Source organism: Petromyzon marinus, chromosome 75, assembly GCF_048934315.1.
Source record: "Petromyzon marinus isolate PM22_M1 ecotype Great Lakes invasive population chromosome 75, UKy_Petmar_22M1.pri1.0, whole genome shotgun sequence".
In the NCBI taxonomy this organism is placed as follows: domain Eukaryota; kingdom Metazoa; phylum Chordata; class Hyperoartia; order Petromyzontiformes; family Petromyzontidae; genus Petromyzon; species Petromyzon marinus.
The window spans coordinates 2,397,412-2,541,590 of record NC_133741.1 but is presented as its reverse complement, the minus strand read 5'-3'; the positions used below and the strand labels follow the sequence as shown (position 1 = coordinate 2,541,590).

The following is a 144,179-nucleotide window of genomic DNA, read 5'->3' as shown; positions in this document are numbered from 1 at the left end:
GGAGCCGCTCGCAAGATGAGGAAGGGTCTCCCGCCGTCGATGTTGTCCATCCCGTCGCACCATGCTGTCTCCCCACCAGCCTCCACCTTGGGCCGAAGTGCAGGCTTAGACGGGCTCCGCGTCTTTGGATGTATCACGCGTCTCAAGAGGCACGGTACACGCCACCAACCCCTTATATTGTTTCAAAAGCAGGTGTGCCTGGATGCACCTTTCAACTTTGAGGGAAGATAAATCATCTTCCTCCGTGGCTGGCAGGACGATGTTGAGGTCATTCACCAGCGTCAGCAACCTTTCGAGGACCAGCAAGTCGACTCCATCGTGATCCATCCTCGGAAAGGTAGCCTTTGCTAGCGCCAAAAGTGTGCTACGGAAGGCGAAGGACGTCTCGGCCTCCCCCCTCATCCGTGCAGCGAACTTATGGTGAACATTCGACGGCGGGTCGTAAAATGCCACCATTTTGGCAAAGGCCTTCTGAAGCGTGAGCCTCTCTGACGGCAGGATGGGAAACAGCGACGAAAGACTCGGCTACACGCAGCTCTGGTGCTCTCTCCTCCACCGCCAGTTCTCCGCGGTCGAGCTTAGCGACCATCGTGGCCACGGCCTCGAGAAGTTCAGCGAGGTGGGCGCGGAACAAATAGCACTCTTCCTGCCGGCGGCGAGCCGTCGCTAAGATGGTCGTTGCATTGCTTCACCGGCGGCGCCTCACTCCGTTTTTCCAGGGTTGCCATCCCCGGGGCTGTCTGGGGAATAACGCCTTTGTCGTCCCCGTTGTTGTACAACATCTTGTTAGGTTGTGTCGTGTAAGCATAACCTAACTCGGCCTATCTTCCTAAAGAAACGTTTGGCCACTTCTGACGCCAGTTGTAGTGGGTTCAACTGAGTCGCAGACGTAGACTTTGGAGGCAGTGCATTTATTTAGTTCCAACACACGGGGTAACTTCCCCTTAACAGAATAACAACCTCGGGTGGTGACCACCCGGCTAACTACGCTAGTTACCACGTAACTGTTATTGTGGACAACGGGACCAACAGCATCTGCCCGGGTCCACGTGCTGGAAGACTCATAGAACGGAGATCGTAGACGAAGGCTTCTTTTCGCAGGATTAACAACCTCGGTCCCTCTTGGGACTTGGCTTATATCCTCTGCGGCATGGCCGGCTCTGCCGTTGGCCACGTTCACCTTCCAGAACCATCGGGAAGGACCTGGGTCCCAATCACGTGGCCCCCCTAGCCCCCTCTTGGAGGCCCCTCGGTCATCTTAACCAGTCACATGTCCTCCCGTGTCAACCAGAGTGCCATGGCCTCGCACGACCTTCCCCTTTAGTCGGCACCCACACACCGTGTCCTGTAGGGCCGGCACTGCACTTACAGCATGGTGCCATCCAGCGCTGTTACTCAACGCACACCGTGCCCCTCTAGGGCCGGTACTACACCCACAACATGGCGACATCCAGCGACGTCAATACATCTATATATAGTATGTGTTGGGGTGCAAAGACGACTCGGAGGCAGATCTTCTTAGGGGCTTACGCCAAGGGTTTACTAGGAGCTTACGCCAAGGGTTTATTATGGGATTACGCCAATTACGGGCGAACGAGATAATATACTTCTCTCCAGGGATAGGGGTACTAAGCTCCCTAGCACACTAGCTTCTCGGGCTCTTCCCACTGTGCCGGCCGAGGGATCACCCAACATCGGCCGACCGGGTAAAGCAGCCACCCGCTCGGGGGCACTGGGGGCCCTGAAGGACACAAACGCGGAGGGGACGGGGTGGGGGAGGCAAACATCGCCCCCCCCCCGCTCGGGGTGAGTGGGGAGTTTACTCCAACGCCCCCTAGGGAGTGGACCAACTAGGGGTGCAATCGACACGATCCCAACACAAAAAGATAATAATAATAGCGAGCGAGTGACCTCCACACAGATTCCGGCAACCACACCCTAGGACGCGGTGAGGACGGCGACTGGCTGTGGAAGCTGGTGGCGGGAATCACGGGGGCCACGTCGCTGGTAGAAGGGCAGGTGAATGGGCGGCGCACCCGAATTCTGCTGGACACGGGGGCGGTGGCTTCACTCGTGAGCGCCACACACTGCAGCGTGCTCGGGGTTGACGTGGGCCGCCTGCAGGCCCCGGATCGCGCGCTGCACATGGCGAGTGGAGCCGGGATGGGACTCCTGGGGAGGGTCACCCTGGAAGTCCGTCTCGGACGCCAGGTATGCACCCAGGAATTCTATGTCTCGAGTGTGTTGTGCCATGAGTGTATCGCAGGTACAAACCTCCTGGAAAAGCTGGGGCTCAACGTGCAGCCCCGCCAGCGATGCGCCACCGTGGAGGGCAGCGGGGAGCGGATTCCGTTCCTGGGACCCAAGCCGAATTGCCCCCGCTTTGCACCTGTGGCCGCTACCTTGGTGTCGGCCGTCACCATCGGGCCGCTTGCCGAGATGCTGGTGCCAGTGGCAACCCCCTCTACCGACCCCACACACCCACCATCACGCGAGGTAATGATAACTCCTCACCCAGGTTGGCCGCGCGGTATGGAGTTGTGGGGTCAGCCATGCTGGTAAACGCAGATGGGGGCCGACTGTTTATGCGGGTATTTAACCCCATCGGGCAGCTGCAGAGGTGAGTGGATACGGAAAAGGGAGGCCACTTCAGTCAGCTCGAGCTTAGGTTATAGACGCACTCTGCGACAGGTAGGTGAGAGGAGGAAGGGTGCTTGCTGGAGGGAGCCATGAACAGGGGTTCAATATTCCCCCCGGGAATAAAACCTTAGAACAGACTGACGTTGTGACGCATGGTGCATGTGTGCGTGTGAAGAGGGGTGGGACAGCGGTCGGCGTACGACGGTGTGTGGGTGGCTTTAATCAGTATAAGCACGACGCGCGCACACAGAGGGACGCTTGATTGCACGGCGAGCTTAGCGCGCAGAGAGTAATGAATTGATTCCGAGCGCACGCATATTAAAATACCAACGCTTTACCGCAACGCGAACTTAGCGCACAGAGATTAATTAATTGATTCCGAGCGCCTTGGCTTGTTGACACAACGGCTTAGTAGAAATAATTAAGTAACTCTAAACAGCCGAGAGCGGCGAGTAGGTGTGGAGGGGCGGACCACGTGGGAGCGTTCGCCTTGTTGACACAACGGCTTAGGGGAAATTATTAACTATCCCCACACAGCGGCGAGTCAAATGCTTACATAATCCCCGCAGTTAGGACACGCGAGTGTGTGAAGGCACGCGCCTATTCAATCCCTAGGGGAGTCGGCCAACCGCTCGCTATGTCGGTCCGAGAGGACCCTGGTACGGGGGGGCGGTCAACCGCTCGGGGGCGTGGGGGGGGCCCTGAAGGACACAAACGCGAAGGGGACGGGGTGGGGGAGGCAAACATCGCACCCCCCCCCCCCCGCTCGAGGTGAGTGGGGAGGGGGAGGTCAGCCCCCACCTAATGGGGAATAAGGAGGGGGAGATCAGCCCCCACCTAATGGGGAATAGGGAGGGGGAGGTCAGCCCCCACCTAATGGGGAGTGGGGAGGGGGGCATTAGCCCCCACAGTTGCTGTAATTTCTACGTAGAGCCAGGTGCTGGTGTTTTGTATTATACGTGTAGGTAATGATCAGAGCATGCCATGCCCAACAGTGTGTAGACTATTCAAAGTACAGGGAACACCCCCATTTCAGATTTATATAACTTAAATTAATATTATTTCAATTATAATCGACTGCCAAGGACTAGGTTATGTTTGACTACTCTTTGGTTCTTTCAGTAAAGTCACGTAAACCTCAAATCCAGATTGTTATGTTGGACTGTTGATTGAGTTATTGCTGGTGAAGATATTCCCAATTAAGACGTTGATATTAAAGTTATTTTTTATTTCAAAATATAAATTGGTTATAATTGGGTCTAGAAAATTAACACTGGTGCTAAATCCCATCTAGAGGTATTGTGTGAAGTGGAGGGTGAAAGGTTTGTGTCTGGTAATGATTCCAGGTATGATACGTTCACTTATTTCCAGTTATATTGTTTGCCGTTTTTTCGCGGGAAGTTTAATACTAGAATTTCGCCGACCTAAGGCCGCCTTACTCTAGTGCCTACGGAGGGCTTGTTGGTACTTGGCGTCTTGCCCGTTGCCCCCACTGATGTTCTTTTCTTCTCCCCCCCAATGTGTGCAGATACTACTGAGTTTAACACATAGCCTTTCACAACCAATATCTTCCATAATACAGGTTTTTTGGGTTAGATCACGTAAATATATAAGTATGTCATTAAACCAGCCACCATCCCCGAATATCCCCTACACTCGCGGGAACTGGCCAATCACGTACGCATCTGCACTTACGATGTGACCCAAATACTGTACCGAAGTTTGCAGAAGATGGCATTTTTTTGTTTAAATTTTAGATTTGCTGGACGCATTCGTTCAAAAACAGCGCGCAGCCGGAGCAGGTGATCGTCAAACGACTGGCTGAACACGATGACATCATCCAGATAGATAAGACAAGTATCCCATTGGAGACCCGCCAAAACAAGTTCCATGAGCCTCTGGAACGTGGCAGGAGCAGCATTTAATCCCATAGGCAAACAGTTAAATTGAAAAAAGGCCTTGGGGAGTATGGAATGCGGTCTTCTGCCTTGAGGACTCATCGAGAGGCAGCTGCCAAAACAAATCAAGCATGGAAAAGAATCGAGCGCCGGACAATGCATCCAAGGAATCATCCATCTGGGGCAAAGGATATGCATTTGCCACGGAAACCTTGTTAAGGCACCGAAAATCCACACAAAACCGTTATTTAGTATCTTTTTTCTTAACCAGAATGACTGGCGCGCCTCACGGACTGGTGGACGGTGAAATAATGTCTGCAACCAATATGTCATCCACAGTGCGGCGCACACTTTCCTTCTCAGATGGCCCCACATGATATAGATTAAGCCAAATGGGTGCCGCATCACCCGTCTCTATACGACTTGAGTCGTACGTCCTTGCTGAAAACGTCCACAAATTCCAATAACAAAAGGCGCAATTCCTTCCGCTGAGTCACTGACAATGAGGCATTTTCGGCACATAGATCAGCTATCCAACGATTGTCCGTTAAACCTCTCTGACCGACAACGCAGGTAATATGCAGTGGCGTGCGCTCTACGCGTTCGGTAAACGCGGTGGTAGCATGAGCAAGGACAGTGCCCGCGGGCACGACAACATCACCTGGTCCCCGTTCAAGACTTGAAGAATAGGGCCTGACCTGCTCTCAGGATGGTCTGAGCACACACCAACGTCAGACCCCGCGAAACAGCGTTCGAGGGTGTCAACAAAACCCCATTATCCCCAACAACGCAATCGATACGCTTACGATAACGGAGCGGAATCAACATCTGCGAACCCGACGGGACAGTGACGGTGGTATCAACCAACGCCTGAACCGTTTTTACAGACGCCGGCTGAGGCAACTGTGACGAGAAAAACCACAATGTCCGACCCGACGGCAGCTCCAAACAACCGACATCCAACACAAAAAATCAGTGACCAATGTGTGTGAAATCAACACAGGTCCCGACGCGCAAACGTCCCCAATGGCGATATGCGCGTCAACTTGGCCAATAATACCCATACTACCCCCGTTAGCTGCGACGCACACATCAAACACAAGCCGAACACGCGATGCAGGAATATTCAACAACTGGGAAATAACATCAGAGATAATCGTAGCCGAGGCCCCTGTGTCAACCAGGCACGAACCTCAACACCCTGAATAGTGGTCATGACCATCGATGATCCCACCGCCACAGCAACAACCCTATGGGCCAACTTCTTCCACTGAGTCTGCGACGCTGGTCAACCATCGGTAACAGTACTTGGCGGTGTACGCTGCAGCGACCCGTCCCGATGTGATGAACTCGTCCCGGTGACATGGGATGAGCGAGGTGGTGAACATGGCCGGGTGCCCGACGTGTGCCAACTCGCCTGTGTGGAGGGACGTGCAGTCGGATGGTCGGCAGCCGGGGACGTTGGCGGAAATATAGACGACGACGGAAGATGAAAGCGGCACTCCCTGGAGTAATGGCCCACCCGACCACATCGGAAACATGTGACAGGAGGCCCCTGATGGAACAGATCATCGTCCCGGCGCGGTTGGAAGACACTTTGGCGACACCGTCCATCCTTCCAATGTGGATGCCATGGAGTAACAGCTGCCACTACGTCGGCTGCCGATGGCGCATCCTCAGGAATGACCACCACCTGCGACGGACTCCAGACGATCGGTTGACCATCTTTAGCCGGATCTCTCATCCACGCCGCCATCTGTGCCCAGCGCTTTAAGTTCTCATGCACGTTGAGGCAACGAGCAGCCCACAAGGACGTCTTCAACTCGTGGCCGCACGTGGGCAGGACGACATCCATCTCCCTGGCCAACACCAGCATTCGTTCCATCACCAGCGAATTCAAGTGCTCACGTTTCACATCGGGGTAGGCGTCAACCGCCAAGGCCATCAAGGCGCTTTTGTAGGCGAGGGACGACTCAGTGCTCCCCCGCCTACGGTGTTGAAATTTCCTTGTTCTGTTGTCGGGTGGCTCGTAGACCTCCGCCATCTCAGAGAAGGCTTGTGTGAGCATCGCCTTCTTGCCTGGGGAGATGGAGCAGAAAACAGCCAATGCATTGTCGTCCAACATGGTGGGCAAGGCGATGAGAGCGCTTCCTCTTCCGACCAGCGAACCGTAAGCTGCCTCAAAACGCCAACAAAAGGCGCTCCAATCGCCACCCGCCGCCACAAATTCATTCAGGTGGGGCAGGCATTGACCTCGATCGGTGCTGTCTTTCACAGCGGGTGTTGCAATGTCTGGCAACTCTTCGCGCGGCAGAAATGAACCGCCGGCCGACGCAACGCTCCCCGCAGCAGACCCCAAATGTCGGCCGCCACCTACGCGTTTGGCGGGAACTGTGAAATGGCGGTCGTCTCCACCCCACCCGGAATGGCGGCCATATCCACCAAAGGAGGACCCTCCAAGGTGCCGTCACCGGCCCTCTGCTCGTCCACCCCCAGACGGCCTGCCACCGGGCTGCCTCCAGCGGTGATCAGCGTGACGAGAGCGACGATGTGGAGGAGCGCTGTTGTCAGGGCACTCAACTGCGTCTCCATCGGCAGCCATCGTGGGATTCATCACTGGGCCCACGGCACCCGAGGTTGGCGGAAGCTGGACCCCAGTCTCGTCGTTGTCGGAGGACACTACAAGCAAGTTCTTTTTCTTCTGATGTTTTGACATCATCTTCAGTACTGTAAGAGCCATAAGACAGAAAGTGAGTGTATTATTTCTGTATATAGATTTGATGTACATCTGTCATACATTTGTTGATGGACTGGTTATTTTTTATTTGAAATATCCCAACTGTGTAGAAACCCCCCTGTGGTCAGACGCTCCGTTGGTTGAACCCATGATGTCACTTCCGGTTTTTTCAGTATAAACGGGGGGCTACGAGAATAGCCGACGGGGAGCGAGTGGATACAGTCTTTTGAGCGTGCGACAGGGTGACACAGTACGTACGACGGGGTGACACAATACGTACGACGGGGTGACACAGTACGTGCGACGAGGCGATACAGTACGTGCGACGGAGTGATACAGTACGTGAATAGGCGATGATATAACTTTAGAAAACGCTCGTTTTGGTGCAACTAAGAAATAAAGAAACAGTTTGATTTAAGACACCTCAAACACGCGTCAGACTTTTTGCTCCCACAAGTTAAGGTGTAGCTTGTGTAGCTATGCTGCCCTGTGCCACGTGGTGCTCACCCGCTCTCCAGCGTACCGCTGGCTAACGGTGCGCTGGAGAGCAGCTGGGCGGCTGGATAACGAGCCGCCATGTGGTGGATGGAGATGGCGGGGCAGCAGCGGCGGGGCTCCTCTTCAGTCTTCGACACACCAACCCCTTCGCATTGCTCTGTGTCCCCTTATATCCCCCTACCCGGGTCTAAGCCCGGCCTCTGGCCACGCCCCTTCTGGAACCTTCCCGACTGTTCCCGAAGCCTCCCTGGTGGAACCGCCTCTCAATTCTCACCCCGATATAAACCCTGCTATGGATAAATATGGCTGTAGAATGAAATACATGCCCCCTGCAAAATACAGGCGATGGCGCTCTTATTACACGGATTTAGCCTTACATTGAGTTAATGGGACGGGCAGAATATAGGTGTTTTGGCAGAGGTTACAGTCTTTATTCGAAAAGAAGGAAAGCTTTGTTTATTGAGAATAGGTTTTCCCTTTTTTCTCGCAACAAAACAGGTGTTAAGATCTTAAAACACCAAACTGAAACCTTTTACAAGGAATCATGTCTGCATTAACCACAATACTTGTGGTCAGAATGCAAACAAATAACGTACTCTGATCATATATGCATTGTCTTTGAAACTGATTGATCCACACCAGAGACAGCTTTCTTATGAGCCTAGTCTCAAAACGGTGTTAGACCAGAGGACGCCAAAAGGTGATTGAAACGTCGTTTTTTTTATTTTATTTTTTTCTATCTATGTGGCTCTACCGAAAGACCCAAAGAATATAATGTACATATTTAATTAATTCAATATTATTACGGAATGTAGCACATTTAGGAGGTACTACAGATATATTAGTCATCTGTTTGATGTGGAATATTTACATTTTTATTGTAAAATAAGATGTTCTTGGATTTGAAAAGCGGCTGTTATAATTTGTATTTGCGGTGGATTCCGTGCTGAGGGACTGCTCTGAGGTGTTGTGTGACGTTAAAGGTAATAGGGATATATTTGGTCATGATATGCAAATTATCCTCCAAAGAACATTTTGAAATAAAGCATTTCTGTTTCACAAACCTCTGGTGCCCATCTGTAGTGGAGTCGCCCACTGCTCATGACAGAAAACAATACAGAGTATCTGCTCAACTTCTCTGAGCTTCATTGTTTATTTGGCCGACCTATCCCTCGTTACGATTCATGAGAGGAAAGGGTGGGCCGGCTACACATGTAATATCTCTACAGTTTATGTACCATTCTAGGTGCACTTTCAAGGCCACGTAAAATGTCAGGCCCTCTGGCAGATCACGGAGCAGACCCAGGTGCCATCGATTGACTGAGATGACTGGCAGACTCACCATCTGTGCTCCCCACTGTGCCACATCGCTGCGTTTTATCTGCCTTGCTCTCCGCTCGTTATTGTGAGCGTTGGTTCTCTGCCCTTTGTTGCTGGAGGGCGACTACCTCTTAAGTGTCATGGAGCGGCCTTCATGAACCTCCTCCATAGGAGCCCATCTTGACACCTCTGGAACCAGTCATCGGCAAGTCCATTCGGCTCCAGTGGTGATTTGGTCATGAACTAAATCACCAGAGAGGCACGATTCCAGACACTGAAGTATACGTGGTGAAGAGCATAAACCGATCATTTGCTTGAGTTGCGATACCTTAACCAGGTTCATACACCCCGAGTCTTGTTCATATACCAGAAGCCCAGATGATGAGACAAACTGAGCTTCTGGATGGACTGGGCACAAACCACAGTGGGCACGTGACGGGCCGAGATGGGAAGGTGCAGTGGCTAGTTAGACAGACAGTAATAGCAATACTGTCGCATCAATTTGACGATGAAATAGGCTGAGCTTCAGCTAGGGAAAGCTGGGTGCGGGCTAGTCATGAGCCATAACATGCAGGTGGTAATCCTCTCGTGCCAATTAGGTGATAAGATGAGCTTAACTTAGACAAGCTGGTTGTAGAGCACAGCAAACTTATCACAAGCCAAGACGGGCATGTGTGGTGGTAGGACAATGAGATGGTGGTTAATACTGAATCACCAATCAAGAGATGAGATGAACTGAGTTTGAGTTAAGGTGCAGTTCAGGCAGATCCAGGGAGCATCATCTCTTGGGGGAATATTTTTAGAGTTCATCCAGTAGCTCATTAGTCTCTTGATCCATATCGTAATAGGTTTTTACCCTTTTATCTGGCACCAAAACTGCCAACTTTATACAAGGGATCATGTTTGCAATAACCACAACACAAGCAGTCAAAATGCAAACAAAAAAGACAACTCTGATAATGATATGCACTGTCCTTGAAATTGATTGGTCCACACCCGAGACGGCTTTTCTTAGAGCCTAGTCTCCACTGGTGTTGGACCAGATGACGCCAAAAGGCGTACAACTCAAAGACAGCGCACTATCAGAGTATTGAGAGCTCGGGGTAAGCATTTACATTATGAGACCTCCTTTGCCAGTAGCAAGATATAGTAATAGGTTTTTACCCTTGTATAAAGGTGTGAGTTTTGGTGCCAGATAAAGGGTAAACACATATTACTATATCTTGCTACTGGCAAAAGAGGTCTCATAATGTTGATCCATATCCTTATACAAATCACTACAATGCTATGTTAATCTCTTTTTTTATCTCTTTATCGCTGTTTGCCTTGGTTGCCACTTCCTATTTGGACTCTGGACTAGTTTGTGCCCTTCCATGGTCTTGTGTTCTCCATACTTTACATTGCACTTCATGTAATGTGTATTTGTACTGCCAGCAGGTGTAAAATTAATAAAGTAATGTCAGGTTAAGATCAATTATATCAGACGCAAAGAGATTAAAACAATCTTGACTTAAAGCTTTCGTGACTGCAGGAAGTCATGTTCTTTGGGTCTTTCGGTAAAGCCAGGTAGATAGAAAAAATAATAAAATAATAATATCACGTTTCGCTCACAACACAAGCAATCGTCATCAGGTGAAAAAGAGGGGGAAAGCTGCTGAGGCAGGCTGTTTATAAAGGTTTCGAGATGGACGGGGCAGCTAACGTTAATGTAGGAGAGGTTTCCGTAACCGGCAGTAGGTATACCCCAATCAAAGAGCTTCCGAGGAGCTTTTCCATATCTGCAATCATCACCAAACATATCCCTATCACCTTCCACATCACACAACACCTCAGAGCAGTCCCTCAGCACGGAATCTACCGCAAATATAAATTATAACAGCCGCTTTTCAAATCCAAGAACATTTAACGTCTTATTTAACAATTAAAATGTAAATATTCCACATCAAACATATGCCTATAATATCTGTAGTGCCTCCAAAATAATTATGCATTAATGAAATACGTACTTGTATTATTAATAAAGCAATAATACGTTAAATGATAGTAACATGTAAATTAGGGATATTTAACTGACAATAACCATGAAAGCTTTCTTTTTTTATTAAGACTGGAACCTCTGCCAAAACACCTATTCTGCTCACCCCATTAATTCAATGTGAGGCTAAATCCGTATGCCGGCCATTTTGTGCATTTGTAGCGTCATTGACAAGCATTGTATATAGCATCATTGTTAGGCAGGGACACAAGGTTCTCTCAGCCCCAAGAGAGGGGTTGGGGGATAATCCAGAGCCCCCTAGAGAGTTCCAGAAGGAGGGCATGGCCAGGGGCGGAGAGACCCTGGCACGAGTATAAAAGACGGACCTCTGGACGAGTCCGGCAGAATTCATCAAGCTGAAGACCAGCTAGGCTAGGACCCTGGGAACCCCCAGACCCGACGTCCTTCTAAGGGCCGGGGCTGAAGTGGGCCAGTGGTCGGGACCCATGGACCTTGGCTGGGTCGGGTCAGATAGCCTCCCATTAGATCCCCTTAGCCGCAGAGTTGAGAGTTCTAGCCCCAGGGATAGGACACGCTAGCCCGGAGGCTATACCCAGGTATCGGGTAGAGGGGCCGCTACCCCTCTGTGTTAGGGACCCGTGTATCACACAGTTGTGTTGAGGCTTAAATGATGACTCGGAGGCAGATCTTCATGTAGGGGCCTGCGCCAGTTGTTTTATTAAAGACTTTTCTTCACACACGACTCCGTGTACTGCACACTCACTGCCTACACTCCACACCCCAGGGGAAAGGTACTGGGGATTCCCTAGCACACCCGCAGGCTACCCTAGCCTGGTGCTCATTTCCCCCTACCCTGGATCCAAACTTCCAACTTCACACGTTCCTGGCTCCTCGCAACGGCCTCGAACACGTCACGGGTCCCAACCTAAATATCCCAGGGGGACATGATGTCACCGTCCCGCCCCCTGTGCATGACGTCACCATACGTGATGTCATCATACCGGAGGGCGAGCGTGACATGATGTCCCTAACTACGACTCTACATTTTGATTTAAAGCTTTCGTGACTGCAGTAATTCATATTCTTAGCTCTTTCGGTAAAGTCACGTTGAAGGGAAACAATAAAATAATAAAATATATAATATATATTTAATTGTTTCCCTTCAACGTGACTTTACCGAAAGAGCTAAGAATATGTACTACTCTACAGTTGTATTAAATGAACGTTTTGCCTCAAGCGATCCGTCTAAAGTCTTCTTGGACCCACTACATTTGGTGATAGAAGTGGGGTATGAAGACACGACGGAGAATTCACACCAGGAGCCCGGACGGGGATGAAGGTGACCAGGCACCCACGGGATCGGCAACCCTGGCTGGGGAGGGAGAAGCTGATGGCCGGGCAGCTGCCCGCCCCGTCACTCGTCGTCTCACCACCGCCACGAAGCTCATTGCGGGAGGCGCTTTGCCGCCTCGTGGAGCTGCTCCACACCACTGCCTCCATCCTCGGCGACATCCGCCGCGAGGAGGCTGCAGCAGGGGTGGAGGATGCGGCGCGGCGAGCAACAGACTCCGCCGCCATTGTGCCTACGACTTCCGCCAGACACGCAGTGCATCCTTGGGCGCAAGTCACGTCCGGTCCCGGCGGGAGACAACCAGACGGCGCCGTGTCATCGGCGGGGTGACAGACCCAGGAAGAGGACATCTTGCCTGCCGCCAGCAACGCCATTCCAACCAAGAGCGAAGCTACGAGGCTGCCTGGGGGATGCTCGCCACCTGTCCACCAGTGACTGCCGGCGCTAAGATAATTTTTTTACTGCAGGTGGTGACTGGGCGGCTTTCCAGCGCCATTTCCTGTCCCACCGGGAGACGGCCGGGCTGGCCGGAGGCAGAGGTGCTCCGCGCTCTCCCGGCTGCGCTGGATGACGATGCCCTCGCCGTCCTCATCACAATTCCCCAAGTGGACCGGTCCACGCTGCAGCAAGCACTTCAACATATGCAGGCGATTTATGGACCGCCGTCGGACTTCCGCCACCGCTTCGCCAACCAGAAGAGGGGTGAGTCTGAGACTCCATTGGCCTTCCATAGCGCGCTGCTGGCCCTGCCCAGGGCCGCATTTCCTCGTATGGATCACGAGGCTATTGACACGCTCGTATTGGATAAATTGTTGAGCCTGGCCAGGGAGATACACATCGTCATGCCCGCGGTGGGCGACGACAATTTCTGCTCCCTGCGCGCCGCAAAATGCATCCAGGCACATCTGCTGCTCCAGCGGGAAAGCAGCCTCACCACCTGCACCCCTCCGGCTGACTCCAGCACAACCCGGGAATTCACGGCAACTTCAGCGAGGGGTTGGAGGTCCGACAACTGCCGACCTCGGTGGGATTCCCGCCAGCAGGGATGGACGAATCCACGGCCGGACGGGCCGTCCATCACATGCTACAATTGCAGTCTACGGGGGCACTTGCCATCCGGCTGCCGGGCCCCTCGACGCTGCATTCCCGGACCGCAATCCTTGGCACCACGCTCGCCCTCGGCTCCACGATGGACTCAGGCAAGTCGCGGAACCTCACACTCTTGGCCCCCACTCACCACCCACACATATCATAACACTTCGCACGATCGCCATGCGTCAGTCGGTGGAGAGTCGGGAGATTGTAAATACGATCGGGCGCTCGGACCAGGTCAGTGGTCCGAGTTGGCGCATAGAGTTGTTGCCGCAGCTGCAGGTTCCTCCGGCATTGTGGGTTTCATAAAGGGGGTCGAGGTCCGGATGTTGCTTGACATAGGCGCATCGGCAGCCATCATCTCGGACCTCATTTATAACATACTACCCAGTAACTGTCGTTCCTTGTGGCCCGTTGACGTACCGTGTTTCGCCGTGAATGGGGGTTCATTGGGCATAATTGGCAGGATCGATGCCCAGATACGTATTGGAGATGTCAAATTGAATTGTCCTATTCTGGTTTCTTCGACCCTCGCCGTTCCGTGTTTGCTAGGAACGAACTCTTGGGCAAGATGCCTATTAAAATCTTAATCAACCAGGGTTGTATCGAACTCCCCTCCGGCCAACGCATGTCCTTCTTGCCATCACCCTCTCAGTTGCGTACGGCCTGCGCTCCTGTCCAGGCGCTGGCGTCGCGCACTGTATGCATTCCGCCCAGGTCTCAGATGTTGGTTCCCCTTCGTCTTCGGAAACCCCTTGAGTCAGACACGATCGCAGCAGGGGTTTTTTGGGGGCTTCGAATATGGCAGTACGCGGGTTGGACCTATTCGGTGCACAGACACTCGTTTTGGGTGATAGAGAACCCTTCATCCAGGTCCTGAATGCGGGGTTACGAACTACCGTCATCCCTCAGGGTACCGTACTCGCTCATGCGGCACCAGCACTCCTAGGGGATTATGTGGTGGGCCACGTAGGGGATGTGCCTACATCCAAACCATATTCGGACATTGACTCCCTTTGCTCGGCTAGTGCAAACCTGACGGACTCCCAGCGGGGTAAATTGCGTGCTTTTTTGCGTGATTTTTTGGACGTCTTTAGCAAAAGTAAATTTGACATTGGGTGTACCAATTTACTTAGCACCACATCTATAGAGGAGACACCGCCCTAATCCAGCAAAATCCATGCTGCCTCAGTCCCGTGGAAAAAGAGCATGTCAGAGTGGCCGGAAATGACATGCTGGCAGCGGATATAATTTCTCCATCCACCAGCCCATGGGGATCGGCCTCATTAAAAAGCATAATGGTAGCCTTCGATTTTGTGTAGATTTTCAGTGGCTAAACAAAATCTCCGTGGACGACGCATATCCACTCCCCCAGATGGACGAGTCTCTTGATGCCCTGGGAGGTGCGTGATATTTCTCGACACTGGACCTCTTGTCAGGGTTTTGGCAATTGCCCCTTGATGAAGCGTCCAAGCTTAAGATGGCTTTCCGCACACCACAGGGCCTCTTTGAATTTAACCGGCTACCTATGGGTCTTCACTCGGCCCCAGTGACGTTCCAGCGCCTGATGGAGATAGTCCTCGCCTGGGCTCTAGTGGGATTCCTGCCTGATTTATCTAGACGATGTCATCGTCTTTAGCCGTACGTCGATGAGCATCTAGATGCGGGTGGCACATCTCAAATTAAAACCGCAGAAATGCCATCTCCGGCGTGACTTCGTCCGTTATCTTGGCCACATTGTTAGCCAGTCTGGTATCACTACGGACCCTGAAAAAACTAGCTGCGTCTGCTCATGGCCGGGGATGTGCAGAACTTTATTGGCTTTGCCTCTTACTATGGGCTTTCCGTGGCAGGATTCTCATCCATAACGAAGCCCCTTCATACACTGACGGCAAAAGGAGCAAAATTTCATTTGGGGGGAGGCGGAACAAGCTGCATTTGATGCTCTTTGTGACGGCCTTATCAATGCCCCTCCTTTGTGTTACCCAATTTTTTCTGTGCCATTCATCCTGGACACGGACGCCAGCAACAATGGCATAGGAGGGGTATTGTCCCAGGTCGTTGATGGCATGGAGCATGTGGTTGCCTATGGCAGCAGCGTGTTGTCCCCTGCAGAGCAATGCTATTGTCAAGTGTCATGAACTCCTGGCCATAGTCTTTTTTGTTCAGCAGTACAGGCCATATCTGTACGGTAGGTACTTCACGGTGCGTTCCAACCACGCGGCACTCCAATATGCGTTGCGGGTTGATCAACCATCAGGTCACCTATCCCGCTGGCTCGAGGTCCTTCAGGACTATTCGTTCACAGTTATCTATCGTAAGGATGTCCAACATGGCAACGCTGATGCTTTGTTACGACTGCCTAACTCTGGGAGATGCGTGTGCTTCATGAGATCGAGCCGCTGCAAGCAACCCATTGACGGTTAGCCTCCATCCATCGCTGCGGCAGCCGAGTCTGGGGTGGGTTCCCCTAAGGTGTTCAATGTGCCCGTCATGCAGAATGCACTGTTAGGCCTGAGTTTGGACGATTGGGGACGTCTCCAGGTGGAAGACGCTTCCCTCCTTAAATTGCACCGTCGCCCCGGCAGGCCACACGAGGGTAAAGGTCATGAGGGCCCGGTTTCATTCACCATTCGGGATTGCCTCCACATGAGATGGGACGGTTGCGCACAGAAGTACAAATTGGTGGTACACACTTCCCTATGGGGTAAGGCTGTGTGGGCTGCACATGAGCGCCTCATGCATTGGGCATACACAAGACCCTTGCCATGCTCCAGCTGGACTTCTTCTGGCCTGGCATGGCAAGGGATATAGCCGACTTGCTCCAGGGCTGCACCCAGTGTGCTCGCCGGAAACCTCCCTCTAGGCCAGGGGTGGAGAACGTCCGGCCCGCGGGCCGTATAAGGCTTGCGAAATCATGTCAGTTCCAGCCATCACATTAGGGGTGAGTTAATTAAATGTTTGACCAAATATAACAGGCTAATATTTAAGTTGATACTTTTGTATGGCCCGCGAATGATGTTATTAATGTCCAAATGGCCCTTTGCAGAAAAAAGGTTCCCCACCCCTGTTCTAGACCGTCCTGTCCGGCTATACAATCCATTAGTGTGTCTCGCATAAATGAACTTGTTGCGCTGGACATCTTAGGGCCCTGTCCCGCCACTCCCCGGGGTAGTAAGTAGCTGTTGGTTGGGGTGTAATACTTCACTTATTGGCCTATGGCCTGGCCACTCCCCAACCAATCGGCAGCAGCCATCACAGAGGCCTTTCTCTAGGGCTATGTCCTGGATAAGAGTGCTGCTGACCGATCAAGGGAATAATTTCTCGTCGACCTTGTTGCTGGACATATGCAACCTGCTGGGCACACATAAAATTCGTACCTCGCCATATCACCCGCAAACTGATGGTATGGTCGAGCGGCTACACAGAACACTTACATCTATGTTGAGCCACCAGGTGTGTGAGTCAGATCGATTGGGACCTACATATCCCCAGAGTTCTGGCCGCGTACAGGATGGAACCTCATGCGGCTACGGGATTTCACCATTTTACTTAATGTACGGCAGGGAAGTCAACCCCCCGTGGACGTCCAATTTCGCGCCAAGCAGCCTGCCGCGCCTAAATATAAGATCGCTGACCACATTCGATCAAATGTTCGAAGGTTAGTTGAGGCGTGGGAAGCCGCTAACCATAACTCGGAGGCTTGCCAACTGGCTAACGAACGCCTGCGAGGCCTTCGCATATCCAGTGAGAAATGGGCTGGGGGAGACAAGGCTTGCTCCATTTCCCCCAGGTGCCTTTGGCGATATCACCAAAATTGCTAAAACCTTGGAGGGGTCTGGTGGACATCGTCCGGGTTGTCCGGCCAGTGTGAAGATCCAGCATGGTAAAATGTGTTGGTACGTCCACCCGTCGCGTCTCAACCCCTTCTTCTCTCCTCACTCCACCTACACTACACGGGGGCCGAGAGCGTGCTGTGTCCGACAAGCTGAGTCGTGCATGCACGGAGCCTAACCCCCAGCCCAGCCATGTCATTACACCCTCAGACGTCGCAGGAGTAACGTTGCCATGGCGGACCATGCCGGCCGCTCCTGATAGCGAGCATCCGTCTGCCCAACCACAGAGCAACCAAGATGCTCGGGTCTCTGTGGACCTGTCACCTTGACCCTCCGCCGCCCCAGACGGGCCAGCTATGAGAACTCGCTCAAAATCAAAAAGTTTTCATAATCCCACCCACATTCTCACGGTCTCCGCACTGCTCACTTACCTTCTGCCTGGTTGGTCGTCGCTCGGTGCCTGTCCTTGCCTCGTCATGCCAACGGTCGACCTCGTTCTCATCAGTTGCGTTATGGGGGTGCGAGGGGGCGTGCGATAATATGTATATGTGTATATAGTGTAACATGTGTACAGATGGGTTGGGGTATTTATGTGGGGCCATTCGTGCTGTTGTTTTTGTTCTTGTTTAATGAGGCACACGTACTCGTTTTTGGTTTGTTCACGGGTTTTATTGTTATTTTGACAGCTACGGGGGGGGGGGGGGGGGGGGGGGGATGATGTAGCGTTATTGACAATCATTATATATGGCGTCATTGTATATACTCACCTGTAGTAGCAGACGTGTCCATAGGGGGTGGTAACTCAGGATGGGTAGGATGAGTCGGGCCGTTGGGACACTAGGTTCTCCCAGCCCCAAGTGAGGGGTTGGGGGGATATTCCAGAGCCCCTATAGAGTTCCAGAAGGAAAGCGTGGCCAGGGGCGGAGAGACCCTGGCACGAGTATAAAAGCCAGACCTCTGGACGAGTCCGGCAGTCTTTGTCAAGTTCAAGAAAGACCAGCTAGGCTCGGACCCTGGGAACCCCCCGGGACCCGACGTCCTTCTAAGGGCCGGGACCGAGTGGGCCAGTGGTCGGGACCGGTGAACCTTGGCTCGGTCAGGTCAGATAGCCTCCCCTGAGGTCCCCTTAGCCGGAGGGTTGAGAGGACTAGCCCCAGTGATAGGACACGCTCGCCTGGAAGCTATACCTCCCCAGGTATCGGGTAGAGGGGCCACTACCCCTGTGTTAAGGACCCGTGTATCTCGCAGTTGTATTAAATAAACGTGTTGCCTCAAGCGATCCATCTCAAGTCTTCGTGGACACACTACACATTTTAAATGCACAATAATACTAAATGTAATAAACTCTCACAAAACAACTTCTATTTTCATCACCAAAGCATTCTATTCGTCTTCCTATTATGCTATATCTATTGATTCGAGTTGGTTATCAAAATAAGCAAGTTATTAACACCTGTGAATATAATACACATCTGCCTGCCTACCGTACCTTTCTTCATTATTGACAACTTGCAACTCGGCACATGGCAGATGCCTGCGCAGCACGACTCACGACCTCCTCTTGATACCAAGATCCATGTCTATGTGCCGCTTCTCGGTGGCAGCCCCACCAGTCTGGAACACTATCCCTCTGCACATTCGCAGCATCACCTCAATTGCCTCCTTCAAGAGAGACTTAAAAACTCACCTCTATGACCATGCTTTCGAGAGACTCTGAGCTTGGCTCCACGCCTCTGAGTTGCGGCCGTTACGTTCGCAAATTTGCGCGTGTTATAAATTGCATTATTATTAATAATAAAAAAACTATCACCACAAGCGCGACGACATCCTCTATTATGAAAGCCCAACATTCCGTTTGCCAACTAAATTATGAGCGCCTTTCAAAAGGCCTGAATCAAAAAGATATAGTAAGTAGGCCCCCACCCCCAGTTTTGGGGGGAAAAGGTTGATACAGACGTATGTGCCTCCCCCCCCCAATTCGCACATGAAGAGTACACAAGTGTTGCCATCACATCGACCCCTCTATTTGAAGAAACAGGTGGACTTCTCCACAAATCTTGCTGTCGCCTGATGAAGCTAGTTGTAATTACTGGCAAAACATCGTACTCAGATAGTAAATGTTGTGGCTTGGCTCTCCAACACTTTGCTGCACTAGTAACGAATTGGCATGTTCTGTTTACGTGACAAACCTTACTAATTGGCTGTGTCGGATGGTGGCTGGTTTAATGACATACTTATATATTTACGCGATCTAACCCAAAAAACCTGTATTATGGAAGATATGGTTGCGAAAGGCTACGTGTTAAACTCAAGACGCCAAGCACCGGGAAGCCCTCCGTAGGCGCTAGACTGCTAGAGTAAGGCGGCCTTAGGTGGGCAAAATTCTAGTATTAAACTTCCCGTGAAAAAACGGCAAACACAATATAACTGTAAATAAGCGAACGTATCATACCTGGAATCATGACCAGACACAAACCTATCACCCTCCACTTCGCACAGTACCTCTTGATGGGATTTAGCACCAGTGTTCATTTTCTTGACCCAATTATTACCAATTTATATATTTAAACTAGTGGGAAGTACCCAGCGTTGCCCGGGGGGAAAATATATTTCAAAACTTCTCAAAACTTAAAAACATAACATATACAAATTAAAATAAACTTTGATCATTACCTCATTAATTAAAATAAAACCCAATGAGCGGTGGGAAAAAAAAAACTTCCGCTCGCACGCCAAGATTAAATTCTTTAAATCGTGCAAAGGAATCGAAGGTTGTAGATTTCTTTATAATCGGCCTATTCCCGTTTAATCGATACCACAAACGCTCACCAGATATCGATTATCGCCAGTCCTGTATGTGGGTTGACGCCACACACTTCATGGTCATCCCCCCCCCAAAAAATACGAAAATATATTTTTTTTATACTTTTTGCATTGTGTACAGTCTGGAAGCTACCCACATGCCAAATTTCAAGTTTGTTGCATGTCGGCAAGTATGCTAAGCATTTCGAACAGACACATTCACAAATTTCACTTTTATATATACTGTACTAGCTTTTCTACCCGGCTTCGCCCGGGACTTGGATTCACCACGCCCGGCCGCCTTTGTCTCCCCAGTGGTGATGTTCACACACCACACCAGTGGCTGATCATTGTTTCAACACAGCAGGTTATTATGACATTGTTTTCTCCGATACCAAAGTACTATGCAAACCTTCCGGTTATTACCAAAGATTTGTCCATGAAGCCATCAAGATATACAAACATAGACACAATTTAACTGAGAGGATGGTTTTAAATTGAGCAACCATTGGAAAGATGTCATCAACCAAGTCAAACTTTAGCTGCCTTTTAATTGTACAGCCATTTCCATTTCTACCAGTGGTTGTACTCGCTCTCGTGCAGCGCGCCATCGCTTCCCCCGAACCCCCTGCAGCATAACAAAAGGCGGCTTAACTTAGCCCTCCCCTCCCCAACCACGTCCCTTCTTGGCTCCTCCCCCCCACCTCCTTAACCTGTGTATAATCTCGGGTGTCTCAGAGCTCTTCACTTGATACAGCTATTTTGCTGTGACTGTTCCACCTGAAGACGGAAGCTTGTGTTGCCTCCGAAGCATCATGATTTAATTTAGTTGTTTTCATTTATTTTATTTTACCTACGTGACTTTACCGAAAAAACCAAAGAGTATCGATAGATATAATTAAGTCCGTCCTGACAACTCACCTCTTTAAACGTTGTCTTTTTGTGTGTGTGGGTGAGTGTGTGGGTGTGCGAGTGTGTCACAGGTGTTGGGTGACTTAAATCCCCGAGTTGGTCATGATGCTTGCACTTGGTCTGGAGTAATTGGAAGGCATGGGCCAAATCAGCTCAATAACAACGGCAGGAGGCTGCTAGATTTTTATGCAGCCCATGGGCTTGTAATTACCAACACGCTGCTCCGGCATCGGCGCATCCACACCACATCATGGATGCATGCCAGGTCCAAGCAAGAACATCTGCTGGACTACAGTGACGGAGTAGCAGATGCGGGCCCATGTCCTTGACACCAGGACCTACCGTGGAGCTGATCTGCCCACTGACCAGCGACTTGCCATCTGTAAGATGCACCTGCCATTCCTCCACTCCGGTGGTGGGTGTACACCCAGGACCCAATCAAACCCTTAGTGGCATGGTCTCAGCTAGCTGATGAAAGTTGCAAGCGAGAATTTCATCATCGCTTGCGGCTGGGGTTGGCGTCGTCCCCCACTCCTGCTGATGTCGAGGCGAGGTGTAAGACTGTGGCTCATGCAGCTGCAATGGCTGCTTTGGGTACACGGTCCCTACCTCCCCAGAGACCCTGGCTGACAGAACAGGTGTCCAAGCTGGCTGAGAAAAAGCTATAGACCCACTTTCATCAGCTATAGCATCCCACGTCGGAGAATGAGGAGGCTTTCCGCAACCTTCGCTCGGAGGTTCGGAGAGCCGTGAGGCACTGCAAGGATGGGTGTGGTCGCAGGTTGCTGAGGAGATGGATTCTGCCTCAGTGGCAGACTCCATCTCCTGCAGCGCCACACCTATAACCATCATTAGGCAAAAGAACGGTGATCCAATCTCCGACCCTGAGGAACAGGATTGCAGATTTTCTGAGCATTTCTGTGAAGTCCTGGGAGAGAGGAAATCCCTCACCCAGGAAAACATTGTGGTACAAAGTGGGGATGACCCTGCTGAGGCTGCGGTGCCTCAAATATGGGAGAAGGAAGTCACCCCCTGTGAGTGGTTGGCTGAGATGCCGTCTGTTGAGGAAGTACTGAAGGCGATCTAGAGTCTGAGACCAGGAAAGGCACCGGGCAGAGGTGATCCCCCAAGCGAAATGCTGAGGAAGGGTGGGATTTGTGCACAGACTGCCCTACATGACATCATAACAACAGTCTGGACCACTGGATGGGTTCCGCAGGACTGGAAGGATGCCCTGGTGGTCCCCCTCTTTAAAAATGGGGACCGCACAGACTGTAACAACTACAGGGGCATCTCACTCCTCAGTGTGCCGGGAAAGGTCCTGGCAAGGATTATTCAACATCGCCTTGCTAGGCACGCTGAGGAGAGGCTTGCGGAGCCCCAATGCAGTTTCAGGAAAGGGCGGTCCTGCACAGATGCCACATATTTCTGTCCGTCTGCAACAGCAGATGTGTAGGGAATCAAACAAGACCAACATCTCTGCTTTATTTACCTGGTAAAGGCCTATGATACCATCAGTAGGCCTGGGCTCTGGGTTGTTCTTCGTGCTTTCAGAGTCCCTGACCCTCTGCTCACGATCATTAAGAACTTCATGATGGTGAGCGGGCCTGGGAAAAACTACGTGGCCGGGAGTCAGAGCCATTCCCTGTACACCTTGGGGTGCAACAGGGATGTCCTCTGGCTCCCACATTATTTAACATCTATTTTGACCACGTAGTTCATGAAGCCTTCAATAGCTGTACCGAAGGAATTTCAATTTAGTACAGATACAATGGGAGGCTGATCGATGCCCGGGTGCGGTCAAGGGATGGCTCCCTATTGCTCAACCATGTTATGTATGCCGATGATCTGGTAATTGCTGCTCACTCAGAGGAGGAGTTGGAGGCGCTGCTGCTGAACCTGGAGCTTGCCACCAAGAGGTGGGGGCCTTACCATCAGCCCCACCAAAACTAAGCACCTGCCTGGGTATTTTGTACCATTGGACACTCCACAACTCCCAATTGGTGATAGGGCAGTTGTGGAGAGAGTGGAGCGTTTTCCATACCTTGCAGTGTGCTCATGACTGGCTCCGGTTTAACAGCAGAGGTGTCACTCCGAATCGCTCGAGTGGCATTATCTTTTCATCAGTTGCATAAAGCTGTGTGGAAGCTACCTGATCTATCACTCCGCACGAAGCTTCAGGTTTTCTCGGCCGTGGTCATTGCCTCCCTTCTCTATGCTTGCGAAACGTGGACCCCCCTAATGGTACATCTTCGCCGGTTAGAAACATTTAGGCTGGCCTGCCTACGATCCATCCTGGGTTTAACCAGGCTGGATTGTGAGAGTTCACAAATCCTTAAATAATGTGAACAATGTCTCATCGGTGAGCTCCTCCGGCAGGCAAGGCTACGTTGGCTGGGTCATGTATCCTGCATGCCCAGCCACCGCATGCCGAAACAGCTTTTGTTCGGCCAGATCGAGGGGGCTAAACAGGCGCGGCACGGGCTAGAGAAGAGATGGAGTGGTACAGAAGGATGTGAAGCTGAGTGGACTTGCTGATGACTGGTACCAGCGGTGTCAAGATCGGCCTCTGTGGAAGAGGCTCGTGAAGGATGCTACTGGGCAGTTGTAGGCAGTCGCCCAACAACGGAGGGCGGAGGAGCGACGCTCACAACAACGAGCAGAGCGCCGGGTGGATAAAGTACAGCAAGTTGGCACAGTAGGGGGCACAGGTGGTGCATCAGCCAGTCGTCTCAGTCAGTCGACCTGTGGCATCTGGGTCTGTCCCGTGACCTCCTGCCAACAGGCGTTCGACACTTCATGTGGCCTCAAGGTGCACATAGTCTGGCACAAGCGTCGTGGTGACGTCACTGCCACTTAATAGCGAATAGCGGTTGTTGTTGTGTGTGTTGGTGAGTGGGCGGTAATATAGCGGGTAACGCACTGTGCTACGGACCTGGTGACCCTGGTTCGATTTCCTCTCAAAGCCAAAACTAGTGACAAATATCTGAACTGGTCCTCGGCCTCCCCGAGGACAACTCGGCCTCGTGTGCCATGCTGGCCTTCTTCGATGCTCGCTGACAGTGGGTGAGTGTGTAAGTGTATGAGTGGGAGCATGTGGGTGAGCGTGCTGGTGGGCGAGTGTAATTGTGGAATGCTTTGAGGTCTCATTCCGACTAAAATTAAACGTCTGGACTGGTATCGTCCGAATATTCCAGTGGTGAAAAGCGGCCTGCATATTACTCAATCGGGAATACGCGCAAAAGCATCGCCACCCCCCCCCCCTCCCCGAATGCAAAACAAAACAAAAACTTAATCATCCTGCACTAGAGTATGGAGACTCTGAGAGGTAAAGTAGTCAGCCAGGTGAAGACAAATTAAACTTAAGAGAATCAAAGCAAAGTCAGTCAGGCAAGGGCAGGAGGCAAGGCTTGCATGGCTCGGCCCCACGTAGTAATGTTCCAACCTGGACATCGATTCCATACTTGCCGCTACTCAATTGATATCGCTACGAGAGAGAGAGGGAAGAAGCGAGGCTGTACCTAGGAACACAACAGCAAAATTATGATTTAAAGCTTTCGTGACTGCAGGGATTCATATTCTTGGTTCTTTCGGTAAAGTCACGTAGAAGGGAAACAATAAAATAATAAAAATATAAAACAATAAAATTCTCACGACGTTTCGATTGCAACACAAGCAATCATCATCAGGTGTGAAAACCACAGCAAGACAATTGAAAAAAGTGGCGTTTTTTTATGTTAGCATCACGGAGAGTGATTTGGCAGTTATTCAGATGGACGAGTCCATCTATGTTCGGAAAAGAGGAGGGGGGAGACGAAAATAATGGACGCGGTCTGAAAGCCACCGTACGCGTGAACAATCAATTAAGACCCGAAATGGTTTATCAAATCCTTCCAATGATTGCTAAGCCAGAATCCATCTTCTCGGTTGAAATTGTCTCTGTGTTTGTATATGTGGATAGCCTCATGAACGAATCTTTCATGGTGACCAGATGCCTTGCAAATAACCTCTGTCTTGAAGAAGTCAATGTCATGTGAGCCCACTCAATTATAACAGTGATCTGCCACGGCCGAGGTGTTGGTCCTACCGTGTTTTAGGTCTGCTTTGTGTTCACGAATGCGGCCCGAGACATGTCGTTTGGTTTCTCCAATGTAACTACTACCACAGAGGCAACTTAGTTTGTAGACACCAGGGTACTGTATGTCCAGAATCACATCTTTTACAGGCAGAACCAGATCACGGATTTTATGTAATGTGTTGAATCGGACCTTTATCAATTCCATACACCCAGTCATCAGATTTACCATGGAAGTCGAAAAAGATGGCAAGCTACCATTTTTGGATGTCCTATTAAAAAAGAGACCTGATGGTTCAATGAGCCTCTCTGTCTACAGGAAAGCTACCCATACAGATGCTTACCTGAAACCGGATTCCCACCACCATCCATCACAGAAGAATTCCCTCATCAAGACTCTGCACCATACAGCCCAATGCATATCCGACCAGGAACACATAGCCAGTGAACTCAAGCACGTACACCAAGCTCTTAAGGCTAATGGTTACCCCGACTACACAATCCGCAAAGCTATCACTCCAACCATGAAGAAGGACCCTCTTGAGGAGCCTTTCAAAACCATCACTTTACCCTACATTGCGGAGATCACAAAAAAGATCTCCAAAATCTTGAATAAACACAAGATCCAGGTCCGATTCAACACATTACATAAAATCCGTGATATGGTTCCGTCTGTAAAAGATGTGATTCCGGACATACAGTACCCTGGCGTACTCACAGAGACAGCACGACAAAGTTTAATGTCTACTGACAATTTATTCCTCGATTAATGAAGCTAACCTATCTGTGTCAGTGTGGACCAGCAGTGCAGATCTAACCTATCTCTCTATGGTCTAAAACTCAATTAGCCTGACCTCTCCCTACTCACTCTCTCTATTAGATATTCCCCTTTGCCTTACCTCTCCTCTTCGTACTTACGATCCGACCTCGTGATGTTGGAAGTCGCGGAAAGACGAGGCTACACGTGGCTCTTTGCTGGGCACTGGATCTGGCTGCTCTGTGACCCATCCCACGGATGTTCGCGTAGCAGAGGACGATCACTCCTCGGTCCCTCACTCCAACAGACCCCGGGCAAAATAAGCTTTGCTCCTGATTTTTGTCCCTTTTTATCCTCTTACATCAAAGCTAACACTCTTGGCCAATCGGGTCAGTCCCCTCTCCGACGCCCGCCCCCCCTATTGTTTAACCAAGTGCACGGCACACTGGTTGTCCTCCTGTACCGCCCCAACACACGTTGTGCCACAGCGAGGTCTCTGCACACGTGGTCATTAGAGTATGACACGCGAGGCTCTGCCTCCCCTGCCTCCCCTGACCGCACGTCCCTGGTATGGTTCTAGATGTGATATTAGTGTGCGTTAATATATCGTTATTTATTGATTAACGTATTTCTTAGCAGTCTATTTGGCACGCTTAATTTTTCCATTCATGTGCGTTTGAGTCAACATATGCGTCTGTGTACAGTACAGTATTTGTATTAGAGGGGGTCCCCGATATTCGTCGGGTTAGGGACCGAGACGTTGCGACTTATAACGAAACGATGTATCGATGTATAGCGGGGGGACTGTTCCCCCATAGGAATAGATGTGTAGTGACATAAATGGTGTCACTACTGTGTAGCGACAGTACCGAGTGAAGAGTGATTCTGTACGCGTGGTGCCGCTCTATGGCACCAGTGTGAGCATGGCACAGAATGGCTCACTAGAGACTAGATGGCAAGGTCCGGGAATCACTGAGGTCGGGTCAGGACATGATATCCTGTGTGAACCCGCGAGAGCACGTGACCGGGCGAGGGGGGAAAGGGACCCCCCCAGGAGGGGGTGAGCGGGCTACGTGATGTGGACCCAGAGCCTCCGTGAAGGATCGGATTCCCACCACCATCCATCACAGAAGAATTCCCTCATCAAGACTCTGCACCATACAGCCCAATGCATATCCGACCAGGAACACATAGCCAGTGAACTCAAGCACGTACACCAAGCTCTTAAGGCTAATGGTTACCCCGACTACACAATCCGCAAAGCTATCACTCCAACCATGAAGAAGGACCCTCTTGAGGAGCCTTTCAAAACCATCACTTTACCCTACATTGCGGAGATCACAAAAAAGATCTCCAAAATCTTGAATAAACACAAGATCCAGGTCCGATTCAACACATTACATAAAATCCGTGATATGGTTCCGTCTGTAAAAGATGTGATTCCGGACATACAGTACCCTGGCGTACTCACAGAGACAGCACGACAAAGTTTAATGTCTACTGACAATTTATTCCTCGATTAATGAAGCTAACCTATCTGTGTCAGTGTGGACCAGCAGTGCAGATCTAACCTATCTCTCTATGGTCTAAAACTCAATTAGCCTGACCTCTCCCTACTCACTCTCTCTATTAGATATTCCCCTTTGCCTTACCTCTCCTCTTCGTACTTACGATCCGACCTCGTGATGTTGGAAGTCGCGGAAAGACGAGGCTACACGTGGCTCTTTGCTGGGCACTGGATCTGGCTGCTCTGTGACCCATCCCACGGATGTTCGCGTAGCAGAGGACGATCACTCCTCGGTCCCTCACTCCAACAGACCCCGGGCAAAATAAGCTTTGCTCCTGATTTTTGTCCCTTTTTATCCTCTTACATCAAAGCTAACACTCTTGGCCAATCGGGTCAGTCCCCTCTCCGACGCCCGCCCCCCCTATTGTTTAACCAAGTGCACGGCACACTGGTTGTCCTCCTGTACCGCCCCAACACACGTTGTGCCACAGCGAGGTCTCTGCACACGTGGTCATTAGAGTATGACACGCGAGGCTCTGCCTCCCCTGCCTCCCCTGACCGCACGTCCCTGGTATGGTTCTAGATGTGATATTAGTGTGCGTTAATATATCGTTATTTATTGATTAACGTATTTCTTAGCAGTCTATTTGGCACGCTTAATTTTTCCATTCATGTGCGTTTGAGTCAACATATGCGTCTGTGTACAGTACAGTATTTGTATTAGAGGGGGTCCCCGATATTCGTCGGGTTAGGGACCGAGACGTTGCGACTTATAACGAAACGATGTATCGATGTATAGCGGGGGGACTGTTCCCCCATAGGAATAGATGTGTAGTGACATAAATGGTGTCACTACTGTGTAGCGACAGTACCGAGTGAAGAGTGATTCTGTACGCGTGGTGCCGCTCTATGGCACCAGTGTGAGCATGGCACAGAATGGCTCACTAGAGACTAGATGGCAAGGTCCGGGAATCACTGAGGTCGGGTCAGGACATGATATCCTGTGTGAACCCGCGAGAGCACGTGACCGGGCGAGGGGGGAAAGGGACCCCCCCAGGAGGGGGTGAGCGGGCTACGTGATGTGGACCCAGAGCCTCCGTGAAGGATCGAGAAGGGGGCGTGACCAGGGGCGGAGCCCGGTCACGCCACAGGAGATATAAGCCGAGTCCCAAGAGGGAGCGTGGCTGTTCAACCCATAAAAGAAGTCGCCTTCTTCGATCCTCGCTCTTCGGTCGCCGCACACGACAACCCGACGACGCGTTGGCTGTTCTGGTTCAACCACACAGGGATTCCGTTCAAGTGGTTGGGTGGTTAGGAATGGTGGGCACCACCTTACCCTCCCACCCCCCACCCAGCCCCACCCTCTCCACCCAACCCCTCCCCATCCTCCCCTCCCCACCCAGCCTCACCCTCCCCACCCAGCCCCTCCCCACCCTCCTCTCCCCATCCAGCCCCTCCCTCCCCACCCAGCCCCACTCCACCCTCCCCTCTCCACCCAGCCCTACCCCTCCCATTTGTGGATGCATGATGGACGGACACAATAATCCCCTGTGGGTTGGTGTAACCAGGAGGTTCCTACAAGTACAATAATACAAATAACGGATAACTACGACATTTCAATCGCAATGCGATCAAAACGTCGTAGTTTTCTGTTATTTTTTTATTTTCTTTGAAGCTTTCTACGTGACTTTACCGAAAGACCCAAGAATATGAATTCCTGCAATCACGACAGCTTTACATTTTTCTTGCTGTGGTTTTCACACCTAATGATGATTGCTTGTGTTGCAGTCGAAACGTCGTGATAATTTTAGTGTTTTATATTTTTATTATTTTATTGTTTCCCTTCTACGTGACTTTACCGAAAGAACTAAGATTATAAGTAGAACGTGTTGTTTATTTATTTAAAGTTGCGCATTTTGATGTGACGTCACATTTCTCAAACCCCCCTCCCCCCCTCGTCACACATCGTCACAAATGTCTGACCTCCCCTAGGTGCGTGATGTCATTTATGGACGGCCCCCAACACCGATGACGATTCTCTGAATGATAACCTGTTGTATGTTCATATTCTTAGCTCTTTCGGTAAAGTCACGTTGAAGGGAAACAATAAAATAATAAAATATATATAAAACAATAAAAAGTCTCACGACGTTTCGACCATAACACAAACGGTCGTCTGTGTTATGGTCGAAACGTCGTGAGAATTTTTATTGCTTTATATATATATTTTATTATTTTATTGTTTCCCTTCAACGTGACTTTACAGAAAGAGCTAAGAATATGAATTACTGCAGTCACGAAAGCTTTAAATCAAAATCTGTTGTATGTTGTCGATGAGTATGCCAAAATTGAGAGTGAGCACCTTCTTTACATTCAACTGAATCAAAAACGCTTGCGTGTAGAACAGTATGCTCATCTCAGCGACGCTATCAATGCTGAGGGAGATGCAAACGCTCAGAATGTGGGGAGATTCGTTATTTTGCCTTCATCCTTCACAAGTGGACCAAGATACAAGATAGCTTTATTTTGGTGATTTTGAAAACGTTTTGGTTTAGCCATGTTTGTTTGTTGTAGTACAGAGTTAGCCTGATAACTTTAATCTGCATTGTCTTATGGTTGTTATTGTTTGACTTGCATCCCACAGGGATTTTTTGCACACAGCGTTGAAGTACGGTGTTTTTTCTGGAAGACTTTGCTGTTTTTTCCAGGATTTTCTGATGCATGTAGTCACTTTAAGATGTTTCTTGTTCATGTTTTTGTTTTGTTGCGGTTGCACCTGAGTCAAGAGCCGCATGGCTCACAAGGTTATACCTAAAACTGAAATTGAAACTGAAAACTTCTGTTTCAGCAGAACCAATTTTTGCGAATTAGTGTAAACTTTTATTATTTCCTTAACTTCAAAAGCCCGGGGTGACGTTGTATGTTGAGTCTGCTTGGTCGCTTCCGGTTTCCATTCCAGTAAAACAAATACCACTGGCGGCTCATTAACGATATTTTCGCAGCCACGCCCAATCACTCCAAATATGGGTACGCGTCGTTAACATAATTTATGAATACACGTTCGCGTTATCTTGAGGAGGGCGATGTGCGTGCTAGTGACGTCATGTCATCTCTCCCGCTGCGTGCTTCCGTGTGACGTCATGAGATCCCAGGAGCTGCTTCTGTGCGCGCAACTCTCTAGGATCGGAGGTGAGAAGTTCACATCGTGATGTTGGTTGTTGTTGTTCACCCAGGTACAGCCTCGCTTCTTCCCTCCCTCTCTCTCTCGTAGTGATAGCAATTGCGTTGCGGCAAGTATGGAATCGATGTCCAGGTTGGAACGTTACTACGTGGGGCCGAGCCATGCAGGCCTTGCCTCCTGCCCTTGCCTGACTGACTTTGTTTTGATTCTCTTAAGTTTAATTTGTCTTCACCTGGCTGACTACTTCACCTCTCAGAGTCTCCATACTCTAGTTCACGATCATCGAGTTTTTGTTTTGGCATTCAGGGGGGGGGGGAGGGGGGCGATGCTTCTGCGCGTATTCCCGATTGAGTAATCTGCAGGGCGCTTGTCAACACTGGAATATAGGAATAGGTTTTACCCTTTTAACTGGCACAAAAACTGACACCTTTATTCAAGGGATCATGTTTGCGATAACCACAACACAAGCAGTCAAAATGCCAACAAAAAAGACAACTCTGATCATGATATGCACTGTCCTTGAATTTGATTGGTCCACACCCGAGACGGCTTTTCTTAGAGCCTAGTCTCCATTGGTGTTGGACCAGAAGACACCAATGGAGACTAGGCTGTAAAGAAAGCCGTCTCGGGTGTGGACCAATCAAATTCAAGGACAGTGCATATTATTATCAGAGTTGTCTTTTTTGTTTGCATTTTGACTGCTTGTGTTGTGGTTATCGCAAACATGATCCATTGAATAAAGGTGTCAGTTTTTGTGCCAATTAAAAGGGTAAAACCTATTCCTATATCTTGTTACTGGCAAAGGAGGTCTCATAACACTGGAATATTCGGACGATACCAGTCCAGACGTTTAATTTTAGTCGGAATGAGACGTCAAAGCATTACACAATTACACTCGCCCACCAACACGCTCACCCACACGCTCCCACTCGAACACTTAAACACTCGCCCACTGTTAGCGAGCATCTATGAAGGCCGGCACGGCACACGAAGGGGTGGGTGACCAGCACCACCCCCGGACTCCCTTTGTCTCCCGAGTGGCGATGTTTACACACCGCACCAGGTACTCATTTGAGGCCGAGTTGACCTAGGGGAGGCCTAGGACCAGTTCGGATATTTGTCACTCGTGTTGGCTTTGAGGGGAAATCGAACCCGGGTTGCCGGGTTCATAGCACAGTGCGCTAACCGATACGCTACCGCCCACCCACAACAACAACAACCGCCATTCGCCACTAAGTGGCGGTGATGTCACCACGACGCTTGTGCCAGGCCATGTGCACCTTGAGGCCACGTGGAGTGTCGAATGCCCGCGGGCAGGAGGTCACGGGGGCAGACCCAGGTGCCACGGGTCGACTGACTGAGATGACTGGCTGGTGCACCACCTGTGCCCCCTACCGTGCCAACCTGCTGTGCTTTAGCCACCCGGCGCTCCGCTCGTTGTAGTGAGCGTCGCTCCTCCACCCTCCGTTGTTGTTGGAGGGCGACTGCCTCCAACTGCCCAATAGCGTCCTTCACGAGCCTCCTCCACAGAGGCCGATCTTGACACCGCTGGTACCAGTCATCGGCAAGTCCACTCAGTTCCACGTCCTCCTGTACCACATCACTCCATCTCTTCTCTAGCCCATGCCGCGCCCGTTTAGCTCCCACAATCCAGGCGAACAAAAGCTGTTTCGGCATGCGGTGGCTGGGTATGCGGGCTACATGACCCAGCCAATGCAGCCTTGCCTGCCGGAGGAGCTCACCGATGGGACCTTGCCCAGATCTTTCGAGGATTTGTGAGCTCCTCACACAATCCAGCCTGGTTAAACCCAGGATGGATCGTAGGCAGGCCAGCCTAAATGTTTCCAACCGGCGAAGATGCTCCATTATGGGGGTCCACGTTTCGCAAGCGTAGAGAAGGGAGGGAATGACCGTGGCCGAAAAGACCTGAAGCTTAGTGCGGAGCAACAGACCAGGTAGCTTCCACACAGCATTACGCAACCGATGAAAAGATATTGCTGCTCGACTGATTCGGAGTGAGAACTCTGCTGTTAAACTGGAGCCAGTCATAAGCACACTGCCCAGGTATGGGAAACTCTCCACTCCCTCCACAACTGCCCCATCACCGATTGGGAGTTGTGTTAGTGGCACGCTCCAGTCTCAGCAGCAGCGTCTCCAACTCCTCCTCTGAATGAGCAGCTATTACCAAATCATCGGCATACATAACGTAGTTGAGCAATAGGGAGCCATCCCTTGACTGCACCTGGGCATCGATCAGCCTCCCATTATATCTGTGCCAAATGAAGATTCCCCCGGTACAACTATTGAAGGCTTCATGAACTACGTGGTCAAAATAAATGTTAAATAATGTGGGAGCCAGAGGACATCCCTGTGGCACCCCAAGGTGTACAGGGAATTGTTCTGACTCCCGTCCACGTAGTTTTACCCGGGCCCGCTCAAACACTCGCCCACGCACACAAAAAGACAAAGTTTAAATAGGTGAGTTTTCAAGACGGACTTAATTATATCTTTCGACTCTGTCTTACTAATCAGGATGACTGCTTCATTTGACCAGAGTGGTGAACCTGGAATGCTGGATTGGTGACGTTTGCACGGCAGTGGGTTCAGCCTGCTTGGACAGTGCTTGGGCAAAACCTTCCCTGTCACTGAGTGAGGAGGCAGACTGACCAGTGGCTTCCAAGTCAGTGTGAGTGCCCTTGCCCTTTACACCCAATGCTCACTTCGCGCTCCTCCAGATGCATTGTTCCTGGAGAATTGAGCGCCAATCGATCAGCGCTGTAAGGTATCATCATAAACCCATTGTATACTACATAGCGATGCGTTCCTGACAATGTTATATCTTTAGTATGAATAATATGAGGGCTTCATTTGGGTATCGCTAATAGCGCTAATAATAATACAGATGCTAAACATTTAATAAAAATAATTATTTATAACATCAGTATTACGTACTATACTTACGAGTGCATTCTACTTTACTAATCCTACAAGTCAGTGGAGGGAGACAAAGTTGAAGGAGCTGCTGCGCTTCCAGTCCGGTTCATTCTCAGAGAAAGGCATCAGGACCTCCCTGATCTTAGTGAAGCCCTCAATCTAAATTTGTGTGGCGAGGTTTTTTTAGGTGGAGCCTGATACTCTATCCTGGTCGTTTGAGTTCTCAACTGACTAAACAAGTAAATGTTTTTTTTTTAAATATAATCATTACCACGAATCGTGATAATTAAATCGCAGGGGGTGGGGTTTGGTTGGCTGAGAGCATGCGTCACTCTCATTGGCCGGGTGAACATTGGGGCCGGGTACGTTTGCTTGGCTAGCGCTGCTGCGTGGTCTCACTCGTGAGCACTTTGTAAACTTAAAAAAAATACGAACAGAAATATCCAGGACAAAGAGCACTATAACAAATCGACACTCTAAGGGTCGCACTAACCGAGTTCTGCCTGTATATTGTGTGTAATATGTATGTGTCTGCAGAATCAATCGCATGAAGAAGAGAGGCTCGGCAAAGGCTGGAAGTAAAAGGCACCAATGCATCCAGTGTCCATATAGCACTGATCAGATGGGTAACTTGAAGAGACATCAAACAAAACACACAGGAGAGAAGTCCTTCAAGTGCAGTGTATGTGGTAAGGCATTTGCAGAATCCATTTTTCTTAAGAAACATAATAGAACACATGCGGGCGAGAAGCCCTTCAAGTGCACTGTGTGTGGCAAGACACTTGCTCTTTTAGAAACTCTTAAAATTCATCAGAGAACACACACTGGTGAGAAGCCCTTCAAGTGCACTGTGTGTGGGAAGTCATTTGCTCAATTAAAAACTCTTCATATTCATCAGAGATTACACACAGGCGGGGAACCCTTCAAGTGCAGTGTATGTGGTAAGGCATTTGCCGTGTCAGCATATCTTAAGAAACATATTAAAACACACATCGGCGAGAAGCCCTTCAAGTGCACTGTGTGTGGCAAGACATTTGCTCGTTCAGAAGCTCTTCATATTCATCAGAGAACACACACCGGTGAGAAGCCCTTCAAGTGCACTGTGTGTGGGAAGGCATTTGCTCAATCATTAACTCTTCATATTCATCAGAGAACACACACCGGTGAGAAGCCCTTCAAGTGCACTGTGTGTGGAAAGTCATTTGCTCATTCAAACACTCTTCAAATTCATCAGAGAACACACACAGGCGAGAGGTCCTTCAAGTGCAGTGTATGTGATAAGGCATTTGCAGAGTCAGCATACCTTAAGAAACATATTAGAATACACACCGGCGAGAAGCCCTTCAAGTGCACTGTGTGTGGCAAGACATTTGCTCGTTCAGAAACTCTTCATATTCATCAGAGAACACACACCGGTGAGAAGCCCTTCAAGTGCACTGTGTGTGGGAAGACATTTGCCCGTTCAAAAACTCTTCATTTTCATCAAAGTACACACACCGGCGAGAAGCCCTTCAAGTGCACTGTGTGTGGGAAGGCATTTGCTCGTTCAGAAACTCTTCATATTCATCAAAGTACACACATGGGTGAGAAGCTCTTCAAGTGCACTGTGTGTGGGAAGGCACTTGCTCATTCAAGCACTCTTCAAATGCATCAGAGAAGACACAGAGGCGAGAGGCCCTTCAAGTGCTGTGTATGTGGTAAGGCATTTGCAGAGTCGGCATATCTTAAGAAACATAATAGAACACACACGGGCGAGAAGCCCTTCAAGTGCACTGTGTGTGGTAAGGGATTTGCAGAGTCAGAAATTCTTAAGAAACATAATAGAACACACATGGGTGAGAAGCCCTTCAAGTGCACTGTGTGTGGGAAGGAGTTTACATTATCAGGAAACCTGAAGAGGCATGAGAAAATCCACAAGGAGAAAGTGAAATCGACTCGTGAAAGTCAACATGCTGCAATGAGCCCATCTCTCATGAAACGAGAATCAGAAGAAAATTCCCACTTGGGAACACGGCCAGGAGTGACAGTGAAATGTGAAGACGTTAAATGTGAAGAAGTGACGGTGAAATTTGAAGATTCGACTCCAGGACCCAATCTACAAGTGGATGGAGGCAGCGTGAAGCAGGAGGAGCATTCCGATTCTGAAGGAGAGCGAGGCAATCCCCAGCAGTTTGTGGATGTGGAGGTGTGGGTGGAGTTTTTGGACAAAGCTGAGTAGGAGGGGCCAGCACGTGTGAAATGGCACCTTGGAAGATGTGTAACCTGGAGTTTGAGACAATTTTCCATAGCATTCGCCTTATTCACAGGCTTCTGTCATTTCAAGAATGCATAGGGGTTTAGTGTCATCCAAGCATAGATGGGCTTTCTGTGCATATGAAGTTATTGAGTCTCGACGTTTAATAGTCGATATGCAAAGCATTATGCTTCCTTATAAAACACGAATTAGAATGTTTTTGGATGGTTACGTATTAAATGAATAAATATGAATAATAACTGTTGGGCATTACTATTAAAGTAGCTGTCAGGTGTGGCCGTGCCTTTCTGCATGCTCCCAATCTGTTTTTATGATTGGTTTTTAAATGCCCTTTAAAAAAAAGAAAAGGTAACCATTTTTGGAATATTTATATTTGGCTTTATACACTAAATATATATAAATGGTACCAGCAGAGGTCTGAAAGTGTACTGTACATCCCACCTAATGGCTATGCACGCACCTTGCATAGTGTAGTGTCAAGTATGCAGCTCATAGTAATACTAGTATGTGGTAAATTTTGTAATGTGTGGTGAAATGTGTGTATGTCTGGTGATGTATAGTATGCTTACAGTGCATAGTCTAAGAAGCCGGCTTAAACTTTTCACGTGACGAATCGCACACAATGTATTATTGCACTCAGTCGCGAGTTGCAGTCCAAAGGTGTCGAATGAGAGTAAAGTTCTGCATCTTGACGCTGTGTTGTATATGGCGGGTCTTGAAAATTTAATAAAAATAATAAAAATGAATTGAAGTTTAAAAACGTGTAATTATCCGAATTTATGCTAACTTCTTGGTTATTTTGGTAAAGTCACGTATAAGGGAAATAATAAAATAATAAAAATTAACCAATTAAATAAAAATTCTCACGACGTTTCGGCCACAACACAAGAAGCTGTCCTCAGGTGAAGAAACAGCTGTCGGAAAGACAGCGCTCCAATGAACACTGCTAAGCTTGGCAGAGTATTTTAAGCTGCGTGGGAGGAGCAGAGTGCCATGACAAAGGAGTTTGCATATCAACAGAAGAATTTAGCATTGAAGTAGCTATGTTAATGTGCGAGATTAGCAGGATGTTAAAGTCACAAATTAGCATGTAACTGGGAGATTAGCATGATGTTAATGTGAGGAATTAGCATGTAACTGGTCACGGAAGTAGCGATGTTAAAGTCAGAGTTTACATATCAACAGAGGGATTTAGTATATTGACGCTAAAGAACTGCAACTATCCAAATATCATACAATAAACCGATGTGAAAGAACTAAATATAAACTACGTCAATATAATCAATGTACTTAATATATTCTCCACTAAGCTGAGCTACTAACATTAAATCATTATACTTTACACTTCTATGTCGCAAAAATTATAATATGCCTCCAACTATTTTTTTTTATTATAAACTGCCATAGACAGACCCCAACATTGAATTTTACACTGCGTTACTATACACTACCTTAGATTATAATAATATTAGACTTGTCATATTACACTATGTATTATTTTACCAACCCTACTGTATACTACACTGCTGTATATTCGCTATACAATTACGATACTATATATTAGCAAGTAAATTATATTAAACATTACACTGAAAGGTACTAAGACAGCAGGATGTTAATGTGAGGAATTAGCATGTAACTGGTCACGGAAGTGGATATGTTAAAGTCAGAGTTTACATATCAACAAAGGCATTTATTATATTAACGCTAAAGAACTGCAACTACCCAACGATCATACAATAAACCGATGTGAAAGAACTAAATATAAACTACATCACTATAATCAATGTACTCAATATATTCTCCAATAAGTTGAGCTATTAACATTAAGTAACTGGGTATACACTACACGATATGACTACCATATAGTGAACCGATAAACAAGTTAAAATATAAACGACACCAATATCTGAATGTCACCGTAAAACACTATCAATCAAGACCAGAAATGGTTTATCACGTCCTTCCAACTCCCCCACCTACAAACTGGCTCGTTTTTTGTCTGAAATCCTGCGTCCTTTCACTGGAAAAACTACCTCTGCGGTACAAAATTCTACTCACCTGGTATCGACAATCAAGGGTATTTCCCTGTCCCCAGACGACCTGCTTGTCAGTTTTGAAGTGGTTTCCTTATTCACCAAAGTTCATGTACCTGACGCCATCGCAATCATTGAAGACTTGGTTCATCAAGGACGGCATACTGATGTACCCCCCCTGGTGAGACACTGCTTAACCAACACATACTTCACCTGGAATGGAACTTTCTACAAACAAACTGAGGGCATCCCAATGGGCTCCCCCCTATCTCCGGTTATAGCTAACATTTTCATGGAGAAATTTGAGACTGACGCCATCCAGACTGCCACTCTGCGCCCAACCTTATGGAAGAGGTACGTGGATGACACTTTTGTCATCTGGCCACATGGCCGGCCTGCTCTAGACCAATTCTTCGACCACATCAATTCCATACACCCAGCCATCAGATTTACCATAGAAGTCGAAAAAGATGGCAAGCTACCTTTTTTGGATGTCCTAATAAAAAAGAGACCTGATGGTTCAATGAGCCACTGTCTACAGGAAAGCTACCCATACGGATGCTTATCTGAAACCGGATTCCCACCACCATCCATCACAGAAGAATTCTCTCATCAAGGCTCTGTACCATAGAGCCCAATGTATATCCGACCAGGAACACATAGGCAGTGAACTCAAGCACAAACACCAAGCTCTTAAGGCTAATGGTTACTCCGACTATACAATCCGCAAAGCTATCACTCAAACCATGAAGAAGGACGCTCTTGAGGAGACTTTCAAAACCATCACTTTACCCTACATTGCGGGGATCACAAAAAAATATCTTCAAAATCTTGAATAAACACAAGATCCAGGTCCGTTTCAACACATTATATAAAATCCGTGATCTGGTTCCGTCTGTAATAGATGTGATTCCGGACATACAGTACCCTGGTGTCTACAAACTAAGTTGCCTCTGTGGTAGTAGTTACATTGGAGAAACCAAACGCCATGTCTCAGACCGCATTCGTGAACACAAAGCAGACCTTAAACACGGTAGGACCAACACCTCGGCCGTGGGAGATCATTGTTATAATCCAGTAGGCTCGCATGACATTGACTTTTCCAAGACAGAGGTTCTTTGTAAGCCATCTGGCTACCATGAGAGATTCGCTCATGAGGCTATCCACATATACAAGCACAGAGACAATTTCAACCGAGAAGATGGATTCTGGCTTAGTAAACCATTTCAGGTCTTAATTGATTGTTCACGCTTACGGTGGCTTTCAGACAGCATACATTAATTTTTCGTCTCCCCCCTCTTTTCAGAACATAGATGGACTAGTCCTTCTAAATAAACTGCCAAATCGCTGCGCGTGGCGCTGACGGGTTTTTAATAATTAAATAAGTGCACCGTTTAAAATAATTAAATTAATGCAAACCGACACTTCTTTCAAATGTTTCTTGCCATTGGTTTTTTCACACCTGATGACGACCGTTTGTGTTATTGTCGAAACGTGAGAATTTTAATTGTTTATATATATTATTATTTTATTGTTTCCCTTCAACGTGACTTTACCGAAAGAGCTAAGAATATGAATTACTGCAGTCATGAAAGCTTTACATCAAAATTTAACCGCCTCTACGGGGAGGGTTTCCACATAACTTTAAGATCCTTCAACAAACTCCGGGATAAGAAGGCTCAGCTGATCGAGTCTCTCACCTTTCTGAAGAGATGCCGCGACTCTGGGGTAATACCAATCGCATTTACACTGACCTCTGCTGCTGTAACTTCTTCTAATGCGACACGAATTCTTTTCAAAACTAGCTTAGCTCTTATCTCAGAGAAAATCAGACTTATACACACCGAACTAGATCAGTTAGACAAGACACTCTACAAATCACACTTATCATTGACGGCAACAATGTCCACATCGGATTGGGAACATGTAGACAATATGACTGCCTCTTCAGCTGCTACTATGTCGACCAAATGTAAAGACAACCTGATTTCCAAATTTAACCTCCTCTTCAACAAAAGACCGGACCCACACACCAAAAAGTTAGACGTTAACAAAGTCGTAATTAATCGCAGTAACAGTTCTATTTCCGATGGTCTGAAATCCGTTTTAGCTAAAGGTCTAAACTTTGCAGTCACACCTAAACACATACCAGTTAATGATATAATTGCCCAAGTAGACGTGCTCTCAGGGGCCTGGGTCACATCGCTGCAGACGTAGCAAGATCTGAAATCGCTGCAACCCTCAAAAACGCTAAGATGCCAGCTAGCAACCTCAGCAAAGATGAGCGTTTTGAATTATATAAATTAAAAAAGAGGGATGACATTATAGTCCTCTCAGCTGACAAGGGCAATGCTACTGTCATCATGGATAAAATAGAATATAACAACAAAATTAAAGAATTACTCGACGATGGTAGTTATACAAAAATAAAAAAAGATCCCACCAACAGCCTCGTCACACAAACAACAAAATAATTTCTGATGCAACCGCATTAATTGATCAATCTAAACAGTTTTCGTTGAAACCTTCTGCTGCCAGGCCACCAAGATTATACGGCTTACCAAAAATACATAAAGTAGATACACCCCTTCGTCCCATCGTCTCTACTATCAACTCCCCCACCTACAAACTGGCTCGTTTTTTGTCTGAAATCCTGCGTCCTTTCACTGGAAAAACTACCTCTGCGGTACAAAATTCTACTCACCTGGTATCGACAATCAAGGGTATTTCCCTGTCCGCAGACGACCTGCTTGTCAGTTTTGATGTAGTTTCCTTATTCACCAAGGTTCCTGTACCTGACACCATCGCAATCATTGAAGACTTGGTTCATCAAGGACTAAAAACTGAGGTACCCCCCCCCCCCCCCCTGGTGAGACACTGTTTATCCAATACATACTTCACTTGGAATGGAACTTTCTACAAACCAACTGAGGGCACCCCAATGGGCTCCCCCCTATCTCTGGTTATAGCTAACATTTTCATGGAGAAATTTGAGACTGACGCCATCCAGACTGCCACTCTGCGCCCAACCTTATGGAAGAGGTACGTGGATGACACTTTTGTCATCTGGCCACATGGCCGGCCTGCTCTAGACCAATTCTTCGACCACATCAATTCCATACACCCAGCCATCAGATTTACCATGGAAGTCGAAAAAGATGTCAAGCTACCTTTTTTGGATGTCCTAATAAAAAAGAGACCTGATGGTTCAATGAGCCGCTCTGTCTACAGGAAAGCTACCCATACGGATGCTCATCTGAAACCGGATTCCCACCACCATCACATAAGAATTATCTCATCAAGGCTCTGTACCATAGAGCCCAATGCATATCCGACCAGGAACACATAGGCAGTGAACTCAAGCACAAACACCAAGCTCTTAAGGCTAATGGTTACTCCGACTATACAATCCGCAAAGCTATCACTCAAACCATGAAGAAGGACCCTCTTGAGGAGCCTTTCAAAACCACTTTACCCTACATTGCGGGGATCACAAAAAATATCTCCAAAATCTTGAATAAACACAAGATCCAGGTCCGTTTCAACATATTATATAAAATCCGTGATCTGGTTCCGTCTGTAATAGATGTGATTCCGGACATACAGTACCCTGGTGTCTACAAACTAAGTTGCCTCTGTGGTAGTAGCTACATTGGAGAAACCAAACGAAATATCTTTGGACCGCATCCGCGAACATAAAGCAGACTTGAAACACGGTAGAACAAACTCCTCTGCCATGGCAGATCACTGTTATAATTCAGTGGGCTCACATGACATTGACTTCTCCAAGACGGAGGTTCTTTGCAAGCCAACCGGCTACCATGAGAGATTCGTTCATGAGGCCATCAACATATACAAGCACAGAGACAATTTCAACCGAGAAGATGGGGTCTGGCTTAGTAACCATTGGAAAGATGTATTAAACCATTTCGGTTCTTAATTGTATTTCACGATGACCTTCAGACCGCAGCTCTTTCGCTGGCATTGACTCTTAATACCTCTCACACCACGGTTAATGGTATGGTTTATAACATGGAGTATAACAGTGCCTCGCAGCTGTCTCTCTCCTCCCTCCTCTGTTCCGACCATGGATGGACTCGTCCTTCTGAACGCGGCTCGTAGCTGTCTGTGGTGCTGAAGTTGAGGGTAAGAATCCACCCATTTTTTCGCCATATAGCACTGTGATATATAACAACTTATTGTTGGTAGCTCAGCTGTTTGGAGAATATACAGAGTTTATTGATAACATTGAGGTAGTTTATATTTTAGTTTTTATTGGTTTACTATATGGTATTCATTATATAGTGTAGTGTATACCGAGTTGCTGTTAATAGCTCAGCTTATTGAAGAATATATTGAGTACATTTATTGTATTGATGTAATTTAGACTTAGGTTTTTTCACATCGGTTTACTGTATGATAGTTGAGTTGTTGCAGCCCCTTTGGTGTCCATGTACGAGGTGCCTCTGTTGATGTGTAGGCTTTGACTTTAACATCTATATCTCTGTGACCAGTCACAAGCTAATCCCTCAGCTATTTCAATGCTAAATTCTCCTGTTTGATTTGTACTAGGTGCCTCTGTGGATGTGTAGGCTTTGACTTTAACATAGCTACTTCTGTGACCAATCACAAGCTAATCCCTCAGCTATTTCAATGCTAAATTCTACTGTTTGATTTGTACTAGGTGCCTCTGTGGATGTGTAGGCTTTGACTTTAACATAGCTATTTCTGTGACCAGTCACAAGCTAATCCCTCAGCTATTTCATTGCTAAATTATCCTGTTTGATTTGTACTAGGTGCTTCTGTGGATATGTAGGCTTTGACTTTAACATAGCCATTTCTGTGACCAGTCACAAGCTAATCCCTCAGCTATTTCAATGCTAAATTCTCCTGTTTGATATGTAAACCCCTTTGTCAAGGTGCCTCACTTCTCTCAACCAGCTTAAAAGACGCTGCGAATCTTAACAGCGTTCATTGAAGCTCTGTCGTCCCGACATGTTTGTTCCTTTCACCTGAAGAAGACCACTTGTGTTGTGGCCGAAACGTCATGAGAATTTAATTGTGTTATTTTATTTTATTATTTTATTCTCATTCTACGTGACTTTACCGAAAGAACCAAAGAAGATGAATCCTTGCAGTCACGAAAGCTTTAAATCGAAATTTAGTGTTGGTTGTGTTAGAGAATAAACGTGTTGCCTTCCAATCTTGGTGTGCACCTGATTAGAACCCACTACACGTGTAGGTAATGTTCAGAGAATGCCAAGCCCAACAGTATGTAGACTATTCAAAGTACAGGGAACACCCTCATTTCAGATTTGAGGTGGACTGGTGAGATATTACATTTTTCAAATAGAAAATATAACTTAAATTAATATTTCAATGTTAATCGAAATCCATGGACTAGGTAATGTTTGACTGTTGATTGAGTAATTGGTGGTGAACATTCACAATTAAAACATTGATATTAAAGTTATTTTTTATATTTTAATATATTAATTAGTTCTAATTGGGTCTAGAAAATGAACACTGGTGCTAAATCCCATCAAGAGGTGCACTGTGTGAAGTCGAGGGTTTGTGTCTCGTAATGATTCCAAGTATGATACGTTTACTTATTTCCAATTATATTGTGTTTTCCGTTTATTCGCGGGAAGTTTAATACTAGAATTTTGCCGACCTAAGGCCACCTTACTCTAGCGCCTGAGGAGGGCATCTCGGAACTTGGCGTCTCGCCCATTGTCCTCACTGATGTCCTCTTCTTCCCCCCACCCCCCCCCCCCATGTGTGTAATGTGTGCAGATACTACTGACTTTAACATGTAGCCTTTTGCAACCAATATCCATAATGCAGGTTTTTTTTGTGTTAGATCGCGTAAATATATGTGTAGTGAGTTCAACTGAGTCGCAGACGTACTCTTTGGAGGCAACACATTTATTAACACCAACACACGAGGTAACTTCCCCTTAACAGAATAACAACCTATGGCGATGACCACCAGGCTAACTCCACTAATAACACCGTAACGAGCTACAACAGACCGGACCACAGCTTGGGTCCCGATCCACGTGTTGGAGACTCTGTAGGACGTAGAACGTAGACAAAGGTTTCTTCAGGATGAACAACAACGCCGGTCCCTCTGGCGACCCGACTTATATTCTCGGTAGCATTGGCTGGCTCCGCCCTTGGCCACGACCACCTTCCAGAATCCTCGGGAAGGATCTGGATGCTAACCACGGGACCACCTCTAGCCCCCACTTGGGCCCCTTTGTAGACTTAACTGGTCACGTGTCCTCTTCGGTCAACCAGAGTGTCATGGCCTTTAGTAACCTCATTCCTACAGCCGGCACTCCCACGCCCTGTCCTGTAGGGATGGCACTGCACGCCAAGCGTGGTGCCGTCTCGCGCTATCAATCAGCGCTCACCAGGCCCCTTTAGGTCCGGTACTACACCCACAGCCTTGTGGTATCCACAAGGGAACGGCATTGCACTGTGACATCTCGCGATGACACTACACTAGTACAGCAAAGTGATGGAGAGCCAAGTCACGACATTTACTATCTGAGTACGATGTTTTGCCAGTAATTACAACTAGCTTCATCAGGCGACAGCCAGATTTGTGGAGAAGCCCACCTGTTTCTTTCCTTAGAGGGGTCGATATGATGGCAACACTTTTGTGCTCTTCACGCGCGAATTGGGGGGGGGGGGGGGGGGGTGTTACATATGCCTACAACATTTTGTGGTGGGGAGGGTGTGTCGACAATTTTTGTAAACCGGTTGTATTAACCTTTTCTCCCCACTGGGGGTGGAGGCGTGGGTCCACTTTCTATAGCTTTTTGATTCAGGCCTTCTGAAAGGTGCTCATAATTTAGTTGGCAAACGGAATGCCGGGCTTTCATAATAGAGGATGTCGTCGCCCTTGTGGTGATAGTTTTTTTTAATATTCACAGGTGTTAATAACTTACTTATTTTGATAACCAACTCGAATCAATAGATATATATTATAAGAAGACTATTAGAATGTTTTGGTGATGAAACTACAAGTTGTTTTGTGATAGTTTATTACATTTAGTATTATTGTGCATTTGAAATGCACAAAATGGCCGGCATACGGATTTAGCCTTACATTGAGTTAATGGGGGCGAGCAGAATAGGTGTTTTGGCAGAGATTCCAGTCTTAATAAAAAAAAGAAAGCTTTTATGGCTATTGTCATTTAAATTTCCCAAATTTACATATTACGATCATTTTACGTTTTATTGCTTTATTATTAATTATTTAAGTGCGTATTGTTTCATTAATGCAATATTATTATGAAATTGTAGCACATTTAGGAGGCACTACAGATATTTTAGGCATATTTTTGACGTGGAATATTATTTTTTTTATGGTTAAATAAGATGTTAAATGTTCTTGGATTTGAAAAGCGGCTGTTATAATTTACATTTCCAATAGATTTCGTGCTGAGGGACTGCTCTGAGGTGTTGTGTGATGTGGAAGGTGATAGAGATATGTTTGGTCATGATTGCAGAAATGCAAATGCTCCTCAGGAGAACACTTTGAAATGAAGCATTTCCGTTTCACAAACCTCTGGTGCCCATCTGCAGTGGAGTCTCACCCACTTCTCAGGACAGAAAGCAATGCAGAGTATCTGCTCATCCTCACTGAGCTCTATTCTTCTTGTTTATTTGGCCGACCTATCCCCTCGTTAAGATTCACGGGAGAAGGACAGGGTGGGCTGGCTACACATGGAATTTCTGCAGTTTATGTACCATGCTAGGTGCACTTTTAAGGCCATATGAAATGTCAAAGGGCCCTCTGGCAGATCACGGAACAGACCCAGGTGCCATGGATTGACTTAGATGACTGGCAGACTCACCACCTGTGCTCCCCACTGTGCCACATCGCTGCATTTTATCTGGCCTGCTCTCCGCTGGTTATTGTGAGCGTTGCTTCTCTGCCCTTTGTTGCTGGAGGGTGACTGCCTCTAAAGTGTCAAGGAGCGTCCTTCATGAACCTCCTCCATAGGAGCCCATTTTGACACCTCTGGAACCAGTCATTGGCAAGTCCACTCAGCTCCATTGGTGACTTGGTCTGAAATAAATCACCAGAGAGGCAAGACTCCAGACACTGAAGTATACGTGATGAAGGGGCGTAAACCGCTATTTGCTTGAGTTGCAATACCTTCACCAGGATCATACACCCCTAGTCTTGTTCATACACCAGAAGCAACAACAACAACTGCCATTCGCCACTAAGTGGCGGTGACGTCACCAAGATGCTTATGCCAGGCTAGGGGAGGCAGCTTTTCGGATTGTATGGTTCGAGTATCCGTTCATCCTGAGGGCTTGGTGTACGTGCTCCAACTCACTAACTAGGTGGTGCTGGTCTGAGATGCAACGGGCCCAATGGTGTAGTGTTTTGATGAGAGACAACCTTCTGAGGATCCAACCAAAACCATAACTTTACCATACATAGCAGAGGTTACCAAAAGGATTTCCAAAATCTAAAACAAACACAAGATCCAGGCTTGTTTCAACAAATTCTAGATTTGAAGCTTTCGTGACTGCAAGGATTCATACTCTTTGGTTTTTTCAGTAAAGTCACGTAGGTAAAAAAATAATCAAATAAACGAAAACAACTAAATAAAATCACGATGTTTCGGGCGCAACACAAGCGTCCGTCATCAGGTGGGGACAATCAGCGAAGACATTTGGTGAGATATGTCAAAGAGATCGCTCTAACACGGGTTTATATAGCTGAGGAGGGTGGGGGGAAACGAGGACAGGGTGGGTATGGGGACGGGGCGTGGGCTGGGGTAGTAATTCCCAAAGATGTGGATACAGCTCAAGTCCCACAGGTGGCGGGGGGTAAGTGGGAGAGAGTGGAATCGGACAAAGTACTACACGATTGGAAAGCTGCTTCTCAAATTTCCTAGTGATGTGCAGGGCTGGGAGTAAAAGACTGGTGATGTGGATATGAACATAAACTGTTAAGGCAGCTAAGGTTTAACTTGGTTAATAACATATTTCCAATGATTGCTCAATTGGAATCTATCTTCTCGGTTGAAGTTATGTCTATGTTTGTATATCTGGATGGCCTCATGGACAAACCTTTGGTGGTATCCAGACGGCTTGCAGAGCACCTTGGTCTCAGAAAAGAAAATATCATGAGAACCCACTGTGTTGAAACAATGATCAGCCACGGCCGAATAATTTGTTCTGCCGTGTTTCAAATCTGATTTGTGTTCGCGAATTCGGTCAGAAATATGTCGTTTCGCCTCCCCGATATAGCAGTCACCACAGGTACAACTGAATTTGTAAACACCGGGGTACTGTAAGTCAGGAATGACATCCTTTACGGATGAGATCAAATCACGGATTTTGTGTACTGTATTGAACCGGACCTGGATCTTGTGTTTGTTTAGAATTTTGGAAATATATTTGGTAACGCCTGCTGTGTATGATGTGATGATTTTGATCGGAGTTTCAGGTGGTTGTTTCTGTATGGTGGGAGAAACAGCTTGACGGATAGTACGGTCAGAGTATCCGTTCATCTTGAGGGCCAGATGTATATTTTTAATTCACTGGCCAGGTGGTGTTTGTCAGAGATGGAATGAGCCCGATGGTATAGTGTTTTAATGAGGGAATTCTTTTCTTTTTTTACCTATGTGACTTTACCGAAAAAAAAAACAAAGCGTATTAATCCTTTAATCATGAAAGCTTCAAATCTAAAATTAATGCACTCTACGGGGAGGAATTTCACTTATCTGTTAGAGTTTTTAACAGACAACGAGAAAAGAAGTCACAGCTCATCGAGACGCTTACCTTCCTCAAGAGATGCCGCCATAACAAGGTAATACCCATCGCTTCCACACTCACATTGCTACTGTATCTTCACCGAACTCTAAACGGATTTTGTTTAAAACTAGCCTATCACTAATCTCAGAGAGAATAAGATTAATTCTAGATTTGAAGCTTTCGTGACTGCAAGAATTCATACTCTTTGCTTTTTTTCGGGAAAATCACGTAGGTAAAACAAAATTAAAATGAAAGAAAACAACTAAATCAAATCACAACGTTTCGGAGGCAACACAAGCTTCCGTCTTCAGGTGGAACAGTCACAGCAAGATAGCTGCATCAAGTTGTGAGCTCTGAGACCCTTGAGCTTATATACAGGTTAAGGTGGGGGGGAGGAGCCAAGCAAGGAGCGATGACAGCGTGCGGGGCTAAGGTTAAGGTGGAGGGGAGGAGCCAAGCAAGGAGCGATGACAGCGTGCGGGGCTAAGGTTAAGGTGGGGGGGAGGAGCCAAGCAAGGAGCGACGACGGCGTGCGGGGCTAAGGTTAAGGTGAGGGGGGGGAGCCAAGCAGAGAGTGACGACGGCGTGCGGGGCTAAGTTAATCCGTCTTTTGTTATGTTGAGGGTTCGGGGGAAGCGGTGGTTCACTGCCCAGGGGCAATTAAAAAAATGGTAAAAAAAGGCTGTGCGCTAATAAGGTAGGTAAAGTTTTGACTTGGTTCATGACATCTTTCCAGTGGTTGCTTAATTTTAAACCATCCTCTCGGTTGAAGTTGTGTCTATGTTTGTATATCTGGATGGCTTCATGGACAAATCTTTGGTAATAACCGGGAGGTTTACATAGCACTCTGGTATCGGAGAAAACAATGTCATGAGAACCCACTGTGTTGAGACAATGATCAGTCACGGCCGAAGAATTTGTTCTGCCGTGTTTCAAATCTGATTTGTGCTCGCGAATTCGGTCAGAAGCAATAAAATACTCCGATTAGAACTCGATAGTTTAGACAGGACTCTCCTACAATCACATTTCATGTTAACACAAAAAATGTCCCCTTCTGATTGGAACCACGTTGACAACATGACTGCTGCCTCTGCTGATTCACTGTCAGTCAAATGCAAAGCTAACCTGATCGCTAAATTCAACCTCCTATCAAAGAAGATGCCAGAACCACACATCACAAAACTGGATGTTAACAAAATCGTTATTAATCAGAGTAACATCCCGATTTCGGAAAATCTGAAAACGGTACTGGCTAAAGGGCTAAATTTCACTGTTACTCCTAAACATATACCAGTGGAGGATGTGATCTCTCAGGTCGATGTAGCCCTCAAAGGCATAGGACACATCCAAGCGGACGTTGCGAGAGCTATTCTCAAGAATGCTAAGAAACCCACTAGCAACATTAGCAAAAATGAACGCTCTGAACTTACGAATTTGAAATAGAGGGATGATATAGTCATCCTCTCGGCATACAAGGGCAATGCTACTGTTATCATGGATAAAAAACTCATACAACAACAAAATCCAGGACCTACTCAATGATGGTAGTTACTCCAAAATTAAAAGTAATCCTACTAACAGCCTAACGACAAAAACCAGCAAGATCATCACTATATTCTTGGTTCTTTCGGTAAAGTCACGTAGAAGGGAAACAATAAAATAATAAAAATACAAAACCTGATGATGATTTTCACACCTGATGATGATTGCTTGTGTTGCAGTCGAAACGTCGTCAGGTTTTCACACCTGATGATGATTGCTTGTGTTGCAGTCGAAACGCCGTGAGAATTTTATTGTTTTATATTTTTATTATTTTATTGTTTCCCTTCTACGTGATTTTACCGAAAGAACCAAGAATATGAATCCCTGCAGTCACGAAAGCTTAAATCAAGATCATCACTAGTTCGACTTCCCTAATCGAACCAACTAAACGTCCCTCCCTAAAACCCTCGGCTGCAAGACCTCCCAGATTCTATGGTCTTCCCAAGATCCATAAAGAAGGTACCCCACTACGGCCCATCATGTCTACGATCAACTATCCTACCAACAAGCTAGCCCGTTTTTTTATCGGATACTCTGCTTCCGATCACTGGCAAGATCACCTCAGCAGTCCTTAACTCAACCCAATTGGTTTCTATGGTCAAGGACATTGTACTCTCTCTGGACGACATCCTCATCAGCTTTGATGTGGTCTCTCTGTTCACCAAGGTCCCAGTGCCTGACATCTTAACAATAATTGCAGACTTGGTCCAACATGGACTGATCCCGGATGTACCTGCGCTCGTGAGGCACTGCCTCACCAACACTTACTTTATCTGGAATGATACCCTCTATAAACAAAATGAGGGTACCCCTATGGGTTCCCCCTTGTCACCAGTGATAGCCAATGTTTTCATGGAGAAGTTTGAATCAGACGGCATCCAGACATCCACCCTTCGTCCTTCCCTGTGGAAGAGATATGTGGATGACACTTTAGTCATTTGGCCACATGGCCTACCAAGTCCCGGGCGAAGCCGGGTAGTACAGCTAGTACCTAATAAATTAAACTGAAACCTTCTGTTTCAGCAGAACCAATTTTCGCGAATTAGTGTAAACTTTTATTATTCCATTAACTTCAAAGGCCCGGGGTGACGTTGTATGTTCAGTCTGCTTGGTCGCTTCCGATTTCCATTCCAGAAAAACAAATACCACTGGCGGCTCATCAACTTAATTTACACATTAATTATGTCGCAGGGTTATTATGTGCGGATCTGCTGCCATGCCCAATCACTCCATATATGGGCACGTTTCGTTAGCATAATTTATTCCTACACACGTAGGCTTTCGCGACCAATATTATTCATAATAAAGGTTTTTGGGTTAGATCGCGTTTATTTATAAATGTGTCGTAACCCTCCACCACCCGACACGGCCAATCAGCAAAAAAAAGTGTCACGTTGACAAAAGACAAATAATTCACTACTTCAGCCCACCGGTGTGTTGAAGAGTTAATCCACATTTACAGTTTGAGTACGACGTTTCGCTGGTAAATACTTCCAGCATCATCGGGCAATTCCTACACATTTCCGTTGACTTGCTGGGAGGCGGTGGGTGCTAGTGACGTCGTGTCATCTCCGCCGCGCGCTAACGTATGACGTCACGAGATCGCAGGCGCTGCTTCTGTGCGCGCAACTCGCTAGGATCGGAGGTGAGAAGTTCACATCGTGATGTTGGTTGTTGTTGTTGTTCACCCAGGTACAGCCTCGCTTCTTCCCTCCCTCTCTCTCTCGTAGCGATATTAATTGAGTTGCGGCAAGTATGGAATCGATGTCCAGGTTGGAACGTTACTACGTGGGGCCGAGCCATGCAGGCCTTGCCTCCTGCCCTTGCCTGACTGACTTTGCTTTGATTCTCTTAAGTTTAATTTGTCTTCATCTGGCTGACTACTTCACCTCTCAGAGTCTCCATACTCTATTTCAGGATCATCGAGTTTTTGTTTTGGCATTCGGGGGAGGGGGAGGGCGGCGATGCTTCTGCGCGTATTCCCGATTGAGTAATCTGCAGGCCGCTTGTCAGCACTGGAATATTCGGACGATACCAGTCCAGACGTTTAATTTTAGTCGGAATGAGACGTCAAAGCATTACACAATTACACTCGCCCACCAACACGCTCCCATTCGAACACTTAAACACTCACCCACTGTTAGCGAGCATCTATGAAGGCCGGCACGGCACACGAAGGGGTGGGTGACCAGCACCACCCCCGGACTGCCTTTGTCTCCCGAGTGGCGATGTTTACACACCGCACCAGGTACTCATTTGAGGCCGAGTTGACCTAGGGGAGGCCTATGACCAGTTCGGATATTTGTCACTCGTGTTGGCTTTGAGGGGAAATCGACCCCGGGTTGCCGGGTTCATAGCACAGTGCTCTAACCGATACGCTACCGCCCACCCACAACAACAACAACCCCCATTCGCCACTAAGTGGCGGTGACATCACCACGACGCTTGTGCCAGGCCATGTGCACCTTGAGGCCACGTGAAGTGTCGAACGCCCGCGGGCAGGAGGTCACGGGGCAGACCCAGGTGCCACGGGTCGACTGACTGAGATGACTGGCTGGTGCACCACCTGTGCCCCCTACTGTGCCAACCTGCTGTGCTTTAGCCACCCGGCGCTCCGCTCGTTGTAGTGAGCGTCACTCCTCCGCCCTCCGTTGTTGTTGCAGGGCGACTGCCTCCAACTGCCCAATAGCGTCCTTCACGAGCCTCCTCCACAGAGGACGATCTTGACACCGCTGGTACCAGTCATCGGCAAGTCCACTCAGTTCCACGTCCTCCTGTACCACATCACTCCATCTCTTCTCTAGCCCATGCCGCGCCCGTTTAGCTCCCTCAATCCGGGCGAACAAAAGCTGTTTCGGCATGCGGTGGCTGGGCATGCGGGCTACATGACCCAGCCAATGCAGCCTTGCCTGCCGGAGGAGCTCACCGATGGGACCTTGCCCAGATCTTTCGAGGATTTGTGAGCTCCTCACACAATCCAGCCTGGTTAAACCCAGGATGGATCGTAGGCAGGCCAGCCTAAATGTTTCCAACCGGCGAAGCTGCTCCATTATGGGGGTCCACGTTTCACAAGCGTAGAGAAGGGAGGGAATGACCGTGGCCGAAAAGACCTGAAGCTTAGTGCGGAGCAACAGACCAGGTAGCTTCCACACAGCGTTACGCAACCGATGAAAAGATATTGCCCGTCGACTGATTCGGAGTGAGACCTCTGCTGTTAAACTGGAGCCAGTCATAAGCACACTGCCCAGGTATGGGAAACTCTCCACTCTCTCCACAACTGCCCCATCACCGATTGGGAGTTGTGTTAGTGGCACGCTCCAGTCTCAGCAGCAGCATCTCCAACTCCTCCTCTGAATGAGTAGCTATTACCAAATCATCGGCATACATAACGTGGTTGAGCAATAGGGAGCCATCCCTTGACCGCACCCGGGCATCGACCAGCCTCCCATTATATCTGTGCCAAATGAAGATTCCCCCGGTACAGCTATTGAAGGCTTAATGAACTACGTGGTCAAAATAAATGTTAAATAATGTGGGAGCCAGAGGACATCCCTGTGGCACCCCAAGGTGTACAGGGAATTGTTCTGACTCCCGTCCACGTAGTTTTACCCGGGCCCGCTCAAACACTCGCCCACGCACACAAAAAGACAAAGTTTAAATAGGTGAGTTTTCAAGACGGACTTAATTATATCTTTCGACTCTGTCTTACTAATCAGGATGACTGCTTCATTTGACCAGAGTGGTGAACCTGGAATGCTGGATTGGTGACGTTTGCACGGCAGTGGGTTCAGCCTGCTTGGACAGTGCTTGGGCAAAACCTTCCCTGTCACTGAGTGAGGAGGCAGACTGACCAGTGGCTTCCAAGTCAGTGTGAGTGCCCTTGCCCTTTACACCCAATGCTCACTTCGCGCTCCTCCAGATGCATTGTTCCTGGAGAATTGAGCGCCAATCGATCAGCGCTGTAAGGTATCATCATAAACCCATTGTATACTACATAGGGATGTGTTCCTGACAATGTTATATCTTTAGTATGAATAATATGAGGGCTTCATTTGGGTATCGCTAATAGCGCTAATAATAATACAGATGCTAAACATTTAATAAAAATAATTATTTATAACATCAGTATTACGTACTATACTTACGAGTGCATTCTACTTTACTAATCCTACAAGTCAGTGGAGGGAGACAAAGTTGAAGGAGCTGCTGCGCTTCCAGTCCGGTTCATTCTCAGAGAAAGGCATCAGGACCTCCCTGATCTTAGTGAAGCCCTCAATCTAAATTTGTGTGGCGAGGTTTTTTTAGGTGGAGCCTGATACTCTATCCTGGTCGTTTGAGTTCTCAACTGACTAAACAAGTAAATGTTTTTTAAAATATAATCATTACCACGAATCGTGATAATTAAATCGCAGGGGGTGGGGTTTGGTTGGCTGAGAGCATGCGTCACTCTCATTGGCCGGGTGAACATTGGGGCCGGGTACGTTTGCTTGGCTAGCGCTGCTGCGTGGTCTCACTCGTGAGCACTTTGTAAACTTAAAAAAAATACGAACAGAAATATCCAGGACAAAGAGCACTATAACAAATCGACACTCTAAGGGTCGCACTAACCGAGTTCTGCCTGTATATTGTGTGTAATATGTATGTGTCTGCAGAATCAATCGCATGAAGAAGAGAGGCTCGGCAAAGGCTGGAAGTAAAAGGCACCAATGCATCCAGTGTCCATATAGCACAGATCAGATGGGTAACTTGAAGAGACATCAAACAAAACACACAGGAGAGAAGTCCTTCAAGTGCAGTGTATGTGGTAAGGCATTTGCAGAATCCATTTTTCTTAAGAAACATAATAGAACACATGCGGGCGAGAAGCCCTTCAAGTGCACTGTGTGTGGCAAGACACTTGCTCTTTTAGAAACTCTTCAAATTCATCAGAGAACACACACTGGTGAGAAGCCCTTCAAGTGCACTGTGTGTGGGAAGTCATTTGCTCAATTAAAAACTCTTCATATTCATCAGAGATTACACACAGGCGGGGAACCCTTCAAGTGCAGTGTATGTGGTAAGGCATTTGCCGTGTCAGCATATCTTAAGAAACATATTAAAACACACATCGGCGAGAAGCCCTTCAAGTGCACTATGTGTGGCAAGACATTTGCTCGTTCAGAAGCTCTTCATATTCATCAGAGAACACACACCGGTGAGAAGCCCTTCAAGTGCACTGTGTGTGGGAAGGCATTTGCTCAATCATTAACTCTTCATATTCATCAGAGAACACACACCGGTGAGAAGCCCTTCAAGTGCACTGTGTGTGGAAAGTCATTTGCTCATTCAAACACTCTTCAAATTCATCAGAGAACACACACAGGCGAGAGGTCCTTCAAGTGCAGTGTATGTGATAAGGCATTTGCAGAGTCAGCATACCTTAAGAAACATATTAGAATACACACCGGCGAGAAGCCCTTCAAGTGCACTGTGTGTGGCAAAACATTTGCTCGTTCAGAAACTCTTCATATTCATCAGAGAACACACACCGGTGAGAAGCCCTTCAAGTGCACTGTGTGTGGGAAGACATTTGCCCGTTCAAAAACTCTTCATTTTCATCAAAGTACACACACCGGCGAGAAGCCCTTCAAGTGCACTGTGTGTGGGAAGGCATTTGCTCGTTCAGAAACTCTTCATATTCATCAAAATACACACATGGGTGGGAAGCTCTTCAAGTGCACTGTGTGTGGGAAGGCACTTGCTCATTCAAGCACTCTTCAAATGCATCAGAGAAGACACAGAGGCGAGAGGTCCTTCAAGTGCTGTGTATGTGGTAAGGCATTTGCAGAGTCGGCATATCTTAAGAAACATAATAGAACACACACGGGCGAGAAGCCCTTCAAGTGCACTGTGTGTGGCAAGACATTTGCTCGTTCAGAAACTCTTCATATTCATCAGAGAACACACACGGGCGAGAAGCCCTTCAAGTGCACTGTGTGTGGTAAGGGATTTGCAGAGTCAGAAATTCTTAAGAAACATAATAGAACACACACGGGTGAGAAGCCCTTCAAGTGCACTGTGTGTGGGAAGGAGTTTACATTATCAGGAAACCTGAAGAGGCATGAGAAAATCCACAAGGAGAAAGTGAAATCGACTCGTGAAAGTCAACATGCTGCAATGAGCCCATCTCTCATGAAACGAGAATCAGAAGAAAATTCCCACTTGGGAACACGGCCAGGAGTGACAGTGAAATGTGAAGACGTTAAATGTGAAGAAGTGACGGTGAAATTTGAAGATTCGACTCCAGGACCCAATCTACAAGTGGATGGAGGCAGCGTGAAGCAGGAGGAGCATTCCGATTCTGAAGGAGAGCGAGGCAATCCCCAGCAGTTTGTGGATGTGGAGGTGTGGGTGGAGTTTTTGGACAAAGCTGAGTAGGAGGGGCCAGCACGTGTGAAATGGCCCCTTGGAAGATGTGTAACCTGGAGTTTGAGACAATTTTCCATAGCATTCGCCTTATTCACAGGCTTCTGTCATTTCAAGAATGCCTAGGGGTTTAGTGTCATCCAAGCAGAGATGGGCTTTCTGTGCATATGAAGTTATTGAGTGTCGACGTTTAATAGTCGATATGCAAAGCATTATGCTTCCTTATAAAACACGAATTATAATGTTTTTTGATGGTTACGTATTAAATGAATAAATATGAATAATAACTGTTGGGCATTACTATTAAAGTAGCTGTCAGGTGTGGCCGTGCCTTTCTGCATGCTCCCAATCTGTTTTTATGATTGGTTTTTAAATGCCCTTTAAAAAAAAGAAAAGGTAACCATTTTTGGAATATTTATATTTGGCTTTATACACTAAATATATATAAATGGTACCAGCAGAGGTCTGAAAGTGTACTGTACATCCCACCTGATGGCTATGCACGCACCTTGCATAGTGTAGTGTCAAGTATGCAGCTCATACTGAATACTAGTATATGGTAAATTTTGTAATGTGTGGTGAAATGTGTGTATGTCTGGTGATGTATAGTATACTTACAGTGCATAGTCTAAGAAGCCGGCTTAAACTTTTCACGTGACGAATCGCACACAATGTATCATTGCACTCAGTCGCGAGTTGCAGTCCAAAGGTGTTGAATGAGAGTAAAGTTCTGCATCTTGACGCTGTGTTGTATATGGCGGGTCTTGAAAACTTAATAAAAATAATAAAAATGAATTGAAGTTTAAAAACGTGTAATTATCCGAATTTATGCTAACTTCTTCATGGTTATTTTGGTAAAGTCACGTATAAGGTAAATAATAAAAATAAAACAATGAACTAAAAATTATCACGACGTTTCGGCCACAACACAAGAAGCTGTCCTCAGGTGAAGAAACAGAGCTGTCGGAAAGACAGCGCTCCAGTGAACACTGCTAAGCTTGGCAGAGTATTTTAAGCTGGGTGGGAGGAGCAGAGCGCCGTGACAAAGGAGTTTACATATCAACAGAAGAATTTAGCATTGAAGTAGCTATGTCAATGTGCGAGATTAGCAGGATGTTAAAGTCAGAAATTAGCATGTAACTGGGAGATTAGCATGATGTTAATGTGGGGAATTAGCATGTAACTGGTCACGGAAGTAGCGATGTTAAAGTCAGAGTTTACATATCAACAGAGGGATTTAGTATATTGACGCGAAAGAACTGCAACTATCCAAATATACAATAAACCGATGTGAAAGAACTAAATATAAACTACGTCAATATAATCAATGTACTTAATATATTCTCCACTAAGCTGAGCTACTAACATTAAGTCATTTTACTTTACACTTCTATGTCGCAAAAAATATTATAATATGCCTCCAACTAATCTTTTTATTATAAACTGCCATAGGCAGACCCCAACATTGAATTTTAAAGGTTTCCTTATTCACCAAAGTTCATGTACCTGACGCCATCACAATCATTGAAGACTTGGTTCATCAAGGACTGCATACTGATGTACCCCCCTGGTGAGACACTGCTTAACCAACACATACTTCACCTGGAATGGAACTTTCAACAAACAAACTGAGGGCACGCCAATGGGCTCCCCCCTATCTCCGGTTGCAGCCAACGTTTTCATGGATAAATTTGAGATTGATGCCATCCAGACTGCCACTCTACGCCCGACCTTATGGAAGAGGTACGTGGATGACATTTTTGTCATCTGGCCACATGGCCGGCCGGCCGGCTCTAGACCAATTCCTCCACCACATCCATACACCCAGCCATCAGATTCACGATGGAAGTCGAAAAGGATGGCGAGCTACCCTTTTTGGATGTCCTAATTCAAAGGAGATGGTTCAATGAGCCACTCTGTCTACAGGAAAGCTACCCATACAGATGCTTACTTAACACCAGATTCCCACCACCATCCATCCCAGAAGAATTCCCTCATCAAGACTCTACACCATAGAGCCCAATGCATCTCCGACCAGGAACACATTGCCAGTGAACTCAAGCACGTACACCAAGCTGTCAAGGCTAATGGTTACTCCGACTACACAATCTGCAAAGCGATCACTCCAACCATGAAGAAGGATCCTCGAGCCTTTCAAAACCATCACCTTACCCTACATTGCGGGGGTCACGAAAGAGATCTCCAAAATCCTGAATAAACACAAGATCCAGGTCCAATTCAACACGGTACATAAAATCCGTGATCTGGTTCCGTCTGTAAAAGATATGGTTCCAGACATACAGTACCCGGGCGTCTACAAACTAAGTTGCCTCTGTGGTAGCAGTTACGTTGGAGAAACCAAACGACATGTCTCGGACTGCATCCGTGAACATAAAGCAGACCTGAAACACGGTAGGACGAACACCTCAGCTGTGGCAGATCATTGTTATAATTCAGTGGGCTCACGTGACATTGACTTCTCCAAGACGGAGGTTCTCTTCAAGCCATCCGGCTACCATTGGAGATTCGCCCATGAGGCCATCCACATATATAAACACAGACAATTTCAACCGAGAAGATGGATTCTGGCTAAGTAATCATTGGAAGGACGTAATAAACCATTTCGGGTCTTGATTGATTGTGTTTAACGGTGACATTCAGACCGCAATCCATTCGCTGGCATTGCCTCTTAGTACCTTTTACGCGACGGTCAATGGTATGGTTTATAGCAGATTGTATAATAATTAATAGTATAAGTGTAATGTTTAGTATAACTTATAAGGTAATATATAGTATCGTAATTGTATATTGAATATACAGCAGTGTGGTATACAGTAGGGTTAGTAGAATAATACATAGTGTAATATTACAAGTTTCATTATTATAGTCTAAAGCAGTGGTTCTTAACCTGGGTTCGATCGAACCACAGGGGTTCGGTGAGTCGATCTCAGGGGTTCGGCAGAGCCCCCGCCATGGAGGTCCGGACACACTTGAATTATTGTGTAAATTTGTGATGACACACACGGCCCGCTTGGCCATCACTGGCTGCAGATGATCATGCTACACTGCTTGGCCAATCAGCGCTGCGGGGAATTTAGTGCGTACTCAGTAGTCAACGTGTGACTGTTGTTGTCGTACGTCGTGTGATTTCTTTAATATTTTATCCATACTAACTATGTCGGGCAAAAGAAGAAAGTGGTCGGACGAATATGTACAACATGGATTCTCATGTATCACGGAACGTGATGGGAGTGAGCGTCCTATCTGCATGATTTGCAACGCCAAGTTGAGCAACTCTAGTCTTGCACCGGCAAAACTAAAGGAACACTTCTTGAAGCTGCATGGAGACGGGGAATACAAGAACACAACACTTGCTGAATTCAGGGTGAAGAGAGCCAGATTCGATGAAAGGGCCACTCTGCCTGCTCTTGGATTTGTACCTGTTAACAAACCGATCCTGACAGCATCGTACGAAGTTGCTTACCTGATCGCAAAGCAGGGCAAGCCACACACCATTGGTGAAACACTTGTGAAACCAGCTGCATTAAAGATGGCGAATCTGATACTCGGAACAGCGGCCGAAGGTAAATTATCCCAAATTCCCCTTTCAAATGACACCGTCAGTGACAGAATAGAAGACATGAGTAAAGACATCTTGGCTCAAGTAGTCGCGGATCTGATTTCAAGCCCGGCAAAATTCAGCCTTCAACTCGACGAAACCACAGACGTTTCTGATCTAAGCCAGCTTGCTGTTTTTGTACGCTATGTGAAAGACGACATGATAAAAGAAGAGTTTTTATTTTGTAAGCCTCTTACAACAACAACGAAGGCAGCCGATGTGAAGAAGCTTGTGGATGACTTCTTCAGAGACAACAATCTTTCATAGGATATGGTTTCTGCAGTTTGTACGGACGGAGCACCAGTCATGCTGGGAAGAAAGTCTGGTTTTGGTGCGCTAGTAAAGGCCGATGCACCACACATCATTGTGACGCATTGTATTCTGCACAGGCATGCGTTGGCAACAAAAACCTTACCTCCAAAAATGGCAGAAGTATTAAAAACTGGTGGAATGTGTGAACTATGTGCGAAAAAGTGCTCTGAGGCACCGCATCTTCAGTGAGCTGTGTAAAGAAATGGGCTCTGAATTTGAGGTACTTCTGCTCCATTCTAATATTCGGTGGTTATCCCGGGGACAGGTGCTGAATCGTGTTTTTGCCATGCGTGTGGAATTAGCCCTGTTTTTGCAAGAGCACCAACACTGCCATGCAGATTGCTTCAAAAATCCTGAGTTCATTCTCATTTTAGCGTACATGGCTGATATATTCGCAGCTCTCAATCATCTCAATCAGCAGATGCAGGGTGGTGGAGTCAATATCATGGAAGCGGAAGAACACCTGAAGGCTTTTCAAAAAAAGCTACCGTTATGGAAACGACGAACAGAGAACAATAACTTCGCAAACTTCCCGCTTCTGGACGACTGTGCAAGTAAGATCGAAGATGTGTCTGGAATCGGAGATATTTCTGTATCCACGGAACTGAAGCAAACAATTGCCACGCACTTAGATGAGCTTGCAAAGTCTCTCGACGGATATTTCCCTACAAGAGAGTCATATCCAGCATGGGTGAGACAGCCGTTCACGTTTGCTGTTGAAACAGCAGATGTCAATGATGAATTCCTCGACGAAATCATTGAAATTCAGCAGAGCCAGGTTCAACAGCAACTCTTCAGAACAACAACGCTCTCAACGTTTTGGTGTCGACAAATGAACAAGTATCCAGTTATTGCTAAGAAAGCCCTGGATTTTTTTATACCATTTGTTACAACATATCTTTGTGAGCAATCCTTTTCGAGGATGCTGGACATAAAAACGAAGAAAAGGAACAGACTTTGCTGTGAAAATGACATGAGAGTGGCACTTGCCAAGGTGAAGCCACGCATATCTGAACTGATCTCTCAAAGGCAACAGCAGAAGTCACATTGATTTCCAGGTATGTAATTTGTTGTGAGTTTATGCATTGTGTTGGTTTTATTCTTTGAACAAGGTAATGTTCATGCACGGCTCATTTTGTGTACCAGTAAAAAACATATCTATGTCTTGAATTTGAAAAAAATCACATTTTTTTTTCACTAAAGAGGGGTTCGGTGAATGCGCATATGAAACTGGTGGGGTTCGGTACCTCCAACAAGGTTAAGAACCACTGGTCTAAAGTATAGGGTAGTGTATAGTAACGCAGTCAATAATTCAATGTTGGGGTCTGTCTATGGCAGTTTATAATACGGGGTATAGTGAGATGTAAGAAAAAAGAATAGTTGGAGGCATATAATAATTTTTGCGACATAGAAGTGTAATGTATAATGACTTATTGTTCGTAGTTCAGCTTATTGGAGAGTATATTGAGTATATTGATGATATTGATATAGTTTATATTTTTTTAAATTATCGGTTCACTATATGGTAGTCATATAGTGTAGTGTATACCCAGTTACTTAATGTTAATAGCTCAACTTATTGGAGAATATATTGAGTACATTGATTATATTGATATATATTCTTAGCTCTTTCGGTAAAGTCATGTTGAAGGGAAACAAGAAAGTAATGAAATATATTGTATTATTTTATTGTTTCCCTTCAACGTGACTTTACCGAAAGAGCTAAGAATATGAATTACTGCAGTCACGAAAGCTTTAAATCAAAATTTAACCGCCTCTACGGGGAGGGTTTCCACATAACTTTACGATCCTTCAACAAACTCCGGGATTAGAAGGCTCAGCTGATCGAGTCTCTCACCTTTCTGAAGAGATGCCGCGACTCTGGGGTAATACCAATCGCATTTACACTGACCTCTGCTGCTGTAACTTCTTCTAATGCGACACGAATTCTTTTCAAAACTAGCTTAGCTCTTATCTCAGAGAAAATCAGACTTATACACACCGAACTAGATCAGTTAGACAAGACACTCTACAAATCACCCTTATCATTGACGGCAACAATGTCCACATCGGATTGGGAACATGTAGACAATATGACTGCCTCTTCAGCTGCTACTATGTCGACCAAATGTAAAGACAACCTGATTTCCAAATTTAACCTCCTCTTCAACAAAAGACCTATACAACAAAAGTTAGACGTTAACAAAGTCGTAATTAATCGCAGTAACAGTTCTATTTCCGATGGTCTGAAATCCGTTTTAGCTAAAGGTCTAAACTTTGCAGTCACACCTAAACACATACCAGTTAATGATATAATTGCCCAAGTAGACGTTGCTCTCAGGGGCCTGGGTCACATCGCTGCAGACGTAGCAAGATCTGAAATCGCTGCAACCCTCAAAAACGCTAAGATGCCAGCTAGCAACCTCAGCAAAGATGAGCGTTTTGAATTATATAAATTAAAAAAGAGGGATGACATTGTAGTCCTCTCAGCTGACAAGGGCAATGCTACTGTCATCATGGATAAAATAGAATATAACAACAAAATTAAAGAATTACTCGACGATGCTAGTTATACAAAAATAAAAAAGAGATCCCATCAACAGCCTCGTCACACAAACCAACAAAATAATTTCTGATTCAACCGCATTAATTGATCAATCTAAACAGTTTTCATTGAAACCTTCTGCTGCCAGGCCACCAAGATTATACGGCTTACCAAAAATACATAAAGTAGATACACCCCTTCGTCCCATCGTCTCTACTATCAACTCCCCCACCTACAAACTGACTCGTTTTTTGTCTGAAATCCTGCGTCCTTTCACTGGAAAAACTACCTCTGCGGTACAAAATTCTACTCACCTAGTATCGACAATGAAGGGTATTTCCCTGTCCCCAGACGACCTGCTTGTCAGTTTTGATGTAGTTTCCTTATTCACCGAGGTTCCTGTACCTGACACCATCGCAATCATTGAAGACTTGGTTCATCAAGGACTAAACACTGAGGTACCCCCCCTGGTGAGACACTGTTTATCCAATACATACTTCACTTGGAATGGAACTTTCTACAAACAAACTGAGGGCACCCCAATGGGCTCCCCCCTATCTCCAGTTATAGCTAACATTTTCATGGAGAAATTTGAGACTGACGCCATCCAGACTGCCACTCTGCTCCCAACCTTATGGAAGAGGTACGTGGATGACACTTTTGTCATCTGGCCACATGGCCTGCCTGCTCTAGACCAATTCGTCGACCACATCAATTCCATACACCCAGCCATAAGATTTACCATCGAAGTTGAAAAAGATGGCAAGCTATCTTTTTTGGATGTCCTAATAAAAAAGAGACCTGATGGTTCAATGAGCCACTCTGTCTACAGGAAAGCTACCCATACGGATGCTTATCTGAAACCGGATTCCCACCACCATCCATCACAGAAGAATTATCTCATCAAGACTCTGTACCATACAGCCCAATGCATATCCGACCAGGAACACATAGGCAGTGAACTCAAGCACGTACACCAAGCTCTTAAGGCTAATGGTTACTCCGACTATACAATCCGCAAAGCTATCACTCAAACCATGAAGAAGGACCCTCTTGAGGAACCTTTCAAAACCATCACTTTACCCTACATTGCGGGGATCACAAAAAAGATCTCCAAAATCTTGAATAAACACAAGATCCAGGTCCGTTTCAACACATTACATAAAATCCGTGATCTGGTTCCGTCTGTAAAAGATGTGATTCCGGACATACAGTACCCTGGTGTTTACAAACTAAGTTGCCTCGGTTCGTAGTAGTTACATTAGAGAAACCAAACGCCATGTCACGGACCGCATTCGTGAACACAAAGCAGACCTTAAACACGGTAGGACCAACACCTCGGCCGTGGCAGATCATTATAATTCAGTAGGCTCACATGACATTGACTTTTCCAAGACAGAGGTTCTTTATAAGCCATCTGGCTACCATGAGAGATTCGTTCATGAGGCTATCCACATATACAAGCACACAGACAATTTCAACCAAGAAGATGGATTCTGGCTTAGCAATCATTGGAAGGATTTGATAAACCATTTCAGGTCTTAATTGATTGTTCACGCTTACGGTGGCTTTCAGACAGCATACATTAATTTTTCGTCTCCCCCTTCCTCTTTTCAGAACATAGATGGACTAGTCCTTCTAAATAAACTGCCAAATCGCTGCGCGTGGCGCTGACGTTTTTTTTATAAATAAATAAATGTACCGTTTAGAAATTAATTAATTAATGCAAACCGACACTTCTTTCAAATGTTTCTTGCCGTTGTTTTTTTCACACCTGATGACGACCGTTTGTGTTATGGTCGAAACTTCGTGAGAATTTTTATTGTTTTATATATATTTTATTATTTTATTGTTTCCCTTCAACGTGACTTTACCGAAAGAGCTAAGAATATGAATTACTGCAGTCACGAAAGCTTTAAATCAAAATTTAACCGCCTCTACGGGGAGGGTTTCCACATAACTTTACGATCCTTCAACAAACTCCGGGATTAGAAGGCTCAGCTGATCGAGTCTCTCACCTTTCTGAAGAGATGCCGCGACTCTGGGGTAATACCAATCGCATTTACACTGACCTCTGCTGCTGTAACTTCTTCTAATGCGAAACGAATTCTTTTCAAAACTAGCATAGCTCTTATCTCAGAGAAAATCAGACTTATACGCACCGAACTAGATCAGTTAGACAAGACACTCTACAAATCACACTTATCATTGACGGCAACAATGTCCACATCGGATTGGGAACATGTAGACAATATGACTGCCTCTTCAGCTGCTACTATGTCGACCAAATGTAAGGACAACCTGATTTCCAAATTTAACTTCCTCTTCAACAAAAGACCGGACCCACACACCAAAAAGCTAGACGTTAACAAAGTCGTAATTAATCGCAGTAACAGTTCTATTTCCGATGGTCTGAAATCCGTTTTAGCTAAAGGTCTAAACTTTGCAGTCACACCTAAACACATACCAGTTAATGATATAATTGCCCAAGTAGACGTGCTCTCAGGGGCCTGGGTCACATCGCTGCAGACGTAGCAAGATCTGAAATCGCTGCAACCCTCAAAAACGCTAAGATGCCAGCTAGCAACCTCAGCAAATATGAGCGTTTTGAATTATATAAATTTAAAAAGAGGGATGACATTGTAGTCCTCTCAGCTGACAAGAGCAATGCTACTGTCATCATGGATAAAATAGAATATAACAAAATTAAAGAATTACTCGACGATGGTAGTTATACAAAAATAAAAAGAGATCCCACCAACAGCCTCGTCACACAAACCAAAAAGATAATTTCTGATTCAACCGCATTAATTGATCAATCTAAACAGTTTTCGTTGAAACCTTCTGCTGTCAGGCCACCAAGATTATACGGCTTACCAAAAATACATAAAGTAGCTACACCCCTTCGTCCCATCGTCTTTACTATCAACTCCCCCACCTACCAACTGGCTCCTTTTTTGTCTGAAATCCTGCGTCCTTTCACTGGAAAAACTACCTCTGCGGTACAAAATTCTACTCACCTGGTATCGACAATGAAGGGTATTTCCCTGTCCCCAGACGACCTGCTTGTCAGTTTTGATGTAGTTTCCTTATTCACCAAGGTTCCTGTACCTGACACCATTGCAATCATTGAAGACTTGGTTCATCAAGGACTAAACACTGAGGTACCCCCCCTGGTGAGACACTGTTTATCCAATACATACTTCACTTGGAATGGAACTTTCTACAAACAAACTGAGGGCACCCCAATGGGCTCCCCCCTATCTCCAGTTATAGCTAACATTTTCATGGAGAAATTTGAGACTGACGCCATCCAGACTGCCACTCTGCGCCCAACCTTATGGAAGAGGTACGTGGATGACACTTTTGTCATCTGGCCACATGGCCGGCCTGCTCTAGACCAATTCTTCAACCACATCAATTCCATACACCCAGCCATCAGATTTACCATGGAAGTCGAAAAAGATGGCAAGCTACCTTTTTTGGATGTCCTAATAAAAAAGAGACCTGATGGTTCAATGAGCCACTCTGTCTACAGGAAAGCTACCCATACGGATGCTTATCTGAAACCGAATTCCAACCACCATCCATCACAGAAGAATTATCTCATCAAGACTCTGTACCATACAGCCCAATGCATATCCGACCAGGAACACATAGGCAGTGAACTCAAGCACATACACCAAGCTCTTAAGGCTAATGGTTACTCCGACTATACAATCCGCAAAGCTATCACTCAAACCATGAAGAAGGACCCTCTTGAGGAACCTTTCAAAACCATCACTTTACCCTACATTGCGGGGATCACAAAAAAGATCTCCAAAATCTTGAATAAACACAAGATCCAGGTCCGTTTCAACACATTACATAAAATCCGTGATCTGGTTCCGTCTGCAAAAGATGTGATTCCGGACATACAGTACCCTGGTGTCTACAAACTAAGTTGCCTCTGTGGTAGTAGTTACATTGGAGAAACCAAACGCCATGTCTCGGACCGCATTCGTGAACACAAAGCAGACCTTAAACATGGTAGGATCAACACCTCGGCCGTGGCAGATCATTGTTATAATTCAGTAGGCTCACATGACATTGACTTTTCCAAGACAGAGGTAAATAAATAAATGCACCGTTTAAAAATAAATAAATTAATGCAGACCGACACTTCTTTCAAATGTTTCTTGCCGTTGGTTTTTCACACCTGATGACGACCGTTTGTGTTATGGTCGAAACTTCGTGAGAATTTTTTTATATATATATTTTATTATTTTATTGTTTCCCTTCAACGTGACTTTACCAAAAGAGCTAAGAATTACTGCAGTCACAAAAGCTTTAAATAAAAAATATATTGATATAGTTTATATTTAGTTCTTTCACATCGGTTTATTGTATGATAGTTGGGTAGTCAGTTCTTTAGCGTTAATATAATAAATGCCTTTGTTGATATGTAAACTCTGACTTTAACATAGCCCCTTCCGTGACCAGTTACATGCTAATTCCTCACATTAAAATATTAATCTCCCAGTTACATGCTAATTTCTCATCTCACATCCTGCTAATCTCTTAATACCTTTCAGTGTTATGTTTAATATAATTTATTTGGTAATATATAGTATCGTAATTGTATAGTGAATATACAGCAGTGTGGTATACAGTAGGGTTGGTAAAATAATACATAGTGTAATATTACAAGTCTAATATAATCTAAGGCAGTGGTGTCCAAACTACGGCCCGCGGGCCAACTGCGGCCTGCAATCCATTTTTAATTGGCCCGTATCAAAGTCTAAAAATATAATGGACTATGGCCCACTGTATTGCATTTCTTAGTTTAAACACTAGGTGGCGGTATTGTCTTGAGCTAGGCAGTGTCTGCACAAAGCAAGCAATCGAAGAAAACCTTTGCTCAGGGTCACCAGAAATGCCAGAACCGAAGAGATGCAAGATTGCAAGCGAGTGCAGAAAATTTCAGACTCGGTGAAAAAATGAATATTTTTTCATAGAAACCAAGGGGAAGTGTGTTTGTTTGATTTGTAATGAGAGTGTTGCCGTGATGATAGAGTACAATGTACGACGGCATTATTAAACGAAACATCAGACATTCACATCCCACACTGGCGCCGAGCAGAAAGAGAAGGTAAAGCAAATGGCAGCTAGCCTGCTAACGCAGCAGCAGGTTTTTTTCCTTGCTAACAAAGCTCAAAAAAATGCAACAATAGCCAGTTATGAAGTAGCTCAACTCATTGCCCTACACGGGAAACCATTCTCAGACGGTGACTTCATCAAACAGTGTCTCACTAAAGTCGTGGGAATAATGTGCCTGGAGAAAATGCAGGATTTCAACGATGTTAGTATGTCCAGAAATACGGTTGTGCGGCAAATTGAAGACTTGTCGGCTAACTTAAAACAGCAAGTGTCAGATAAAGCTTGTGCTTTCGATTTTTACTCGATTGCATGTGATGAGAACACATGCCATGGACACTACACAGCTGTTAATTTTTTTGTGGGGAGTTGATGATAATTTTTGCATTGCGGAGGAACTGCTCAATCTTCGGAGTCTAAAGGGGACAACAACTGGGAAGGACATGTTTGAAGCTGTGTCATATGCAATTGACCAGGCTGGACTTAAATGGGACAAACTGTGTGGAATTACGATGGATGGGGCTCCAGCAATGACAGGCGAGCGCAAAGGCATGGCCTCTATGGTGAGTGCCAAGGTGCGCGAGAGCGGAGGTGAGGCTGTCAAAATGCACTGTATCATCCACCAAGAAGCCCTCTGTGCCAAGATAATCCAGCTTGGCGATGTGATGAACGCAGTTGTGAAAACTGTCAACAATTTGGGCACGAGGGCTTTACCACAGAGAATTTTAAGCGTTCCTGTCTGATGTCGATGCTGAATACGGGGACCTACTCTACCATTCTGAAGTGTGCTGGCTCAGTCGCGGCTCCGTGCTGCAGCGGTTTTATTCCCTGAGATCAAATATCGACAAGTTTTTGAAAGAAAAGGGCAGACCTCTCCATGAGATCAGTGACCCTTTATAGTTGGCAGACCAGGCTTTTTTAGTTGATCTCACTGATCATCTCAACACCCTGAACAAGAGACTACAAGGCAAAGAGCAGCTGGTACCACAGCTGTATTCGCATATGAAAGCATTCCGTGCGAAGTTCCGTCTCTTAGAATCACAACTGCGCAACTTCAATGCAGCGCACTTCCCCACGCTGACCGAAATCAAATGCGCATTTCCAAATGCCAAGCTCTCTGCAAAAATGGGAGAATGTGTCTGTGATCACATCTCTCATGACAGAATTCATTCAGCGCTTCCAAGATTTTTCTGTCATTGAGAAGGAAATCACACTGTTTCCGGCTCCGTTTTCAATGGATGCAGAAGAAGTGGAGGAGAGTCTGCAATTAGAACTGATCGAAATTCAGTGTGATGATTCTCTGAAGAATCAGCATCAGCTTCTCTTCCTACCTGACTTCTACCGGAGCTTGGAAAAGGCCAAGTTTCCTCTGATGAGACGCCACACAAAACGAATTATGAGTCTGTTCGGCTCAACATACATCTGTGAGCAGACATTCTCTCTGTTAACGTTGAACAAAAGCAGACTGAGAACCAGAACGACCGACAGCCATCTCTGTGACATCCTTCCTATCTCAACCACCAAACTTACTCCTGACCTGCCAGCTATCCTTCAGACCAAAGCGCAGCATCACTGCTCCCACTGAGCGCAACATTATTTCCATTACAGGTGAGTTAAAAATGTACGCAATTTTCATTTGTTAATAAGCCCAATTACTTAATAAATTCAGTCAATTAAAGTTGATGACAATTTTTTTAACAAACGTTAGTTGATGTGTTAACAAGCCCAATAATTGATTTGTGTAATAAGCTTGAAATATCCACATCCCCTATTTCTCTTCTTGTCTCTCCCTTTATACAGGACAATGAAGGGGGATCAGCACCCTAAGAACCAATCTGAGGCTGTCACTGAGAGAATGACCTGCCAACCTTTTTGTAAAAAATAAAATGAAAATTTACTAATGGAGAGCTATGATGGAGGCTTTTTTTCTTCAAACATGTTCAATTATCAAACGTAATTTACCTGCATGTGATTGATTTTGCCAATATTAGTGCATGAGAAGTGAGGCAGTATACCTCACGTCTAGTGAGTGGCCCAGTCCTTCGTATATTTTTCTGTATGTGGCCCTCGGGAAAAAAGTTTGGACACCCCTGATCTAAGGTATAGGGTAATGTATAGTAACGTAGTGTATAATTCAATGTTGGGGTCTGTCTATGGCAGTTTATAATAAAAAGATTAGTTGGAGGCATATTATAATAATATTTGCGACATAAAGTGTGTATAATGACTTAATGTTAGCAGCTCAGCTTAGTGGAGAATATATTGAGTACATTGATTATATTGATGTAGTTTATATTTAGTTCTTTCACATCGATTTATTGTATGATAGTTGGGTAGTTGCAGTTTTTTTGCGTCAATATACTAAATGCCTCTTGATATGTAAACTCTGACTTTAACATAGCTACTTCCGTGACCAGTTTCATGCTAATTCCTCACATTAACATCATGGTAATCTCCCAGTTACATGCTAATTTCTGACTTTAATATCCTGCTAATCTCGCACATTAACGTGGCTACTTCAATGCTAAATGATGCTGTTGATATGTAAACTCCTTTGTCAAGGCGCTCTGCTCCTCCCACCCAGCTTAAAATACGCTGCCAAGCTTAGCAGTGTTCATTGGAGCGCCGTCTTTCCGACAGCTCTTTCTTCACCTGAGGACGGCTTCTTGTGTTGTGGCCAAAACGTCGTGAGAATTGTATTTTATTATGTTTTATTTTTATTATTTTATTATTTCCCTTCTACGTGACTTACCAAAAGAACCAAGAAGATGAATCCCTGCAGTCATGAAAGCTTTACATCGAAATGTATGCTAACTTATGTAATTATGCACGTAAATTATGCTAATTAAAAATGTGTAATTGTATTAAGTTATGCAAATGACTGCAATTATGCTAATGAATGCCGTTATTATAATTAGGCTCTGCCTCGTTGTCGAGGGTCGTATTATCAATCGGGATAATACAATGAATTGTATGAAGTTATGCAAGTGTGATGTAAGTATGATAATTTAAGCTTGGCTTCGTTGTCTAGGGTTGTATTATCAATCTGTATAATACAATTATTCTCGCTTTAACATTTACTGATTATGTCTTAGTGTATTTATGTCAGGTCTCCAAATTCAAATCTCACCGCAGGATACAGGTCTTATAATTTAGATTATTATGCATGAACTTAGTAAGGCACCACTTAGACACTTCTGTGTTAAGCAATTTTAATTTCTAAATAAAAACATAACACTCTAATATGCGAACTCTTATGCTTGGTATTGTCAACACAGTACTCCTGGAGATGTTCTCATTGATCCATACATTTAACCCTCAATTATCACGTTTGTTAACTGGGTAACAGAACAAACGATTAATTCATCAGAGTAACGTGAGCATATATGGCGATAGGAAAAAGTCCTTAAAAATTCATGCAACGATATTCATACGAATGGCAATAAAGAAACAGGTCCTGAAGGCAAAAGTATACGGCAATGAATTCATTGCCAAGATTTTGTAATTAACGGAATGTCTTGGAACAATGGTGTGCGGCAGTATGCCTGCTTCAGCAAATACTTATCAATTGGCTAAGGCTTCAATAAATTTGCGGGCAGATTCTGTGATCAAAAGAAAGATATCAACACTATTCTCCCTGTGAGTGTGTAGATTCATAACGTAGGTTTCTAAACGTTTAGTTTTCATCGATTAATTAATTGGTAATAATTATGCAAATAAAAAGCAACATAACTGCTAAAATACTTCTAAACGACCGTAACCCAATGGCAGCCATGTTCTTCGTTATCAGCTAATAGTTGACACACTTATCACGAGTCTTCTTATTAGTCCGGGTATGTGTTATGTGTGGTTTGTCTCCTTCATCAATTATTTGCGTCAAGCAGACGCCAGGCTATGCATTGTAATGTGTGAATGTGGGCGTATCATACGAACAGCTTGGTTCTTTCTCACGGGCGGCCGCAGTTTCTGTCCACTGCTGGTTGGAAGAGTCAGCACGACGCTCGCCGTCGGTGCACGATGATCCCATCGTCAGTGGCCGCAGCTTGTTTGCTAGCAGCTGACACCCTTGCTTGGTGACGCTGGTGGCGCGGCATGCTCTCTCCTGCTCCGTGCTCTCTGGTGGTGCCGATTGCGCGTGCAGCTGGTTCTCTGTGATTCTGGCTTGGTCGATGCTTGGCTCTTTCCGCCCTTTGTCGAGGTTGATTGCTTGACATTGCTCGCCGTCGCAGAACTCTTCTATAGCTGGCGGTTGACTTATGTAGCTGGTGGTTGACTTCTGTAGCTGGTCATCTTCTGTAGCTGATCGCCGTCTCCTGTAGCTGATGGTTGTAGCTGATGGTTATCCTCTGTAGTTGGTCATCTTATGTCGCTGGTTGTCTTCTGTAGCTGATCGCCGTCTCCTGTAGCTGGTGGTTGTAGCTGATGGTTATCTTCTGTAGCTGGTCATCTTCTGTCGCTGGCCGCAGTTGCTGGTGGGAGCTGGCACTCGATGTAGAATAAACTTTTTGAACTCATACTTGGTGACACATCGCTACTCGGCAGGCCTCGCCATCCTTGGTCAATCGCAGGGCCCACCCCGGAGCTTGCCGCTTGCTGTACTCTTCTGTCGCTTGCTGAAGTGGCCTCCCTTCATTGACTTCGTATCACTGTTTATATCTGAAAATTCTCCCCTCTCGGCTCGCCTTCTCACAAAGGGCCGGAACCTCCTTTGATTTCGCTTTCAGCCTGTGGGAACAGCTGTTTGTCCGGCCTGTGTGTGTGTTCTAATTTTATTGAGTAATATAAGTTGTTTCCTCGAGGCCTGGCTCCTTCCTTCGCGGTCGGGTGTTACAATTTTCTCTCTCAATGAGGGTCGCAGTCTCTCCCGTTATGGTTTTATTGCTACCACATGCTTCTGGAAGACAAAGGCAGCTGGGAGGCTTTCTCTATGGAATGCATTTTATCTTGGTCATGTGATTGACCTATTTTGCCTCATCTCTTCTGGATGACCCTCGGTTTAATACTTCATAATTATTATTTGCTTTATGTTTCCCAAGATTCATGATTTAGCATTGTTGTTACCACGTATGTTCCTAGGGTTTTATTAACTTTCATTCCCCCGTCTGTATCCAGGGATCCGTGCTGTTATACTCGAGTTATATTTTGATGTCCTGAGGTTAGAGGTATAACTAAGTTTCAGTTAAGCTTCTTGACTGCTGGAATTCATATTCCTTGGTTTTTTGGTGAAGTCACGTAGATAGCAAGATATAATATAAATTAAGGTGAATAACATTAGTATTAAAATAATATATGAGAAGTAATAACCCACTAATGTAGATTGTAGCCTGGTTTTTAATCAGAGTGAGTGTGTTGGCAGTCTATAATGTCCACTTATTTGTGTCGCTAAGTTTTTGGACTTTTCTGTTAAACTAAAATAACCCAAAGAAAACGTGTCTGTCTGGTTTTCGCCGCCCGGGAAGCTGATGACGCCTGTTCACAACCCCCCCTCTTCTCTTTTGTTTTGGGTTTTTATTATATTTTATGGTTCATCTTTGGCTGCCTGGCTCTGAGTGTGAAGGGCAACTGCTGTGAGGGGAGAGTTTCGCATCACCTCTTTTTGCCCCAAGCGACACCGCGATTGATTATTTTAAAAAAATGGCAGGATTCATCTTAATCTCAATTTTGGAAAAAGGCCTATATATACAACAGCTGCATGCCACTTGCAGTGAGGCGTGTTGTGCGCCATGCAGTTGCTGTAGCTGGTGTGAGCTTACCTGTGATGAATCGCACGTGTAATTGTGCACTCTGCAATGTTGCTGTAATTGCTACTTAGAGCCAGGTGCTGGTGTTTTTTTCCGTGCGTAACGACATAAATTGGCCGTTCTATGGTGACAGTGCGCGTACTATACACAAGGGCTCACTAGAGGGCAGTTTCCGGATGTCACGGAGGTCGGGTCAGGACATGACAGTCTGCGTGAACCCACGAGAGCACGTGACCGGACGAGGTGGCACGGGGGCCCTGAGAAGGGGGTTAGCGGGCCACGTGATGTGGACCCAGATTCAGATTCTTCATGAAGGATTGAGAAGGGAGCGTGACCAGAGGCGGAGCCAGGTCACGCCGCAGGAAATAAAAGCTGAGCCCCGAGAGGGAGCGTGGCTGTTCAACCCGGGAAGAAGTTGTCTTCCCCGAGCTTCGCTCTTCAGTATGCGACGACAAGACGGCGTGTCGGCAGTTCTAGTTCACCTGTATAGGGATTCCTTTAAAGTGGTTAGGTGGTTAGGAACAGTGACCACCACCTTATATAGATAACCTGTAATGTAAATACTCGTTCGGAATGTACATAGTTAACCTTGGAACGTTGAATAGTGTTGGTTGTATACTCTTTGGTTCTATTGGGTAAAGTCACGTAGGTAAAAAATAAAATAACAAAAATCACGACGTTTCAGCCACAACACAAGCGGCCTTATTAAGGTGAAGGGACGAGACTGTCTGGAGGACAGCGCTGGAGTGAAAAAAAGCCACGCTCAGATCACGACCTTTAAGCTGTGTAAGAAGAAACAAAGCGCCTTGACAAAGGAATTAGCATATAATTTAGCATTGAAATGCAATACCTTCACCAGGATCATACACCCCTAGTCTCGTTCATACACTAGAAGCAACAACAACAATTGCCATTCGCCACTAAGTGGCGGTGACATCACCACGATGCTTATGCCAGGCTAGGGGAGGCAGCTTTTCGGATTGTACGGTCCGAGTATCCGTTCATCCTGAGGGCTTGGTGTACGTGCTCCAACTCACTAACTAGGTGGTGCTGGTCTGAGATGCAACGGGCCCAATGATGTAGTGTTTTGATGAGAGACAACCTTCTGAGGATCCAACCAAACCCATAACTTTACCATACATAGCAGAGGTTACCAAAAAGATTTCCAAAATCTAAAACAAACACAAGATCCAGGCTTGTTTCAACAAATTCTAGATTTGAAGCTTTCGTGACTGCAAGGATTCATACTCTTTGGTTTTTTCAGTAAAGTCGCGTAGGTAAAAAAAATCAAATGAACGAAAACAACTAAATAAAATCACGACGTTTCGGGCGCAACAAAAGCGCCCGTCATCAGGTGGGGACAATCAGCGAAGACATTTGGTGAGATATGTCAAAGAGATCGCTCTAACACGGGTTTATATAGCTGAGGAGGGTGGGGGGAAACGAGGATAGGGTGGGTATGGGGACGGGGCATGGGCTGGGGTAGTAATTCCCAAAGATGTGGATACAGCTCAAGTCCCACAGGTGGCGGGGGGTAAGTGGGAGAGAGTGGAATCGGACAAAAGTACTACACGATTGGAAAGCTGCATCTCAAATTTCCTAGTGATGTGCAGGGCTGGGAGTAAAAGACTGGTGATGTGGATATGAACATAAACTGTTAAGGCAGCTAGGGTTTAACTTGGTTAATAACATCTTTCCAATGATTGCTCAATTTGAATCCATCTTCTCGGTTGAAGTTATGTCTATGTTTGTATATCTGGATGGCCTCATGGACAAACCTTTGGTGGTATCCAGACAGCTTGCAGAGCACCTTGGTCTCAGAAAAGAAAATATTATGAGAGCTCGCTGTGTTGAAACAATGATCAGCCACGGCCGAATAATTCGTTCTGCCGTGTTTCAAATCTGATTTGTGTTCGCGAATTCGGTCAGAAATATGTCGTTTCGCCTCCCCGATATAGCAGTCACCACAGGTATAATTGAATTTGTAAACACCGGGGTACTGTAAGTCAGGAATGACATCCTTTACGGATGGGATCAAATCACGGATTTTGTGTACTGTATTGAACCGGACCTGGATCTTGTGTTTGTTTAGAATTTTGGAAATATTTTTGGTAACGCCTGCTGTGTATGGTAACGTGATGATTTTGATCGGAGTTTCAGGTGGTTGTTTCTGTATGGTGGGAGAAACAGCTTGACGGATAGTACGGTCAGAGTATCCGTTCATCTTGAGGGCCAGATGTATATGTTTTAATTCACTGGCCAGGTGGTGTTTGTCAGAGATGGAATGAGCCCGATGGTATAGTGTTTTAATGAGGGAATTCTTTTTTTTACCTACGCGACTTTACCGAAAAAAAAACAAAGAGTATTAATCCTTTAATCACGAAAGCTTCAAATCTAAAATTAATGCGCTCTACGGGGAGGAATTTCACTTATCTGTTAGAGTTTTTAACAGACAACGAGACAAGAAGTCACAGCTCATCGAGACGCTTACCTTCCTCAAGAGATGCCGCGATAACAAGGTAATACCCATCGCTTCCACACTCACATTGCTGCTGTATCTTCACTGAACTCTAAACGGATTTTGTTTAAAACTAGCCTATCACTAATCTCAGAGAGAATAAGATTAATTCTAGATTTGAAGCTTTCGTGACTGCAAGGATTCATACTCTTTGTTTTTTTTCGGCAAAGTCACATAGGTAAAACAAAATAAAAATAAAAGAAAACTAAATCAAATCACAACGTTTCGGAGGCAACACAAGCTTCCGTATTCAGGTGGAACAGTCACAGCAAGATAGCTGCATCAAGTTGTGAGCTCTGAGACCCTTGAGCTTATATACGGGTTAACGTGGGGGGGAGGAGACAAGCAAGGAACGACGACGGCGTGCGGGGCTAAGGTTAAGGTGAGGGGGAGGAGCCAAGCAGAGAGCGACGACGACGTGCGTGGCTAAGTTAATCCGTCTTTTGTTATGTTGAGGGTTTGGGGGAAGCGGTGGTTCACTGCCCGGGGGCAATGAAAAAATGGTAAAAAAAAGGCTGTGCGCTTATAAGGTAGCTGAAGTTTTGACTTGGTTTATTACATCTTTCCAGTGGTTGCTTAATTTTAAACCATCCTCTCGGTTGAAGTTGTGTCTATATTTGTATATCTGGATGGCTTCATGGACAAATCTTTGGTAATAACCGGGAGGTTTGCATAGTACTCTGGTATCGGAGAAAACAATGTCATGAGAACCCACTGTGTTGAGACAATGATCAGCCACGGCTGAATAATTCGTTCTGCCGTGTTTCAAATCTGATTTGTGTTCGCGAATTCGGTCAGAAATATGTCGTTTCGCCTCCCCAATATAGCAGTCACTGCAGATACAACTCAATTTGTAAACACCGGGGTACTGTAAGTCAGGAATGACATCCTTTACGGATGGGATCAGATCACGGATTTTGTGTACTATATTGTACCGAACCTGGATCTTGTGTTTGTTTAGAATTTTGGAAATCTTTTTGGTGACGCCTGCTATGTATGGCAGTGTGATGATTTTGATCGGAGTGTCAAGTGGTTGTTTCTGTATGGGAGGAGAAACAGTTTGGCGGATGTAACAGTCAGAGTAACCGTTCATCTTGAGGGCTAGATGTACATGTTTTAATTCACTGGTCAGGTGGTGTTGGTCAGAAATGGAATGAGCTCTATGGTATAATGTTTTGATGAGATAATTCTTTTGAGCCAGGTGGTGGTGGGAATCAGGCTTCAAGTAAGAATCTGTGTGGGTGGACTTCCTGTAAACATAATGTCCCAAAGTGCCATCAGTCCTCCTCTCAAACAGAATATCCAAGAATGGCAGCTTGCCATATTTCTCCACTTCCATGGTGAATTTGATGGATGGGTGTCTGGAATTGATGTGGTCTAGGAAATGGTTCAAAGCTGGGAGGCCATGTGGCCAAATGACGAAAGTGTCATCCACATATCTCTTCCACAGGGAAGGACGAAGGGTGGATGTCTGGATGGCATCTGATTCAAATTTCTCCATTAAAACATTGGCTATCACTGGTGACAAAGGGGAACCCATAGGGGTACCCTCATTTTGTTGTAGAAGGTGCCATTCCAGGTAAAGTAAGTGTTGGTGCGGCAGTGTCTAACCAGCCCAGGTACATCAGGGTTCAGTCCATGTTGGACCAAATCTTCAATTATTGTTATGGTATCAGGTACTGGGACCTTGGTGAACAGAGAAACCACATCAAAGCTGACGAGGATATCATCAGGAGATAGTACAATGTCTTTGAGCATAGAAACCAATTGGGTTGAGTTAAGTACATTTGAGGTGGTCTTGCCAGTGAAGGGGAGCAGAGTATCCGACAGAAAACGGGCTAGCTTGTAGGTAGGGGAGTTGATCGTGGACACGATGGGTCGTAGTGGGGTGCCTTCTTTATGGATCTTGGGAAGACCATAGAATCTGGGAGGTCTTGCAGCGGAGGGTTTTAGGGAAGGACGTTTGGTTGGTTCGATTAGGGAAGTCGAACTAGTGATGATCTTGTTGATTTTTATCGTTAGGCTGTTAGTAGGATCACTTTTATTTTTTGAGAAACTCCCATCATTGAGTAGGTCCTGGATTTTGTTGTTGTACGAGTTTTTATCCATAATGACAGTGGCATTGCCCTTGTCGGCCGAGAGGATGACTATATCATCCCTCTTTTTTAAATTCGCGAGTTCAGCGCGTTAGTTTTTGCTAATATTGCTGATGGGTTTCTTAGCATTATTGAGAATAGTGGCTATTTCAGCTCTTGTAACGTCAGCTTGGATGTGTCCTATGCCTTTGAGGGCTACATCGACCTGAGAGATGATATCCTCTACTGGTATATGTTTAGGGGTGACAGCGAAATTTAGCCCTTTAGCCAGTACCGTTTTCAGATTGTCCGAAATCGGGATGTTACTCTGATTAATAACGATTTTGTTAACATCCAGTTTTGCGATGTGTGGTTCTGGCCTCTTCTTTGATAGGAGGTTGAATTTAGCGATCAGGTTAGCTTTGCATTTGACTGACAGTGAATCAGCAGAGGCAGCAGTCATGTTGTCAACATGGTTCCAATCAGAAGGGGACATTTTTTGTGTAAACATTAAATGTGATTGTAGGAGAGTCCTGTCTAAACTATCGAGTTCAAATCGGAGTACTCTTATTCTCTCTGAGATTAGTGATAGGCTAGCATTAAACAGAATCCATTTAGAGTTCAGTGAAGATACAGCAGCAGATGTGAGTGTGAAAGCGATGGGTATTACCTTGTTATCGCGGCATCTTTTGAGGAAGGTTAGCTTCTCAATGAGCTGTGACTTCTTATCTCGTTGTCTGTTAAAAGCTCTAACAGATAGGTGAAAACCCTCCCCGGAGAGGTCATTAATTCCAGATTTGAAGCTTTCGTGACTGCAAGGATTCATACTCTTTGGTTTTTTCGGTAAAGTCACGTAGGTAAAACAAAATCAAAAGAAAAGAAAACAACTAAATCAAATCACGACGTTTTGGAGGCAACACAAGCTTCCGTATTCAGGTGGAACAGTCACAGCAAGATAGCTGCATCAAGTGGTGAGCTCTGAGACCCTTGAGCTTATATACAGGTTAAGGTGGGGGGGGAGGAGCCAAGCAAGGAGCGACAACGGCGTGCGGGGCTAAGGTTAAGGTGGGGGGGAGGAGCCAAGCAAGGAGCGACGGCGGCATGCAGGGCTAAGGATAAGGTGGGGGTGAGGAGCCAAGCAAGGAGCGACGACGGCGTGCGGGGCTAAGGTTGAGGTGGGGGGGAGGAGCCAAGCAGAGAGCGACGACGACGTGCGGGGCTAAGTTAATCCGTCTTTTGTTATGTTGAGGGTTCGGGGGAAGCGGTGGCTCACTGCACAGGGGCAATGAAAACATGGTAAAAAAAAATGGCTGTGCGCTTATAAGGTAGCTGAAGTTTTGACTTGGTTTATGACATCTTTCCAGTGGTTGCTTAATTTAAAACCATCCTCTCGGTTGAAGTTGTGTCTATGTTTGAATATCTGGATGGCTTCATGGACAAATCTTTGGTAATAACCGGGAGGTTTGCATAGTACTTTGGTATCGGAGAAAACAATGTCATGAGAACCCGCTGTGTTGAGACAATGATCAGTTACGGCCGAAGAATTTGTTCTGCCGTGTTTCAAATATGATTTGTGCTCGCGAATTCGGTCAGAAACAATAAAATACTCCGATTTGAACTCGATAGTTTAGACAGGACTCTCCTACAATCACATTTCATGTTAACACAAAAAATGTCCCCTTCTGATTGGAACCACATTGACAACATGACTGCTGCCTCTGCTGATTCACTGTCAGTCAAATGCAAAGCTAACCTGATTGCTAAATTCAACCTCCTATCAAAGAAGAGGCCAGAACCACACATCACAAAACTGGATGTTAACAAAATCGCTATTAATCAGAGTAACATCCCGATTTTGGACAATCTGAAAACGGTACTGGCTAAAGGGCTAAATTTCGCTGTTACTCCTAAACATATACCAGTGGAGGATGTGATCTCTCAGGTCGATGTAGCCCTCAAAGGCATAGGATACATCCAAACGGACGTTGCGAGAGCTATTCTCAAGAATGCTAAGAAACCCACTAGCAACATTAGCAAAAACGAACGCTCTGAACTTACGAATTTGAAATAGAGGGATGATATAGTCATCCTCTCGGCATACAAGGGCAATGCTACTGTTATCATGGATAAAAACTCATACAACAACAAAATCCAGGACCTACTCAATGATGGTAGTTACTCCAAAATTAAAAGTGATCCTATTAACAGCCTAACGACAAAAACCAGCAAGATCATCACTATATTCTTGGTTCTTTCGGTAAAGTCACGTAGAAGGGAAACAATAAAATAATAAAAATACAAAACCTAATGATGGTTTTCACACCTGATGATGATTGCTTGTGTTGCAGTCGAAACGTCGTCAGGTTTTGACACCTGATGATGATTGCTTGTGTTGCAGTCGATACGCCGTGAGAATTTTATTGTTTTATATTTTTATTATTTTATTGTTTCCCTTCTACGTGATTTTACCGAAAGAACCAAGAATATGAATCCCTGCAGTCACGAAAGCTTTAAATCAAGATCATCACTAGTTCGACTTCCCTAATCGAACCAACTAAACGTCTCTCCCTAAAACCCTCGGCTGCAAGACCTCCCAGATTATATGGTCTTCCCAAGATCCATAAAGAAGGCACCCCACTACGGCCCATCGTGTCTACGATCAACTATCCTACCAACAAGCTAGCCCGTTTTTTATCGGATACTCTGCTTCCCTTCACTGTCAAGACCACCTCAGCAGTCCTTAACTCAACCCAATTGGTTTCTATGGTCAAGGACATTGTACTCTCTCCTGACGACATCCTCGACAGCTTTGATGTGGTCTCTCTGTTCACCAAGGTCCCAGTGCCTGACACCATAACAATAATTGAAGACTTGGTCCAACATGGACTGATCCCGGATGTACCTGCGCTGGTGAGGGACTGCCTCACCAACACTTACTTTACCTGGAATGATACCCTCTATAAACAAAATGAGGGTACCCCTATGGGTTCCCCCTTGTCACCAGTGATAGACAATGTTTTCATGGAGAAGTTTGAATCAGACGCCATCCAGACATCCACCCTTCGTCCTTCCCTGTGGAAGAGATATGTGGATGACACTTTAGTCATTTGGCCACATGGCCTCCCAAGTCCCGGGCGAAGCCGGGTAGTACAGCTAGTACCTAATAAATGAAACTGAAACCTTCTGTTTCAGCAGAACCAATTTTCGCGAATTAGTGTTAATTTTTATTATTCCCTTAACTTCAAAGGCCCGGGGTGACGTTGTATGTTCAGTCTGCTTGGTCGCTTCCGATTTCCATTCCAGAAAGACAAATACCACTGGCGGCACATCAACGTAATTTACGCATTAATTATGTCGCAGGGTTATTATGTGAGGATCTGCTGCCATGCCCAATCACTCCATATATGGGCACGTCTCGTTAGCATAATTTATTCCTACACATTTCCGTTGACTTGAAGGGAGGCGTTGGGTGCCAGCGACGTCATGTCATCTCCTCCACCGCGCGCTAACGTGTGACGTCACGAGATCGCAGGCGCTGCTTCTGGATCGGAGGTGAGAAGTTCACATCGTGATGTTGGTTGTTGTTGTTCACCCAGGTACAGCCTCGCTTCTTCCCTCTCTCTCTCTCGTAGCGATATTAATTGAGTTGCGGCAAGTATGGAATCGATGTCCAGGTTGGAACGTTACTACGTGGGGCCGAGCCATGCAGGCCTTGCCTCCTGCCCTTGCCTGACTGACTTTGCTTTGATTCTCTTAAGTTTAATTTGTCTTCACCTGGCTGACTACTTCACCTCTCAGAGTCTCCATACTCTAGTTCAGGATCATCGCGTTTTTGCTTTGTTTTGCATTCGGGGGCGGGGGGGGGCGATGCTTCTGCGCGTATTCCCGATTGAGTATATCTGCAGGCCGCTTGTCAACACGGGAATATTCGGACGATACCAGTCCAGACGTTTAATTTTAGTCAGAATGAGACGTCAAAGCATTACACAATTACACTCGCCCACCAACACGCTCACCCACACGCTCCCACTCGAACACTTATACACTCAGATATTTGTCACTCGTGTTGGCTTTGAGGGGAAATCGAACCCGGGTTGCCGGGTTCATAGCCACAGCGCGCTAACCGAAACGCTACCGCCCACCCACAACAACAACAACCCCCATTCGCCACTAAGTGGCGGTGACAGCACCACGACGCTTGTGCCAGGCCATGTGCACCTTGAGGCCACGTGAAGTGTCGAACGCCCGCTGGCAGGAGGTCACGGGGCAGACGCAGGTGCCTCGGGTCGACTGACTTAGATGACTGGCTGATGCACCACCTGTGCCCCCTACTGTGCCAACCCACACACACACTCACCCACACACACAAAAAGACAAAGTTTAAAGAGGTGACTTAATTATATCTATCGACTCTGTCTTACTAACCAGGGTGACCGCTTCATTTGACCAGAATGGTGAACCTGGAATGCTGGATTGGTGACGTTTGCACGGCAGTGGGTTCAGCCTGCTTGAACAGTGCGTGGGCAAAACCTTCCCTGTCACTGAGAGAGGAGGCAGACTGACCAGTAGCTTCCACAGTCGGTGTGGGTGCCCTTGCCCTTTACACCCAAAGCTCGCTTAGCGCTCCTCCAGATGCATTGTTCCTGGACAATTGAGCGCCAAACGATCAGCGTTACAAGGGGTCATCATAAACCCATTGTATACTACGTAGGGATGCGTTCCTGACAATGTTATGTCTTAAGTATGAATAATATGAGGTCTTCATTGGAGTATCTGTATTAGCGCTATTAAGAATACAGATGCTAAACATTTAATAAAATAATTATTTATAACATCAATTATGTACTATACTTACGAGTTCATTCTATTTTACTCATCCTACAAGTCAGTGGAGGGAGACAAGGTTAAAGGATCTGCTGGGCTTCCAGTCCGGGTCATTCTAAGAGAAAAGCTTCAGGACCTCCCTGATCTTAGTGCAGCCCTCAATCTAAATTTGTGTGGTGAGGTTTTTTTAGATGGAGCCTGAGACTCTATCCTGGTCGTGTGAGTTCCCAACTGGCTAAACGAGTCAATGTTTTTAAAATATAATCATGACCACGAACCGTGATCATTAAATCGCGGGGGTTGGGGTCTGGTTGGCTTGGAGCATGCGTCGCTCTCATTGGCCGAGCGAACAATGGGGCTGGGTTTGCTCGCGCTGCTGTGTGTTCTCACTCGTGAGCACTTTGTAAACTTAAACAAAAATTAAGAACAAAAATATCCAGGACAAAGAGCGCTGTAACAAATCGGCACTCTAAGGGTCGCACTAAGCGAGGTCTGCCTGTATATTGTGTGTAATATGTATGTGTCTGCAGAATCAATCACATGGAGAAGAGAGGCTTGGCAAAAGCTGGAAGTAAAAGGCACCAATGCATCCAGTGTCCATACAGCACAGATCGGATGGATAACTTGAAGAGACATCAGAGAAAACATTCAGGTGAGAATCCTTTCAAGTGCACTGTCTGTGGGAAGGAGTTTACATTAACAGGAAAGCTAAAGAGGCATGAGAAGATCCACAAGAAGAAAGTGAAATCGACTTGTGAAAGTCAACATGCTGCAATGACCCCATCTCTCATGAAACGGAGATCAGACGAAAATTCCAACTTGGCAACATGGCCAGGAGTGACAGTGAAATGTGAAGAAGTGAAATGTGAAGAAGTGACGGTGAAATGTGAAGATCAAGATTCGACTCCAGGAGCCAATCTACAAGTGCATGGAGGCAGCGTGAAGCAGGAGGAGCATTCCGATTCTGAGGGAGACCGAATCAATCACATGATGAAGAGAGGCATGGCAAAGGCTGGAAGTAAACGGCACCAATGCATCCAGTGTCCATACAGCACAGATCAGAATGGTAACTTGAAGAGACATCAGAGAAAACACACTGGCGAGAAGCCCTTCAAGTGCAGTGTATGTGGTAAGGCTTTTGCAGAGTCAGAAAATCTTAAGAAACATAATAGAACACACACAGGTGAGAAGCCCTTCAAGTGCACTCTGTGTGGGAAGTCATTTGCTCAATCAAAAACTCTTAAAATTCATCAGAGAACACACATAGGTGAGAAGCCCTTCAAGTGCAGTGTATGTGGTAAGGCATTTACAGAGTTAGCACATCTTAAGAAACATAATAGAACACACACGGGCGAGAAGCCCTTCAAGTGCACTGTGTGTGGCAAGACATTTGCTCGTTCAGAAACTCTTCATAATCATCAGAGAACACACACCGGTGAGAAGCCCTTCAAGTGCACTGTGTGTGGGAAGGCATTTGCTCAACCATTAACTCTTCACATTCATCAGAGAACACACACCGGTGAGAAGCCCTTCAAGTGCACTGTGTGTGGCAAGTCATTTGCTCATTCAAAAACTCTTAAAATTCATCAGAGAACACACACAGGCGAGAAACCCTTCAAGTGCAGTGTATGTGGTAAGGCATTTGCAGAGTCAGCATATCTTAAGAAACATAATAGAACACACACAGGCGATAAGCCCTTCAAGTGCACTGTGTGTTGGAAGGCATTTGCTCTTTCAAAAACTCTTCATGGTCATCAGAGAACACACCAAGTTCATACGTCCTACAAGTGCCTGGTGTGTGGGAAGGTATTAGCTCATTCAATGTCTCTTAAGAAACATAAGACAACACATTCAGGTGAGAATCCTTTCAAGTGCACTGTCTGTGGAAAGGCGTTTACATTATCAGGGAAGTTAAAGAGGCATGAGAAGATTCACAAGGAGAAAGTGAAATCGACTTGTGAAAGTCAACATGCTGCAATGAGCCCATCTCTCATGAAACGAGAATCAGAAGAAAATTCCCTCTTGGCAACACGGCCAGGATTGACAGTGAAATGTGAAAAAGTTAAATGTGAAGAAGTGACGGTGAAATGTGAAGATTCGACTTCAGGACCCAATCTACAAGTGGATAGAGGCAGCATAAACGAGGAGGAGCATTCCGATTCTGAGGGAGAGCGAGGCAATCCCCAGCAGTTTGTGGATGTGGAGGTGTGGGTGGAGTTTTTGGACAAAGCTGAGTAGCAGGGGCCAGCACATGTGAAATGGCATCTGGGAAGATGTGTAACCAGGGGTTTGAGACAGATTTTTCCAAAGCATTCGCCTTATTCACAGTCTTTTGTGATTACAAAAAATGCATACGGGTGTCGGTGTCATCCAATCAGAGATGAGCTGTATGTACATATGAAGTCATTGAGTGTCAAATGAAATACGGGCAGTCCCCCAGTTACAGAAGGGTTGGGTTACCGAAGGGTTAGGTTCCAGAGATCCGCAACTCAAATTTCCGTATATCAGAAACTGAACAGTTTTCTCCCAAAATTGAGATAAAATCCCATAGCTAGAGAGAGTTGTGCCTCCCCTACCGAATTACTAGTTCGTTTTCTCTCAGTACTGTATCGCGATGTCATCTGTTTTCTATTGCACCTGTATATATGCTCTGCACCTCCTATGGTTCTTTCATTTAATAGAATATCGACCTCATCCATAATTAAACTAATGGAAAATATACTGTATCCAATTGTTTATACCACTACATTTTTATATTTATTTCTATCAGAAAGCAGTCATTCCCGAATGTTCGTTTACCGTGCATTACACTAGGCCTAGACTTCTCCTATTGCTGTTGGCTGAGACCATAAATAATTGAAGTGTAATTGTTTTTTTCCCCATTTATCTGCCAACAAAACTGACACCTTTTTTACAAGGAGTCATGTTTTCATTGACCACAATACCCGAGACAGCTTTCCTTAGAGCCCTATCCTCACATGGTGTTGGACCAGATGACGCCAAAGGCTGTCTCGGGTGTAGACCAATCAATTTCAAGGACAGTGCATACATTATCAGAGTTGTGTTTTTTGTTTGCATTCCAACCGCAGGTATTGTGGTCAATGCAAACATGACTCCTTGTAAAAAAGGTGTCAGTTTTGTTGCCAGATAAAAGGGTAAAAAAATATCATTTTGCTACTGGCAAAGGAGGTTCCAATGGTGAATTGAAGTGTAATTGTGTTGAATAAAGTACGTACAGTAAATTACTCATGAAATAAACTTAAACTGTAAAAAACTACAGGACGATGTGGCGGGTATACACATGGTAACAATTACGAAATTGCTTAACTTTGTATTTATTAAAGTGCATTTAAAAATCAATCGTAAAAGAGATTAGGAGCATACAGAAAAGTACGGCAATGCTAGGCAACCACTTTAATAGCAATGTCCAAAAGTTACAATTTATACTTAATCATGAATTACTTAACCTTCAAAATAGACTCGTAATTTATGCTTTAATAAGCAGCATAATGCTTGGCATATCGACTAAAGTCCCCGGGTTGCAGAAGGACTTGACTTACGGAAATCCGATTTTACGGAAATACTCCCCAAAAAATAACGTAAAACATTTAAATATGCAGATTTTTTAGCGTTACGTAAGCACAAACAATGCAACGCGGTAAGATTTCGGAAGCGTAAGGCCTTACGCATCGCTCTACCAAAACGTCGCATTCATCGACCACGTGCTTCACTAGGTTAAGGTAAATGGATGTTTTTGGAGTGTTACCTAATTATTTTATTTTCCTTTTGTAGCATTACAATTATTTTCTATGCTTATAACTATATTTTTTCCCCATGTTTCTATTGCTATTTTTTTTAAGTTCATTTAATTAGTTATTTACCAGCGAAACGTCATACTCAAATTGTAAATGTTGTGGATTTAGTTTAACACCTAGGCTTTCGCAACCAATAATAGAGGTTTTCGGGTTAGATCGCGTAAATATATAAATGTGTCATTAAAACCCGCCACCACCCGACACAGCCAGCAAGAGTATATAGTAAGGGTTGTCACGTAAACAGAACATGCCAATTCGTCACTAGTCCAGCGCACCGGTTGTGGCACACATCCCAATTCGTCACTAGTACAGCGCACCGGTTGTGGCACACCGGTGTGCTGTACTAGTGACGAATTGGCATGTTCTGTTTACGTGACAACCCTTACTAGTTGGCTGTGTCGGGTGGTGGAGGTTTACGACGAATTTATACTTACACGGCCTAACCCAAAACTATTGAGTTATTTACTTATGTACTTTGTAACACAATTGCACTTCAATTGCTTTTGGTCTCAGCAAACAGCGATTCGTAAAAGTCTATGCCTAGCCTCATTCACAGTAAACAAACATTCGGAAGTGACTGCTTTCTATTAACAATTCATATTTAAATGTTTCCTGGTGTTCCTAAACAATTGGATACAGTATATGTTCTATTTACATTTTTTGTCGTGTTGAGGTAGATATTCGATTAAATAAAAAAAATCGTAGAAAGTGCAGAGGGTACGTACACGGCTATCACCAGTGATGATTATCCTTTTTTTCAACGGTTTTACTTAACTTGAAAGCTGTGTCGTGGTCAAATCTTGTAATCTACATTTCGTCCACTTCCCGTTGTCCAATCAATCCCTAATTTTGCACACGTACTCAGTTCTGGTGACAATGCATGCCTGTATCAAAATCGCCATCAGTCAGTCAATTAATTGGCTCCTTTAAAGCAATTAACATTTCGTATGGACGCCTTATTATTTATATATTTGCGTAGGTCAAAAACGCCGCGGTCCCTACACTCTCGAATCGTCTCGCCCAAGAAGCAGGCGCCACGTGTCTCAGGCAGATTCATTTCTAAAATAATAAATTAAATCAGGCAAGCGTCGATGTGGCAGCAGGCGCCGCATCATTGACGTACTTCTTGACGGTGAGTTAAACCAAATTGTGATTTTTTTTTTTAAATTAAACTTCATTCCTGTTTGTATGTCGTCAAATCTTGTAATCAAAATGTTATCCTGTTCACCTTGTCCAATCGAGTTATTAAACTTCATTCCTCTGTATGCCATGGTCTAATCTTGTAATCTACATTTCGTCCACTTCCCGTTGTCCAATCGATCCCAAATTTTGCACACTCAGATCCAGAGCCAATGCATGCCTGCATCAAAATCGCAATCAATTAATCAATAGCTTGGCTCGTTTAAACCAATTAATATTTTGTATGGAAGCCTTATTTGACAAGTGCTTTGCGAACACGTTTTGTGAAAATAAAAATATTAAAACCAACGTAGGAGTCGAGAGTTCAAAAATCGCCTGGAACATTTTTTTGGTACTTTTTTAAGGTCAACGGTAACATTCAATGCTTTGGTGTCTTTACAAAAGTTTATTATCTAGTGTATCCAATGGGACAATGCATGGAGAAGGTCCGTGACGTCATTTTGCCACTACCTGCATTTAAAGCGAACTTGTAACATTTTTTTAAATTTTGATTTAGAGCTTTCGTGACTGCAGGGATTCATATTCTTGGTTCTTTCGGTAAAGTCACGTAGAAGGGAAACAAAATAATAAAAGCATAAAACAATACAATTCTCACGACGTTTCGACTGCAACACAAGCAATCGTCATCAGGTGTTAAAACCACAACAATAAAATTTTCTTGTGGTTTTCACACCTGATGATGAGTGTTAAAACCACAACAAGAAAATGTTCTTGTGGTTTTCACACCTGATGACGATTGCTTGTGTTGCAGTCGAAACGTTGTGAGAATTGTATTGTTTTATATTTTTATTATTTTATTGTTTCCCTTCTACGTGACTTTACCGAAAGAACCAAGAATATTTATAGTGATGTTTTTTTCCATTTCAAATTAAGATGTTTGTGGTGGACAAATCGGTTGTTGCCCTTTTCAATATATTCTGCAATCAAATCTGTGAAGTCTGCACCAAACGCTGCTATCCTAATAATATTTACATAGTACGAGGTAATGAAAATACATTGCACTACCAACCGAATTGTCATCAAAGCAAACATTGCAAATGTGTTCACGTTGCAAGCCACACATCAGCAGCAACAATAGAGCTGCACCGCCAAAAGCTCACTGGAATAATTTGGATCGTGGTGAAATTCCAGATGTTATTCGAGTCTTATCAAGAGTTATACCTTTTGTGAACATCATCAAATTCACTGGAGTATTCGGTCAATATGGCTTCCGTGGACAGGCAGTGCTCTTTGATGTAGACATCTTTGAAGTTAGTGACACACTTCCACGAGCAATGGCTAACACTGGAATGGTTGTCATCAGAACATCTTGAAAATCTCAACATCACACATGCATTCTCTTTACATCGTGAACAGATTTACAATGCACTCAACTGGCTAATTCAAAACAATCCACTTTATCGGGATTTAACAATCAATGAAGAATTTTCTATCTAAAACTTTCGTGACTGCAGGGATTCATAAAGTGAAGTTCAATGTTCATTTATTCTATTAATTATAAGTGTTTCTTGTTTTTTTGTATGCTTTTATGTACTGTACTGTATTTTAATATTGTAAACTTTGTGTAAAAATGGCCCATAATAGGAGCATCCTTGGGTGGGGAACCAATTAATGCTATTTCCATTCATTCTTATGGGGAAATTTGATTCGGTGTTCGAACAATTCGGTGTTCGAACACGGTTTTGGAACGAATTAAGTTCGATCTCCGAGGTACCACTGTTTATACTTGTAGGCTGAGCACGAGAAACGCCTTGCCACACTCGTCACACATGCATGGCTTCTCGCCCGTGTGCTAGAGTTTTTGGAGATGAGCACTGCCCTCAATGTGACATCAGAGCAAGAGATCACTATTGGTCACAGCATTGGAGGTGACTCGGAAGAGGGTGGTGCGCTCATTGAAACCTTAAGCTGCACTCGGACGGCAGCTTAAGGTTTTCCAGGTCGTTGAGCGAGCGCTGGAGGGCGGCTCCGTGCTTGCCGATCATATCCTCGAGCTTGTAGGACAGCGAGCGGAGCGTGGTCTGCAGTTCCCTCTTTGTCGGCCTGTGCGCCTGATTTCTCATCGCCCGAGTCATATGCTTGCAGCACGCTTGCAGAGCCAGCCCTCCTTCACCACCGTCACCTCTGCCATGGCTTCGTAGTTCTTCTGCCGTGGCTCTCTCGGTCTGCTCAAGTACTCCGCCACAGACTCTCCGTGCACTTCACACGAGCATGAGCGACGCGTCACTCCTCACCACCACGACCACAGCGGTCCGCAGGGCCCTGGGTGCTGCTCCCTGTTACTTCAGAAGACAAAGGCGGCCGGGCCTGATGCTACCCACACACCGCCTGCTGTGCCATGCCGGCCCCCATTTATACTGCTCGGGAACAGCACTTGCCCCAAAAGCACGTTAAGGCTAAATGTGGGTCTTCGTCTGAGTGTGTTTGTGTGTCAGTCGACCCGTGGCACCTGGGTCGTGCACATAGCCTGGCGCAAGCATCGTGGTGACGTCACCACCACCCAGTGGCAGATTGCGTTTTTTGTCACCGTTTGTGTGCTTGTGTGTGGGTGTTTGTGAGTGTTGTAATATCTGCGCTTATTTTTTTTACGTCCCGGGAGTCCTGCCTACGACCCCTCCTGGGTGTCAACAGGCCGTCTCGTGTGAGCAGCTCGCAAAACTTACGTTGAACTTCTTTTGCACCGTACACATCCGACCGCGATAATCGGAGCTGCGGGGGAAGGACAACAAACTAGACACGCAAAAAAAGAAAATAGTTTTCAATCTGCCTCAGTGGCTTCCTCATTCATTCACGAGGGGGTGGGTGGTCAACACCACGCCCGACCGCCTTTGTCTCCCCAGTGGCGATGTTCCCACACCACGCCAGTTACTCGTTTGAGGCGAGGGGAGGCCCAGGACCGGTTAAAATAATTGTCACCGGTGGTGGCCGTGAGCGGGAATCAAACTCGGGTCGCCGGGTTCGTAGCGCGGCGCACTAACCACTACACTACCGCTCCCCCCCCCACATACACGCGCCTGCTGCAGACACAACTTTCAGGGTGCGTACGGCAGTAAACGACTGAAATAATAAAGCAATGCTGCACGAAGAACGCCTTAGGCTTGCAACACATTTGTATTTCACTTTACCCGCGATCAGAAGGCACACTCCGTTACGCTTCTGCACACAGGTCACATGACAGACGTGACGTCACAGCTCACTTGCCGTGCAAAAAATATATGCATTATTGCGGCCCCCCAAAAAATACAAAAGTCTTTATAATTTTTGCATAGTGTACAGTCTGGAAAGTACCCACATGGCAAATTTCAAGTTTGTTGCATGTCGGAAAGTTCGCTAAACATTTTGAACAGACACAAATCACAAATTTCCCTTATATATAGAGATAAACCGTAAAGGATAATAAATACACAATATGAAAATCTTGAAGCCTAGGGCTTTAGACGATGCGCTGGCGAACTCGGTCTTGATCATTTTTAACTCAATAAACAAAGAAAAAACCCCCTAAATTTGAATAAATATCCTATTTGTATTATAATAAATATAGGCACGTACATTTATATTTGAAAGTGCATAAATGTACACAAATTAACAGAAAAAATAAATACAAAAGCTGAGTGCTTTAGTAAAGGTGCTGATGGACGAGGCCTTTATCACATTTAAACTCGATAAACAAAGTGAATACATCTTAAATTAGAATATATACGTGTATTTGTATCTTGTTGCATTATGAACCCGGTGACCCGAGTACGATGTATTGTGCATAAATTTACACAATTTAACAAACTTTAAAATAATAATCAAAAAGCCGTAGGCTTTAGGCAAGGCGCTTAGGGACTCGGCCATAAATCACATTCAAACTCATTAACGTTAAATAAACGTAGTTAATAAATCTTACAATTAGAATAAACATTCATTTGGATTGTAATGAATACTGTAATGAATACAGACATGTACATTTATACTGACACGAGAGAGATGAAGGAAAGTGATGATTACGGACAAATGGAAAAAGAACACGATTAAACCCGAGTAAAACGATGAAACCCCCTGCATCTGCCAAAGTCAATTTAAACACACACAGCTTACTCACACAGCTCACTCACTCACACGCATCTCATTCTCAATCATTCTCACGCACTTCTCATACGCAGCACAACTCACACGCCGCCATCTTTCATGGTCATCCCCCCCCCCCCCAAAAAAAATATATAGAAAAGTACATTTGTATACGTTTTACATAGTGTACAGTATGGGAGCTAGCCACGTGGCATTTGTGCAGGATACACGGCCTACGCGAAGGGTTGCGGGGTCAGCAGGCACACTGCGTCACGATGCCACATGCGGGTGACTTGACAGATGTGACGTCATCGCTCACTTGCGTGCAAAATATATCCATTATTGCGCCTCCCTCCCCCCCTAGAAAATATACAAAAGTCTATTTTTTATCATTTTTGCATGGTGTGCAGTCTGTAAAGTACCCACACGGCAAATTTCAAGTTTGTTGCATGTCGGGAAGTACGCTAAACATTTTGAACAGACACACAATCACAAATTTCCCTTTTATAGATATATAGATTGAAAATAGTTTTTACATACATTCTATCACACATACACTTTTATCAAACTAAAACATTCTAAAGCAACTCGCGCATACAAATATTAAAGGAGCGCTCCACGGTTTAATGTTTTAGTTACAAATGTCGACAAATATTCTCATCAGCTGGTGATGGCTGAAAAAATGTATTTTAAACTTTTGAGTGCACTTTAAAATAAAACCGTTTAAAAAATATATTTTTAAGGAGTATATTATCATTTTCGACCCTGCTCAGCTGAGCTCAGCTCTGGGGAGGGGTGGGTGTAGGTTTATTCTACAACTCATGCACCACCATCTCAGTTCCACCGTCTCTCGCGTACTGACTGCTCATTGTAATCCGTGTGGACTTTATCACAACATATCGTCGCAACCATTTACTACAACTCATCCACTCAAGGTGAGATAAAAATTACGGGTTAAAGTAAAATATTTTTTTCCCGCAATACTTTTTGTTCTGTTTGAGTCGTTGCTTAAAAAGGTCGCAAATACGTTTTCTATTAAAAAAAGGAAAACGTTTTAAAGTGTACCGTGCTTATTTGAAATGGTCATAAAAATGGTTTTCATTAAAGTGTTTGATACGTATGAATGCTGTTTAAAGGTTCTTGAACTCAAGTGGTTGTGTGTGCATTGTGTTGCACAGTACCTGGTTTTCTATATATGTTAAATACGTTTTTTGGTTACTAGTTATGAAGCAAAATATTTCTCTAAATTGCGTTTGCTATCCCTACCTAAATTCATCGTTTCTTATGGGAGAAATTTCCCTGCTCTGCATCTCGTAAGCAATGTTCAAACTCTTCCGGTCCATATCCCCCACCATTTTCATGTATTCCTATGCGGGAAAGTCCCCCCGCTATACATCGTTTCGTTATAAGTCGCAACGTCTCGATCCCTAACCCCGAGGTAAATCGGGGACTCCCTGTAATACACACCAGTTGAGGCAACACAATATTTATTACTCTTTTCTACAGGGTCCCTAATACATAAGGGAAGTGGCTCCTTTACTCGATACCTGGGGAGGTATGGCCTCCAGGCTCCACTGCCCTAACACTGGGGACCCTGCTAATTCCCCGACCTCCGGCTGGGGCCCTAGGGGAGGCTATGCTGACCTGACTGTGCCCGGGTCGTCGGGTCCTGACCACTGGCCTCACAGCTCCGGCCTTAGAAGGACGGGGGAGCTTGGGGTTCAGGGTCCTAGCTTCAGCCCGGGTCTTCGGAGTGGAAGAGACTGACTATCGTTCAGAGTTTAACACGTAGGCTTTCGCGACCAATATTATTCATAATAAAGTTTTTTTTGGGTTAGATCGCGTTATTTATAAATGTGTCGTAACCCTCCACCACCCGACACGGCCAATCAGCAAAAAAGTGTCACGTTGACAAAATACAAATAATTCACTACTTTAGCTAAAGTAGTGAATTATTTGGAAGGAAGGCGGGGCCGGGGCAGAGGAAGCCCCGAACCGGGATATGTCGGACCTCTGAACGATATTCATAATAAAGTTTTTTGGGTTAGATTGCGTTATTTATAAATGTGTCGTAACCCTCCACCACCCGACATGGCCAATCAGCAAAAAAAGTGTCACGTTGACAAAATACAAATAATTCACTACTTTAGCTAAAGTAGTTAATTATTTGTCTTTATTTATAAATGTGTCGTAACCCTCCACCCGACACGGCCAATCAGCAAAAAAAGTGTCACGTTGACAAAAGACAAATAATTCACTACTTTAGCTAAAGTAGCTTCCACCAGGTCCTGGAAGGGTGACGCCATCCCCCAATCCCCCCACCCGGGGTTTGTGGATTGTGTCCCAGGATCCGTTATCCCGGACATCACCGTTGGCCCCCTTTGGCCTCTCTTCCGCCCCCTGTTGACCCAATAGTGATGCTACCCGCTGACAACATGGGGAGTGCGGAAATAACACCTCTACACAAATACTCTACACAGGCATATGTTGACTCAAACGTACACGAAAGGAAAAAATACGCGTGTCCAACAGACTGCTAAGAAAGACGTTAAACAATAAATAACGATATATTAATGCACACTAAGAAAACATCTAAATACATACTATTGTGTACACAAATCCAAAGATTAAGATTTCCCCCCGATAGCAATAACAGACTGTTGGGGCAAGTCCTGTTGGCAGGCGCCTATGAAGGCCGGCACGGTACACGAGGGGGTGGGTGGCCAGCACCACGCCCGGCCGCCTTTGTCTCCCCAGTGGCGATATTTGCACATCGCACTCAGAGGCTGAGTCGACCTTAGGGGAGGCCCGAGACCGATTCAGATAATCGTCGCCGGTATCAGCCGTGAGCAGGAATCGAACTAGGGACGGCGGGTTCGTAGGGCAGCGCTAACCGCTGCCCCACCGCTCCCCTCCTCACAACTCGCCGCCTCTGACGTCACTTTTCCGCGTGACGTCATCGGCGCGAAACCTCCCTGGGGGAGGTGTACTCGCTAGTGACGTCATGTCATCAAGGAAACTCCACGTCTGAATAGGCAGACGTGTCATTGAGTCTGCTTGGTCGCTTCCGATTTCCATTCCAGGAAAACAAATACCACTGGCGGCTCATCAACGTAATTCACGCATTAAGTATGTCGCGGGGTCATTATGTGCGGATCGTTAACATAATTTATACATACACCCCGTTGACTTGCGGGGAGGCGGTGGGTACTAGTGACGTCATGTCATCTCCCCCGCCGCGCGTTTCCGTGTGACGTCACGAGATCCCAGGAGCTGCTTCTGTGCGCGCAACTCTCTAGGATCAGAGGTGAGAAGTTCACATCGTGATGTTGGTTGTTGTTGTTGTTCACCCAGGTACAGTCTCGCTTCTCTCTCTCGTAGTGATAGCAATTGAGTAGCGGCAAGTATGGAATCGATGTCCAGGTTGGAACGTTACTACGTGGGGCCGAGCCATGCAGGCCTTGCCTCCTGCCCTTGCCTGACTGACTTTGCTTTGATTCTCTTAAGTTTAATTTGTCTTCACCTGGCTGACTACTTCACCTCTCAGAGTCTCCATACTCTAGTTCACGATCATCGAGTTTTTGTTTTGTATTCGGCGGGGGAGGGGGGCGATGCTTCTGCGCGTATTCCCGATTGAGTAATTTGCAGGCCGCTTGTCAACACTGGCATATTCGGACGATACCAGTCCAGACGTTTAATTTTAGTCGGAATGAGACATCAAAGCATTACACAATTACACTCGCCCACCAACACGCTCACCCACACGCTCCCACTCATACACTTACTCACCCACTGTTAGCGAGCATCTATGAAGGCCGGCACGGCACACGAAGGGGTGGGTGACCAGCACCACGCCCGGACTGCCTTTGTCTCCCGAGTGGCGATGTTTACACACCGCACCAGGTAATCATTTGAGGCTGAGTCGATCTAGAGGAGGCCCAGAACCGGTTCAGATAATCGTCACAGGTGTTGGCCGTGAGCGGGAATCGAACCCGGGTCGCCAGGTTCATAGCGCGACAATACCTCTCCCCACACAAACGCCCACGCACACACACCCTCCCACTCACTCACCCTCCCACTCACTCACACTCACCCTCCCACTCACTCACACTCACCCTCCCACTCACTCACCATCCCTCCCACTCACTCTCACCCTCCCACTCACCCTCACACTCACCCTCCCACTCACCCTCACACTCACCCTCCCACTCACCCTCCCACTCACACTCACCCTCCCACTCACCCTCCCACTCACACTCACCCGCCCTCCCACTCGCGCTCCCTCCCACTCGCCCTCCCTCCCACTCACCCTCCCACTCACCCTCCCTCCCACTCGCCCTCCCTCCCACTCACCCTCCCACTCACCCTCCCTCCCACTCACCCTCCCACTCACTCACCATCCCTCCCACTCACTCACCATCCCTCCCACCCACTCACTCACCCTCCCACTCACTCACCCTCCCACTCACCCTCCCACTCACTCACCCTCCCACTCACTCACCCTCCCTCCCACTCACCCTCCCTCCCACTCACCATCCCTCCCACTCACTCACCCTCCCACTCACCCTCCCACTCACTCACCATCCCTCCCACTCACCCTCCCACTCACTCACCCTCCCTCCCACTCGCCGTCCCTCCCACTCGCCATCCCTCCCACTCATCATCCCACTCACGCACACACTCGTCCACCCACACACTCGTCCATCCATCCACTCACAATCACAAGTTTATTACCGGGTAAAGTCCATTCAGCTAAGAAGCTCTTTTTCAAGGGCGACTTGGCCAGCAGACATTAAAGCATTCCTTAATTACATATTTACAGAAACAAACTTAATAATAAGAGCAATTATGTTATCCATAAGAGGTGTTTAGGTTAGATTGCGTACGTATGAATGTATCGTTAAACCCGCCACCACCCAACAAAGCCAATTAGTAAGGTTTGTCACGTAAACAGAACATGCTAATTCATTACTAGTACAGCCCTTATTTATCAGTGTTGGAGAGCCAAGTCACAACATTTACAGTCTGAGTACGATGTTTTGCCAGTAATTACAACTAGCTTCATCAGACGACAGCCAGATTTGTGGAAAGTCCACCTGTTTCGTTCCTTAAATAGAGGCGTAGTTGTGATGATAACACTTGTGGGGATTAATGAATCAACGTGCATTATGCATGCGCATTATGCGAGCTCATTGATCTTGTACTTCCTGTCTATTGTGGACACAAAATTAGTCCTACCAATGCTAATCGCTATTGAAGTATGGTGCAGCACTAAGTCTGTAGCTATCCAAACTGTTAACATTTTTATTTCTCTAAATTTTGATAGATTCTCTAACTCGATAGATTCTATAATTAGTCTTGATAATTCGGCACGAGATGAATAACACTGGTCTACAGCCAAAATGCTTCCAAAATAAATGTAGTCCAACTTTACTAATTCTGGGTCACTGCGAATGAAAATGATGCTTAAAATTGTTGATTGGCTCTAGTTTTCAAGATATGCTGCTGGGTCAGTATATACGACCCTTGATTTGGGAATGGCGGAGGATAAGTAAGTTATAAATGGAAGGGATCTCAATTTAAACTGGAAATGACTAAAATACATCTTTGACTGGATCTATGAATAAATCTATGACTGGGTTTGGACAGTACTTGCTTTTTGAGCAAAACAATTTGACCCTGGTATTGTGAATTGCATTATGGTATTTCTGTAAGTCATAGATGATGCAATCATAACTAGCCTTACATCCCCCTGCTGAATAAATTGCCCGATATCAGCTCTAGAAATCATGCAGTGTCGTGCTTTCTTATTTGTCAGTGTTTGATTTTGCAAAGGGACACATTTCTGTTTAGCCAAAGTGAGCAGAAATGCCTTGTACTTGTGTGAACAAAGCAAATCGCTTCTGCTATGTTTGTGGTGAAGTGACTTTTGCATCACAAAAACGCAGGATAACCACTATGGTTAAGAAAGCTATCACCTTTATTTTGGCTTCAAAATTTAAGCGGAAAAGGAAATGTATGCCTTTTGCAGTGCCAATGATTTGGAGATAGCCAACAGATCATATCAGAAATTGTTACTGCTGCATGGTGCCTCCAGTTGGGAAAGGTGTGTCAAGGAAGAAAAAGTGGACTGTGCATTATCTAAACATTCCATCAGCTGTACGTCCAGTGCCCCACGGAGGACTGCCGGATCCTGATGCACCAGAATCATTCTCACTTGAGTCAGACGAGGAAGAGGATGAAACCTCTGGTCCTGACCCGTTAAGGTCACATAACCCAAATTTTCTCCCATCGTCCTCCTCTGAACCACACCTCATAACACAAGGTGTACTGAAAGACCTTGTTAGGGATTTGGAACTACCCAAGAGTATGGCTGTTGGGTTCCAGACTGCAGCAGTGGAATCTTCTGGTAGGTGATGTTAGGGTTGCCATGTTCTGTGACCGTCAAAAGGATCTTGTCCCATTCTTCATGTAAGATATTATCTTGTAGCCTGCAACAACTTCGATGGTGTGATGGCAGCCCTCAACATCGTTCATGATCCAGATGAGTGGCGACTGTTCATTGATTCACCGAAGATGAGTCTTAAAGCTGTTTTGCTGCATAATGGAGATGTTTTGCCATCAATTCCAGTTGATCATGCAGTCCATATGAAGGAAACCTATGACAACATGAAACAACTTTTGAGGTGCATAAACTACAACCAACATCAGTGGCAGCTTTGTGGCGATTTGAAGGCTGTTGTTTTCTTGCTTGGGCTGCAGTATGGATACACAAAGTACTGCTGTTTTCTCTGCGAATGGGATAGTCGCGCAAGAGATTCCCACTACATCAAGATATATTGGCCACTTCAACAGTCATTGGAGCCTGGGAGGAAAAGTATTCAGCATCCACCACTTGTTGAATCAAGGAAGATGTTACCATCCTTACACATCAAGCTGGGTCTGATGAAGATCTTTGTCAATGCCGTGGACAAAACACAAGCAGCTTTCAAGTACCTCCATGGAAAATTTCCAAGGTTAAGTGAAGCTAAGATGAAGGAAGGTGTCTTTTTTTTGGTCTTCAGATTCGTGAACTTCTTTGAGATGATGCATTTGACAGTGCACTGCGTGGCAAGGAAAAGACTGCATGGAAAGCCTTCCAGTTAGTGGCAACAATTTTTTTTGGAAACAACAAGGCAGACAACTACAGGGAGTTTATGGAAAATCTTCTCAAGGCATACAAAAGTTTTGGTTGCAACATGTCACTAAAGATACATTTTTTGCACTCTTATCTAGATTTTTTCCCACCGAACTACAGAGCACTGAGCGACGAGCATGGCAAGCGATTTCACCAGGACATTGCAGCAATGGAGAAATGCTATCAGGGCCAATGGAGCCCATCAATGCTGGCAGACTATTGCTGGACAGTGACAAGAGATGCTCCATTTAAAGAATACAAGAGACAAACCAAGAAGCATCGAGTAAATACTAATAGTTTCTTGCCTTTTATTTCATAATACATTTTATATAACGCTTTTGCTGATTTTAAAAATGTTACATGAACAGGACAGGTGAAATTTTTTCATGTAAAGCAACCATAAACGCATGAAAAGACCTAGGTTTACAATTTATGAGTAAAACTCTACTATGTACATAAAATGTAAAAACTTAAATATCGGTGGAACAGCCAATCAATTGTTTTGTCAAATTAGAATTCAGCACATCAAAATCCATTAAAAAACAGCACATTTCATCTCTGAAGCAGACGACGTCTAAATATCTGTCGACCAGTGTAATCAGCATGAGACTAAAAGCACAAAATAAATATTAAAAACTCCCAATGTTTTTCTGTTAAAGAGGCTGATTTTAACACCACCTGTGTTCTTGCCGGAAAGAGTAAAAGCCTTTTCTTTTTTCTTAAAAATAATATTTTCATCATAAATTTGGACCAGGATGCCAGTACACAATGGGCTACTCATGAAAAAGAAAGTGAATAACTTTTAACATCCATTGTGCAGCATATGATGTATGTTCATGTAATTTACACGCCTCCAAGATGAATAATAAAACAAATTTACTTTCTATGGTGCTGCATTTCATCCATAGATCACAATGTGCGCTGTGTATGGAAAGTAGGTAATACACAAAACCCGCAGGGTAAACAGCCAGTCTCAATAACTCACCCACTCAATCACGCACTCGCTCACCCACTCAACCATCCACTCAACCATCCACTTACTCATTCACTTGCTCACTCAATCTTTCATGAACTCATTCTCACACACCCACTCGTTCACCCGCTCACTCGCCCATTCGCTCACCCACCCCACCCACTTGCTCACCTACTCACTCGCTCAGAACCAGGGTAAATGGCCAAAACTATGCGGGGGTGAAGGTCAGTTTAAAGAGGTGAGTTTTCAAGACAGACTTAATTATTACAAATAATAATGAGCCAAGAATGTGTGTGTCCCGCACATGACTTCACTACACATGAGGCCCACCCCACCATTAATATTCATATGAGTGGGTGGATTTTTACACTAACGCAGAGGAAGGTCGAGCTGAATTAAATAATTTATTACGCAAAGTCGCTTCAAATATGACGTTTCTTTACAGAAAGTGACGGTAAAAAATAAATATACGCAGCACAGTGCATCATCCGTATCTGAAGTAACTGCAAAAGAGCCCCCCCCTTCATTAATACTCATGCCCGCGTGGAAATTTACACGAACGGACAAGGTCGCGAACTCCACATGCCGCACCGCTCTCATTAATAATCATGAGCGGGTGACGTCACTCCACATGCCCCACCCCTCCACAATAACCATTAGGGTGTGATGTCACTCCACATGCCGCACCCCTCTCCAGTAACCATTAGCGGGTGACGTCACCCTACATGGGGCAACCCCCCCCCCCTCATTAATAATCATGAGCTGAACAATTTTTCTATTAAATATTTCAGATTTACTACAATATACACCCGTCCTTGGACAGCCAAAAAAGTTAGCATTTAATGACTCTTACTAAGCAGGGTGACCGCTTCATTTGACCGGAGTGGTGAACTTGGAATTCTGGATTGGTGACGTTTGCACGGCAGTGGGTTCAGCCTGCTTGAACAGTGCGTGGGCAAAACCTTCCCTGTCACTGAGAGAGGAGGCAGACTGACCAATATCTTCCACAGTCGGTGTGGGTGCCCTTGCCCTTATACAGCCAAAGCTCGCGTAGCGCTCCTCCAGATGCATTGTTCCTGGAGAATTGAGCGCCAATCGATCAACGCTACAAGGGGTCATCATAACCCCATTGTATACTACTTAAGGATGCGTTTCTGACACTGTTATTTCCTTAGTATTAATAACTAGCTTCTTTGCCCGTCCTAGGATGGAAGCTGTAATATTTACGAAAAAATTGAGTGGCGTATAATTGTATCTTGTGTAAATTTAATGGCAGTGAATCTTGCACGAAAGTATGCCATCAAACACTTCACTGCAGTACACTGTAGCACTGTATTAATCGAGTGAATCTGGCACAAAACTGTCATAAAACACCTCGGTTCATGTTACTGTAACACTGTATATAACTGACCTTCAATTTGTTAATTTACTGCTCTGATACTTTATTCTCTTCTGCTTTCGGTCGCATGGGTTGAAATAAATTGGAATTCGTTACAATATCTGGAAAATCACCGAGAAATGTATTTTAGCATAAAGTAGACTTACCTTTTGTCTCAAGTGCTGAAGAGATAAAGACACCAAATCCACCTTGTTGCTACTTAGATTGATTTATATTCCCTTGCAATAAAAACACGTGAAACTTCAAGCGAATTTGCAAAAAAAATAATGTATTTCCGCTCGACCTGCGGGAATGTAAAAATCCACCCGCTCATGAATATTAATGATGGTGGGGGGTGCGGCATGTTGGGTGACATCACGCGCGTTACACACAGATATTCTTGGCTCAGTAGTAATATGAGGGCTTCACTGGGGTATCGGTAATAGCGCTAATACAGATGCTAAACAGTTAATAAAATTAATGATTTATAATAGCATCGGTATTATGTACTATACTTATGAGTCCATCCTACTTTACTCATCCTACAAGGTAGCGGAGGGAGACGAGCATGAAGGAGCTGTTGCGCTTCCAGTCTGGGTAATTCTCACAGAAAGGCTTCAGGACCGCCATGATCTTAGTGAAGACCTAAATCTAAAGTTGTGTGGCGAGGTTTTTATAGGTGGAGCCTGAGACTGTCCTAGTCGTGTGAGTTCCCAACTGGCTAAACAAGTCAGTGTTTTTTAAATATAATCGTGACCATGAATCGTGATAATTGAATCGCGGGTGGTGGGGTCTGGTTGGCTTAGAGTGTGTGTCGCTCTCATGGGCTGAGCGAATGATGGAGCCAGGTACATTTCCTTGGCTAGCGCTGCGTGTTCTCACTCGTGAGCACTTTGTAAACTTAAAAAAAGTTATGAACAAAAATCTCCAGGACAAACAGCGCTGTAACAAATCAGCATCATTCTACGGGGTCGTACTAAGCGAGGTCTGCCTGTTTTTGCGTGTAATAAGCATGTATCTGCAGAATCAATCACATGGAGAAGACAGGCTTGGCAACGACTGGAAGTAAAAGGCACCAATGCATCCAGTGTCCATACAGCACAGATCAGATGGATAACTTGAAGGGACACCAGAGAAAACACACTGGCGAGAAGCCCTTCAAGTGCTCTGTGTGTGGAAAGGCATTCATACGGTCAGTATATGTCCATATTCACTAGAAAACACGCAGGTAAGAAGACCTTTCAAAAAATGACTTCACGCAATAAAATGATGTCATGCTGTAATGCAATAATATGATACACACGTCATGTGACTTCCTTAACACCCTGCTTACACTTAAATACTCTAATTTCCAGGCCGCGATTGGTTAATTGCTATAAAAACAATGAACCTTGTATACCTGAAATTATGGTTGGTAAGTCCGCGTTTGGCGAAGGATTGCTGTATATACCACCTTTTAAGGTCACATAAATATGTTGAGTTATATGTTAACTGTATACGTACCTATACCAAATGTAATCTCACCAAATAATCCATTGTGGCTGCTAGTGGCCGCACATCCCATTTAAAGAAAAAATCACCTGGATTCACATTCAAAAAGCACTGTCACCACATCCTACTGTAAACTTGGGAAGAGTCCTGAGATTCTGCAAGGCTTTCCTCCTTTAGGAAAAGTAATCAGTAGTCAGTGGATCTCTGGGTGAGGAGTCTGTGGGTCTCTGTGTGATGGGTCTGGTTGTCTGTGTGATGAGTTTGTGGGTCTCTGGGTGATGAGTCCATGAGTCTGTGTTAGTCTATGGCTCTGTGTGGCCAGTCTATGGATCTTGCTGTGAGTATAACATCAAGCCCTTATTCCAGACAGCCTGAATACTTGGATTGCGAGCCTGGCCTCGCGCATTCGTTGGCGTGCAAACGCATGGATCACTGGTGGCGACTGATATCCTTAGTGGAACATGCATAGGGCTGCTTCCCATCAGGAGGACCTATGTTTTACTTCATGTGGGAACAGCGATGTTGCTGCATCTTCTTTTCCCTTGGTGGTCAGGATGAGAGGATGAGCTGGTATGCGCACAGGAGTGGTTCAGTGCACAGTCCCTGGTACGCTGACCAGCATCGTACGGAAGCCTCCGACTGCAAGCCTCCGACTGCCAATCCTACTACAGTTCTCCCTACTGTCTTGTTCTGCAGCTGCATCAAATACCTTGTACTGGACCTCGGCCACAGCTGCTTTATTTTCCTGATATACAGCATTTAAATCTACTTCCAACTCGACCATTCTACGTGTGGCAATAGCAGCTGCCACACATTTTTCTTATTCAATAGGGCTCTTTTTAGCTTCGTGGCTGCCTCCCTTACATAATCGGGGGCACGCATGCATGCAGCCTCTGCTTCAGCACGTGCCATGGTAGCATCTGTACCAATCTTAGATATGTTTGATTTCAGTGATTTTAAAGATTTTGCAGTGTGCTTATAGGAACTGACAACCTAGCATTGTGACATAGTTATTGCACCCATGGGCGCCTTTTTCACCGCCCTGAATGGGTCTCAAACGGCTAGGCGAAAATGCTGACCTAATCGCAATGTGTGAAGGGATATCTCTCATTTGGACGCCTTCACGGCTGCCCCGAGACCTCCTCGAGGCACAAATCAGACTGTGTTGAAGCGAGTTAAACACGTAGGCTTTCGTGACCAATATAATCCATAGAGGTTTTTTGGGTTAGATCGCTTAAATATATAAATGTGTCATTAAAACTCGCCGCCACCCGACACCCTTACTAGTTGTCTGTGTCGGGTGGTGACGGGTTTTAACGACACGTATATATTTACGCGATATAACCCAACAAACCTTTATTATGGATGTGTTTCTAATATTGTCAACTTAAAATGTTATCTTAATTAGGCAATTCAACGTTGAAAGAGTCATGATAATTTCAAGAATATGAACAAAACAATTTATAGAAAAGTACTTTGATGACAAAAATAATTTCTCATTTCCTCCAGCTGCTTGGTAGGGCGGCGCCCCCAATGCCCCTAGTGGACGAACTGCACCTGGAAAGATGTAAAATGTGCTGCAGTTCAAAGTGATGATGGCCGATGCTTGCTGTTGTGGTCAGACTGCTGTTGAAGTCGTAGATTAGCGGTGGCTTTATTGGCGTCACTGATGTCATAGGTAACCTCATTGGTAGACGTATCAGCGTGGTGTGTCCTTGGAGTGATCCCTGTTGCTGAATTTTTGAAGCGCAGTCGTAGTGGTTGGCCTAGCTGTAGAGATGTAGCCGGGATATTGTATATCTGCTGTAGTTTTTCTGTTCTGTCCTTGCCGGGCATGATGCTGCTCAACTATACATATCGCTAAACTGTCCCAAAACATCCTTTGCAAAATGTGCAATGTATACAACTTGGCCATACAGGGTACAAGTTTACATCAAATATTATGTGCAAGCAAACCATTACCCATTTACAATAATTTACTAAAGTCTTAAATCATCAGAGTGTATCTTACAACGCAGCCATTTTTCAACAATTAAACTACCAATATTTCAGCAAATGCTATCAAGGCTTCTGTTGTTGCTATCTTCAACATGAGTACAGTACTGCACTTTTGCATTAATCACTTCAATCCTGCCATTTAACACTCCTTATTGTTATTAGTAGCAACCTAATGTAACACCATAATTAATTACACATATTGCTATGCAGAGCTACAGTGTAAGCAGAGATTAGCAGCTGCACTATTTGGGTGTTGTGAAATCATAAATGGGCAGATAGCCCGTCGGTGTCCACTGCACATTCTGTCAATTGTTTCCACTTTCTTCTGTCTTGTGCCGATATGCTCAAGTAGGGCACAACTTTCTGGCAACAATCTCTTATGTGGTCAAGCCATTCCCTGTCAGGTCTTCTTCTTTATGATGCCTTCCATTTTCCCGAACAACACACTTTTAAATGTACTGTTGTCCATCCTACATATGTCTGAATTGTGCCAGTTTTCCTTCTCATCACTACCTGCATCAGTCAAGTCTTCTGTGTGAAAACTTTTTCTTAGTGATACTTTAGTCGGCTTAGTTGCAGTATCTTCTGTAGTACAGTACAAGGGCTCAGAGTACGCGGACCCGCTCATACGTGACCGACCCCGACTCATACATACACTTGTGACTCGTACTTTTGCTGCATGTACGGGGTTGGAAGCCAGTCAAATCATCCATGCCATCACGTGAACATGTATTTTACAGCGTGCAACTGTATCGCCCGTGCAATAAACGAGGCCACCCAGCTTGCATCATATACAGTGAGGGAAAAAAGTATTTGATCCCCTGCTAACAAAGAAATGATCAGTCTATAATTTTAATGGTAGGTTTGTTTGAACAGTGAGAGACAGATAACAACAACAAAATCCAGAAAATAGCATGTCAAAAATGTTATAAATTGATTTGCATTTTAATGAGGGAAATAAGTATTTGATCCCTCTGCAAAACATGACTTAGTACTTTGTGGCAAAACCCTTGTTAGCAATCACAGAGGTCAGACGTTCCTTGTAGTTGGCCACCAGGTTTGCACACATCTCAAGGAGGGATTTTGTCCCACTCCTCTTTGCAGATCTTCTCCAAGTCATTAAGGTTTCGAGGCTGACGTTTGGAAACTCGAACCTTCAGCCCCCTCCACAGATTTTCTATGGGATTAAGGTCTGGAGACTGGCTAGGCCACTCCAGGACCTTAATGTGCTTCTTCTTGAGCCACTCCTTTGTTGCCTTGGCCATGTGTTTTGGGTCATTGTCATGCTGGAATACCCATCCACGACCCATTTTCAATGCCCTGACTGAGGGAAGGAGGTTCTCACCCAAGATTTGACGGTACATGGCCCCGTCCATCGTCCGTTTGATGCGGTGAAGTTGTCCTGTCCCCTTAGCAGAAAAACACCCCCAAAGCATTTTGTTTCCACCTCCATGTTTGACGGTGGGGATGGTGTTCTTGGGGTCATAGGCAGCGTTCCTCCTCCTCCAAACACGGCGAGTTGAGTTGATGCCAAAGAGCTCCATTTTGGTCTCATCTGACCACAACACTTTCACCCAGTTGTCCTCTGAATCATTCAGATGTTCATTGCCAAACTTCAGACGGGCATGTATATGTGCTTTCTTGAGCAGGGGGACCTTGCGGGCGCTGCATGATTTCAGTCCTTCACGGCGTAGTGTGTTACCAATTGTTTTCTTGGTGACTATGGTCCCAGCTGCCTTGAGATCATTGACAAGATCCTCCCGTGTAGTTATGGGCTGATTCCTCACCGTTCTCATGATCATTACAACTCCACGAGGTGAGATCTTGCATGGAGCCCCAGGCTGAGGGAGATTGACAGTTTATGGTTCTTCCATTTGCGAATAATCACACCAACTGTTGTCACCTTCTCACCAAGCTGCTTGGCAATGGTCTTGTAGCCCATTCCAGCCTTGTGTAGGTCTACAGTCTTGTCCCTGACATCCTTTGAGAGCTCTTTGGTCTTGGCCATGGTGGAGAGTTTGGAATCTGATTGATTGATTGCTTCTGTGGACAGGTGTCTTTTATACAGGTAACAAGCTGAGATTAGGAGCACTCCCTTTAAGAGTGTGCTCCTAATCTGAGCGCGTTTCATGTATAAACGACACCTGGGAGCCAGAAATCTTTCTGATTGAGAGGGGGTCAAATATTATTTCCCTCATTAAAATGCAAATCAATTTATAACATTTTTGACATGCGTTTTTCTGGATTTTGTTGTTATTTTGTCTCTCACTGTTCAAATAAACCTACCATTAAAATTATAGACTGATCATTTCTTTGTCAGTGGGCAAACGTACAAAATCAGCAGGGGATGAAATACTTTTTTTCCCTCACTGTACAGTACACTCGTATAGGCGAACCCCAACTTCCCCGAATTCACGCTTACACCAGGGTACTCTGAGGTCTTACTGTAATACATTTCGAGTTACAATATTTTATCTCTGTCAGTCGTTTTCATGTCCAAGTCTCACAGGCATGCAAAGCTGTACTCAACAAGCATGCTCTTAAGATGTTCAGTTTAGTCTTGTTGCTGATTTACTTACTGCTCCAGATTTCATGAAAGCCTGCTATTACTCCTTTCGCCTTTGCGATCCTCGCTATGTCGTTTGTGCAGTCATCCCATGTCAGTAGACTTCCAAAGTATACACATTCCTTTTCATTCTTTCTCAATGTCCTCCCTTCCTAATGCCTCATTATTCTCTTAATCCATATCATAAAAAATGCTGCAATACTCGGTCCATATTTTTTTGTCTTTTTATCATTATTTTGCCTTGGTTCCACTTCGTCTTTAGGCTCTGGACTAGTTCACTTCCATGGTCTTGTGTTCTCTATACTTTACATTGCGCTACATGTAATGTGTATTTGTACAGCCAGCAGTTGGCTTTCACAGAGCTTCCATTATGTTAAATTAATAAACAATGTCAGGCCAAGGTAACTCAAAGGGATTAAAACAAACATGCAGCAGGCAGGCCCGATATGAAACATTCGTTAAGTATGTTTACCCAGGAAAGCCTCGATTAATTTTGCGTGAATATCAATTTAGTAACTGTGGATCTATGTCCAGGTTGTAATATGAAAACATTACGATGTAGGGCCTAGCTATGCAGGGCTTATCTGCTAAGCGTGCCCGCTGTTTTCTGTTTTCTCTTGTAATTTGTCTCAGCCTGGGTTATTGCTTTACCTCAATGAGGAGATCCTCGCTGAGTCTCAAAACTCTTTTTCAGGAGGGTTCTGCCAAGTTTGTTGCACTAGGCAGACATTTTACTGAATGTAATCTCAATTGAGTCATCCAGGTAATTTTTTGGGCAAAACCAACTCTATTGTTTATGGATTTAGCTACAAAGAAGACACCAGGTACCCGAACGAATCTCATGCAACATGGGCGACGAACATGCAAACTCCACTCCCTCACACGCAAAATAAAGACAAAGATGCACCCTACAGCTGGAACAGACTTTTGGGGCAAGTACTGTTAGCGACCACCTATGAAGGTCGGCATGATACACCAGGGGGTGGGTAGCCAGAACCACGCCCGACTGCCATTGTCTCTGGCCATCTGTAGACCATGAGTGTATCATTGTGTGTCTTTCTGTGCACATGAGTGGGGGGCAATGTGGGGAGCGGTGACGCATTGCTTCATGCACTTTGTGACTAACTCTTTGGAGTTTGATTCCCACTCTTGGCCAACATTGGTTGCAGTGAATAGATGAATTGGTCCTGGGCCTCCCATGGTTCGATTCAGCCTTAAATGATTACCTCTTGCAGTTTGGAAACATTATTGTTAGAGAGACAATGACAGCCGAGTGTGGTTCTGGCCACACCGCATCCTATTAATGCCATGCCAGCATTAATAGGTGCTGGTTATCAGCACTTGCATGAACAGGATATTTTGTCTCGGTGTACTTTGTTTTCGAGTGTGTAATGAGTACGTGTATTGTGTGTGCATGTACTCGGTGTATGTAATCTGGGGAGTAGTAGTGCAGTAGTTGGTGTGCTGCACTACGAACCCGGAGACACGAGTTAAATTCCTACTCATGGCCACCACCAGTGATTATAATTCAAGTCATTATTTGAACCATTCCTGGGCCTCCCCTAGGTCGACTCGGCTTAAAATGAGTACCTGGTGTGATGCGTAAGCATCACGACTAGGGAGACAGGCACCCATTTGTGATGCTGGGCACCCTCCCCCTCATTGCCTGTGTCAGCCTTCATAGGTGCTCACTAACAGCACTTGTCCCAACAGTCTTATGGATATACATGTGATCCTTGTCTTGTAATGCGTGGGTGTGTATTTTGTATAATGTGTATGTGTATATCTATATTTACAGAATTAATCGCATGGAGAAGAGACCCTCAACACAGCCTGGTGATAAAACGCATCGATGTGACCAGTGTTTATACAGCACGGATCGCATTGTACGTTTGAAGCAGCAACAGAGCAAATGCAGGGCCGAGAAGCCCTTCAAGTGCAGTGTATGTGGTAGGGCATTTGCACAATCAGGAACTCTTAAGAAACATAATACAACACACATGGGCGAGAAGCCCTTCAAGTGTACTGTGTGTGGGAAGGCATTTGCTCGTTCAGAAACTCTTCATATTCATCAGAGAACACACACCGGTGAGAAGCCCTTCAAGTGCACTGTGTGTGGGAAGTCATTTGCTCAACCAATAACTCTTCATATTCATCAGAGAACACACACCGGTGAGAAGCCCTTCAAGTGCACTGTGTGTGAGAAGTCATTTGCTCATGGAAAAACTCTTCAAATTCATCAGAGAACACACACAGGCGAGAAGCCCTTCAAGTGCAGTGTATGTGGTAAGGCATTTGCACAGTCAGAATATCTTAAGACACATAATAGAACACACACGGGTGAGAAGCCCTTCAAATGCACTGTGTGTGGGAAGGCATTTGCTCGTTCAAAAACTCTTCATAATCATCATGGAACACACACTGGTGAGAAGCCCTTCAAGTGCACTGTGTGTGGGAAGGCATTTGCTCTTTCAAAATATCTTAAGAAACATAAGAAAACACATTCAGATGAGAATCCTTTCAAGTGCACTGTCTGTGGGAAGGAGTTTACATTATCAGGAAAGCTAAAGAGGCATGAGAAGATCCACAAGGAGAAAGTTAAATCGACTTGTGAAAGTCAACATGCTGCAATGAAACGGGAATCAGAAGAAAATTCCAACTTGGAAACAAGGTCAGGAGTGACAGTGAAATGTGAAGAAGTGAAATGTGAGGAAGTGACGGTGAAATGTGAAGATCAAGATTCGACTCCAGGACCCAATCTACAAGTGGATGGAGGCAGCGTGAAGCAGGAGGAGCATTCGGATTCTGAGGGAGAGCGAGGCAATCCCCAGCAGTTTGTGGATGTGGAGGTGTGGGTGGAGTTTTTGGACAAATCTGAGTAGGAGGGGCCAGCACGTGTGAAATGGCACATTGGAAGATGTGTAACCTGGAGTTTGATGGGCTTTCTGTACAGATGAAGTTATTGAGTGTCGAAGTGAAATAGTCGATATGCAAAGCATTATGCTGCCTTATAAAACACGAATTAGGAATTGTTTTGATGGTTACATATTAAATGAAGTATGAATTGTAACTGTTGGGCATTACTATTAAAGTGGCTGTCAGGTGTGGCCATGCTTTTATGCATGCTCCCAATCTGTTATTTTATTGTTTTTGTAATGCCCTTTAATAAAATAAAAGGTAAGCATTTTTGTAATATTTACTTTTGGCTTCATACACTAAATATATGTTCATGATATCAAAACAATTTAATGTCAGGCCTACTTTCTGCACTTGTTTTGCTTTTAATCCCTTTGGCTTTCATTTAATTGGTCTTAGCCTGATGTTATTTTTTTCATTTTATATAATGGTAACAGCAGGGGTCTGCAAGTCTACTGTACATCCCACCTGATGGCTATGTACGCACCTTGCATAGTGTAGTTATTGTGGTTTATAATGCAATGTATCAAGTGTGCAGTGCATAGTGAATAGTATGTGTGGTGAAATGTGTGTATGTATGGTGATGTATAGTATGTCTACAGTGCAGTGTGTAAGAAGCCGGCTTCGGCTTTTCACGTGACGAATCGCACGCAATGTATCATTGCACTCAGTCGCAAGTTGCAGTCCAAAGGTGGCGAATGAGAGTAAAGTTCTGCATCTTGACGCTGCATGCCATTTGCAGTGAGGCGTGTTGTGCGCCATACAGTTGCTGTAGCTGGTGTGAGCTTACCTGCGATGAATCGCACGTGTAATTGTGCACTCTGCAATGTTTCTGTAATTGTTATGTAGAGCCAGGTGCTGGTGTTTTTTATACGTGTAGGTAATGTTCAGAGCATGCCACGCCTAACTGTGTGTAGACTATTCAAAGTACAGGGAACACCCCAATTTGAGGTGGACTGGTGAGATATTACATTATTCAAATAGGAAAATAAAATATAACTTAAATTATATTATTTCAATGTTAATCGAAAGCGATAGACTAGGTAATGTTTGTTGATTGAATTATTGGTGGTGAAGATATTCACAATTAAGACGTTGATTTTATTGAAGTTTTTTATATTTCAACATGTAATTTTGGTTATAATTGGGCCTAGAAAATGAACACTGATGCTAAATCCCATCAAGAGGTACTGTGTGAAGTGGAGGGTGATAGGTTTGTGTCTGGTAATATTTACAGGTATGATACGTTCACTTATTTCCAGTTATGTTGTGTTTGCCGTTTTTTCGCGGGAAGTTTAATACTAGAATTTTGCCGACCAAAGGCCGCCTTACTCTAGTAGCGCCTTCGAAGGGCTTCTCCGTGGTTGGCGTCTCACCCATTGCTCCCACTGATGTCCTCTTCTTCTCCCCCCCCCCCCATCTGTGCAGATACTGCTGAATTTAACACGTAGCCTTTCGCAACCAATATCCATAATACAGGTTTTTTCTTGGGTTAGATCGTGTGAATATATAAGTACGTCGTTAAACCAGCCACCATCCGACGCAGCCAATTAGTAAGATTTGTAATGTAAACAAAACATGCCAATTCGTTACTCATACAGCAAAGTGTTCGAGAGCCAAGCTAAATCATTTACTGTCTGAGTACGATGTTTTGCCAGTAATTACAACTAGCTTCATCAGGCAACAGCCAGATTTGTGCATGTAAAATGCACAAAATTGGCAGCATACGAATTTAGCCTTAAATTGAGTTAATGGGGCGAGCAGAATTAGTGTTTTGGCAGAGGTTCCAGTCTCAATTCAAAAAGAAAGCTTTAGTGGTTATTGTCAGTTAAATATCCCAAATTTACATGTTACTATAATTTCACGTATTATTGCTTTATTCCTAATATAAATACGTTTTGATTCGTTAATGCAATATTATTTTGGAACGTAGCACATTTAGGAGGCACTACACATATTTTAGGCATATGTTTGATGTGGAATATTTACATTTGTATTGTTAAATAAGATGTTAAATGTTCTTAGATTTGAAAAGCGGCTGTTTTAACTTATATTTGCAGTAGATTCCGTGCTGAGGAGCTGCTCTGAGCTGTTGTGTGACGTGGAAGGTGATAGGGATATGTTTGGTCATGATTACAGATATGCAAATGCTCCTCGGAGGAACACTTTGAAATAAAGCATTTCCGTTTCACAAACCTCTGGTGCCCATCTGTAGTGGAGTCGCCCACTTCTCAGGAGGACAGAAAGCAATGCAGAGTATATGCTCATCCTCTCTGAGCTTTAATGTTCTTGTTTATTTGGCCGACCTATCCCCTTGTTACGATTCACAGGAGAAGGACAGGGTGGGCTGGCTACACATGGAATTTCTCCAGTTTATGTACCATGCTAGGTGCACTTTTAAGGCCACGTGAAATGTCAAAGGCCCTCCGGCAGATCACGCAACAGACCCAGGTGCCATGGATTGACTGAGATGACAGGCAGACTCACCACCTGTGCTCCCCACTGCCACATCGCTGCGTTTTATATGCCCTGCTCTCCGCTTGTTATTGTGAGCGTTGCGTCTCTGCCCTTTGTTGCTGGAGGGCGACTGCCTCTTAAGTGTCAAGGAGCGGCCTTCATGAATCTCCATAGGAGCCCATCTTGACACCTCTGGAACCAGTCATCGGCAAGTCCACTCGGCTCCAGTGGTGACTTGGTAATGAACTAAATCACCAGAGAGACAAGACTCCAGACACTGAAGTATACGTAAAGGGGCGTAAACCGCTATTTGCTTGAGTTGCGATACCTTAACTAGTTTCATACACTTCTAGTCTTGTTCATACACCAGAAGCCCAGATAATGAGACAAAGAGCGTCTGGATGGACTGGGCACAAACCACAGTGGGCACGTGATGGGCCGAGATGGGCAGGTGCAGTGGCTAGTTGGACAGGCAGCAATAGTAATACTGCCGCATCAACTGGATGATGAAATAGGCTGAGCTTCAGCTAGGGCAAGCTGGGTGCGGGCGAGTCATGAGCCAGAACATGCAGGTGGTAATCCTATCGTGCCAATTAGGTGATAAGATGAGCTTAACTTAGACAAGCTGGTTGTAGATCACAGCAAATTTATCACAAGCCAAGACGGGCAGGTGTGGTGGTAGGACAATGAGATGGTGGTTAATACAGAAGCACCAGTCAAGAGATGAGATGAACTGGGTTTGAGTTAAGGTGCAGTTCAGGCAGATCCAGGGAGCATCATCCCTTGGTGGTGGGGATATTCGAATTCATCCAGCAGCTCATTCTCTTGATCCATATCCTCAGAAATCACTGCAATTCTATGTCCATCTTTTTTTCATCTCTTCGTCAATGTTTGCCTTGGTTGCCACTTCCTATTTGGGCTCTGGACTAGTTTGTGCACTTCCCTGGTCTTGTGTTCTCCATACTTTACATTGCAGTTCATGTAATGTGTATTTGTACAGCCAGCAGGTGTAAAATGAATAAAATAATGTCAGGTTAAGATCAATTATATCAAACGCAAAGAGATTAAAACAAGTTCAGCAGGCAGGCCCGACAACACTTTTGTTGCGTATGTTTACCCAGGAAAGCCTTGCCTATTTTGTGTGAATATCAATTTAGTAACTTCATCGATGTCCAGGTTGTAATATGAAATCATAACAATGTGGGGCCTGGCCATGCAGGGCTTGCCTGCTGAACTTGCCGGCTTTTCTGGTTTTGCATATAATTTGTCGCAGCCTGGGTTATTGCTTTACCTGAGGAGATCCTCACTGAGTTTCTAGACTTTTTCAGGAGGGTCCTAACAAGTTTGTTGCAGTAGGGGAAGATTTTACTGCATGTAACCCCAATTGAATAATATCCGGGAAATTATTTCAGCAATGTGATCTTTTGAGCAAAACCAACTATGTTGTTTATGGGTTTAGCTGCAAGAAGACACCAGAAAACCTGGACGAATCCCATGCCATATGGGGGAAGAACATGCAAACTCCACTACTTTACACAATATAAATACAAATATGCACCCTACAGCTTGAACAGATATTGGGGCAAGTGCTGTTAGCGATCACCTATGAAGGTCGGTATAATACACCAAGGCGGAGGTGGCCAAAACCACACCCGACCGCCGTTATCTCTGGCTGTCTAGAGACCGTGAGTGTTTCATTGTGTGTCTCTGTGCATGTGAGTTTGATTCCCATTCATGGCCAATAGTTAGGAAGCATCGTTGGAGAGACTGACAGCCGGGTGTGGTTCTGGTCACACAGCATCCTTGTGTGTCATACCAGCATTAATAGGTGTTGGTTATCAATAATTGCATGAACAGGATATTTTGCCTCGTGTTTACTTTTTGTTTAAGTGTGTAATGAGTACGTATATTGTGTGTCGGTGTACTCTGGGTGCGTAATGTAGGGAGCGGTAATGCATTGGTTGGTGTGCTGCACTCCGAACCCGGAGACCCAAGTTAAATTCCCGCTCACGACCACCACCAGTGATGATTATCTAAACCAGGGGTGGGGAACCTTTTTTCTGCCAAGGGCCATTTGGATATAGATAACATCATTCGCGGGCCATACAAAATTATAAACTTAAAAATTAGACTGTTATATTTGGGCAAACATTTAATTAACTACTCGCAACTGCTTTTCCAAGTTTGCTCCTAGATTTATTGAATTTCGAGTCCCGACTGCGGTTTCCTTGGCAAGGCCAGACCAAATGTTTTCACGGGCCTTATATGGCCCGCGGGCCGGACGTTCCCCACCCCTGATCTAAACCATTCCTGGGACTTCCCGAGGTCCACTCAGCCTAAAATGAGTACCTGGTGTGATGCATAAGCATTGCTATTGTAGTAGATGCAAAATTTGAGGAGACTTCTCTCTTCTGGAGGCAGCACGTTTATTTAACATGTACATAACACAAAGGAGTACGGCCCTTTCCACCAGATACACTAAGGAGGTATTTCCTCAGGACTTCTGCCCTCACACTGGTTACACTCTGACCTGACACTGGTTAAGCTTTTGTCCCGACCCTAGCCAGGGGTTTAGGTTCTGTCCTTCAGGCTCTTCGCTTCAGGTCTTCCAGGTGGCAGCTCCAGGTCTCCGGAGTGGCTCTTTGGTCTTCAGGTAAATGACAACTGCCAGTCTCCTTCAGGGGTCCAGCTTTTATACTGGTTCCCGTCTCACTCAGTCCCTAGTCACTCCTTTCTTCTGGAACCGTCTGGAGGGGCCTGGGGAGTGACGTTATCCTCCAGCCCCCCTCCTGGGGGTCTGGGGTTCTGTACCTCTGGTCTTGAGCTACCTTGGGGTTTACCTTGGTCCAACGGCCTCACTCATCACCATTAGACTCCCTTCTGCCCCCTGTTCATTCGAGGCCGTTATTACAGGCTATAAGTAGTAGCAATCGTGTACAGCGCTCAACGATGCTGCTACATCACCCCCCCCCCCCCCCGTAGCACTCAGCCATCCCAGCTGTTAACCCCCATCAAAAAGGTAAGAAAAGAACGAGTAAGGTATGTGTGCCGCACGTACAAGAACATCAACAAATGCAACAAAAAGTAAGTGACCCGACATAAATACCCGAGCCCACCTGTACAGCGCAGCATGGTCAGATCGCATCGTGAAGTGTCTTCTGTACAGATATGGGCGGTACAGGCCTACGAAAAACACAATCGGCAGGAGTTTGCGGCGCGTAATGCAAGTGTTGTTCGGTGAGGGAGAGAACCCTGCTCCCGTACGCGATCACACACTCCACTCCGTTGACTATTTGCGACAAGACTGCACCAATGCCGGTGTTACTTGCGTCAATGTCGAGGATAAACAGCACAGAGAAATCAGGGTAGCGGAGGGGAGGGGCGTTAACCAAAGCGTCCCGAAGTGCCCAAAACGAAGCCTCCTCCTCTCCCCAATGAAATTGTTTACCTTTGACCATCAACGCATGGAGTGGTTTCGCGACGGTGGCAAACCTGGCAAAACAGTGGCAGTAGTATGATGTGAAGCCGATGAAGCTTCACATCATACTACTACACTGTATAATATATACACAGCCCAATATAAGCTCCAACATTATGCATTGTATTGATATACCTCCAACTAAACTTTTTTCTACATCACATGACTATGCACCGTACTATACACTGCCACCAACATCATTAAAACCAACAAAATCACTTCTGATTCAACCGCATTAATTGATCAAACCAAACAGTTCTCGTTGAAACCTTCTGCGGCCAGGCCACCAAGATAAAATGGCCTTCCAAAGATACATAAAGAAGATATACCCCTTCGTCCCATCGTCACTACTATAAACCCCCCCGCCTACAAACTGGCTCGTTTTTTGTCTGAAATCCTGCGGCCTTTCACTGGAAAAATCACCTCTGCGGTACTAAACTCTGCTCACCTGGTATCGACAATCAAGGGTATTTCCCTGTCCCCAGACGACCTGCTTGTCAGTTTTGATGTGGTTTGCTTATTCACCAAAGTTCCTGTACCTGACACCATTGCAATCAGTGAAGACTTAGTTAATCAAGGACTGAATACTGAGGTACCCCCCCTGGTGAGACACTGCTTAACCAATACATACTTCACCTGGAATGGAACTTTCTATAAAAAAAACTGAGGGCACCCCAATGGGCTCCCCCCTATCTCCGGTTGTAGCCAACGTTTTCATGAAGAAATTTGAGACTGACGCCATCCAGACTGCCACTCTATGCCCGACTTTATGGAAGAGGTATGTGGATGACACTTTTGTCATCTGGCCACATGGCCGGCCTGCTCTAGACCAGACATGGGCAAAGTACAGCCCCCGGGCCATATGCGGCCCGTTGGGCTTTTTAATCCGGCCCGCCGGGCTTTTTAATCCGGCCCGCCGAACTTGTCCAAATATTATTAAATTAAATTTTACCTTTCTCCTGTAATGCCCCCATCCCAATTAGATGGTGCACTTTGACCGGGAGTTACGACATGTTTTTGTATTGTTCATGTTAGTGCAATTTGTTAAATTGCCTTGCAAATAAATGCTTTGCTACCTGTTAAAGGCCAAATCCTTTCATGTAATTATTTTTACATGTTATTTATATCAGTTCACACAAACACTCCATCCATCTGTTCCTGGCCCAGCCCCTCTGTCAAATTTTAGAACCCATTGTGGCCCGAGAGTCAAAAAATGTGCCCACCCCTGCTCTAGACCAATTCCTCAACCACATCAATTCCATACACCCAGCCATCAGATTCACCATGGAAGTCGAAAAAGAAGGCAAGCTACCCTTTTGGATGTCCTAATAAAAAAGAGACCTGATGGTTCATTGAGCCACTCTCTCTACAGGAAAGCTACCCATGCGGATGCTTACCTGAAACCGGATTCCCACCACCATCCATCCCAGAAGAATTCCCTCATCAAGACTCTACACCATAGAGCCCAATGCATCTCCGACCAGAAACACATTGCCAGTGAACTCAAGCACGTACACCATCTAATGGTTACTCCTACGACACAATCCGCAAAGCCATCACTCCAACCATGAAGAAGGACCCTCTTGAGCCATTATAAACCATCACCTTACCCTACATTGCGGGGGTCACAAAAAAGATCTCCAAAATCCTGAATAAACACAAGATCCAGGTGCGATTCAACACAGTACATAAAATCCGTGATCTGGTCCCGTCTGTAAAATATATGATTCCAGACATACAGTACCCTGGCATCTACAAACTAAGTTGCCTCTGTGGTAGCAGTTACATTGGGGAAACCAAACGACATGTCTCGGACCACATCCGTGAACACAAAGCAGACCTGAAACACGGTAGGACCAACACCTCTGCCGTGGCAGACCATTGTTATAGTTCAGTGGGCTCACATGACATTGACTTCTCCAAGACAAAGGTTATCTGCAAGCCATCCGGCTACCATGAGAGATTCGTTCATGAGGCCATCCACATATACAAACACAGAGACAATTTCAACCGAGAAGATGGATTCTGGCTGAGCAATCATTGGAAGGACATGATCAACCATGTCGGGTCTTGATTGATTGTGTTCACGTTTCCGGTGACTTTCAGACCGCATTCCATTCGCTGGCATTGACTATATAGCTTTTGTATTCTCTTCACGGATCGGAGTCTTTGCTCCGCTGCAAGTTTCCTGCTACCACTCTCCCATTGACATATTTCTTTGCTTCTTCTTAGTACCTTTCATGCGACGGTCAATGGTGTGGTGTATAGTAGATTGTATAATACACATTATAATAGTGTAATGTTTAACATAATGTATAAGGTTATAAATAGAATTGTGATTGTATAGTGAATATACAGCAGTGTGGCATACAGTAGGGTTTGTAGAATAATACATAGTGTAATATTACAATGTATAGTCTAAGGTACAGGGTAGTGTATAGTAATGCAGTGTATATGTAGTGGCCTTATTGACGTCGGAGACTGTTCACTTGAGGCAGCACGTATTTATTACAGACGCTTCAATTACAGTGGCGAATCTGATACTTGAAGAGGTAACGGCCTCTTCACCCGTACTCTATAGAGGGAACGTTCCCCGAGCTTTAGCCCATGCTAGCTCCCTGGTTCCCTCTATCCTAGTCCTCTCTCAGAAGGCTATCTGACCTGGCCCAGCTTCGGCGCATGTCCCGATCACCATCCACATGAGTCCGGCCCTCAGAAGGACATCGGACCTCGCGGCTCTGGTGTCGCACCCTGGCTTGCTTTGCCTGGCCCTCAAAAGGACAGCGGGCCAAAGGAGTTCCAGGGTCTGGCTAGTTGATCTTCTTTCTTCATTGGCTCTTTATCTTGCTTGAGTCGAACTCCCTCTCAGCTCCCCGGGTCCCACCTTTTATACTGTCCCTCACTGAGGGGTGGGGCTGGGAGGGATCACAGCATGCCGCGTGGTCCGTACGGACAGTGAAATACCGCCCGTAGAGATACGGCCGATACTGTTGGATAAAAAAACGATAGCCAATAGTTCGCGATGGGTAACACAATACCGCTGTTCTACCGGTGATAAAACCCTGCTACCATAGGCGACGACACGTTCGACTCCTCCAATGACTGCAAGAGCACTCCGCGAATGCCGGTGTTACTGGCATCCGTGTCGAGCAGAAAGGGTGCAGTGAAATCAGGGTAACACAGGGGCGGAGTACTCACGAGGGCGTCCCTGAGGGAGTGGAAGGCGGCCTCCTCCTCAAGACCCCAGCAAAATTTTATACCCTTTGGCGTCAGAGCGTGGAGGGGCTTGGCTATGGTGGCAAAGTGTGCGACGAACTGCCGATAGTATGAGGCAAACCCTATGAAGCTACGGACCTCACTGACCGAAGTGGGCGTGGGCCAGGAGCTAACGCACTGAGTTTTAGCGGGATCAGTGGAGATACCTAAACGACTCACTATGTGCCCCAAATACTGCACAGATTCCCGGAGGAGGTGGCACTTCTGTGGCTTAAACTTTAATTTAGCGGACCGCATTTTCAGGAATACTGCCCGTAGATGTTCGAGGTGTTCCTCGAACGTCCGGCTGAACACAATGACATCGTCCAGGTAAATTAAACTGGTAACCCATTGAAGACCGGCCAAAACCAATTCCATTAAGTGTTGGAATGTCGCGGGAGCTGATTGGAGTCCCATGGGCAACCAATTAAACTGGAATAGGCCCACGGGTGTTCTAAAAGGAGTCTTGGGTTTTGACTCCTCGTCCAGGGGAAGTTGCCAAAATCCCAATAGCAGGTCTAACATAGAGAAATATTGTGCCCCCGCCAAGGCATATAATGATTCGTCCATTCTGGGGAGTGGATATGTGTCGGCCACAGAGATCTTATTCAGGCGACGAAAATCTACGCAAAACCTCAGAGACCCATCGTGCTTTTTGACGAGCACGATGGGGGTCCCCCATGGACTGGTGGAAGGGGAAATGATGTCCGCCGACAGCATGTCATTAACAGCCGATTTGGCATGCTCCTTCTCGGCGGGGCTTAGCCGGAAAGGATTTTGCCGGATGGGGGCGGCGTCACCCGTGTCAATATGGTGACGTAGCAAGTCGGTGCAACCGATATCATATTTGTGGTTGCTAAAAACGTCGGAAAATTCAAGCAACAGGGCATGCAGTGCAGCAAGTTGCAAACCGAACAGGTCACTGGATTCGGAACAAAGTGAATCCAACCACCCCTGATCCTGGCTTAGTTCTGGATGTGGAGCGGGACCGTATGCACAAGCCCAATCACCAGCTCTCCCATTGGTGCCGACGTTGCGTGAGCGAGCACGGTCCCCTGTGGGACCACAGCCGTCCGAGAACCCGCATTTAGAACCATGACGAAGGGACCCCTGTCTGCTTGCACTATCGTCTGAGCCACCAACAACTCCAGCCCCTTCACTGCTCCGTTCGACGGACCCAAGAGGACCCCATGCGGTGCTACCCCTATGCTGAGAGGTTTTCGCAGCCGTGTACCGTCTGGGTGACCATTGCTTGCACAGTCATACCGGCTGTGCGTATACCGCTGGGGGAAACCAAAAACGCAATGCGGCGGCCCGAAGGAAGTTCAATACAGCCCTGATAAATGAGGATCTTAATCGGCATTTTAGCCAAAAGATCCATTCCCAACAAACATGGGACTGCGAAAGAGGATGAAACCAAGACTGGCCCAGATAGTTTAATATCGCCAATACAAATTCTCGCCCGGATTTGACCAATGATGCCCAAGGATCCTCAATTTTCCGCATAGCACAGAACGTCAACAGGCAGTAATGGTCGACATTGAACAGGGAGTATGTTATAGATCAGGTCGGAAATAATTGTTGGCGACGCCCCAGTGTCCACCAGTACCCGAACCTCGACCCCCTCAATACAACCCGCAACCACAGACGATCCGGCCGACGCAGCAACCACCCTATGAGCCAACTCGGACCACTGACCTGGTCCAAGCGCTCGTCCAAACGCACCACCCCTCACCGAACTGGCGCCCATGGCGTGTGATGTGTCATGTGCGGCGCGGTGGGTCGTGTGTAGTGTGTGGGGGGGCCGAGCATGTGTGGTGCCACGACGTGCCGGAGATTGCTGGGATGACTTGGGAACCTGGGCGTCGTCCGGCCGACATCCTAGTGCACGCTGCTGTGGAGCCCGGCACCCCAATGCAACATGGCCTCGGAGGCCACAGTTGACGATGGTCTCGGTTGCTCCAGCTTGCGCGCCGGATGCTTTGGTGGTCGGCCACCCGACCTCCAATCCCCCGAACGAGTCGCAGCGAAGACCTCCTCCGATGGCTGGGCGTCTTGGGGCTCGCTGCGCTCCGAGGTGGAGGCAGCGATGAGAGGCCGGGTCCACTTCAGGACCTCGTGGGCATGAATGTTAGTGGCGACTCGCAATGAGCATATATCCGCCTCATCCGCTGCCAGGACGACGATGCCCAGCTCCTGGGCCAACGCTAGGAGCTTCTCCATCACCATGGCATCGATACCTTCGCAGTCCATCTGCGGAAAAGCTGCCTTAGCGGGGGCCAGAAGAGCTGTGCGGTAGGTGAGAGGCATTTCCTTCGCGCCCTTCCGCCGGTCATGGAAATGGTGGCAACTCGCAGATGGCGGCCCGTAGACAGTGGCCATCAACCGAAGCGCTGCCACCAGTGTAAAGCGACTTGATCTCGGGGCTGACACTAGGGTGTCCAGAGCATCGTCGTACAAAGTCGCCAGGGGGGCGCGCAGCGCCTCATCGTTGGACCAGCCGTCATCTCTTGGTGGGCGAGGAAGCGTCATTGGAAAGCTCCCCAGTCGCCTCCAGCTGTGAACGCTGTTAAAACGGGCAGTCGCTGCTGGAACGTCTGCTCCATCGCTTGCCGATGATGGTCCCGTACAGCACTGTCGTACAGTGCAATGGCGGCCCCCTCCGTAGGTCGCAGCGCTTTTGGCTCGGAGATTTCTGTTTGGCTACGGCTGTGCCCATCGCTTGGGGATGACGTGGCGAACGGTGGTTGGGTGCGCCCGGCTCCCGCCACCCCCGGAGTCCACCCCGGAAATGGCGTCAATTTCAATTTGTGGCACCGTGTCTATGGCGGGAACGGTCGTCTTGCGCCAATTCTCCCCCCTCTCTCCCGCCCCCGCTCCTCCAGTTTGGGTAATTTCTTCTAGTATGGAGGCGGCGGCGAGCAGTAATTCGGCGAGGTGGGAATGAGCATCCCGAAGCCCACCCCCTCCACTGTGGTGGCGTGTTCGGCGGCTGCGATGGCTGTTGAAGCGCCGGCATCGCCCCAGACTCCATCTCCGACTCTCGCGGACCTGCCTCTGCAGGGTTGTCAACTTGGCCTGGTTCGTGCGCACGAACTGTGCTCCTCGTGTCCATCTCGTGCAGGTAAAAACCACTTCTGACCCGAGTTGTAGTGGCCTTATTGACGTCGGAGACTGTTCACTTGAGGCAACACATATGTATTACAGACGCTTCAATTACAGTGGCGAATCTGATACTGTAAGAGGTAACGGCCTCTTCACCCTTACTCTATAGAGGGAACGTTCCCCGAGCTTTAGTCCACGATAGCTCCCTGGTTCCCTCTATCCTAGTCCTCTCTCAGGAGGCTATCTGACCTGGCCCAGCTTCGGCGCATGTCCCGATCACCAGCCACACGAGTCCGGCCCTCAGAAGGACATCGGGCCTCGCGGCTCTGGTGTGGCACCCTGGCTTGCTTTACCCGGCCCTCAAAAGGACAGCGGGCCAAAGGAGTTCCAGGGTCTGGCTAGTCGATCTTTTTTCACTGGCTTTTCATCTTGCTTGAGTCGAACTGCCTCTCAGCTCCCCGGGTCCCACCTTTTATACTGTCCCTCACTGAGGGGTGGGGCTGGGAGGGATCACAGCATCCCCCACAGCCCCCAGGGTGGTGGCCGTAGCGGACGTGTTTGTGGCCACCGTTATACAACCACGTGTCACCCTCCCGTAACACCTCTACATATATCTTCTTTGGTTCTTTCGGTAAAGTCACGTAGAATGAGAATAAAATAATAAATTGATAAAATAAAATAACACAATAATATTCTCACGACGTTTCGGCCACAACACAAGCGGCCTTCATCAGGTGAAGGGAGCGAGACTGTCTGGTAGGACAGCGCTGGAGTGAGAGAGCCACGTTCAGATCACGGCTTTTAAGCTGTGTGAGAGGAACAAAGAGCCTTGACGAAGGAATTAGCATAAAATTTAGCATTGAAAAGGCTGAATGATTAGCTTGTGACTGGTCACAGAAATAGCTATGTTAAAAGTTAAAGCATACACCTCCGCAGAGGCACCCATTGTTAAAAGGAATTAGCATAGAATTTAGCATTGAAATAGCTAAATTAAGGCATTCGCTTGTAACTGCTACAGAAATAGTTACGTTGAAGCCAGAGCATACACATTCACCGAGGCACTTAGTACAAATCAAAACAGGAGAATTTAGCATTGAAATAACTAGGCGAATTTAGCATTGAAATAACTGGGTGATTTGCTGGTGACTGGTCACAGAAATGACTACACATCTGAGCTATTCACAGTACTATATAGTGAAACAATAAAAACTAAAATATAAATTACCTTCATGTTATCAATAAACTCTATATTCTCCAATCAGCTAAGCTACCAACCATAAGTCGTTATATATCACAATGCTATATGGCGAAAAAATGGGTGGATTCTTACCCTCAAATTTCCGTACCACGGATAGCTACGGGCCCCGTTCAGACGGACGAGTTCGTCCATGGTCGGAACAGAGGAGGGGGAGAGAGACAGCTGCGAAGCCCTAGTATACTCCATGTTGTAAACCATACCATTAACCGTGGTGTGAGAGGTATTAAGAGGCAATGCTGGCGAAAGAGCTGCGGTCTGAAGGTCATCGTAAAATTACAATTAATTAAGAATAGAAATGATTTAACACATCTTTCCAGTGGTTACTAAGCCTGAATCCATCTTCTCGGTTGAAATTGTCTCTGTGCTTGTATATGTGAATGGCCTCATGAACGAATCTCTCATGGTAGCCAGTTGGTTTGCAAAGAACCTCCGTCTTGGAGAAGTCAATGTCATGTGAGCCCACTGAATTGTAACAGTGATCTGCCACGGCAGAGGAGTTCGTCTTACCGTGTTTCAAGTCTGCTTTATGTTCGCGGATGCGGTCCGAGATATGTCTTTTGGTTTCTCCAATGTAGCTACTACCACAGAGGCACTTTAGTTTGTAAACGCCCGGGTACTGTATGTCTGGAAGAGCATCTTTTACAGATGGAACTAAATCACGGATTTTGTGTACTGTGTTGAATCGGACCTGGATCTTGTGTTTATTCAGGATTTTGGAGATCTTTTTAGTGACCCCTGCAATGTAGGGTAAGGTGATGGTTTTGAGTGGCTCCACAAGAGGATCCTTCTTCATGACTGGAGTGATGGCTTTGCGGATTGTGTAGTCGGAGTAGCCATTAGCCCTGAGAGCCTGGTGTACGTGCTTGAGTTCACTGGTAATGTGTTCCTGGTCGGAAATGCATTGGGCTCTATGGTATAGAGTCTTGATGAGGCAGTTCTTCTGGGATGGATGGTGGTGGGAATCCGGTTTCAAGTAAGCATCTGTATGGGTAGCTTTCCTGTAGACAGAGTGGCTCATTGAACCATCATGTCTCCTTTAAATTAAGACATCCAGAAAGGGTAGTTTGCCATCTTTTTCGACCTCCATGGTAAATCTGATGGCTGGGTGTATGGAATTGATGTGGTCGCGGAATTGGTCTAGAGCAGGCTGGCCATGTGGCCAGATGACAAAGGTGTCATCAACGTACCTCTTCCATAAGGTCGGGCGTAGAGTGGCAGTCTGGATGGCGTCAGTTTCAAATTTTTCCATGAATACGTTGGCTACAACCGGAGATAGGGGGGAGCCCATTGGGGTGCCCTCAGTTTGTAGAAAGTTCCATTCCAGGTGAAGTATGTGTTGGTTAAGCAATGTCTCACCAGGGGGGGTACATCAGTATGCAGTCCTTGATGAACCAGGTCTTCAATGATAGCGATGGTGTCAGGTACCGGGACTTTGGTGAACAAGGACACCACATCAAAACTGACAAGCAGGTCGTTTGGGGACAGGGAAATGTCTTTGATTGTCGATACCAGGTGAGTAGAATTTAGTACCGCAGAGGTGGTTTTTCCAGTGAAAGGTCGCAGTATATCAGCCAGAAAACGTGCCAGTTTGTAGGTGGGGGAGCTGATAGTAGAGACGATGGACGTTTTCTGGCTGATATACTGCGACCTTTCACTGGAAAAACCACCTCTGCGGTACTAAATTCTACTCACCTGGTATCGACAATCAAAGACATTTCCCTGTCCCCAAACGACCTGCTTGTCAGTTTTGATGTGGTGTCCTTGTTCACCAAAGTCCCGGTACCTGACACCATCGCTATCATTGAAGACCTGGTTCATCAAGGACTGCATACTGATGTACCCCCCCTGGTGAGACATTGCTTAACCAACACATACTTCACCTGGAATGGAACTTTCTACAAACAAACTGAGGGCACCCCAATGGGCTCCCCCCTATCTCCGGTTGTAGCCAACGTATTCATGGAAAAATTTGAAACTGACGCCATCCAGACTGCCACTCTACGCCCGACCTTATGGAAGAGGTACGTTGATGACACCTTTGTCATCTGGCCACATGGCCAGCCTGCTCTAGACCAATTCCGCGACCACATCAATTCCATACACCCAGCCATCAGATTTACCATGGAGGTCGAAAAAGATGGCAAACTACCCTTTCTGGATGTCTTAATTAAAAGGAGACATGATGGTTCAATGAGCCACTCTGTCTACAGGAAAGCTACCCATACAGATGCTTACTTGAAACCGGATTCCCACCACCATCCATCCCAGAAGAACTGCCTCATCAAGACTCTATACCATAGAGCCCAATGCATTTCCGACCAGGAACACATTACCAGTGAACTCAAGCACGTACACCAGGCTCTCAGGGCTAATGGCTACTCCGACTACACAATCCGCAAAGCCATCACTCCAGTCATGAAGAAGGATCCTCTTGTGGAGCCACTCAAAACCATCACCTTACCCTACATTGCAGGGGTCACTAAAAAGATCTCCAAAATCCTGAATAAACACAAGATCCAGGTCCGATTCAACACAGTACACAAAATCCGTGATTTAGTTCCATCTGTAAAAGATGCTCTTCCAGACATACAGTACCCGGGCGTTTACAAACTAAAGTGCCTCTGTGGTAGTAGCTACATTGGAGAAACCAAAAGACATATCTCGGACCGCATCCGCGAACATAAAGCAGACTTGAAACACGGTAAGACGAACTCCTCTGCCGTGGCAGATCACTGTTACAATTCAGTGGGCTCACATGACATTGACTTCTCCAAGACGGAGGTTCTTTGCAAACCAACTGGCTACCATGAGAGATTCGTTCATGAGGCCATTCACATATACAAGCACAGAGACAATTTCAACCGAGAAGATGGATTCAGGCTTAGTAACCACTGGAAAGATGTGTTAAATCATTTCTGTTCTTAATTAATTGTAATTTTACGATGACCTTCAGACCGCAGCTCTTTCGCCAGCATTGCCTCTTAATACCTCTCACACCACGGTTAATGGTATGGTTTACAACATGGAGTATACTAGGGCTTCGCAGCTGTCTCTCTCCCCCTCCTCTGTTCCGACCATGGACGAACTCGTCCGTCTGAACGGGGCCCGTAGCTATCCGTGGTACGGAAATTTGAGGGTAAGAATCCACCCATTTTTTCGCCATATAGCATTGTGATATATAACGACTTATGGTTGGTAGCTTAGCTGATTGGAGAATATAGAGTTTATTGATAACATGAAGGTAATTTATATTTTAGTTTTTATTGTTTCACTATATAGTACTGTGAATAGCTCAGATGTGTAGTCATTTCTGTGACCAGTCACCAGCAAATCACCCAGTTATTTCAATGCTAAATTCGCCTAGTTATTTCAATGCTAAATTCTCCTGTTTTGATTTGTACTAAGTGCCTCGGTGAATGTGTATGCTCTGACTTCAACGTAACTATTTCTGTAGCAGTTACAAGCGAATGCCTTAATTTAGCTATTTCAATGCTAAATTCTATGCTAATTCCTTTTAACAATGGGTGCCTCTGCGGAGGTGTATACTTTAACTTTTAACATAGCTATTTCTGTGACCAGTCACAAGCTAATCATTCAGCCTTTTCAATGCTAAATTTTATGCTAATTCCTTCGTCAAGGCTCTTTGTTCCTCTCACACAGCTTAAAAGCCGTGATCTGAACGTGGCTCTCTCACTCCAGCGCTGTCCTACCAGACAGTCTCGCTCCCTTCACCTGATGAAGGCCGCTTGTGTTGTGGCCGAAACGTCGTGAGAATATTATTGTTATTTTATTTTATCAATTTATTATTTTATTCTCATTCTACGTGACTTTACCGAAAGAACCAAAGAAGATGAATCATTGCAGTCACGAAAGCTTTAAATCGAAACCTCTACATATAATTCAATGTTGGGGTTTGTCTATGGCAGTGTATAGTCGTGTGATGTAGAAAAAAGTTTAGCTGGAGGTATATCAATATAATGCATAATGTTATAGCTTATATTGGGCTGTGTATACGATATTATACAGGAAAGTTTAGATTGGAAGGTATAATATTGTAATGTATAGTCGTCGAGTTTATAGCATACTGTAGTTGTAACACAGCACAGGACAGAGTAGCGCACCGTGGTTGTTTCTCTATATCTCCCCTCTCCTCCGTTCCGAGTATAGATGGACTCGTCCGTGCAATGTATAATGACTTATTGTTAGTAACTCAGCTTATTGAAGAGTATATTGAGTTTAATGATTATATTGATGTAGTTTTTATTTTAGTTTTTTATCAGTTTTCTATATAGTAGTCATTATGTAGTTTAGTATATACCCAGTTACTTAATGTGAATAGCTCAGCTTATTGGAGAGTATATTGAGTACATTGATTATATTGATGTAGTTTATATTTGTTTTTTTCACATTGGTTTATTTTATGGTAGTAGGGTATTTGCAGTTCTTTAGAAACTCCTTTTTGGTTCTCCACATAATGCACTAGCTTGATACGCGGTGGTTTGGGCTGCTGCAATTCTTTATTATAAAAATTTCCCTCCCTTTATTACTGCTAAACCTACATAATACACTCGCATAATATGACTTTCAGAACCCCCACCGCCTACACATTCGACAAGGAGTGACTAAACCCATATCTGCATTTGTCATCAACATGCTAAATTCCTCTGTTGATGTGTAAACTCCTTTGTCAAGGCGTACTCCTCCTCCCACCCAGCTTAAAATACGCTGCCAAGCTTAGCAGTGTACATTAGGACGCTGTCTTTCCGACAGCTCTATTTCTATACCTGAGGACGGCTGCTTGCGCAGTGGCTGAAACGACGTGATAATTTTATTTAATTATGTATTATTAAATAATTTCCCTTCTACGTGACTTTACCTAAAGAACCAAGAATATGAATCCCTGCAGTCACGAAAGCTTTAAATCGAAACCTTATGATATCGTCGTCAAGCCATTCTCTGTTAGTCTTCCTCTCTTTCCGGTTCCTTCCATTTTTCCAAACAGCACACTTTTTATTTTCCTGCTGTTGTCCATCCTCCTACACACGTGTCTAAATTGTGCTAGTTTCTTTCTCATCACTTGCCTGCATGCATCAGGTCGTCTGCTGGCAACTTTCTCTCTCACAAAAGCGGCCAAATCTGTAACCCTAACACAAGCCACCGCCTGCACGACGTTTCGCCAGTAATTACAACTAGCGTCATTAGGCGGACAGCCAGAGTTGTGGAGTAATCCTCCTTCTACGTGTACTCGCATGCTACTTTGCAGCAAAAAAAGTCCTTTCGAAGCAGAGGATCCCAGGGGCGTTTATAAACTCTCGGTAACCACGGCCTCTCTGCATCGTGTTCTACTCCCCTTCCCACTGTGATCACGGCAAATATGATGGAATAACCATAAACAGTTAAGGTTTTACCTGTTTATGGTTGTTCCATCATATTTTCCGGGTACTCGTCTATTTTTCCGAGTTATTCCCCCCCCCCCCCCCCGCATCTGCAGCGTTTGGCATTGCTGCTGCATTGGCATTGTTGCTTCATTGGCATTGTTGCTGTATTGGCATTGTTGCTTCATTGGCATTGTTGCTGCATTGGCACTCGTGCACCGCCCGCGTTTCCGAGTTAACTTCCCCGCATTTCCAGCTCTCTCGGCCTCCCACTTCTAGCCCCGCCCACTTCTCCCCCGTCCAGCTTCACGTCCCTCTCCGAGCGTCCACGCGACGCTCCCCTACCCCCCCCTCTCTCTCCCCCCTTGCCCCTCCCCCCACTCATACCTATATAACCTCTTACCACGGCATCTCTCTCCCATTTCATCAAAAAAAATTGCTGTGGTTTTCCCACCTGATGATGATTGCTTGTGTTGCAATCGAAACAGTGATTTGTTTCTATTTTATTTCTAACTACGTGACTTTACCAAAAGAACCAAAGAGTATGGATTCCTGCAGTCACAAAAGCTTCAAATCAAGATGATCACAGATAATCTGCCCGTTGCGCTAAACTGAAATGGGGACTTTTTCAAAGCAACAAAAAATAGTCGACAATTTTAACCTTAAGTTTTCTGAAGCTGGTGACCTTTTTGATCATGTATTGGGAGTCACTCCTGCTCATGCAATTTCCGACACCCCTGTCCAAACATTAAACGAATATAGTTTCCAGCCTATCCACGAAAGTCATGTTCCGAAACAACTGCCCTACCTCAAAGGGTCCTCCTCTACTGGAGCGGATAGTATTCCTGTCTTTGCTCTGCTAACTGTTGGTCACCTAATATACAAACCTATAGCCCATATTTTCAACCTGTCCATAAAAGAAGCATCAGTACCTCTAGAATGGAAACATTCCTATGTTCGTCCACTTCACGAAGGGGGCCCTAAAGATGATCCAAATAACTACCGACCTATCTCAATTTTGTCCCCGTTGAACAATTATTGAACTACCAAATTAGCAGTTTCCTGTCGACAACAATCTATTACATCTAAACCAATCTGGGTTCCGAAAAAAGTACAGCACCACATCTGCTGCATTAGACACTCTGAATCACATTTACAGTAGCCTTGATAATAAGCAGTACTGCGCCAGTCTTTTTCTTGACTTGTCCAAAACCTTTGATACAGTGGAGCACAACACCCTGCTTAGTATACTAAGTTGCCTCCGTTTCTCCAAACACGCAGTAGAATGGTTAAAAAACGTATCTCTCTTCTCGCACCCAAACTGTATTCACAGATGGATGGAGGTTAAACAATGTTAAGATAACAAAAGGGGTTCCACAGGGTTCCATCCTCAGCCCCCTCTTGTTCTCTCTTTATGTCAATGACTTAGGCACTGACCTGGATCATTCCAGGGTAAATCTGTTTGCAGATGACACGATACTGATTACTGCTGGCTGCTCTCCGGATGACATGATTGCTCAGCTCCAGGGTGATTTCAACAAACTACAGCATCAGCTAGTTGCTCTTAAACTAGTCCTGAATACCTCCAAAACCAAGGTGCTATGCTTCTCAGCAGGACTAAAGCAGGAAGTTATTTTTCCCCAATTATATTCCTTAAAAAATCATAAAATAGAGCAAGTCAAGATCTATAAGTATCTTGGGGTCATCATTGATTCAAAACTGAATTTTCAAGATCACATTGATTATATTGGTAAAAAGACAAAATATTTTTTTTTGTATCGACACAATCACTGCTTCCCCCCCATGTTCCGCTTGGTATTGATGAAAGAACCATACTGCCTGTACTTGATTACTGTGACATCAGTCCCCAGTACTCTACTGAAAAAGCTTGACTCAATTTATCACTCGGCCTTAAGATTAACATCAAACTGCCCATATAGGACCTACCACTGCGATCTCTACATTGGGTTAAACTTAACTTCTCTTAATGATCGAAGGCTTGTGCATCAGATCTTATTTATTCACGATGTACTTACAAAAAAATCAGCAGACTACCCGTTGGATCTCCTCAGTGTTTCGAAGAACAAATGTAACCTAAGTTCTTCGCTCATTTGCCAGCTTCACATACCTTATTGCCGTACAAATACTGGAGGAAGGGCCTTTTCTCTTGATGCCCCTAGGGTCTGGACTGCTATCGCCAATAAAGTGCAACTTGGATCACTACCTGTGAGATCTTCACTCAAAACTGCTCTAGAGGAGTTGTCCACCCCTAGCTGCCACTGCTATTCAGAATGGCCTGAAATTAATTGTGTCATTCCAGATGACCGCTGCAAAGTATGATCTTGAGTTTTGATTATAGTGTGCTGATCTTCAAAGGTTTATTGAAATTTGTTTATTCTGCTACTGATACTCCTGCTGTTATGGAGTGACTCATGCAGTCAACTATGGCTGCAAAGTTTGGTCGTACATGTTATGTATATCGTTTATTGTTAAATTTTAATCACAGTTCCTATGATTTTATTTTGGTGATTTTGAAAACTTTTGATTTAGCCATGTTTGTTTGTTGGAGTACAGAGTTAGCCTGATAACTTGAATCTTCATTGACTTATGGTTGTTGTTGATTGACTTGAATCCCAGGCATCCCACTGTGATTTTTGCACATAGCGTTGAAATACGGTGTTTTCTTCTGGAAGACTTTGCTGTTTTTTCCAGGATATTTCTGTTGCGTGGAGTCACTTTAAGATGTTTCTTGTTCATGTTTTTGTTTTGTTGCGGTTGCACCTGAGTCAAGAGCCGCATGGCTCACAGGGTTATCTCCATATATAAAAGGAAAAGTTGTGATTATGTGTCTGTTCAAAATGTTTAGCGTACTTCCCGACATGCAACAAACTTGAAATTTGCCATGTGGGTACTTTCCAGACTGTACACCATGCAAAGATTATAAAAATACACTTTTATGGGGGGGGCTCAATAATGCATTTATTCTTTGCACGCAAGTGAGCTGTGACGTCAATTCTGTCACGTGACCCTCGCATGTGGAAGCGTAACGCATTGTAGTGTAGTGGTTAGTGCGCTGCGCTACGAACCCGGCGACCCGAGTTCGATTCCCGCTCACGGCCACCACCGGTGACGATTATTTTAACCGGTCCTGGGCCTCCCCTAGGTCGACTCAGCCTCAAACGAGTAACTTCTGTGGTGTGTGAACATCGTCACTGGGGAGACAAAGGCGGCCGGGCGTGGTGGATCCAAGTCCCGGGCGAAGCCGGGTAGTACAGCTCGTACCAAATAAATGAAACTGCAACCTCCTGTTTCAGGAGAACCAATTTTTGCGAATTAGCGAAAACTTTTATTATTCCCTTAACTTCAAAGGCCCGGGGTGACGTTGTATGTTGAGTCTGCTTGGTCGCTTCCGATTCCCATTCCAGTAAAACAAATACCACTGGTGGCTCATTAACGTTATTTACCCATTAATTCTTCCCATTACATTCATTATGTCCGGTTAAGCGGCCACGCCCAATCACTCCATATATGGGCAACGAATCGTTAACATAATTAATTCACACATCCGCGTTTGAGGCGGTGTGTGCTAGTGACGTCATGTCATCTCTACCGCTGCGTGCTTCCGTGTGACGTCACGAGATCCTAGGAGCTGCTTCTGTGCGCCCAACTCTCTAGGATCGGAGGTGAGAAGTTCACATCGTGATGTTGGTTGTTGTTGTTGTTCACCCAGGTACAGCCTCGCTTCTCTCTCTCGTAGTGATAGCAATTGAGTAGCGGCAAGTATGGAATCGATGTCCAGGTTGGAACGTTACTACGTGGGGCCGAGCCATGCAGGCCTTGCCTCCTGCCCTTGCCTGACTGACTTTGCTTTGATTCTCTTAAGTTTAATTTGTCTTCATCTGGCTGACTACTTCACCTCTCAGAGTCTCCATACTCTAGTTCAGGATCATCGAGTTTTTGCTTTGTTTTGCATTCGGGGGCGGCGATTTTTCTGCGCGTATTCCCGATTGAGTAATCTGCAGGCCGCTTGTCAACACGGGAATATTCGGACGATACCAGTCCAGACGTTTAATTTTAGTCGGAATGAGACATCAAAGCATTACACAATTACACTCGCCCACCAACACGCCCTCCCACACGCTCCCACTCGTACACTTACTCTCACCCACTGTTAGCGAGCATCGATGAAGGCCGGCACGGCACACGAAGGGGTGGGTGACCAGCACCACGCCCGGACTGCCTTTGTCTCCCGAGTGGCGATGTTTACACACCGCACCAGGTACTCATTTGAGGCCGAGTTGACCTAGGGGAGGCCTAGGACCAGTTCAGATATTTGTCACTCGTGTTGGCTGTCTTACTAAACAGGGTGACCGCTTCATTGGACCAGAATGGTGAACCTGGAATGCTGGATTGGTGACGCTTGCACGGCAGTGGGTTCAGCCTGCTTGGACAGTGCGTGGGCAAAACCTTCCCTGTCACTGAGAGGAGGCAGACTGACCAGTGGCTTCCACAATCGGTGTGAGAGCCCTTTCCCTTATACAGCCAAAGCTCGCTTAGCGCTCCTCCAGATGCTTTGTTCCTGGAGAATTGAGCGCCAATCGATCAGCGCTACAAGGGGTCATGAACCCATTGTATACGACATAGGGATGCGTTCCTGACAATGTTATATCTTTAGTATGAATAATATATGAGGGCTTCATTTGGGTATTGGTAATAGCGCTAATAAGAATACAGATGCTAAACATTTAATTAAAATCATGATTTATAACAAGTATTATGTACTATACTTACGAGTCCATTCTACTTTACTAATCCTACAAGTCAGTGGAGGGAGACAAGGTTGAAGGAGCTGCTGCGCTTCCAGTCCGGGTCATTCTCAGAGAAAGGCTTCAGGACCTCCCTGATCTTAGTGAAAGCCCTCAATCTAAATTTGTGTGGTGAGGTATCTTAGGTGGAGCCTGAGACTCTATCCTGGTCGTGTGAGTTCCCAACTGGCTAAACGAGTCGACGTTTTAAAAATATAATCATGACCACGAATCCGTGATCATTAAATCGCGGGGGGTGGGGTCTGGTTGGCTTAGAGCATGCGTCTCTCTCATTGGCCGAGCGAACAATGGGTCCGGGTGCGTGTGCTTGGCTAGCACGGCTGCGTGTTCCCACTCGTGAGCACTTTTTAAACTTAAAAAAAATACAAACAAAAATATCCAGGACAAAGCGATGTAACAAATCGGCACTCTAAGGGTCGCACGAAGGTCTGCCTGTATGTTGTGTGTAATATCTTTGTATCTGCAGAATCAATCACATGGAGAAGAGAGGCTCGGCAAAGGCTGGACGTAAAAGGCACCAATGCATCCAGTGTCCATACAGCACAGATGAGATGTGTAACTTAAAGAGACATCAGACAAAACACACTGGCGAGAAGCCCTTCAAGTGCAGTGTGTGTGGGAAGTCATTTGCTCAATCGAAAACTCTTAAAATTCATCAGAGAACACACACAGGCGAGAAGCCCTTCAAGTGCAGTGTATGTGGTAAGGCATTTTCAGAGTCAGAATATCTTAAGAAACATAATACAACACACACGGGTGAGAAGCCCTTTAAGTGCACTGTGTGTGGCAAGACATTTGCTCGTTCACAAACTCTTAATATTCATCAGAGAACACACACCGGTGAGAAGCCCTTCAAGTGCACTGTGTGTGGGAAGGCATTTGCACATTCAAACATTCTTCGTGTTCATCGGCGAACACACACCGGTGAGAAGCCCTTCAAGTGCACTGTGTGTGGGAAGGCATTTGCTCGTTCAGTAACTCTTCATAATCATGAGAGAACACACACAGGTGAGAAGCCCTTCAAGTGTACTGTGTGTGGGAAGGCATTTGCACATTCAAACATTCTTCGTGTTCATCAGCGAACACACACCGGTGAGAAGCCGTTCAAGTGCACTGTGTGTGGGAATTCATTTGCTCATTCAAAAACTCTTAAAATTCATCAGAGAACACACACAGGCGAGAAGCCCTTCAAGTGCAGTGTATGTGGTAAGGCATTTGCAGAGTCGGCATATCTTAAGAAACATAATAGAACACATACGGGCGAGAAGCCCTTTAAGTGCACTGTGTGTGGGAAGGAATTTGCTCATTCAAAAACTTTTCGTGTTCATCAAAGAACACACCAAGTGCATAAGTCCTACAAGTACTTGGTGTATGGGAAGGCATTGGCTCATTCAAAATCTCTTAAGAAACATAAAACAACACATTCAGGTGAGAATCCTTTCAAGTGCACTGTCTGCGGGAAGGAGTTTACATTATCCGGAAACCTAAAGAGGCATGAGAAGATCCACAAGGAGAAAGTGAAATCGACTTGTGAAAGTCAACATGCTGCAATGAGCCCATCTCTCATGAAACGAGAATCAGAAGAAAATTCCAACTTGGCAACACAGCCAGAAGTGACAGTGAAATGTGAAGAAGTGAAATATGAAGAAGTGACGGTGAAATGTGAAGATCAAGATTCGACTCCAGGACGCAATCTACAAGTGGATGGAGGCAGCGTGAAGCAGGAGGAGCATTCGGATTCTGAGGGAGAGCGAGGCAATCCCCAGCAGTTTGTGGATGTGGAGGTGTGGGTGGAGTTTTTGGACAAAGCTGAGTAGGAGGGGCCAGCACGTGTGAAATGGCACCTTGGAAGATGTGTAACCTGGAGCTGGAGACAATTTTCCATAGCATTCGCCTTATTCACAGGCTTCTGTCATTTCAAGAATGCCTAGGGGTTTAGTGTCATCCAAGCATAGATGGGCTTTCTGTACAGATGAAGTTATTGAGTGTCGAAGTGAAATAGTGGATATGCAAAGCATTATGCTGCCTTATAAAACACGAATTAGGAATGCATTTTGATGGTTACATATTAAATGAATAAGTATGAATTATAACTCTTTGCATTACTATTGAAGTAGGCAGGTGTGGCCGTGCGTTTCTGTATGCTCCCAATCTGTTTTTATTGCTTTTTAAATGCCATTTAATAAAAGAAAAGGTAAGCATTTTTTATGTTTACATTTGGCTTAATACACTAAATATATGTTCATAATATCAAAACAACTTAATGTCAGGCCTACTTTCTGCACTTGTTTTGCTTTTAATCCCTTTGGGTTTCATTTAATGGTAACAGCAGGGGTCTGCAAGTCTACTGTACATCCCACCTGATGGCTATGCACGCACCTTGCATAGTGTTGTTATTGTGGTTTATAGTGCAGTGTTGTGTCAAGTGTGCAGTGCATAGTAAATACTAGTATATGGTAAATTTTGTGATGTGTGGTGAAATGTGTGTATGTATGGTGATGTATATTGTGTACAGTGCATAGTGTAAGAAGCCGGCTTAGGCTTTTCATGTGACGAATCGCACGCAATGTATCATTTCACGCAGTCGCGAGTTGCAGTCCAAAGGTTTCGAATTAGAGTAGAGTTGTGCATCTTGACGCTGCATGCCACTTGCAGTGAGGCGTATTGTACGCCATGCAGTTGCTGTAGCTGGTGTGAGCTTACCTGTGATGAATCGCACGTGTAATTGTGCACTCTACAATGTGTCTATAATTGCTACGTAGAGCCAGGTGCTGGTGTATTTTTTATACGTGAAGGTAATGTTCAGAGCATGCCATGCCCAACAGTGTGTCGACTATTCAAAGTACAGGGAACACCCCCATTTCAGATTTGAGGTGGACTGGTGAGATTAAATTATTCAAATAGAAAATCAAATTTAAGTTAAATTAATATATTAATTTTGATTTAACGCTTTCGTGACTGCAGGGATTCATATTCTTGGTTCTTTCGGTAAAGTCACGTAGAAGGGAAACAAAATAATATAAATATAAACAATACAATTCTCACGACGTTTCGACTGCAACACAAGCAATCATCATCAGGTGTGAAAACCACAGCAAGAAAATTCAATATTTCAATGTTAATCGAAATCCATTGACTAGGTAATGTTTGACTGTTGATTGAGTTATTGGTTGATATATATTTAAATTTTAAAATGAGTTATAATTGGGTCTAGAAAATGAACACTGGTGCTAAATCCCATCAAGAGGTACTGTGTGAAGTGGAGGGTGATAGGTTTGTGTCTGGTAATATTTACAGGTAGGATACGGTCACTTATTTCCAAATTTATTGTGTTTGCCGTTTTTTCGCGGTAAGTTTAATACTAAAATTTCGCCGACCTAAGGCTGCCTTACTCTAGTACCGACGGAGGGCTTCCTGGTACTTGGCGTCTTGCCCATTGCCCCCACTAATGTCCTCTTCTCCCCCCCCCCCCCCCATTTGTGCAGATACTACTGCGTTTAAAACAGCCTTCTGCAACCAATATCCATAATACAGGTTTCTTGGGTTAGATCGCGTAAATGTGTCGTTAAACCAGCCACCAACCGACACAGCCAATTAGTAAGGGCTGTCACGTGAACAGAACATTCCAAGTCGTGACGAGTACAGCAAAATGTTGGACAGCCAAGCCACAACATTTACTGAGTACGATGTTTTGCCAGTAATTACAACTAGCTTCATCAGGCAACAGCCAGATTTGTGGAGAAGCCCACCTCTTTCTTTCCTTAGAGGGGTCGATGTGATTGCAACACTAGTGTGCTCTTCACGCGCGAAGTGCAAAGTGGGGGGGTGGGGGGGGCACATTTACCGACATTTGGGAGGGGGGGAGGGTGTATGGCAATTTTTCTAAACCGGTTGTATCAACCTTTTTCCCCCACTGCGGGTGGAGGCAGGGCTCCACTTTGTATAACTTTTTGATTCAGGCCTTCTGACAGACGCTCATAATTTAGTTGGCAAACGGAGTGCCGGGCTTTCATATATATTTACAGGTGTTAATAACTTGCTTATTTTGATAACCAACTCGAATCAATAGATATAGCATAATAGGAAGACGATTAGGATGCTTTAGTGATGAAAACAGTTTTGTGATAGTTGATTACATTTAGTACTTCAATAGTACTTCAATAGTAACTGACAATGGTTATTGTCAGTTAAATATCCTACATTTACATATTACTATCATTTAACGTATTGCTTTATTAATTATTGAAGTGCATATTGTTTCATTAATGCAATATTATTATGGAATTGTAGCACATTTAGGAGGCACTACAGATATTTTAGACATATTTTTGATGTGGAATATTTACATTTGTATGGTTAAATAAGATGTTAACTGTTCTTGGATTTGAAAAGCGGCTGTTATAATTTATATTTCCAATAGATTCCGTGCTGAGGGACTGCTCTGAGGTGGTGTGACGTGGAAGGTGATAGGGATATGTTTGGTCATGATTGCGGATATGCAAATGCTCCTCCGAAGAACACTTTTAAATAAAGCATTTCCGTTTCACAAACCTCTGGTGCCCATCTATAGTGGAGTCGCCCACTTCTCAGGAGGACAAAACAATGCAGAGTATCTGCTATTCTTCTCTTGAGCTTCATTGTTGATTTGGCCGACCTATCCCTCGTTACGATTCACGGGAGGAAGACAGGATGGGCCGGCTACACATGGAATTTCTCAAGTTTATGTACCATGCTAGGTGTACTTTTAAGGCCACGTGAAATGTCAAAGGCCCTCTGGCAGATCACGGAACAGACCCATCTGCCATGGATTGACTGAGATGACTGGCAGACTCGCCACCTGTGCTCCCCACTGTGCCACATTGCTGCTTTTGATCTGCCCTGCTTTCCGCTTGTTATTGTGAACATTGCTTCTCTGCCCTTTATTGCTGTGTCAAGGAGCGTCCTTCATAAACCTCCTCCATAGGAGCCCATCTTGACACCTCTGGAACCAGTCATCGGCAAGTCCACTCGGCTCCAGTGGTGACTTGGTCATGAACTAAATCACCAGAGGCAAGACTCCAGGCACTGAAGTATACGTGAAGGGGCGTAAACCGCTATTTGCTTGAGTTGCGATACCTTTAACTTCATACACCAGAATCCCAGATGATGAGACAAACAGCTTCTGGATGGACTGGGCACAAACCACAGTGGGCATGTTGTATATGTGGGTTATGAAAATTTGATAAAAATCATGAAAATTAAACGAAATTTGAAATCTGCATAATTTATCCGAAATTGTCAATTTGTGTATAAATTATGCTAATTTGATAATCGTATTAATTTATGCGAGTGGGTGTGGTTATGTTAATGACAGCCTTTATGATAATCAGGCCCCGCCTCGTTGACGAGGATCGGTTATCGGTATAATGCAATTAATCGTATGCAGTTATGCAGTTGCTGTGAGCATGTCAAATTAGACTCGGCTTCGCTGTTAACTTCGTATTATCGATCAGTATAATACAATTATTCTTGCTTTAACATTTATTGAGTGGATTAGTGTGTTACGTTTTAGGTCACCAAGTTCATATCTCATCGCAAAATCAGTTATGCATAAATCATAGGAAAGAAACACACAACACGTCTGCATTAATTTTATTTTCTAACTAAACTTTAACTCTAAAAGATGCAACTCTCGGCTTGGAATTTGCACAGTATCAACAAAGTATCATCACAACTGCGATTTTTCACTTTGATAACAGCACATTGATTCATTCCTCCCCCGCGCAACGCGAGCAGTAGGTGACAGAGAGAGTTAAAAACATGCACATTCTATTCTAACAAAAACCTTAATGCTCTATTATGAATGATTATACTAGTAGATACTGCTATATAGAGTTAGTCGATACTAAAACAGTCAGTATATACCACTACGAGTAAATACTAATATACAATCAGTAGCTACGACTGGCTCAGTAGATACTACTGTAGTCAGTAGATACAACTATAAAGTCAATAGATACTACTTACTCTGTATGTCGGGTGTGTATGTATACCTACACAGGGATAAATGTTTTTTGAGGGGCGGGGTCGACAATCTTCGGAAACATTTTAGATCAACTATTTACCACCCACTTTATTACTTTTTGGACTTGTGCAAGGCTCTTATAATTTTGTAGGTGGAGAAATGGACAAACGGCCCACTGGGCTTTCACAATACCTTAGTATCTGTGTATATATGTGTAAGGTTTTTAAGAGAAGTTTTGAAATATATTTTTTGCCCGGGCAACGCCGGGTACTTCCTGCTAGTATATGAATAGAAAAGATGGATCAAGAGAATAATGAGCTGCTGGATGAACTTGAAAAATATCCCCACCACCAAGGGATGATGCTCCCTGGATCTGCTTGAGCTGCACCTTAACGCAACCCCAGTTCATCTAATCTCTTGGTTGGTGCCTCAGTATTAACCACCATCTCATTGTCCTACCACACCTGCCCGTCTTGGCTTGTGATAAGTTTGCTGTGCTCTACAACTAGCTTGTCTAAGTTAAGCTCATCTCATCACCTAATTGGCATGACAGGATTACCACCTGCATGTTCTGGCTCATGACTAGCCTGCACCCAGCTTGCCCGAGCTGAAGCTCAGCTATTTCATCGTCCAGTTGATGCGGCGGTATTACTATTACTGCCTGTCCAACTAGCCACTGCACCTGTCCATCTCGTCCCATCACGTGCCCAGTGGTTTGTGCCCAGTGGTTTGTGCCCAGTCCATCCAGAAGCTGTTTGTCTCATCATCTGGGCTTCTGGTGTATGAAGTTGGTAAAGGTATCGCAACTCAAGCAAATAGCGGTTTACGCCCCTTCACCACGTATAATTCAGTGCCTGGAGTCTTGCCTCTGGTGATTTAGTTCATGACCAAGTCACCACTGGAGCCGAGTGGACTTGCCGATGACTGGTTCCAGAGGTGTCAAAATGGGCTCCTATGGAGGAGGTTCATTAAGGACGCTCCTTGGCACTTTAGAGGTAGTCACCCTCCAGCAACAAAGGGCAGAGAAGCAACGCTCACAATAACCAGCGGAGAGCAGGCCAGATAAAACGCAGCAATGTGGCACAGTGGGGAGCACAGGTGGTGAGTCTGCCAGTCATCTAAATCAATCCATGGCACCTGGGTCTGTTCCGTGATCTGCCAGAGGGCCCTTTGACATTTCATATGGCCTTAAAAGTGCACCTAGCATGGTACATAATCGTGATGGCTTTCATTATGCTAATGAAAGCCATCACGATAATTAGGCCCCGCCTCGCTGACGAGGGTAGTATTATCAATCGGGATCACACCATTAGTTGTATGAAGTTATGCTGGTGTGATGTAAGTATGCTAGCTTCGTTGTCTATGTTCGTATTATCACTCGGTATAATACAATTATTCTCGCTTTAACATTTACTGATTATGTATTAGTGTGTTTGTCAGGTCTCCATCTCGATACAGTTCTTATAATTAAGATTATGCATGAACTCATGAAAGAAACAAACACTTCTGTGTTCAGCAATTTTAATTTCTAAACAAAACCTTAACACTCTAATATGCAATTCTCATGCCTGGAATTACCCCCGGTACCATCGAGAATTTCCCTCAGTGAGCAGTACATTTTACCATCAATGGTTGCGTTGTTTCACTTTGGCAACCACACATATGATTAATTCCACCGCGTAATACGAGCTTAGTTGGTGATAGGGAGAGGTTTTAAAACAGGCATGCAGCTATATTCTAAACAAAACCTTAACACTACAATATGCAAATTCTAATGCTTGAAATTGTCAACAGTACTCCAGGAGATGTTCCCCTCATTAATCCATACATTTAACCCTCAATGATCACGTTGTTAATTGGGTAACAGAACAAACGATTACTTCAGAGTAACACGAGCATATACGGCAAATAGGAATAAAAGTCCTTAAAAAAACATGCGACAATATTCATACGAAAGGCAATAAAAGCAATTATTATACTCCAAAGGCAAAAGTATACGTCAATAGATTCATCGGCAAGATTATGCAATTAAAAATAAAGAGAAAAAAATAATTATTAACGACTAAAATACTTCTAAATGACCGTATCCACGTAACTCAATGGGCAGCAATGTTCTTCACGATCAGTTGATATTTAATGCACTACCTTGGAATGACAACCCTTCTTGAATTGCCCCGATATGCGTATTGTGTGTCTTTGTAAAGCAGACGCCGGGTGATAAGTGGTGAGGGTATGAATGTGGGGGAAGGGTCATACAAACTGCTTCGTTCTCTCTCTTGCTCGGGGCGTCGGCTTAGCTGTCCGTCCGCTGGCAGGTACAGGCTCTCTTCACTGCTGGAGGGGCTGCGTCGCACGCGCCCTCTCCTTGAAGATGCTCGATCGCGCTCGCCGCTGGTCCGCTGGCACTCTTGCTCACGGGCGGCTGGTCAGGCTCTTTCCCCTGCTGGATGAGCCGAGTCGGCACCACGCTTATCCGCTGGCAGCTGGCACCCTTGCTCGGTGGAGCTGCTTGCGCTGCAGCTGGGAGCTGGCACTCGATGTAGAATAAAACTCTTTTAGCGATACTTCGTCTTTCAGCTCTGAACTCGCACTCAGTGACATCGCTACTCTGCAAGCCTCGCCATCCTCGGTTGAATGCGGGGCCCACCCCGGAGCCTGCCGCTCGCCGCCCTTTTCTGTCGCTCGCCGAGCTCTCCCTTGTCGAGCTCAATTGTCGAGATGTGTTGCTGTTTATATCCGAAAAATCTCCCCTCGGCGCGTCTCTTGCGAGAGGAAAAAAAATACAGATGCTTACCCCGTTCCTCTCTCACAAAGGACCGGATTCCTTTGATCTCGCTCTGCATTGTGGGTGTGGGGGTACGTGTGTCCGTGTGTGTGTTATTTATTAAGTAATATTTTCATCCGTGGGTGCACAGATGGCTCCCCCTGCAATAACAGTCATTTCCCTCGCTCTGGTGTTACATTCTTGCTATCCCGTGCTGCGGGAAGACAAAGACGGCCGGGATGATCATTTCCTATGAAACAGTCTATCTTGGCTGTGTAAGCCCGACCCATTTTGCCTCATCTCTTCTGGACAACCCTCGGTTTAACACTGCACAATTATCATCTTGGCTCACGTTTCCCAAGATTTGTGATTTAACATTGTCATCATTAGAAGTTACCTCCGGTATTTCAAGGGTTTTTATTAACTTTTGCTCCCCGTCTGATTCCAGGGATCCGTGCTGTTATGCTTGAGTTATTATTTATTTTATTTTTGATGTCCTGAGTTTGAGGTAAGTTTCCTGACTGTTGGAATTCATATTCCTTGGTTTTTGTAAGGTCATGTAAAGGCAAGATGTAATGTAATTTAAGGTGAATAACGTTAGTGTTAATATGGAATTATTATTTTCGTTTATGTTTCCAGAGATTATTCCTATGTCAGCTTATTCTTGTTGTTGAGTTTTTCTTGGACTTTGTTAATTAAAAATAACCAAATCCTGTCTATCCGGTTTTCGCCGCCCTGGAAGCTGTGAGGCTTTGAGGAATTTCCCCCCCCCCCCCCCTCTTTGTTTTATTACTTTTTATTGCTTATCTCTGGGCGGCCTGTTGTGTGTGAGGGGAGGGGGTTGTATCCCCCCTTTTGCCCCGGAGTGTATTATTTAATGGCCTTTTACGACCTCCAGCTGCTTAGTGCTGGAGGTAGCAGGTTTGAGGGTGTTTATTTATTTAACGATTATTTTAAAAAATCGGCAAAATCATTAATATCAATTTCAAAAATGAAAAAAGGCCTATATACAACAATAACTACACTATGCAAGGTGCGTGCATAGCCATCAGGTGGGATGTAGAGTAGACTTGAAGACCCCTGCTGTTACCATCATATAAAATGAAAAAAAGTAACATCAGGCTAAGGCCAATTAAATGAAACCCAAGGGGATTAAAAGCGAAACAAGTGCAGAAAGTAGGCATGACAGTAAATTATTTTGATATCATGAAAATATATTTAGTGTATGAAGCCAAAAGTAAATATTACAAAAATGGTTACCTTTTATTTTCTTAAAGGGCATTTAAAAAGCAATAAAAAAACAGATTGGGAGCATGCATAAAAGCATGGCCACACCTGACAGCCACTTGAACAGCGATGCCCAACAGTTACAATTCATACTTATTAATTTAATATGTAACCATCAAAATACATTCCTATTTAGTGTTTTATAAGGCAGCATAATGCTTTGCATATCCAATATTTCACTTCGACACTCAATAACTTAATATGCACAGAAAGCCCATCTCTGCTTGGATGACACTAAATCCTATGCATTCTTGAAATGACAGAAGCCTGTGAATAAGGCGAATGCTATGGAAAATCGTCTCCAGCTCCAGGTTACACATCTTCCAAGGTGCCATTTCACACGTGCTGGCCCCTCCTACTCAGCTTTGTCCAAAAACTCCACCCACACCTCCACATCGACAAACTGCTGGGGATTGCCTCGCTCTCCTTCAGAATCGGAATGCTCCTCCTGCTTCACGCTGCCTCCAT

General features: G+C 45.5%; 4 protein-coding genes across 7 annotated transcripts in view; 3 read left to right on the top strand and 1 right to left on the bottom strand.

Annotated features, from left to right (window-relative positions):
• The first annotated feature begins 30,475 nt into the window (after window positions 1–30,475).
• On the top strand, window positions 30,476–56,360 carry LOC116957481 (uncharacterized). The gene is made up of 5 exons (XM_076056448.1): window positions 30,476–30,610; window positions 33,157–33,288; window positions 34,074–35,751; window positions 36,134–36,138; window positions 53,813–56,360. Exons 3-5 carry the CDS (start codon window positions 34,084–34,086, stop codon window positions 55,575–55,577), a joined length of 3,438 nt encoding a protein of 1,145 aa, XP_075912563.1. The 5' UTR covers window positions 30,476–30,610; window positions 33,157–33,288; window positions 34,074–34,083; the 3' UTR covers window positions 55,578–56,360.
• LOC116957503 (uncharacterized) lies at window positions 50,696–112,097 on the top strand. The gene is made up of 6 exons (XM_032979695.2): window positions 50,696–50,805; window positions 82,866–84,572; window positions 89,950–89,991; window positions 94,604–94,710; window positions 101,943–102,123; window positions 108,785–112,097. The coding sequence occupies exons 2-6, from the start codon at window positions 82,876–82,878 to the stop codon at window positions 109,866–109,868; spliced, it is 3,111 nt and encodes a 1,036-aa protein (XP_032835586.2). The 5' UTR covers window positions 50,696–50,805; window positions 82,866–82,875; the 3' UTR covers window positions 109,869–112,097.
• A 19,981-nt stretch (window positions 112,098–132,078) lies between these two features.
• LOC116957505 (uncharacterized) lies at window positions 132,079–138,919 on the top strand. 3 transcript variants are annotated; one of them, XM_032979702.2, is made up of 3 exons: window positions 132,079–132,513; window positions 133,196–133,346; window positions 134,123–138,919. In XM_032979702.2, the coding sequence occupies exons 2-3, from the start codon at window positions 133,219–133,221 to the stop codon at window positions 135,471–135,473; spliced, it is 1,479 nt and encodes a 492-aa protein (XP_032835593.2). In that variant the 5' UTR covers window positions 132,079–132,513; window positions 133,196–133,218; the 3' UTR covers window positions 135,474–138,919. The 3 variants fall into 3 exon arrangements, with proteins under 3 accessions (XP_032835593.2, XP_032835594.1, XP_032835596.1); XM_032979703.2 differs by lacking the exon at window positions 133,196–133,346 and having other exon boundaries at window positions 132,089–132,513; XM_032979705.2 differs by lacking the exon at window positions 132,079–132,513 and having other exon boundaries at window positions 133,244–133,348.
• A 351-nt stretch (window positions 138,920–139,270) lies between these two features.
• Window positions 139,271–144,179, bottom strand: part of LOC116957500 (uncharacterized) — an 8,778-nt gene continuing 3,869 nt past the window's right edge. For both annotated transcript variants that reach the window (XM_076056262.1, XM_032979683.2), the window contains one exon: window positions 139,271–144,179. This exon is cut by the window's right edge and continues 1,742 nt beyond it. In XM_076056262.1, coding sequence (XP_075912377.1) covers window positions 144,067–144,179 — 113 coding nt within the window. In that variant the 3' untranslated portion in view covers window positions 139,271–144,066.

What these genes read in the sequence shown, in the direction of transcription:
- LOC116957481 (XM_076056448.1), top strand. Translation starts at nt 34,084, where the DNA reads ATGAAGAAGAGAGGCTCGGCAAAGGCTGGAAGTAAAAGGCACCAATGC.
- LOC116957505 (XM_032979702.2), top strand. Translation starts at nt 133,219, where the DNA reads ATGGTGAACCTGGAATGCTGGATTGGTGACGCTTGCACGGCAGTGGGT. An exon ending in ACCAGTGGCTTCCACAATCG is followed by an intron (nt 133,347 to 134,122) that starts GTGTGAGAGCCC and finishes TTGTATCTGCAG; the next exon opens with AATCAATCACATGGAGAAGA.
- LOC116957503 (XM_032979695.2), top strand. Translation starts at nt 82,876, where the DNA reads ATGGAGAAGAGAGGCTTGGCAAAAGCTGGAAGTAAAAGGCACCAATGC. An exon ending in GCAACTCTCTAGGATCAGAG is followed by an intron (nt 94,711 to 101,942) that starts GTGAGAAGTTCA and finishes GCGTGTAATAAG; the next exon opens with CATGTATCTGCAGAATCAAT. An exon ending in TGTGGAAAGGCATTCATACG is followed by an intron (nt 102,124 to 108,784) that starts GTCAGTATATGT and finishes CTATATTTACAG; the next exon opens with AATTAATCGCATGGAGAAGA.